The 144,179-nt window shown below is 44.6% G+C and overlaps 8 protein-coding genes across 8 annotated transcripts in view; 2 read left to right on the top strand and 6 right to left on the bottom strand.

Moving 5' to 3' along the window:
- Nucleotides 1-30,094: 30,094 nt before the first annotated feature.
- Nucleotides 30,095-61,583, top strand: slc43a1a (solute carrier family 43 member 1a). The gene is made up of 15 exons (XM_083651559.1): nt 30,095-30,307; nt 36,087-36,247; nt 37,683-37,890; nt 41,826-41,881; nt 42,507-42,583; nt 54,993-55,085; nt 55,432-55,565; nt 55,739-55,866; nt 56,332-56,478; nt 56,613-56,648; nt 56,781-56,916; nt 57,310-57,439; nt 58,122-58,195; nt 58,534-58,657; nt 59,227-61,583. The coding sequence occupies exons 2-15, from the start codon at nt 36,094-36,096 to the stop codon at nt 59,422-59,424; spliced, it is 1,695 nt and encodes a 564-aa protein (XP_083507685.1). The 5' UTR covers nt 30,095-30,307; nt 36,087-36,093; the 3' UTR covers nt 59,425-61,583.
- Nucleotides 61,584-61,778: 195 nt separating this feature from the next.
- med19a (mediator complex subunit 19a) lies at nt 61,779-68,671 on the bottom strand. The gene is made up of 6 exons (XM_083651653.1): nt 68,346-68,671; nt 67,568-67,690; nt 66,524-66,657; nt 65,542-65,638; nt 64,455-64,549; nt 61,779-62,229 (listed from the first exon to the last, which is right to left on the bottom strand). The coding sequence occupies exons 1-6, from the start codon at nt 68,563-68,565 to the stop codon at nt 62,164-62,166; spliced, it is 735 nt and encodes a 244-aa protein (XP_083507779.1). The 5' UTR covers nt 68,566-68,671; the 3' UTR covers nt 61,779-62,163.
- A 194-nt stretch (nt 68,672-68,865) lies between these two features.
- pmf1 (polyamine modulated factor 1) lies at nt 68,866-72,306 on the bottom strand. Its single transcript, XM_083652426.1, has 5 exons — nt 72,092-72,306; nt 71,740-71,845; nt 71,550-71,650; nt 70,566-70,761; nt 68,866-69,000 (listed from the first exon to the last, which is right to left on the bottom strand). Exons 1-5 carry the CDS (start codon nt 72,259-72,261, stop codon nt 68,965-68,967), a joined length of 609 nt encoding a protein of 202 aa, XP_083508552.1. The 5' UTR covers nt 72,262-72,306; the 3' UTR covers nt 68,866-68,964.
- Nucleotides 72,307-72,492: 186 nt separating this feature from the next.
- LOC310790268 (thioredoxin-related transmembrane protein 2-B-like) lies at nt 72,493-79,056 on the top strand (the record flags this gene model as incomplete). The annotated part of the gene is made up of 8 exons (XM_083651937.1): nt 72,493-72,681; nt 72,876-72,936; nt 73,238-73,351; nt 73,883-73,959; nt 76,082-76,188; nt 76,426-76,491; nt 76,624-76,753; nt 77,988-79,056. 8 exons carry the CDS (start codon nt 72,493-72,495, stop codon nt 78,165-78,167), a joined length of 924 nt encoding a protein of 307 aa, XP_083508063.1. The 3' UTR covers nt 78,168-79,056.
- Nucleotides 79,057-79,446: 390 nt separating this feature from the next.
- On the bottom strand, nt 79,447-92,079 carry zdhhc5b (zDHHC palmitoyltransferase 5b). Its single transcript, XM_083651565.1, has 11 exons — nt 91,253-92,079; nt 90,649-90,770; nt 88,950-89,107; nt 88,656-88,828; nt 88,291-88,393; nt 87,994-88,085; nt 85,866-85,998; nt 84,540-84,648; nt 84,159-84,265; nt 82,189-83,141; nt 79,447-81,616 (listed from the first exon to the last, which is right to left on the bottom strand). Exons 1-11 carry the CDS (start codon nt 91,408-91,410, stop codon nt 81,511-81,513), a joined length of 2,214 nt encoding a protein of 737 aa, XP_083507691.1. The 5' UTR covers nt 91,411-92,079; the 3' UTR covers nt 79,447-81,510.
- A 3,386-nt stretch (nt 92,080-95,465) lies between these two features.
- clp1 (cleavage factor polyribonucleotide kinase subunit 1) lies at nt 95,466-101,893 on the bottom strand. Its single transcript, XM_083651460.1, has 6 exons — nt 101,820-101,893; nt 100,477-100,742; nt 100,218-100,328; nt 98,786-98,905; nt 98,075-98,212; nt 95,466-97,194 (listed from the first exon to the last, which is right to left on the bottom strand). Exons 2-6 carry the CDS (start codon nt 100,738-100,740, stop codon nt 96,508-96,510), a joined length of 1,320 nt encoding a protein of 439 aa, XP_083507586.1. The 5' UTR covers nt 100,741-100,742; nt 101,820-101,893; the 3' UTR covers nt 95,466-96,507.
- Nucleotides 101,894-103,248: 1,355 nt separating this feature from the next.
- On the bottom strand, nt 103,249-105,591 carry selenoh (selenoprotein H; the record flags this gene model as incomplete). The annotated part of the gene is made up of 5 exons (XM_083651778.1): nt 103,249-103,470; nt 104,124-104,243; nt 104,790-104,932; nt 105,110-105,233; nt 105,576-105,591. 4 exons carry the CDS (start codon nt 105,589-105,591, stop codon nt 104,137-104,139), a joined length of 390 nt encoding a protein of 129 aa, XP_083507904.1. The 3' UTR covers nt 103,249-103,470; nt 104,124-104,136.
- Nucleotides 105,592-141,713: 36,122 nt separating this feature from the next.
- Nucleotides 141,714-144,179, bottom strand: part of LOC310790085 (reticulon-4 receptor-like 2) — a gene marked incomplete at both ends in the record, with an annotated part of 15,308 nt that continues 12,842 nt past the window's right edge. Inside the window, 2 exons of the mRNA XM_083651777.1 lie at nt 141,714-142,595; nt 143,139-143,372. Of these exons, the coding sequence (XP_083507903.1) occupies nt 141,714-142,595; nt 143,139-143,372 (1,116 nt within the window). The remainder of the gene's footprint in view (nt 142,596-143,138; nt 143,373-144,179) is intronic.

Genomic DNA, 144,179 nt, shown 5'->3' with positions numbered 1-144,179 from the left:
CTCATATCGTGATATTGATATAATATCGATGTATTGCCTAGCCCTAGGCTACACACACACACTCAGACGCCACACACACACACACACACACACACACACACACACACACACACACACACACAGACACGCACACATTTACACACACAAGACGCTGTGTGTATTTCACATTCGGTAAGCGACAACAGAGGGCCCACCAGTAGTTAACAAAGACAGCTTTATGCTCCGTGTGTGTGTGTGTGTGTGTGTGTGTGTGTGTGTGTGTGTGTGTGTGTGTGTGTGTTGTTGTTTGCCCATGTGGGCTTTGCAAGCACAGCACGTGTGTGAGTCATGATCTGTGTGTGTGTCAGAAGCGTGTTGGAATGAGGCTCGTCATGCAGAACCATCTTACGCCCATCACTCAGTGTTGACTCTCGCTCTCTCTGTCAGCGAAGACAAATTGCTGTAACTGATACGCAGCAGTCGTATGAGGATGACTCAGCTGGTGAGTCAAAATATATATGAATAGATGCTTATTAGTGACAGCGTTTTGACATGATTGGCTTGTTCAGTCTATCTGGCAGGTGCTGAGTGAGAACCCCCCCCCCCCTAAACCCTACAGGCCTGTCTGTGTGACTGGCAGCCTGTGATCTATTAGAAGAGTTATGGCCTAAAGAGGAGTTGGGCCATCTTGAACTTTTATTTGCTCTTAGAGAGGACTTGACTTAAGCTCCTCGCCTTTTCCTATTTCCTTCATCTCAACGCCCCCTCCTCGCCTTAAAGGAATGCAGTGAGTTTGAGGGAGATTCGCCGCCCGTTGTTTGACTTATCAATATGAGAACATATCACTAAAATCATCTGCGTGTCCTTGGAGCTCTGGCGCTCCACGCTCAAACTTTAGCCTACACTATCCTGAGTGAAAGTAGGCTTCTAGGATTCTCTCAAAAGTGAGAAAAGTCTTTGGAATGATCAAGGACTACTTTCCCTGTTTTACGTAGGAAGGAGGTGACAGGAGTGTAAAGATGAGTGTAAAAAACGAAAGATTGCTGCACAACAGATGAATACGTGGTTGCCCACCTGAATTAGTTCCAACAAGAGCACTAGCCGTGTTTTCTAGATGCTTGGCGTGGACAATATTGGACACATGTATGATTTTGGTGTCTGTGTTCTCAGACAACGGGGAAGTTAACCAACGGGCCGACATCTCAAAACTCTGCGTGTTCCTTTAAGATGCACAGACAGACGCGCCTGTCGAGCCATTCTCTGGCCTCTTCCCCTCTGTCTCTTTCTTCTCTCTCTCTCCTTTTTCATCACACTCTTCTCCCAATCTTTTTTCCATATGTCCCCCTGCCCTTCTTTATGTCCCCCTGTCCTTCTTTATGTCCCCCTGTCCTTCATTACTCCGTCCATCCGTCCCTATGCCATTCAGCCTCACCGCACGAGAGGCTCTTTCGTGTCATTTTGTGCCACTTTTGCTTCACTTTCACCCCGCGAGTCCCCCCCGTTTTTCCGGCTACAATCGAACCCTTTCAGTCACGCTTTCCTCAAATTCCCTCGGCCACCCCCGCGTTCTCTCTCTCTCCCTCTTTTACCATCTGTCTCTCTCTCCCTTTCTCTCTCTCTTCTTCCCTCGTTCCCTCTCTCTGTTCTGCTCACCTGCAGCACATAAAAATTCCTCTTTTCTTTCTCCAGAGAATTGTTGAGTCGCCCAGGGATTTACTGCATTCCACCATGCATTCTCTCCCTCACTCTCTCTCTCCTGTTCCTCTCTGTTTTTGGCAGCACTACACAGCATTTTGATCTGGCCTATCCTCGCCTTTGTCCATTTAACACGTTTATATCCCTCTTTAAGTCTCTCTCTTCTTTCTTTCTTTCGCTCCCTCACTCCATCCCTCCCTCTCGTTATAATAACATGTACTAATCCCATACCTGTCTCTCTCCGGCCCCACCTGTATTTCCTTTTAGCCCATAGCACCCATACCTGCCTCCCCCCTCCTGCTGGGTCCCTGCCATGTGATGGAACATCCCGCCTCCACTGACTTAGCTGGAGGGCGCTGGGTTGGGCTGAACCTTCTCACCACCCTTTTGGGGGGGGGGGGGGGGGGGCTCATCCCGGGGGCCCGGGGCCTGGGATGAGGTTGATTTATGAGTTAATCAATTGCTCGTCCGTGTGAGTGAGCGCGCCGCAGAGGTGTGTGAGCACTTTCATCTCACTGTCTTGTCTCTTGTTGACTTAAGTCCCTTAGGAAAACACTGTGCTGTCATCCTCCATGTTGCTCCACTGCTCGACATGTTTTCAAAAGCGATTAGGCGAGAAAACTGGTGTTTGGTGTTGATTCATCTGATGTTTGAAAGGCTTGTGTGTGTGTGTGTGTGTGTGTGTGTGTGTGTGTGTGTGTGTGTGTGTGTGTGTGTGTGTGTGTGATCCTTTGCAAAGTACGGGCTGTGTGTTTACGTCTTGCTTTGTTTACGTGAAGGTTTTTTCCTTTCTCTGAGTTTGTTTTCTTCTCTCTCTTCTGTCTCTGTTCTTGTGTTTGTCTGTGTTGCCTGCGTTTACACTGCATTTAGTATTTGTCTGAGAGACTGACAAAAAGGGAGAACAACAGAGAGCTACTTTGAAGGAGCACTACAGAGAGAGACAGACAGACAGACAGACAGACAGACAGACATACAGAGAGAGGGAGACAGACAGAAAGGGAGACATACAGAGAGGCAGAGAGACAGAGAGAGGGAGACAGACAGAGAGAGAGACAGAGAGAGAGAGAGAGAGAGAGAGAGAGACAGAGAGTGGGACAGACAGAGAGGGAGACAGAGAGAGAGAGAGACAGAGAGAGTGGGACAGACAGAGAGGGAGACAGACAGAGAGAGAGACAGACAGCGAGGGAGACAAACAGAGAGGGAGGGAGAGAGACAGACAGAGAGAGAGGGAGAGAGACAGAGAGAGACAGAGAGGGAGAGAGAGACAGACAGACATAGAGGGAGACAGACAGACAGACAGACAGACAGACAGACAGAGAGGGAGACAGAGAGGGAGAGAGAGAGAGAGGGAGAGAGGCAGAGACAGAGAGACAGACAGAGAGGGAGACAGAGAGGGAGACAGACAGCGGGAGACAGACAGAGAGGGAGAGAGAGAGAGCAGAGTCAGATGACAGACAGAGAGGGAGAGACAGAGAGGGAGAGACAGGCAGAGAGGGAGACAGACAGACAGAGAGGGAGAGAGACAGAGAGGGAGAGAGAGAGGCAGAGTCAGATGACAGACAGATGATAGAGGAGATGTTTGATGGCATCTAATAAGTCTGACAACTGACGTGCATCCTGGCAGAGGCTCAGACGCACACATGCAAAACAGAGGGGGCGAGCGAGCGATAGCGAAAGAGAGTGAGGTAAATACACACATCCAAAAAACACACGGTATCTCTCTGAACAGACACGGTATCTCTCTGAACAGCTTTGTTCCGCGTGCCAAGCTATCCCCAGGTGCTTCTGCACCACTAGCCAGGAACTTCCCTCTGCACATTTGTTTTGCTCATTTTATGACAATCACATCCCTCGTAACATTTGGTTTATGATTAATGATCGCAGTGTGGGGAGTGTGTGAGTTTTTTCGTTTTCTTTTTCCTCAAGGCTCTGCTTGGGAGTCAATGAGGCATTTTACGTGTTGCTGTGTCGCGGTCTGCGTTACATGTTTGACGTGTCACGGTTTGTTAAAGTCTAAAACGCCTGCTTTGGACCAGCTGTCCACCCACACTGCTGGAGCTGCTCTCTCTCTCTCTCTGTGTCTGTCTCTCTCTCTCTCTCTCTCTCTCTCTCTCTCTCTCTGTGTGTGTGTGTCTCTCTCTCTCTCTCTCTCTCTCTCTCTCTCTCTCTCACTCTCTGTGTCTCTCTCCCACCCCCGGCCCTCCTTGTGTCCTGAAGATGGGAGAATGGTGTGAAAGGTAAATAGAAAGCTTTTAGTCTGTCTGTGGGACATGTAAAGACAGGAGATTATGGAGGAGCTGCAGACCAGTGCCCCCTCTTCATCGCAACACACACACATGAACATGCACACGCACACACACTCACGCACGCGCACACAAGCACACGCACACGCGCACACACACACATGCACGCATGTACGTGTGCACACACACGCACGCACACGCACACGCACACACAAGCACATGCAAGACACCTTATTCTTACATAGGGCTGGGCAATATATCAATATTATATCGATATTGTGATATGAGAATAATAGATATCGTCTTAGATTTTGGATATCGTAAATATTGTGATAAGTGTTGTCTTTTGCTGGCTTTAAAGGCTGCGTTACAGTAAAGTGATGTAATTTTCGGAACTTACCAGACTGTTCTAGCTGTTCTATTATTTGCCTTTCCTGATGAATACTGCATTCGATTATAATTAATTGGTCAAACCAAGCGATTCAGTTATATTTGGAATCACAAGAGAGCATAGATCATTTCACTCAGACCCCCCCCCAAAAAAAGTATTAAAAAAACTATATTTAGACGTTTTACTATTTTATAAGCATTTTACGAAATGTAGATGGGGAAAAACGAATGGCGAATGCGTATGAATAAACCAGGAGTGGGCGTGACTTTGGCTCTCTAGTATGCTTTCAGACCAATCAGCTTACATTATAGTAGTTAATTAAACCCATACAATTAAACGCTGTTAGCTGTCTAATAGCTGATGCTATTAGCACCCATGGTTTTGCGACTTGAAGCTCGAACGCACGTAGGTTGCCACTTGCAACCTCCAACCGTAAACAAATGCAGCATCAGTCATTATATTGACATTACTGGTGATTATTTATCAAAAATCTGATTGTGTAAATATTCTGTGAAAGCACCAATAGTCAGGGAAGGAAACCCTGTCTTTGTATTTGATTTTGATGACGCGGTCTTGTTTTAATAACAGCTCAGATTTAGGCCACTTCATAAAAAATAATGATATACAGTATACAGTATATATATTGTGTATCGCCATTCAGCATAAAGATAGAGATACCTTTTTTTGGTCGATACCCAGCCCTATTCTTACACCCCTATAAATGCTACAATCTCACACTCGCACAGGCCGACATGCACGTGCACAGACAGACACATTTATTCAAGCACAAGTATGTGTGGACTATTTTTTGTAATCCCACAAAGTGCACTATTTCAAGAAAGTAAGAAAGGCGGAACCAAATATTTCCCCGTTCCACCCCTGGAACGTACAGAGAGCATATCTTTTTGCGGTCCTCTTCAAAACCCTATGGTGATATGATGCGATTTCTTCATTCCGTCGCGCTGTCTGAGTTTTCTTTTCTTTAATTCCCTTTTGGTTTTTCACCATTTGAACACATTTAGACAAGACCGGGCCAAAGCACATTGAAACAGGCACGCTTGTGTCTGCCTGGGAGGATGCACAGGGATGAGGGAGAGAGAGGGAGGGAAACAGAGAGAGAGAGAGAGACTGGATTCAACCTTTTGTCTTCCTGACCAGACAGCTGAAGGAGCCTGAGTGGTTTTGATCCACATCCTACTTCTTCTTCTTCTTCTTCTGACACCGATGTGATGTTTGGCAGACAGAGATTTGAACTCCTCAAGGCATCCCAAACCTGCAACATCACCACACCAATAAATGCAAATATTTCAGTCCATTCTCTTCAATCTGTGTACAAATATCACAGCTTTCCACTTTCAAATTACATGCAGCGAATATGTCAAAAGTTCCAATTGCGTGCAGTGGATACGCCAAAGTGTCTTTGGCCACATGGTTTAACATAACCACAGTGTTATATTGAAATAGGCTGCTTACAAGTAAAGGGAATAGGGGTGAGATGGGTGGATACAGGGTAAGTTCCTCATCTCACGACTTTCTTGTCGCGAGAGAGCGACATGTCTTGTCTTAAACCCTAACCTCAACCAAGTTGTTTTAGTTGCCTAAACCCAACCAAGTAGTTTTGCTTGCATAACCAGGAAATGTGGTGCCGTTTTCAACCAGGACAGGGCCTCACGCCACCGGTTACACGTGAGTCTCCCCCGCTGTGGCCACCGGGCCGGCCGCGCTGCACGTATCAACTCCACGCAAAATCGGACTTTGGCATACACATCGCACGTATTTTGAAAGTGGAAACCCGTGTTATTTGTACGCCATGGGGTGAGACCGGGTTGAATATTTATATCCACTTTATTGTGAACTTAGAGGTGGGATTGCAACAATCTGTAAGCGGGCTGACTTCTCTCTCTCTCTCTCTCTCTCTCTCTCTCTCTCTCGGCTGACATTTTGAATGCAGAAAGCTCTTACATATTGAACGTTTAAAACAAAAATAAAAATCATTTCACATCTGCCATGAAATCCAAGTATTACTGCTAGGAGCAAGGATATTTAAGGGGAACCAGAACAAGTTGCTTTGAATAAATGTGCTTTCATGTTCACTTTGCTTGGTAGATGGAACAGAGATTGGTTTCGCCTTGGGTCCACCAGCTTTCAGATGGTTCCATGTGACAGTCGGAGATAATCCCCCGGCAGAGAGGTTTGGTGGGATCTGAAATAACGAGTGACGAGAATTTGATTTTGCACAACGTGGCCCGGCTTGATTGACACATTCTACAATCAAATCAAAGTGCTGACAGCTGGGACTGATTTCCCACAACTGTTGTGGTTTAGGGACAGAGAGCTGAACGAATGCGGAAGAAAAATACAGAGACAGTCGAATAGAGACAGAACTTGAAAAAAGGGGGAAGAATGGGACTTTTTTCTTGACGTCACCAAATTATTTGTTGTGTCTCAGACTAGCTGTTGTCATCTTGACGAGGCGGGCTGACTGAAAATTGTTCCGTAGCAGAAGGATCCCACGATATATAGTTGTTACACAGTACTACAGTTACACAGATCAACTCAATGTCAATTAAGCTATTTGTTGCGTCCGCACTCTTGCATCCCCAAATTAATTACACTAGGGTGCTAATTAGGGGATGCAAAACAGCGGCTGCAAAATGAGGATGGAAGCTGTGACATCCGCTGAAAGTACGTGTTCTGAGCATTGCTCAACTGGCATGCGCTTCTCTCAACTTCCATTGTAACATCATCAGTGATGCTGTCAGCGAGTGACATCGGGCCTGAGTGATGATGCCATACCCACTAATGATGTCATAGACATTGTGACATCATCAGCCCTGCAGAGTCTCCACCCTAGATTGCTATAATAAAATAAAAATATTTGGAAGAAAACTAGTTTCATGATACGAGGCTGAATATTGCTATTAGTATTGTTAATATACACAACAGAGTCTGGAAGACTCGATGAGGAAAAATGTTTTGTAAATGAAAATAAGCCTCAGTAAAGAGATATAATGAATGCTGCTTTGTCTCTGCTAACTTTGTCTTTGGTGCTACCTTAGCTGTGAACATATAACGACAGAGTCACTGACGCACACAATGCATTCTAGTCATTGTACTGTAGGATTCCTTTGAATTTTTGTCGAATTCAAAAATAATTCCACATTTCTACTACATAGGTGACCTAGTTTTAATAAATCATCATATTCACAGCATCTATACTATTCCTTTAAATTGTTTTATTTCAGAGGCGTTTCAGGGGGATTTTTCGGGGGATTTGGATACTTTTATTTTATTAAATACACATTGCATGTTGGCAAATACGTTTGGACCACTAACATTTGTTTCAGCTTCTTTCCCACTGCCCGGAAACTGGCAGCAGGCCTCACACAAGAGGATGGTGCCATTTTCCCCTCTGTGTCCCCAAACAGTTCTTCTTCTTCCACCCCTCCATTGTCTTTGTTGTTGCTGCAGTGGTTTGTGTGGATTCTGCATGTTCTACTGCTCGCTGTGTGGTGCCAATAGTTTCTGCTGTTTGAAGCTGTGTGTACTCCTCGACAAGACTCCCTCAAACACCTACGCTGGACCAGCTCCCTTCCCTTACGATAGTTTGAGAGCGCAATGAGAAAAATATGAACACATTGAAATGCAAAAATACAATACATACAATAAATACAACTCCTAGTCATTTTTTTATTTTTCACACGCATTTTATGAACATCCAAGGGCATTTTTGTCCCAAGCCACTGTTAATTTCTGATCCCGATTACGAGTGGAGTGCACATGACCGACTCAACAAAGTGGTAAATATGACAGTTGCCAAGATGCAACATTTTGTGGGCATACAGTAGAACATGTGAGCCATGTCAATAAATATGGTTATAACGATGTAATTCATTAGCGTGCTGTTATCGTTGGCATCCCATGTAGGGTATTGTTGTATGTTTCTAGTTTCACTCTTTATTTAATTTGAGCTGTCATGCATTTTTGCTTTACAAGCTATTGCCAACATGGATTTTCTCCATTTCCCTCTGCCACCGCAGCACTGTGCCGCGTGATTCCTAAAGTTAAATATCTCAGCCACCACGAAAACGGCTTTTGTCATGGTGTCCAAGCTGTTATTATGTCTGACCAAAAGCATCTGAGCGCCTGACAAGTTGCATTTGTGCGTTTCAATCTCGGAAGTATAGGAGCGTTCAGTAGGAGGTTTTACGAGGAGCATTTGAAGCAGCATTTCTCTCACACACATGATTCCAATCGGGGTCAGAGGTTACAATTCAACCAATCACAGTTGATTTGAACCCAGCGATGAGCTTGATTTCTGAATTCATTGTATCCTCTCAAGGTGCCCTCTAGTCACAACATTTCTATGGAGAAGGTTAAGTTCTTGAGTTCACAGTCATCTTTCCCCCTCTGCTACATTTCCAACAGAAGACCAGCGGAGACGCCGGAGACGCCAGGAGAGAGCAGGGAATCCAGGAGAGACTGTAAATTGAGGAAAGCGATGAGTGTAAAGAATGGCGAGAAAAGGGATTCAGGGTTAAACAAAAATATAACCAGGCCGAAAACGTCTTTTCTTGAACTGCATGGGGCCCGTCTTTCCCTCGGCCTCTGCAAAGCCCCCGGTGGAGTTTCATTAAAGCATGCTTTTAAGTTAATGCACCCTCTTATCAAGCATCTCCACTTAGCTTAGCTCCTCGCTCGGCCCGCTCGCCTGTGTCCACATGTCTCTCTGCCTCTCTCGCTCCATTTGTTATCACTTCTAATCTCCCTCTTCCTCTCGCTGTCTCCCACTGCCTCTCTCCCCCCCCTGACGCTCTCTTCTTTCTGTCCCCCCACGCTGACGTCCCCTCCATCTCCTCGGCATTCTTGAGCCATCTCTCCCCCTCCCCTCTCCCCAACACACCTTTTCTCTCTTTCTCTCTCTCTCTTTCCCCGTTGTTCTCGCTATGATTTACTCAGCCTGCTTCAAGGCACTCATTACCTACTTGAAGCGATAGAGTGGCCTCAGCCTTAAAAGGCAGAGAGAAACAGAAGAAGGGCGAGCGGAGAGAGGGGCAACACTCGGGGCCTGAGACGCCAAGGAAAGTGTGGACCTCCACCATTCTCTACTCCTCCGCTCTGCCATCTCTCCTCCACCCTCCCTCTCTCCATCCTTTGTTTGGCCTTTCACTCGCGTCCCTCTGTCCACAGTTTGTGTTACACACCGGTAGCCTTTCCCCCTAAACTCCTTCTCCCTTTGCCTCCTTCACTCTTTTTCTCTCTCCCTGGCTCATCCATCATGCGCTGTCGCCGGCGGTTGTTGCGCTGTCATGTAATTATCTCATATTTATGCGAATATGCTTGTCCCCTATTGGCTCTGGGCTGACTGGGTTATATGCACACTCAGGGTTCTCTTGCCTCTGTGCCGCCCGCGGCTTGAAGAGCTTCATGTCATAATTCAAGCCAGAGGGAGGCATTTGATTGGCCCACAGGGCCAACGGCATTGTGGGATCTCTTTGATTGTTACGCCGCCGCTGTCACTCTCAGACAGTGGGAGAGTCGCCATGGAAAAACAATCAATTTTCAAATTACTTTTAGGCACCTAGTTGCCTCACACAGTCCCAAACGGCGATATTCAGACTGCAGGCAAAAGTGGCCCAAATCTTTTCTTTTTTCTCATAGTTACTCAAATGTGTCCCCCACCCCCGGCCAATAACAGTATGAACATCACAGATCACATGGAATCTGATATTTTCCATTCTGATTTGGGCCACTTTCACATGTGGTCCTAAATCTGATACAGGTCTGAATGTTGCAATGTGACCTCAGTCTGAACAGTCATCGGAATTCATGCGACTTTTACATCACTCAACTGTTTGCATCGCATCCCATAATAGTATGATGATACTTGGGATGCCATTGCGAACATAGATGTGAACAGGTTAGCTAAAACTTTAGCGTCGCCAGCGATGGTTGTGCGGTCGGGGTACGTTTCGAATTCCCTCCAGGCCTGAAAAATGTTCAGATGTGCTTGGTTGGGGTGGCTTTTGGTGTTTTGCGGTAAAAGTGGCTCTCCTATTGACTTTGTCCTGCCAGTGCGGCTCTCATCGAAGAAATAGTGAGGATCACTGCTCTAGATCAACATTTGTCACAATTCTGCACTGGATTTGGGGTGACATGACACTCCCCCCCCCCCCCCCCACCCCCACCTCCTCTACCGATCTGGGGAGAGCCGTGGACACACACATGCTTCCTCTGATACATGTGCAGTTGCCAGCCTGGGATGACACTTCTGTACAAGCCAAACTTGAGGCGTCATTGTAACTGGTCTGTGTTTGAAAGCATATCGAAACAACTGGCTGAACGGGACCACAGAAGAACATGGGCGCAGTGTCAGAGAAAAGTGAAGAGCCTAGCCCCACGAGGTTCACACTGGAATCTGATATTGGCCACATTTATTAATGTGAACAGCAAAACAAACAAACAAACAGATCTGAGCAATAAATCCGAATTGAGCACTAAGGCTTGCAGTGTGAACGTACTGTTACAGTACTACAGAAGCATACAGTTTCAATTTGGGTAGCCACAGTGGGAGTCTAACCCCTAACCACAACACTGTCGGTGCCACGATCTACCCACTGAGCTACACAGGCCCACAGAGCAGAAGCGTGCGGAAGGAAATCACTGCCTACACTTTCTGCCCTGGGTTTCCAAATACCCCTTTAAAGCAGGACTCCAACCGTTTTCAACCTGGACCCAATTTTCTTTTTTTCATTCGGACCAAAATCTCGTCAAATGATTTGTTATGGAGCTGCTTGCATCTTCCTTGCCTGTGTGTCTGTGGCTCCAATCCAGTGACAGTCCAATAGGGCCAACGGATGCTCCCAAACTGACCACAAAAGCCAGCAAAGCATGTCTCTTCAACACATTGATTGCTCACTCAGTAATGATGATGGAGCTTCTCATGCTGTTTTGATGCTACCTTGGCCATTGCTTCAGCACTTTGTTGTTTACTCTGTGCCAGCCAGCGGCAACTGACGTCTGTCTACATGTCAGGTCATTGATAAGATGGAAAAAAAAGAGAAAAAGTTTAATTATCGACAGAGCATCAATGTGTTGAAAAGGACAAGCTTTGGGTGTGTTTGGGGTTGATTTTTGGAGCGTCCATTGGCCCTATAGGACTGGATTGGAGAGCCACAGACACAGACAGACAAGATGCAAGAAGCTTTATAGTGAAGCAATGGGCGGGATTTTGGTCAGAATCGGTATGATGACAAATAATGGGAATTTGGAGTCCGGCCTGTTACTTATGTGCATCGCTAAATCTAAATTGTTGTCCTTAGGACCATTAGGGATATCAGCATTAGGGAGGTAACGATAGCCTTCAGGTGAAAACAAGTGCCTATTTTAATGTAGGCTCAGGTCAACAATCCCAGACTCCCCCAGTAGACCCTGGTGTGCTCAGTAGAATTCCCTATTGCCTTTAATAGAAACTGGTTTATTATCATTCCATACCAGTGATTCCTAAAAGACGGTCCAGTGCTCAAGACAATGTAAAAGTCAAAAGCCAAAAAGATCCGTCTTGTAAAAGGTAATCTCCACGCTGCTTTTATAGCCCTCTGTTGCCCTCCTGTGGTATCCAGTGAGCATTAATACTACTAGCCCTCCGCGGACTCTCACAGGAGCTGTGTGTGTATTTTGCCACCTGTGTGTAGTTCTGAGCTGAGAAGAATGATGTCTTATAGCCTTCTGCTAATGGAATCATGGGATTAGATATGTTTTATGTTTCAGGTACCGTGAGACTCTCCTGCTCCTCTGCCAACCCACCAAGCGTCCTCACATGAATGAAAATTAAGACCACATTGACTTGGAGTGTGTGTGTGTGTGTGTGTGTGTGTGTGTGTGTGTGTATGTGTGTGTGTGTGTGTGTGTGTGTGTGTGTGTGTGTGTGTGTGTGTGTGTGTGTGTGTGTGTGTGTGTGTGTGTGTGTGCTCACTGATTGCTGCCTGGACCTTATTAAAGTAGAACCAGATTGAAGAATGATAATTAGACCTAATAGGAAGGAATTTCCATGACTATGTCAAACAGCAGCCGCATCACAGGACCGCTTTTAAAGGGGCTTCAGGTCAATGGGAACCACACGCACACACACGCGCACAGACACACACACACACACACACACACACACAGACACAGACACACACACACAAACGCACGTGTGTGCGCGCACACACACACACACAGGTTAAAAAAAGAGTAATGTGTAACTGATCATAACTCATTCTACTGGGGTTATCATGGTTTGATATACAAATACATACAGTATATTCATCCCCATGACAATTTATTTTATTTATAAAATGGGTTTCACATTTCAAGCTTGTTAAATGTAGACTTTTCTGTTGTTTGATTTTCTGCATTTTTGCACCTTTTTCTCATTGAAATTGGTGAGATATTTCTGTGGGTTATGGTCATTTATAGAGGGAGTCTGAGGGGGGAAATGACACCAACATTTGGTGCATCTTTCTTTGTTGGTGCACAAGATAATTCCTCAACTCAATTCCTTCACAAAATTAAAGAGATCATTAGGAGAGGTCAACTATTGTGATTTGGGCCACACCTCCTCATTACATTATCTGACAAGCTTTGACCTTAAGCCTCAGAGTGAATCTGTCAGTTTGAGATCAAAAGCAATTCCTCACAACCTCCAGAGAGAAGCTGTTGACGCCCATCAGTCTGGAAATGCTTCCAAAACCATCCCTAACGCTCTGGGGCTTAACTGATCCACAGCCAAATACATGTTAGTAACTTTGGGCAGTAGTGGATCTTCCCAGGAGTGGTTGTCCTGCCAAAATGTCTTCAAGAGCAGAGCATAAAATCATCCAGGAAGTCACAAAGAAGCCTATTACAACATCCAGCGATCTGCAGGCCTCTCTGGCTACGGTCAGCGCTCATGACTCCGCCATCAGAAAGACGCTGGGGAGAGAAGGGGATTCATGGCAGAGAAGCAAGGCGGAAACCACTGCTCACAAAGACAAAACATGAATGATGCTTGTCTGCGCATTGCCAAAAAGCACCTACATTATCCTTATGGTCTTTTGGCCAACATGGGCGCTGTTGTGTCTGTCAAAAAAACAAAATACTGCATTCCACAGTGAGAAGCAATAGTCAAACATGGTAGCATGGTGGTTTAGGATGCTTTGCTGCATTGGGCCCTGGACTACTTGCTGTAATGGAAGGAACCATAAATTCTGCTCTGGATCAGGAAATTGTCAAACCATCCATCCATGAGCTAATCTGAAACACACGGGCAACTCCACATCAGTGCTGTGGCTATGTGTCAATATACATCAGGAATCATTCATCAAAAAAACACTGGTGCATCTTTTAAGCAGATTTGTATGCAACCCCTCCCAGGAGGCCACTGGTCAGAAGGTTGAAGCTGTGGTAGAGTTTGATCCAGAAAAAAGACTATGCAGGCATGCCACATTTCTAAAGTACTTCTCATTAGTTTACCCTGGTTAAAAACTGTGCGCCCGCCCTGATACATCATCACCTGTTTCTCCCCTGCCTACAAAACTGCAAACTAAAAGGATGCCTCGATAATAAAACCACAAACATAAACAGCTCCTTCACTGCAGTCCCTAACTGGACAAAGTGTGAAGGCACAGTTGCCAAAATCTTACAAAAGGACATTTCAACACAAAGAAGGAAATCTGCATTTCAAACAACATTATGTCTGACTAAATCTGAAAGAAATCTTATATTCGCCACAAATTATGCAAAGGAAGAACTTAGCATAATTTGTGGTGAAGATAAGGTTAAACTGTCCTAGTCTGCTGCCTCCATTAGCAGGCAGACCGTAGTGACGGGTCCTTCCAGTACACTGGTCTTTGTTCGAAGGGGTATTGTGTGTACTGCTATAAGCCTTTGGCATCAGGATTAGCCAATAAAAAATGTGAAGTTTTGGAGTGACCTAATCGTTTTCTAGCTAAACCCCGCTGAGATACTGCGGTAGGACTTGAAAGAAGCACTTCGTGCTCAAAGCTGCATTTGTCTCTGAGTTTAAGCAGTTCTGCATGGAAGAGAGCGCCAAAATTCCTTTGCAGCAACATAGAGTTATTGCGTTATTGAGAACGGTCATTTGCGATTGGTCAGTTAGGGTTCCTACTTCCTGTTATCTATTTAAGGTGAAGATCTGATCACCAAATTTCCCCATGGGGAGGATCATTAATCCAGTTCATAACTGCAAAAAGGCAAGCAGAGGGGTGAGAACTATTACCCTTACACAAAGTAATTTCTACAACATCAGTGTGGTCATTTTAACAAATATACAAATTCAACATCTGGGCAATAAAACAAAAATCTGGCTTGTGATGGTATTAAGACTGTGTGGTGGGAAGGTCAGTGTGCAATGAGAAGGATTGAATTACATCAATGGTTTAAAATGAATGAGAGTCATTCAGGACAAACATGAAAATAATTAGTTCTGGGAACTTTACTTTGTGGTATATTAGTCTAAACTTGCTCGATGGGTATTTGCACTATACCTTCTCATTAAGCTTATTCCCTTGGGCATTATTGTGGGCAACTCAGCACACGCAGAGCCTCACCCTCAGTGGTATAATGTTGTTTCAAAAATGTCCCTTAATCAAGTGCCATTATCTTGATAGTGATCCTCTTTATTCTACGATGTTGTTGCTCGTTTGAGGAACATTGTCCAAATTGCATTGGAAACAAACAATACTCACCATACTGGCAAATGAACGTCACTCTGGTGTTGAGAGACATCATCAGACTGAATGGCTTACTCAGATTGACATTTTTGGAAACGAGTGGAATTATCTCACTCCATTGGCAGATTTGTTTAGCTTGTTTTGATTCCGCTTAATACTGGACTAAATAACTCAAGATGAATATTATTTTCTTCATTGCGTAATTTATCTTACAACCACCATCCATCCTGTTGTATACGAGTCATTGTCACAGCAAAATGAATCTCGCACTGGCCCTGTATCAAAGACCCTGAATTGCACCATGTGTTTTTTCTGACAAAAGCTGCTTAGACTAATTTCCCTCAAGGGACCTTTACACATGATGCAACAAACCACCAGGATGACAGAAGACTGGAGGATGAACAAACCATCAGCTACCACTCAACTAAGACCACGGATAAAACTGACCGAAGGGCATGTGAAAACAAGACACAAGACCAGGGGGAAAGAAAGACGACTACACAAACTCAGCCAGCATGACAAGTGATCCATAAAAAATAAAAATAAAATCACTGTCGGAACTCTGAGAGGCCATTGATGATGCATTTCTTATCACATTGAGAATATACAGTACAGTGTCTTTGGACTTGATCATGATGGAGGGTGGAATATAAACAGTTGCCTACATGGAACAGAGGTCAAAAGAAAATGAGTTTTGTACTTTTTTCCGGCATGTTTTGTTCCACTCAAAGAGGGCAAAGCCAGTATGCAACTCATATTGTAATGATTTTGGTGATCACATGTTTAGTGTATGTCAGTGGAAAAATGCCATTTTACCCATCCGATCCCATGATATCTGAGATTAGATGCCATTTCTGATGAACAAGAATGTACCAACGACATATTCAGAAGGCCTTGACTTTTTTTTGTGATGCCTTCAAACGTCTGGAGGACCCTGACTGATGCTTTACACTGCTCCCAAAATGAAATAAATGGCTCTTGGGACAAAAAAAATGGTCGTTCAGAAATCATAATTGCCCCTCCCACAGCATGACAGGAAGAGCAACATGGCCCGAATGCTTAACTGCGGTGGGATTTTGTTATCTTTGGTTTTATTTTCAACATAAACTACAGAAGCCGTGCCCTGTTGAGGTTTGCCCAAATTGAACAGATGGGATAGATTGTGTATATGAGTCAGTAATCACGACATTTCCATCGGAAAGAATTTGCTTCACCGTTTTCAGAGAAGAAGGCAAAGCAAAAGGTCAAATGTGCCTAAATCAGCGGTAAACTGCAAAATTGGAAAGTGATTGAAGATCTGCCACAGCACTGCATCAGGCACCTCCGGACATCAAGGTTCAATGTGAGTTTATCCAAGTTTAGATGAGCTTCAGTGGGCTTCATCTGTTTGGTGCTGTGTTTTCCTTATTCCTGTGGATAGTGGATACCCGACGGAGTGCAGTGCCGAATTCTGTGCAATTCGGACACGTACGTACGTAATTCGTAGCGCTACCTACTGGCAACACAAAAAGCGCTTATCTCTAGAACCATTTGTTCAATCGACTTCAAACTTGGGGAGTGCGCTGCTGGGAACCCAACAGAGTGCGGAGCGGAATTGGACACATGCATAGTCATATCGCCACCTACTGGCAAGACAAAAAGCAGTTTATCTCAAGACCCCTTCGTCCAATCGGCTTCAAACTTGGGGGGTGCGCTGCTGGGAACCCGGCGGAGTGAAGTGCCCGAATTTCATATAATTCGACCAATCAAAGCACACTTTTCGCGTATCATGAGCAGTGCGAGAGATTCAGCTGCACCTTCAAAGGGGAAAGCCTAAAAAGAACACTCTCCATCCTCACTATTAGCCTGGGTAAACCCATCCCCCACGTGACCTGCTCGACTTCAAACTTGGGGAGTGTGCTGACTGGGAACTGAAAGAGCAGGTCACGTGGGGGCTGGGTTTACCTAGGCTACCTCACTATGCCACCCTACGTCACATGATCACACGATGTATAGCACGATGTCAACCCAATACAATACGATTTGACCATTCTTTGCTTTCTTGTTGTCCATGAAGTTGAAAAAGGATCAATCAATGGTCAGTTACGGTGACAAAACTTTAAAAAATAGAAAGTGTATCACTCTCAAGCTATGACACCAGCACATTTACAGTGCACACCTAAAGATATAAGGGTGGGGTAACCTAGCAACTAATTCACTTGGATTTTCTGATAGTCCGCACACACACTCATGGGAAACACCCCTTCATTGATGTCTGAGTTAGAAAGGTTGAATTAGTTGTGTAGAAAATAAATAGAGTCCGCACACTGAAATTTGTCAGCTCCCAGGTCAGTTTATTTAACGTTTCGACCCAACGGTCTTCATCAGAAAATTCTGATGAAGACCGTTGGGTCGAAACGTTAAATAAACTGACCTGGGAGCTGACAAATTTCAGTGTGCGGACTCTATTTATTTTCTAAGTTTATCTGCCTTTTGTCCTGCACCTGATCTCCTTCAAGTGGATGTGCTGCACGCCCTACTTCTTTCTTCATTGAATTAGTTGTGTAATGTTAGATCAATGGAAATTTGCACAATTGCTGAACTTCCATTGTAACACATCAGTGATGCTGCCAGCGAGTGACATCAGGCCTGAGTGATGATGCCATACTCACTAATGATATAAGGAAAGGAAGTCGCACACTCAAATTCTCCTCTGCTGTGTTTAATAGTTACACCAACATGTTTCGGCGAATGCCTGAATTTGCATAAAAGGAGGATCCTGGAGCACTCAATTCACTGGAAAGTCAGAGTCAGATATACCCATTTCAGGTATCACTAGGTGAGGATAGAATGCAAATTGTTGATTTCTTCATTTTGAAGGGGGAAAAACTTCCTCATGCGATATCTCAAAGTATGGAGGATCCAATCTGTATGTGTCAGCATTTTCCCAAGAAAGCAGTTCGGTTACTTATCGCTAAAATATCATTTACAGTAGATCAGAATATCTCCTTTGAGGACACAGATTTCCAACTGCAAGAGGTAAAGCCTAAATGTAGAAGGAAGGAAGTAGCTCAGTAGATCAGGTGCAGGACAAATAAACAATGAACTTGAAAAATAAAGTAATGTCCGCACACTGAATATGCTGCCGGTCAGTTTTATTTTTCAAAGCCTAAATGTACTCTCCGGTAGTACATTTAGTAGTATACTAATTTATAATTAGCAATTGAATTTAATTGAAGACGCGCGCTGTGGGTCTGTGCAGAATGTGTGCTCATTTGAAAGAATGATGCTAACGCAGTGGAACATTTCTGCGGCCATGAGATTGACACACTGCTTGAACATTATTCCATAGCCCAGCGGGCAGAAAATAAGCAGCTTATGTGAGCAGACAGCTGTACATAGGCAGGATTTAATTTAATCTATGCACCTGGGGATCAAAATCCGCCTTAAATCTACACACTCTAAGATTAAGAGAACATAATGTAGTGTAGGTAACAGATACAGTATATTGCTCAAATGAAGACTTATGACAAAAAGAGGCGTAAATTAAAATATATATTTTAATGATTCCAGCGCTTTGAATTAAACGCCTTTTATATTTTTCAAACCTCCTTGAGTGCCTGGACCTGGATGTCTTTATGCCTTTTTTGTCATAAGTCTTCCTCTCCATTCGAATAATATTCCCTTCCAAGAGCACCGGTGGTTCGAGGGAATCCAGCAGCGCTCCTGCCACCTCTCTCTCTCACGGTATAATGCTGTTGTGAAATGCTTGTTGATAACATCATACCATGGAATAATCATGCGTTGCAAACATCTGTTGCAAACAAGATAGGCGACTGGTCCCTTACCTCAACCAGGAGTTCCCCCGCCCGCCCCCGCCTTCTTTTTGTCTCTGCCGGGACGTGTGGGAAAGAGATGCCATTCAGATGTTATTCATTCTCTACACCTCACACAGACCATGCATACGTATGAGAGAGGAGGTGCTGCTTTGCATAGCGGAGTTGCAGTGAGATATGGTTGAATAGGCTGCTGAAATGGCTCAGTGAGAGGCAGAAGATTCTGATCTTGATCTGTTCGTTTTCTTGCTGATAGAGTTACAGCAGGACACATCCTACACAGACAAGCAAACACTTGCTCAAATGTAATGAAGACTGGCATTCTACTTTGTTGGACTGGGAAGCCTCTGTCTTGGGCATGTCCGATGATGTCACAAACCCCTGACAGTGTTGTGCAAGTTCACACTTCACAAGAGCTAGCTCAAAGTTCAGCTCACACAGATTAAAATTAACTGATGATGTCACAGATCATGTCATCGGTGATGTCACTCGAACAATTTGTCCCTTCATAAAACCTTCCATTTGAGACGTTACAGGGACCTGAAGGAATGGCTGCTCGAGCAGGGCATGATGAGCTCCACGATGCCGTTGACGCAGGAGACCTGGACAAACTGAGGACCCTGATGCAGGAAGACCACTTCAGCAGGCGGATCAATGGGCAGTGTTCGTGCAGGTGTTGGTGGACCCCTCTGATCACTGCAGCCTGGCAGGGTCATGCTGCCTGTGTGGCCTACCTGATCACCCAGGGAGCCCAGGTAGGAGCCCAGGTAGACCTAGCTGATGATGAGCTTGACCACACGCCTCTCTACATGGCCGTGTTCAGGGTCCAGTCACGGCCCAGTCAACTGGACTGCGTCGGGATCCTCCTGGGCCGACCCCAACAGAAGAGGACACCACCGATACACCTCGGTCTACCGGGCTGCCTGTGATGGAAGGCTGGACGTACTGCAGGAACTCATCAGGTTCCATGGTGCTGTTCCTGTTGACATATACAGTGATCAAACCCTCCAGACGTCTCCTCTCTACATCAGTGCCGCCCGCTGCCACCTGGACTGCTTCCACCTGCTGCTCCAGGCCGTTGGCGTTCTGATCCGTGACGTGGCTTCTCGCCTGCTGGATGTGGTGCTGAGGCTCAGATGCGACGCGGCATTCGTCCAGCTGCTCCTGGACCATGGTGCCGACCCGGCCCTGGTGACCCAGGACCAGCCACAGCTGGAGGAGAGGGCGGATCCCGAGGCTCTCAGGGTCTTTCTGCAGGCCAAGAGATGTCCTTGCAGTCTGGCCCACCTGTGTCGGATCCGGATCTGCCAAGTGCTGGGCACACATCGCCTGAACCAAGTCCACTCCCTACCACTACCACAAGTGATGAAGGACTTTGTGCTCCACTAAAACTGACTTGAAGGACTGTCAGTTTATTTATTTTCATTTCCTAGATTTAGTTCTTCAGTGACTGTTTTAAACAGATCTAGGGCCACAGATTAAATACCATCAGCATAAACCACCTGTAGCTAATCTTCCTACTATAATTGGAGAGCTGTGTGTCCGTGCGCTCGGCTCATCGTCTCCAGAGTCCCCACCCTAGAATTGAGTGAAATTCTGTTTATCTTAATACGGCATGAGGTTAATTTAGCTTTGCACAGAAACAGCTGGTAGAAATACTTTTTACTTTTATGCTTGATTACATTTCAGAGCCTGTAATTTTTTACTTTTACTTGAGTAAACAAATTTAATCAGTACTTTTACACAAGTAACTTACTGTACTTCTACTTAAGTAAAGAATGTATGTTGTACTTGTCCCATCTCTGACTACTACTACTACTACTACTACTACTAACGGTAATACGTTTAAAATGATTAAGTGCTTTGATGATTAAGGAAGACAGGAACATAATGCAAAAGGAAGCATGGTATCTCTGACAATAATGCAAAAGGTGGAGAAATTCCCCCAGAATTATGCAATAACACAAAGGCATCTTGGTGTGTCTTCAGAGAAACAATAAAAAGTTGTGGGGGGGGGGGGGAGAGACAACCACCGTCACAATTTGGACTTGATTCAAAATATCCTGTAAAAACAGCTCACCCATATCACACCAGGCATACATACCCACATGTGCACATACACGTAAGCAGACACACTGCAGACAACTTCCTGCTAACAAATGTAGTGTGGTGGTATTTTCCAATTACTTGATGATCGACCACATTAGTTATTGGGCAAGCCCCCTCCATCCTTTGGACCTTTCTCAGCTCTCACCTTACCACAGCACAGCTACACACGTCTAATATAAATTGGGCCTGGGTCATAATGGAGAAACCCAGACCTTACGAAGAGCTGAAGAGCTTTGACCACCTCATCTGATACACATTCAGTCTCCTGCTCCGCTACAGAACCAGTAAGTCCATTCTTACTTGTGTATGTCATCCTACTGTCGATGCTTTATGACCTCCCTAGCAGGATTTTTTTTAATTGTATGTAGGGCTGAGCAGAATGTCCCCTACGTAGCTATACTCATACCTGCACCGATGGAATCATATATTACACTCATAGTATTTATGAATGCATTGATTATGGATCTAAGTGATTTCATATAGGCACATTTCACCATTCAAAGCATTGTTATCACTTGATACTTTAAAATGCATCATTAATATATTCTTAGATTATCGAAAGTGTTACTACATTTGAAATAGATTATTGTCTTAAATACTGTAGTTTCCCTTGTTCCATGTTCTCCTCTCAATATCTCACTTTGCTCACTTCTCATCACTTCATCCTTCGCTCCCACCTCACACCATCTCTCCCTCTCTCTCTCTGTCTCTCTCTACCCAGTGGCAAACTGGATCCTGGGTCTCGCCTTGGCCTACGTCTTGTGTACAGTCACATTTGGGGCCCCGAGCCATCTGTTCACTCGTGCTGCATGGTGCAATCATGATCTTACAAAACTGGAGGAAGTGCTGAACAAAGAAACATTCATCAATTTGAATGTAAGTTTAGAGAGCATTGCTCATTATTGGGACAGACGAGTATCTCACCACACTATCATTTGAGAGGGAAAGGCGGAAACCAACGAGGTAGACTCCGGTAGAAATGAGCGATGAGGAGGAGGAGGGGGAGGACGATGAGGACGAGATGAAGATAATGCTTTCAACAGAAAAGCTTGAAGTTAGGTTTGGCCTCAGACAAGGATTAGCCTATTAGTCTCTTGGAACAGGAACCAGTAGACTTTTTTTTTTATCAGGAATGTATCACATCTGTCATAACAACATGCCCCCCCCCCCTTTTTTGTGTGTGAAATAGACAAATGAAGAGTTCATTTGCAAAAACAGGTATCTCCGTTTGGATTTTTTATCATTTTATTTGATATATTGATGTATTGATACTGTAATACATTTATTTTTGGGACATTTTTATTATCAATCGTAACTAAAACATATTAATCTGATAATTTTCACATAAATCACCTCAATAATGTTTTCTATGTGCACCCCAGGGAGTATCAAACAGATGTTGTTTGTTCATTTTAAGAATGGCGTATACCTGTTTTTGCAAATGAACTCAGATATATTATTTTCCAATTTATGGCAATGCATTTTATATTATAGGCCTATACAGCTGGTCTTAAGGGCCCTAAGGTCAGTCAATGTAGGCCTACGATGTCACTGTTCAAGTGCAAAAATGAAAAACCAAATGGTTGTCATTAGATGCAGCAGCAATCTGAATCCGGGTTGAGTCTACAGTATACTTGCATTTGTGTATGTGTCTGTGCGTCTCTATGTACGTGTTTTTCAGTGGATGTTTCTTTGTGAAATTAATCTCTAAATTGATGCTGTTGTATCCCATTTCTTATAGGTTCCAGATGTCCAAAACACTGAGGTAAATGTGAATTGCATAACATAATTAGAGTTAGAGAAAGATTTATTGTTTCATGGACAGGAGGATTTTTTCCTTCTTCTTCTGGTGACTTAAGAAAATTGTGTTGAATCAAGTTATAGAGGGAGGAGAAATGGACTACTAAGTGTATCACAATGCAGGAAACAGATAATAAATGAACAGAAAACCTATTATCTGAATTATAATCATGACATTTTATCTCTGTAGATCATGTGCACATTGAGAAGAACAGTCAGTTGTTCACACGGTTCGAGTGACTTCAGTGAGAATTTAAAGGCGCGTGCAAGAGACTATGAAGAATGTTTGGAAATAGAGGTTAGTTGTACATCATCTGTGTGTGTGCGTGCATGTGTGCGTGTGCGTGCGCATGCATATGGGAGTGACCATTAACTCTTTATGTAGTGCTCAGCCCATATTCATATGTACAGTATGTGCGCGGCGTGGCCTGCATGTTCTTGCATGTATAAAAACATTCATGTCGAATGTCGGGCATGAATGTTGAAAGGGATTAATGAATAAGGGATGATAGATGTGAATGAATGTTAAAGGAACACTCCGCCCATTTTCAACCAGCTTTGTATCATTAGAACATCAGTAGTATATCAGAAAACTGTAAACTGTTTTGAAGTCTGTCATTTAATTTGACAGTTATTGAGTGTTAAAGTGTGGACCAGTGACATCACTGTTCCACACTAACTCAAATTAATAACTCATTAACTCAAATCAACTCTCAATAACTGTCAAACTAGATGACGGTTTTGAAGTCATTCATCTAGTTTGACAGTTATTGAGAGTTGATTTGAGTTAATGAGTTATTAATTTGAGTTAGTGTGGAACAGTGATGTCACTGGTCCACACTTTAACACTCAATAACTGTCAAATTAAATGACAGACTTCAAAACAGTTTACAGTTTTCTGATATACTACTGATGTTCTAATGATACAAAGCTGGTTGAAAATGGGCAGAGTGTTCCTTTAATTGTGTGAATGTTGATGAATGAGGGGCATGAAGGATGAAAAAAATATCCTATGCACTATGGTGGCACCTAGGTCCATTCGGACTCAAGCTTGGCCTCATGGCACTTACTCATGTTGTTGTCTTCTCATTGCTTGTGTTGTATAAAGCTCCGATGTACGTCGCTTTGGATAAAAGCGTCTGCTATTAAGTGAAATTGTAACATTGTAACATTGTAACATTGTAATGTCTTGCAGGGTTACATGCTTTCCAACTGCCCCTGCTGTGACAGTCAGAGTGATGAGTTCACAAAGCTGAGACACAAACAGAGTCTTCAACTTGCACTGAAACAACACATAGAGAGTCTGTGAAAAGTCTGGAAATTAACTCTAAACTCCTCTCTTTAGACTTGGAGCCATTTTGTCATTGATCCAACTTAATCACAGCTTTGTTATACTATTAAGCCTTGTCTGTGTAACTGTATCTACTAGATGAGACTTGAACTAATTTATTGAGCTATAAGAACATAACAGACAGGGAACATCTCTTCCATGCAATGTTTAATCACCAATCAAAAGTGCCGTTTACAATCCAGTCGTTTTCTTTCTTTTCTCTCTCTTTGTTCTTCTGTCTGTAAAGCACATGTGGTAGATGCATGTTTGCTGTATTTATTTATTTATTTATTTAAGCATGTATTTATTTATTTATGCATGTTTTTTTTATTTAGGCATGTATTTATTTATTTATTTGTTTGTTTGTTTGTTTATTTATTTATAATGCACTATTGTGTGCACATCTGACATCTAAGCTTCCTAGTCCTGCCTGCTTCTAGATAAAGATGTACGCGATAGAGCCGCAGGAATGAGTCCGGAAGTATTTTCTGGGTTCTTCAGTGAAAAAATCTATGGGGTTTTAGCATTATACTCTTCACAAACATGAACAACTTTTATGCCTTTTGGAACGTAAATGCGTTTTTTTAAAATGGGATTTTTATAAAACGCTTCAACAGGCATAAAAGTTATTTACGTTTGTGAAGAGTATAATGCAGAACCCAGGTTTGCGTTTCCAAAAACTTTTGTTAACCACAGACCTTTATGTTTTGATCTGTTGTAGTATATTTATTTTTGGATCATTTTTATTTGTACATGTACAGGTTAGGTTGTATATCTTTTCCAATATCAGCATATTTGAGTTTTTGTAAATAGTGTGTATTTTTTGTGTATATTTCACATACAGGTTTGTCTTGAGAAAATTATAATAAAAGTCATTTTCTGAATTATATTTTTGCTCTTCCTGGTTAATGACATTAAATTGGGAGCGCTTACAGTAGGTAACAGTACAACATGGATGTGTGAAATGTAATTATTAGGGTAAATAATTATATATATATATATATATATATATATATATACATATATACACACACACACACACACGCACGCACGCACACGCACACACACACACACACACACACACACACACATACACACACACACACACAGACACACACACACACACACACACACACACACACACACACACACACACACACACACACACACACACACACACACACACACACACGTTTTTTAAATAACTATTTAAGGGTCCAGTCTGTAAAGGTGCCACCATTATTACGCAAATGATATTCATATATGTATGAATATACATAACTAGAGGGAAAGCGTTAGAGTGCATACCTCGGCCACGGCATACCCCCATTGCCATGCCCCCTTGTGGCTAGTGGGCATGGAAAGTGAATCGGTTCATTCTTGGCCCATCTCTGCAAAGTTTTGTGGTGTTACGTGAATCCGTTTGGAAGTTACGCCATTGATTGTTTTTACAAACGAGGACCTCAATGGAAATAATCCTCGACAATTTTATACATGTGTATGGTTGTGGTTTAAGGGCTTCTATTCACGATGTATTTTAACATTCTGTCAAATAAAATGCATTCATTCATTCATTTTTGTGATTGAACCAGTGGGCAAACTCCATGGCTTTCCTCTGATGATGCGCAAGTGAAGTGAAAAGCTGTAGTTCCTCGAATGGCCACTTGGGGCCAGGTACAGGAGGCCCCCCATGTTAAAATGCCCGAATTTGCAACAGGATTAAACATCTTTCCAGTCCGGGGCAAAACACTGTTTTGGTCTATATGGCTAATTCCACCTTTTCATAACAACAGTATGGGGGTAGTTTTTTATATAACTTGCCCGTTTGGAGTAAAATAGACGATAGAAAAGGGGGTGATTGACAGCTCGCCTGTCCAGTGATCGGATCGAGGTTACGGATCCGGATGATTTAAACCAGGCTAAGAACCAAGAGCGAAAACATAAACTCGAAAGGCCCAGTCAACTCCATGGTGAGGTAAAAATATAAATATAACAATGAATTATATCTTTCATGTTTTCAAATTTCAAAAACAAGTAGTGTGGATGGGGCGTCCTGGGACGATGTACTGTAGTATCTTGGCTTTTACCTTTTGAGTGAAGACATGCATCACCCTTGTGTGGAATGGTATTTCCCTCTGAATCCTGCAGTTCCGCCACTTGGTCAGAAGGTGGAGCCACGACTCAGGAGCCCAGACCACAGCATGCTGCATCCTCAGGTGTGCTCTCCTCCTTATGATGGAAATGATACTCGGGCTGTCTCCAAATCTTTATGGAAGATCAGTATAAAATTAGAAAGAAGAATTTAGCATAATTTGGTGAAAAACAACATACTACACATGAAACACTTTAATACAGACTTGTATGTCATTCCTTGTGTTGAATAAACCTGCTCATGAAGTACAGAAAAGCATTTGATACATTTTTTTACACTTGATAATAAGGGTCACTAAATTGAGGGGTAGTTCATGTTTAATTAGCATGAACTAACCCTTAATAAACAGTTAAAGGTGTTGGTGTTAACTAGGTATAATTACTGTATGCATTATTTAATTTAGTTTAGGGTTAGTTCATGGTAATGGTTAGTTAATAAACATTAACAAATGCTTATTAATGCTTATGAAGCATAAACCAAAAAAAAGGTAAGCTACTATTACTTACTCGCTTAGATTTTTTGGTCTTGAATACCTTAAATCATGGGTGTCAAACATGCAGCCCGGGGGCCAGATCCGGCCCCCCAAAGGGTCCAATCCGGCCCAAAGGATGACTTTGCAAAGTGTGAAAATTGCACTGAGAAGTCCTTCAATCCAATGTGATGCACTTGTGAAGGCTAAGAGATACCAAGTTACATATTAAGTCGCCTATTCATGTTATCTGTATTAATCACTAAAATGTGGTCAGCTGATTTCATTACCTTTGCTTGACTGTAGAGAGTTGCACAGTTGCCAGCAATTGTAATCAGGGGTGTAGTGATAAATACAGAGGTGGGTAAACTCTCCAAGGTGAGTAGTTTACCCACATTGTTTGCCCTCATTGATTGATACAGTTTATGTGAAAATAGGTGAGTAAACTATCTGCCTCATTTCAAAGGGGTGGGTAAAGTGCATTTCCCCTCCACTACACCCCTGATTGTAATGCAATGTTAGACAGTACATTTGATAATGTGCTTGATGGTAGCTGAGATAACCCTACGTGAGAACGTGTTCTTCTTACCTGTAATACTTTAAACTAAAAGAACCTGGAAAACGTGGAGGTTTTGTCATTTATAGGTTATTATTGATTATTGATTTTCTTTGTCTGGCCCACTTGACACCAAATTGGGTCGCATGCGGCCAGTGGACTAAAATCAGTTTGACACCCTGCATTAAATGTATTCAAGAGATATAATAGAATAGAATAGAATAGAATAGAATAGAATAGAATAGAATAGAATAGAATAGAAAACTTTATCAAATGAAATATCTGGCAACTGAAAGTGTATAAGCAAATGGGTCTTGGGTCCAATAGCATTTATATTTGCCTGGTTTCATTTATTTAAATTTGTATCTGGCTTCCCCACAATGAGTTAAGTATAACAATGTTAGCCAGAATAAAAGTTGACCTGACTACCCATTCACATGGAACAAAAGTTCATGACCAGCTGTGGCTTGACTATCAGGACTATTATGAAACCCTGCTTCTAACGATGCTAAATTGCTATATAGGCTTGAAATGGAAAAGTGCCCAGTCAGGGCCCAGTGGGGTGCCAATTTTCTTTTGTGGTGCTATGTACAGGCACACACGAAAAAGCTACTAATGCTTTTTGTATTGCAGACAGAATGAGTTGAGCACAGCTGTCAATCAGAGAGTGATGAAGATGGAAGATGAAGGTTCTGTGTCTGACTGCATGATGTCATGTTGTTCTCCGCTATCTGTCCAAACCGACTGGCTTATTATCTGACGCCAGCTCTTCTTTGAAAAATTGACCATTCGCAGTCAGTCTGATACTTCTTGATGTATTACTAATACCTACATATGGCCTCATTCACCCTTGTCTTTAATTAGTTGGACCTGAGTGTTTGAAATGGGAGCTTTAGGTAATGTAATGTAATGGCAGTAATGTAATATAGTCTACATTTTGGGAAAACGTGACTTCATGAGATGAACAAGTCATTATTGCCATCCTATCTCCTATAACAGGAGGTATCAGCGTGACGTCACGACAAATCCCCCGGAAGCACAGCAGTTAACTAGTATGAGTTGTGCCAAACAAACGTTCATATCTCAAAAACTATACATCACATCGCTTATATTTTGACATTCTGAGTGAGAGCAGAAGTAGCTCAAGAGTCTGGTGTGTGCATGTCGTGTGAAAGTTGTGTGAACTGTCGCAGTTTTTAAAATGTAAACAACATAGCCGGGGCTAGAGTGAGACATTCAAGCTGGCTCCATAGGGTTAGCCTGGGTGAACCCAGCCTTCAACGTGACATCACAGACTATGCCTGTAATGCAAGTTCTTTGTGACTGATATAGTACATAGAGGTCACGTGGAGGCTGGGTTTACCCAGGCTACCATTGCCGTTTTTCCCTGGAAACGCTGGTTTGTTGACCAGAATGATGCTCGGCTGATCCCTCGTATAGTAAGTCAATGGTTCTCAATTTTTTTCACACGAGAGATCCATAAACTGACAAAGATTAGACCACGACCCCATTTGATAGGATTTTGTCCAACGGTCCCCCATATGATAATAAGATTGATGTTTTTAGATGTTTTATTACAAAAGAAAAGAAAATAACTCCCGCACACTGTCCCCAAATGCAAAAAGTTTATTTAACAGAAAATAATAACGTTTCGGTCCTAAGACCTTCTTCAGATTCTTCATTGTTGTTGTTCATTGATGTTTTATTACAGAAAGTGTATACAATTCATGACCAAAATAGTCATTGTGTTACTTATGAATGGAATTATAGCAAAAATAAATTACCCCCCTTTTGGCTGGGGACCCCCTGGAACCCCCTCAACGACCCCTGGGTGTCCCCGGACCCCCATTTGAGAACCACTGTAGTAAGTAATATTAAATTAGATATTTTAACATCAGTGATAACACAATATGTTAATGTCTCTTCAAAAAGTTGACTTCTAAAAGTACCGGTAATTAAGTTGTTGCTAATAAATGTGATACATGTTTAATAATGGTTTTGCAGAGGTTTTTGATGGAACGTCAGAAAGGAAATGAGCTGATGATTGGTGTAGTTGTCATGCTTGAAAGTTGAGTTGATTTTTTGATCACATTTTGAATGCAAATGGATTTTAAAAGCATAGACGCTTTTCACGGAATAGTGTTGACAGGGAGCTTACTTCCTGTCAGCTATTAGCAAACACTGCAACAGGAAGTAGCTAGGGGCAATTTAGAATGCTTCTGTTGTCAAGTTAAAACCGTTACCAACTAGAGGCAAACTGAACGTGGTGGAGTGGAGTGGAAGGACATTTGCATTACTAGGGTATCGGCCCCGAAACCCTAGGCTCGCCCGCTGTGCGGGCTTGCCGCAAGCAGCTCGGGCGCTATGCGGCCTCGCCCGCAGCTCGGCTGTTGCGTGGCCTCACCTGCTCTATTGGCATGCGCAACGCACAATTGCTCAACTTTGCATCACTGCATGACATCACTGCACTGCATGACAGCACTGACATCAGTCACATCATCAGTGATGTCATAAGATGGTTTTGTTCAATAAGTAGGCTATGTCATAGACATTGTGACATCATCAATGGGACAAAAATGGAATTGGCTATGAAACAGTGCAATGTGCATACTTACTAGGGCTTGCTTGAGTAAAGGCAGTCTAGTGGCAGAAGCTCACAGTCATGAATGGGTAGAAGCCTAGAAGGCCTTGTCGTTCTCTCCACCCCTCCTGTGTGTGTGTGAAGCCAGCCCAGAGCAAGAGGGAGGGAATTAGAAGTCAAATGAGGAGGAGAGGGGGGAGTTTGTAATGAAACCAGAGAGAGAAGTGTGGACTGTGGAGTCACATTGGTGACACGAATCCTCCAGAAGAAAGAGCCTCGATCTGAAGCAGAAACCCGCGGTAGTTTTATGGTGCAGGCTTTCATTGGCTGCTAATCCACAAAAACCAACAACCAGCTGTGAAAGTCCTTTTTAACTTATTCATCTTCTTTTTTTTAAATAGTGAGCAAACAAGCTTGCAAAGAGAAATCATCCACAAAACTACTTTTTCCCCACTGAGAAGACAAAGCTGAAGTAAGTCAACTTTTTGTTTATTTTATTAATCTTGAAGCGCCACATATTTGTGCTACTGTACAGTAACGTGTCAAATGTAATGTGGCATCGCGTTAACATGTGGAGGAGAGAGCGCCAAGCTGGACTAACCGGCTGGAGATACCGGTGTAGCTCACACGTGGCATGGAACTGTGAATTTGTTTAATGTAGGCTATACGTTACCGGTACTTTTAGGTTACTTACCAAAGACATTCAGCTGCATTTAGTTCGTTTTAAACCCTGTCGCATGTAAGGAGAATGTTTTAAATGAGCGTGTTGTTATCGCAGAGGGAGAAGGGGTCCGTAGAAACAACAGATAGCAGCTAATTACTCTCCAAGTTAAAACCCCCAAATGGCCTGAGGGGCTGTTTAGGGGAGAGACCTCTCGCATGTCCAGCCATGCTGCCTTCATGGTCTCCTTAAACTCAGACACCAGCACTCAGATGCTTTTGAGCCTCTAAAAAATGTAGTTTTTGGTTGCTTCTTGTTGGATTTTTTTTTTTTAATAAGACGTGAAGCAGCTCAGAGACACTTCATGCATAATGATGATGACAGTGATGCTTTAATTAATTAATTTGTCAAAGTTGTCCTAAAATCTCCTTTTCCATCCCCTGAATGCCACATTTGGGAAGCTCTTGTGTCACAGGAAACTTGAACTGTACAGTATTATGACCACGTTATTAATGTGCTCTTTTTGATAAATAATCCTTAGTAATGTGGATATAATGACTAAGTAGGTAAAGGCAAATAATAGAACAGCTAGAGCAGTCTGGCAAGTTCAGAAAATCACACCACTTTACTGTAATTCAGCCTTCAAAACCCAGAAAAGACAACACTTGCACCATATCACAATATGTCAATGACCTTATCCCAAAACTAAGATAATCTCTCATCACAAATATATATATGTATATGTATATGTATATGTATATGTATATGTATATATATATATATATATATATATAGAGAGAGAGAGAGAGAGAGAGAGAGAGAGAAAGAGAGAGACAGAGAGACAGACACAGAGAGAGAGAGATAGAGATATATATAGATATATATAGATATATATAGTGTTATAGCCTTAATTTGAAGGCCCTGCAGCACCAGACTTCCTCCGGGCTCTCCCCAAACATAGGCGAGTCAGCGGCCACCCCGCGATGCTGGTAACCAGAGAGCGGCTGAGGTCATTCCCGTGGAGAGACAGCTGTCAGAGCCAGCCACGTTTCTGGACTCGTCGGGGAACAGAGGCTCCTACGGCGACTCGTTTATTTGTTTGGAAACTTGTGAGCATAAAGAGTTTGCCCGGCATCCTTTATGTCCTGTAGAGGTCGATAAACACGGCCCGTCCGGGTCAGAAACATCCCCGTGGGGAAGAAGAGTAGGAATGGGAGCTAGTGGAAAGACATAAAAAGATGTCAAGAGAACAGGACACGTGATGAGTCTTGGTGTACTTATGTCAAATCTAAATCTAAATAAAACACCAGAGTGGGTTGTTATTATCATCATGTACAGTCAAAAGTACCCCCCCCCCCCCTGCACACACACACACACACACACACACACACACACACACACACACACACACACACACACACACACACACACACACACACACACACACACACACACACACACACACACACACCAAAGCTCCCACTATAAATGTTAGTTATGGCATTGGCAACATTGCATCATGCAGCCCAGGTATTCAGGAAGCAGCTCCCTTATAAGGTGTCTCCCCTGCATCGCTCTCCCTCTCCCTCTCTCTCTCTCTCTCCCTCTCTCTCTCTCTCTCTCTCTCTCTCTCTCTCTCTCTCTCTCTCCCTCTCTCCCTCTCCCTCTCATGCAAACACACACTACACTTCACAGTGTTACGACGGGGTCTCACAGCTGCCTGCTAACCATAAAAGACCTCCGCTCTCCGTGTTCTTACTTGTTTGCGACTCTCTGTTGTGTGTTGACCTTCCGTGCGTCACCACCAGCACGTTCTCACTGTCATGATGAAGGCCCGGCCGGGCGGATCTGTGTGTGGACGTGGACGGAAAATATAAGCCTAGGATGAGGGGTGGATTGAGCAGGTGAATGGTGCAGCAGCACTGGGTGTACTGTCACTATACACGGCATGCATGGATACTTTCATGTACGTTCTCATACAGCGCCAGTAAGCTGCTTCTTGCTCCACTCCCTCTAGCCAAACAGAGTACTTATAGGCCCCCTCCAGTCAGCTTTCCTAACTGTAGAACCGTTGGTGTGTTCTATGAAAACATTTGAATATATATTTGTACGTCATCTGATTTGCACCAAAGATCTTACATTGATAAGAACCGAAGGCTAATAATAGGTTGTTCCACTGCAACATCATGGCTGCAGCGCTGTTGTCAAAAAAGCAGAACAGCTTTGCCTCTTGCCTTCAATAAACTCTTTGGGCCATATCTTAAGTCTTAGTGCAAGGGCAAATCTTTGCTCGTTTCTAGCACTCGAAATCTCCCATTTTTCTTTTAATACTGGGTCAGTACACCAAAGAGCACTGGGTCAGTACATCAAAGAGCAGTGGGTCAACTCAGTACATCAAAGAGCACTGGGTCAGTACATCCAAGACCACTGGGTCAGTACATCCAAGACCACTGGGTCAGTTACATCAAAGACCACTGGGTCAGTTACATCAAAGACCACTGGGTCAGTACATCCAAGACCACTGGGTCAGTTACATCAAAGACCACTGGGTCAGTTACATCAAAGACCACTGGGTCAGTTACATCAAAGAGCACTGGGTCAGTACATCAAAGACCACTGGGTCAGTACATCCAAGACCACTGGGTCAGTTACATCAAAGAGCACTGGGTCAGTTACATCAAAGACCACTGGGTCAGTTACATCAAAGACCACTGGGTCAGTACATCAAAGACCACTGGGTCAGTTACATCAAAGACCACTGGGTCAGTACATCAAAGAATTTTTTTTTGGATATTTGTCAAAACAAAACAAATGCTGGCGAACACAGTGCGGTTAATCAACAGGCCAGGCCATGACTCAGCAACACATTGACCAAATACACTGGAGGCGGGGCTTTTAAACGACAGGATGTGATGATAAGCAGGAGGAACTAGGCGGCAAATAGAAAAGGAGAGAGAGAGAGAGAGAGTGTGATAAGCAGAAGAGGGTGATGGCAACACAGAGGCAACGCGGCAGTCTAATCTTGGACTTGTGTGTCTTGCATCAGTCCATGTGCTCATATCATATTACTCAACTAGGCTACTGCTACACACGCCTAGCAGCAAGCGATAGCATGGCTTTAGCGGTGTCTGCTGACCAGCCATGATCTCTCCATCATCCCTCCATTGTTTATGCCTTGTGTTTAGTGCGTCTTGATACTGCAACAGCGGCCACAGCGCAGTAAATCCAATCCATGTGACACTAGCCACGCTATAGTTAGGCCTAGTTAACCCATTGATACCTGATGCAGCATTTGTGTGTGTATCCCTTTAAGACCGCGAACCGCGTTAACGTGGTTTGCGGTCTTAAAGGGATACGCACACAAATGAGGGATATACACACAAATGCTGCATCAGGTATCAATGGATTAAATGGTGTGTGCAGGCGTGCGTGTGTGTGTGTCTGTGTGTGTGTGTGTGTGTGTGTGTGTGTGTGTGCATGCGCTCCTGGTGGAAAGATGGTTCTGTCTTTCTGCCGGTTCTGCTGTGCTGTTTACTCATAAATGAATCATAGTTTGTGAAGCCCTGCCTGCAGTGCACAAAATGTCACCACCAGGAGCTGGACTCCAGCCCACAGAGACGGATGCACACCTGTGGTTTGCAAGCCGAGTCAAACCTGCCTACTACACGGTCTGCCAACACATTCATCCATTAGAATGCAGACTTCCATCTTTTGCAGTCTGAATTCACAGTATATCCGTTTCTATAAATCCAAAGACAAACATCATAATTCATCATTAATTCAAGCAAAATAGTGATCCTGACAGTAGGATATAGCATGATTACGGTATGACTAAAATGGTCATTATTTTGCCAGATAGTGGGAGTTAATATCGTACAGCATTTTTGACATCTTGCATCAACATCTTGACTATTTTCAACGGCAGACAAATTAAATCATATTAAATCATATGTCGATATTGACATTAGCCTCTTTACAGACTGCTTATAATGTATTTCTGTGATAAGACATGAATAGCCTAATTGTGGGATATAAATTCAATTGACAGCGTTGAGGGGATGAGTGCCTTCAGCTCTGTGGTGCATTGTGGAGAGGCCAGGGAGTCGTGCGTGTGCTGAATGGCTTTCCAGCATGGGGTGTCAGTTACACAGAGCCCCTCCCCTCCAACGCTCTGTCCAGCACAAAGCAGTTCACTGGGCTATGGCTAAGCCCATTACACACTCCTCATGATCACATATGCACAGAGTCACACACACACACACACACACACACACACACACACACACACACACACACACACACACACACACACACACACACACACACACACACACACACACACACACACACACACACTCGTGAGGATGCCTTCATAAAGAGCCATTGAAAGGGTTTCCTGTTGGAGGGTTTGACTCCAGGCTCCGCCCCTCTTGAAGTCAGCCGGCTGGGGCGTTTCTCCCTCTGCCCTTCTGTCTGATTTACTCCCAAATGGGAAGGCATGGCTATATTTGGATCTTTCTTTCTGACCTTGTTTAGATGTTTTCCAGATGTGTGTGTCTGTTATCAAGTGTGTGTGTGTTTGTGTGTGTGTTTGTTATCAGGGTGATAACAAACACACACACACTCAAGTGTGTGTGTGATAGCTGATATTATCAGCTATCAAGTGTGTGTGTGTGTGTGTGTGTGTGTGTGTGTGCTCTCTTGTCAGGGTGATCATGACTGGAATATGTTAGTTGTTGTTCATTCGTGTCACAGGTTATGGTGACCTTGCGTGTGTTTACAGTTAGTTCCGGTCGAGCAATTTGATTGGACATGAGGCATTCCAGGAGTGCTGATATTCAATATATAGCAGCACTGGGACGCTTCACTGTATGCGTCACTCTGCCTCACAGGGGTTCTATTGTAGCAACAGCAACAGCGCTATGGATACATTTGACCTTAATTATGAATGGTTGGCCGAGGCGGAAGATTGGGAAATAAATTAAACTGAAAAGGCCCCAAGGCAGTGGCCCTCAAAGTGCTGCCCCCTACAGGGGCTTTTGGGAGGACTCCATTAGGTCCCTAAACCAGTGTTTCCCAAGCTATGGGTCGGGACCCAATTTCGGGTCGTGGACTCGTGGGGGGGGGGGTCGCCAACTGGTTGTCATGGCAACTCATTACGTATGTTTTTATGTGAGTTTGGGTCCCAGAGACATCTCTTATCTTTTGGGTCCCAAGATGAACAAGTTTGGGAACCCCTGCCCTAAACTAAAGTGAACAATATGAAAATATCTGTTTTTTTTTGTGGCACAAAGTAAATTTGAGAGATCCCCCCCCTCATTGATACACCTTCCTAAAGAAAGTCAGTGATTTTTGGAGTGAATACAATCTGAAAATAAATATCTTTGCACAAAAAAAGTTTGGGAACCGTTATTCTGCACAGCTTACAAAGCTTAATATCTGTTGTGAATGTAAACCTTTGTCTGCTGTCAAGTCAGTGCCATCCAGTCCCTGAAACCTGATTCTGTCATTTTAATAATTTACTTCCCTCACTCCCTCTCTACCGCCTCTACTCCAACCCCCCCTCGTCGTACCTCCTCCCCTCCTGCAGAGCAGCGATGGCGCCCTCTCTCCTCCAGGCCTATAGGAGGCGCTGGTGGATGGCGGTGACGGCAGTGATAGAGAACCTGCTGTGCTCCGCCGTGCTGCTGGGCTGGGGCTCGCTGCTCATCATGCTCAAGAGTGAGGGCTTCTACTCCCACCTGTGCTCAGGTAAAACCAGCTGCGCCAACTCTGCCGCACAACACACTAAAACTTAACTCTGCCACATAACACACTAGAACTTAAAGGAACACTCTGCCCATTTTCAACCAGCTTTGTATCATTAGAACATCAGTAGTATATCAGAAAACTGTAAACTGTTTTGAAGTCTGTCATTTAATTTGACAGTTATTGAGTGTTAAAGTGTGGACCAGTGACATCACTGGTCCACCCTAACTCAAATTAATAACTCATTAACTCAAATCAACTCTCAATAACTGTCAAATTAGATGAATGATGAATAGTTTGACAGTTATTGAGAGTTGATTTGAGTTAATGAGTTATTCATTTGAGTTAGTGTGGACCAGTTTTTGAATTTTTTATTTGTCTCGAACAGAAATTAAAAACACATTAATTTACAAAACAACATATTATATGTCCAAATGACAGACTTCAAAACAGTTTACAGTTTTCTGATATACTACTGATGTTCTAATGATACAAAGCTGGTTGAAAATGGGCAGAGTGTTCCTTTAACTCTGCCACACAACACACAGACTAGAACTTAAAAACAACTCTGCCGCACAACACACTAGAACTTTAAAAAAAAAAGAGTCAAAAATGTGCAGTTACCTTTTTTGCTAAGGGAGTTCTATAGATGTAGTGAACCAGGGTTATTCTTATTATTCCCATGTTGATTTTATCTTTGAAAGGGTTGCCCAACCAATTATGAATGGGCCACACAGCCTAGGCTAGGGTCAGCTGCAAGCTACAGTACAGATTGCTAGCTGACAGGAGTCCTGGCACACACGCACGCACACACACACACACACACACACACACACACACACACACACACACACACACACACACACACACATTTCACGGATAGAAACGTTACACTGCACGGTGAAATGCTGAGTTTAGGACGCATCTTTACAGCAAAATGACATGGGGAAGTGGTAGAACACGTAACACGCTAGAGACAATCTTGCGATGGGATCACACCAGCCGCGACGGCCGTGGTCACGCGGGGGGGTGGGGGTCGATCACGCGGATCATGGCCATTTTCGAAGTCGACCATAATTCTTTATTTAAACTACACACCTGTAAAGTTTCGTGACTGCATCTTGCACGCTTTTGACGCTATCGCGTTCACAATCTGTCCACAGACATATAAAACACCTGGCAAAGTACTCAAAACAACTTGTGTGGTAGTTCCCGCTACAACAGGTGTCTCCAGGACCACACACACACACACACACACACACACACACACACACACACACACACACACACACACACACACACACACACACACACACACACACACACACACAACACACACACACACACACACAGACTCACAAGGTGAAAACAATAGCAGCCCCGCTGTGGCGTCTGGTAATCACATTCTCTGGTAATCACCCCCCCCCCCCCCTCACAGAGAATGACTCGGTGGTCATGACCCTGGGCAACACCTCCAGCAACACCTCCAGCAGCGAGGAGGAGGAGAAGTGGCTCAGCTGTGTGGACCAGGAAGAGATGCTGAATCTGGGCTTCACCATTGGCTCGTTCTTGCTCAGCGCCACCACCCTGCCCCTCGGCATCCTGATGGACAAGTTTGGCCCGCGCCCGATCCGCCTGGTGGGCAGGTAATAGTCTGCAATAAATAATAGAGCTCAGCAGTCACATGACACCTCGGTTCCGGAAGAGCATTTCCCCGTCCATATTCTGCAATGAGATTTTGATTATTAGACATAATATCGTAACCACCCGGTAGACTTATGAGCTAGTTGTGAAACAATGCTATGTTCCTGTAGAACCCAGAAATCTGTATGATATCATCCTTGTTTATTTTTAAACATCTTTTATTCATGGAGAAGTACTACACTCCCCACAATTCTAAAGTTTAATATCGATGTCTTTGATTGGTGGAGCTCACTGTATGATCGTCTGTGATCACTAGTGAAATATCTCTGGATAGGCTACTACGAACGTAGGCTACAGCTTGCTGAGTAAAGGGCTCAAAACGCCACTGAGTGAATGAAAGTATGTTACGTTAACCATTATGAGTCATGCTCCCTTCAACGCCGGGACCCGTTTTCAAATCTATTGCCCGGTTCGTTCACATTAAAGCATGGAAATGCATCTATACGCTCTACGATAATGTTAGCCATTGAGCGGATGTTTAATGGAGGCCGTTAAAGACCGCTGGTCCCGCCCACTGCCGCTCAGAGTGCTCTCCCATTGGCTGAAACGCTCTGTCGTTCAATCATCCGCTAATCTGATTGGCCGAAACGGCCAGAATGGATTATAAAATAAGGATTTTTCAAAGTGTGCTGGAGAAAAGGGAATGCACAATTACTCTTTCGGAACCAAAGAAAGGTGACGTCACGATGTCATGTGACCGTTGAGCTCTATAGATTTAAGGGGGACATGCCTGTGGTCATATGAGTAATTGTGATGCGGCCGTATGTCTTTTTTTTTTAATTCAAGACAACTCCCAAATTCCTAAAGTTCATTTCCTTTGAAGGGGAAGTTTGTGTCTCATCTTTCTATTGGCAAAGATTGTTGCTTGTCTGGTAAGAGGTTTGTTTGAATGCCATGAATTTTATTCTGTCAGAAGTGCAGCAAGGTGGCATGAAAGTTATATAATGTGTTTAATCATTAAGAACAAATTCTTATTTTTGGCGACCTGGCAGGTGGTGCATACCTGCAGAAGGTGAGCTGAGGAGAGAAGTGTGTAAAAATAAATAAATAAAGCAGATAGATCACATTCCAAAAGTGGGAGGAGATCCTCCTATTGTGGGGAATGAATGAGTGTAGGTGGGGCAATAGTGTGTATGCTTGCATGTGTGTGTGTGTGTGTGTGTGTGTGTGTGTGTGTGTGTGTGTGTGTGTGTGTGTGTGTGTGTGTGTGTGTGTGTGTGTGCGCGCGCGTGTGTGCATGCATGCGTTTGTGGTTTAAGTGTAGCACAAGTATGCACGTAGTGGAATTCTTGCACAACGGGTGGGCGACAGACATGTGAACACAGGGAAGCTTTCTGTCCTCATACAATCTCACAGGATATTATTACCGAGTTATATATTAAATTACATTTTATTTTATTTTATTTTATTTTATTTTATTTTATTTTATTTTATTTTATTATATTTTATTATATTATATTTTATTATCTTATATTATATTATAGTTATATATTATTACCTAGTTTCCCCACAGGTTCCAAAGCTGCTGTTTGAGTATCTATGACACTGAATAGCCATGACAGGCACCATCACAACACAAGGTGTGATGTCAAAACAGAAGAGGAGAAAATGACAGAACAGAGCAGAGTTATCTGTGGAAGGAACCTCTGTTGGCGGTTGAACTGCCTACCATTCAGGAAGTTCAACCGCCAACAATGGTTCCTTCCTGTTGGCAGGGTTTTTAACGTTCACATTTCACTGATGTCAGTAGACTTTGTCAGCTGTATTTTAACAAAATATACAAATGCATGAAAAGAATGTTTGACATGTGTCTATTGTAGCCACATCTACAGGCCATATTGAATGATATTTGAATGATTTCTATTCAAAATTGTGATGTGAGTTGTCTGACCCAAACATGTTTAAACAGGAAGAATGTTGAGTCACAACTGTTGTCTCCTAGAGTGGTTCTCAACCTGGATGGCGGGGCCCACTTGAGGGTCGCGACATGAGTTACGGCATAGGAAAAGAACATGTTTCTCCTATATTTATTTATGTATTACCATGAGTAATTTTTCTGTTTTTTTCTTGTGAAATACTAAATAGTTTTCAGCCTCTAGGCCGGCGATCCTCAAAGTCCGGACTCCGGTCCGCATCCGGACCGAGACGCCGTCCTATCCGGACCGAGCCCTATAACCTACAAATCATTGATAACTTACATTTTCACGGAGCGTTTCTATTTTAACCGGCACGTGCTTTTACAGTATTTACGGTACTACCGGTTTATCTGCCAGGAAGCTCACAGACCAATGAATGCGCTGTAAATCATCACACGTGATGCTACTCGGCCAATCAAATAAGCGAATCGTTTCTCTCTGTTGCTTCGAGTGGTGCTGCGAGAGCACACGGACGGAGGGGAGGCGACGCGAGGCGAGAGATAGTAATTTCACATGGTGTGCTCAAAAGAAACCACTCTTACATGTCCATTCATTGTTCTTACGGGCAGATCAAAACCAGTATGTCTCGTGTGAAGTGTGGTGCGATCCTGACCTGTCTATGGAAGCGCCACACATGAGCAAACACACACACACCAGGGCACACTCACTGCCCAACGCAACGGCATGCGAGGTTGATCGTCAGACAGACAGTCAGACAGACAGACAGACAGACAGACAGACAGACAGACAGACAGACAGACAGACAGATAGATAGATAGACAGGGAGCTCACTTCTCTCAAGAGAAAAGGTTGTTTGTTGGCTGAGAGTGTTAAATGTGAAATGGAGTGAAGAAAAGGGGAAACTTATTTCTCTTAAATTAAAGCACTTCATTTTAAGATGCACATTTTTCCAAAGCACTCTGTTGTATGTTATTTTTAAATGCATAATTTTACTTGAAATGAGAAAAGATCATTTATTTATTATAGTAGGGTAGTTATGTATAATTAATCCAGTTAAATATGAAAACTGTAAATAAGCATTATTGATGTTTATTTAGATTTAACAGTCAGTTGTTGACTACATACAGACATTGTACCATTAGGCTACTTCAATCATTGAGTTCAATGGCACTGAAATCATAGCGTAAGCTACGTTACAATGGTCCGGACCTTTGCTTGAGGACATTTTCTCTAACTGGACCTCTTTGAATTTTAATTGAGTGCCCCTGTCTAGGCCTTCTCTGATAACCAAATAAAACCGAAAAGGGAAAATCACTCCTAGTAGGAGGAGTAGGCATTGCTTTGTTTTAAGCATGAGCCAAACAAGTTTGAGAACTGTCCTCGAGTTTCTGGCCCTCTGGGAGTTGTTGTACGTTACTTCCTGCCATAAGCACCATATCAAACCTGTTGGAGCAAGTTTCTACTAACTAACATCAATTATGAATGTGGTTGTAAGATGGCATGCTATGGGCGTCCGGGTGGTGCAGCGGTAGATTCCGTGCCTACCAACACGATGGTCGCAGGTTCGAGACCCCATGTTACCTCCGGCTTGGTCAGGTGTCCATACAGGCACAGTTGGCCATGTCTGCGGGTGGGAAGCCGGATTATGGGTATGTGTCCTGGTTGCTGCACTAGTGCCTCCTCGGGTGCCTGTTCGGGGGGGAGGTGAACTGGGGGGAATAGCGTGATCCTCCCACGCGCTACGTCCTGCCGGTGAAACTCCCCGCTGTCAGGAGAAAAGAAGTGGCTGGTGACTGCACATGTGTCAGAAGTAGCATGGTGCTAGTCTACAACTCTCCCCAGATCGGCAGAAGGGGTGGAGCAACGACCGGGACAGCAGGGGGAATTGGCCAAGTACAACTGGGGAGAAAATGTTAGAAAAATCAGAAAAAAATTGATAAAAAGATGGTAGGATAGCTAGTTTGAATTCCTCTGATTTTCTTGTCATTTTCTCTTTGCAGCACGTGTTTCGGACTGTCCTGCATTATGATGTCAGTGTCTGCACACGACCCTGGTGGTAGGTCCAAACAAACACAGTGACCAGTCCAAAAACACTCCCCGGTATCAACCTGTCTGCTACAAACACATAGAAGACATAAGAACTCTGATTTTGTAATGCTGTGAATACTTTAGTATCCTTGTCTCTGTGAATGACATTGTTTATCTATCAAATCATTCTCCTCCACTACACGAGTAAACCTGTTTTTGCTATTGTTCATTTCCCCGCTCAAAGTTGAAGGATAGCAGAATTCACACCGCCTGAGGGTTTGTTGTGCTATCGGTTTACAAAGTCGGCTAGTAATGCCTGATAGAGCGACAGCTTCATCTTATGAAGCTATTCTGCAGATGATTTGTTTATGCGATTATCTTTTACAACACACCATTACAACGTTATTATTATTATTATTATTATTATTATTATTATTATTATTATTATTATTATTATTATATTTAGTTGAAGAGTAAAGACAATGAAAATGTATTCATTCTCAATTCATTTGTAATATTTTTCAACCACCTAAATGACAGCATAAGGATTGAGCCAAATGTACAGGATATTTGTTTCAGAGGCTGGTTTGGGGATTGCTGCAATATTTGTTTCTTTAAAATCCAAGTCCTGTGTCTGCCTCTCCTCTCTCCAGTGCTGTCACCGATCATCTTCCTGGCTCTCTCCTTCAACGGCTTCGGAGGCATCTGCCTAACCTTCACGTCCATCACGGTGAGACGCAGAACTGACAAGGAGACACAAAGACAGACTCAGATAGACTCACACTCACAGTGAGACGCAGAAAGGACAGGAGACACAAAGACAGATTCAGACAGCTGGACGGGAAGACACATAGACAGAAGGGAAAGAACATAGGCCGAAATAGAAAGCACAAGTATTTGATCTGCATTAACACAGGATCTAAAAATAAATAATCAGAATACTGTATCATCAGTGTACTGCACTGCACTTTATCTTATTGTCCTATTTCTCTTGTCATCGGTGCACTCTCACTTTGAGCCTGCGTTGTTCCAGGCTCCTTAAAGATCCAGTGTGATTACTTCAGTCAGGAAAAGTTTGCTATGAATTCCAAGCAAGAAAAAAAAATCTTCAATGTTTTGATAGTTATCTGATTTGTTACACCTGCTTTAGTGCCTCTTTCTCTGTGCTCAGCCGATTCTCACTATGTTGAGCAGGTGCTGCACTTGCCCACATGCTTAAAGGAACACTCCGCCCATTTTCAACCAGCTTTGTATCATTAGAACATCAGTAGTATATCAGAAAACTGTAAACGGTTTTGAAGTTTGTCATTTGATTTGACAGTTATTGAGTGTTAAAGTGTGGACCAGTGACATCACTGGTCCACACTAACTCAAATTAATAACTCATTAACTCAAATCAACTCTCAATAACTGTCAAACTAGATGAATGATGAATAGTTTGACAGTTATTGAGAGTTGATTTGAGTGTTCCTTTAACAACATATTTTCAACAGCCATATTTTGTTGGCTATCTTGCCAGAAGCAGAAGCATCTAATGTTCACGGTGTAGTCGGTGCAAGTCAACTATTTTACGGAAAAGAAAAGAAAACCCACCTACTGTGAAAATCATGAAATATTCTAAATGCCACATGTCAAATTCCAAGCTAAATAGAATAAGACTCTCTCTCTCTCTCTCTCTCTCTCTCTCTCTCTCTCTCTCTCTCTCTCTCGCTCTCTCTGTCTTTGTCTTATATGCCGACCCGCACACACACAAACCGGAGAAAGTCAGAAATTGCAAACAAGCACATTATTGTCACCTCAGCCCAGCCTGTTGTACCCAGGCAGCCTCTCAGCTGCCCTCTGCTCTCTCTCCTCCACACTGTCCCTGCTGCCCTCTCTCTCTCTCCTCCACACTGTCGCTGCTGCCCTCTCTCTCTCTCTCCTCCACACTGTCCCTGCTGCTCTCTGTCTCTCTCCTCCACACTGTCCCTGCTGCTCTCTCTCTCTCTCCTCCACACTGTCCCTGCTGCTCTCTGTCTCTCTCTCTCCTCCACACTGTCCCTGCCGCCCTCTCTCTCTCTCTCTCCTCCACACTGTCCCTGCTGCCCTCTCTCTCTCTCCTCCACACTGTCCCTGCTGCCCTCTCTCTCTCTCCTCCACACTGTCCCTGCTGCTCTCTCTCTCTCTCCTCCACACTGTCCCTGCTGCTCTCTCTCTCTCTCCTCCACACTGTCCCTGCTGCCCCCTCTCTCTCTCCTCCACACTGTCCCTGCTGCCCTCTCTCTCTCTCTCCTCCACACTGTCCCTGCTGCCCTCTCTCTCTCTCCTCCACACTGTCCCTGCTGCTCTCTCTCTCTCTCCTCCACACTGTCCCTGCTGCCCTCTCTCTCTCTCCTCCACACTGTCCCTGCTGCCCTCTCTCTCTCTCCTCCACACTGTCCCTGCTGCTCTCTCTCTCTCTCTCCTCCACACTGTCCCTGCTGCTCTCTCTCTCTCTCTCTAATCCACACTGTCCCTGCTGCCCTCTCTCTCTCTCTCCTCCACACTGTCCCTGCTGCCCTCTCTCTCTCTCCTCCACACTGTCCCTGCCGCCCTCTCTCTCTCTCTCCTCCACACTGTCCCTGCTGCCCTCTCTCTCTCTCCTCCACACTGTCCCTGCTGCCCTCTCTCTCTCTCCTCCACACTGTCCCTGCTGCTCTCTGTCTCTCTCTCCTCCACACTGTCCCTGCTGCCCTCTCTCTCTCTCCTCCACACTGTCCCTGCTGCTCTCTGTCTCTCTCTCCTCCACACTGTCCCTGCTGCCCTCTCTCTCTCTCCTCCACACTGTCCCTGCTGCTCTCTCTCTCTCTCCTCCACACTGTCCCTGCTGCCCTCTCTCTCTCTCTCCTCCACACTGTCCCTGCTGCCCTCTCTCTCTCTCCTCCACACTGTCCCTGCTGCTCTCTGTCTCTCTCTCCTCCACACTGTCCCTGCTGCCCTCTCTCTCTCTCCTCCACACTGTCCCTGCTGTTCTCTCTCTCTCTCCTCCACACTGTCCCTGCTGCCCTCTCTCTCTCTCTCCTCCACACTGTCCCTGCTGCCCTCTCTCTCTCTCTCTCCTCCACACTGTCCCTGCTGCTCTCTGTCTCTCTCTCCTCCACACTGTCCCTGCTGCTCTCTCTCTCTCTCCTCCACACTGTCCCTGATGCCCTCTCTCTCTCTCTCCTCCACACTGTCCCTGCTGCTCTCTCTCTCTCTCCTCCACACTGTCCCTGCTGCTCTCTCTCTCTCTCCTCCACACTGTCCCTGCTGCTCTCTCTCTCTCTCCTCCACACTGTCCCTGCCACCCTCTCTCTCTCTCTCCTCCACACTGTCCCTGCTGCCCTCTCTCTCTCTCCTCCACACTGTCCCTGCTGCCCTCTCTCTCTCTCCTCCACACTGTCCCTGCTGCTCTCTGTCTCTCTCTCCTCCACACTGTCCCTGCTGCCCTCTCTCTCTCTCCTCCACACTGTCCCTGCTGCTCTCTCTCTCTCTCCTCCACACTGTCCCTGCTGCCCTCTCTCTCTCTCTCCTCCACACTGTCCCTGCTGCCCTCTCTCTCTCTCTCCTCCACACTGTCCCTGCTGCCCTCTCTCTCTCTCCTCCACACTGTCCCTGCTGCTCTCTCTCTCTCTCCTCCACACTGTCCCTGCTGCTCTCTCTCTCTCTCTCCTCCACACTGTCCCTGCTGCTCTCTCTCTCTCTCCTCCACACTGTCCCTGCTGCCCTCTCTCTCTCTCCTCCACACTGTCCCTGCTGCCCTCTCTCTCTCTCTCTCCTCCACACTGTCTTTGCTGCCCTCTCTCTCTCTCTCCTCCACACTGTCCCTGCTGCTCTCTCTCTCTCTCCTCCACACTGTCCCTGCTGCTCTCTCTCTCTCCTCCACACTGTCCCTGCTGCTCTCTCTCTCTCTCTCCTCCACACTGTCCCTGCTGCCCTCTCTCTCTCTCTCCTCCACACTGTCCCTGCTGCTCTCTCTCTCTCTCTCCTCCACACTGTCCCTGCTGCCCTCTCTCTCTCTCCTCCACACTGTCCCTGCTGCTCTCTCTCTCTCTCCTCCACACTGTCCCTGCTGCCCTCTCTCTCTCTCCTCCACACTGTCCCTGCTGCCCTCTCTCTCTCTCCTCCACACTGTCCCTGCTGCCCTCTCTCTCTCTCTCCTCCACACTGTCCCTGCTGCTCTCTCTCTCTCTCCTCCACACTGTCCCTGCTGCTCTCTCTCTCTCTCCTCCACACTGTTCCTGCTGCTCTCTCTCTCTCTCCTCCACACTGTCCCTGCTGCTCTCTCTCTCTCTCCTCCACACTGTCCCTGCTGCTCTCTCTCTCTCTCTCCTCCACACTGTTCCTGCTGCTCTCTCTCTCTCTCCTCCACACTGTCCCTGCTGCTATCTCTCTCTCTCCTCCACACTGTCCCTGCTGCTCTCTCTCTCTCTCCTCCACACTGTCCCTGCTGCTCTCTCTCTCTCTCCTCCACACTGTTCCTGCTGCCCTCTCTCTCTCTCTCCTCCACACTGTCCCTGCTGCTCTCTCTCTCTCTCCTCCACACTGTCCCTGCTGCTCTCTCTCTCTCTCCTCCACACTGTCCCTGCTGCCCTCTCTCTCTCCTCCACACTGTCACTGCTGCTCTCTCTCTCTCTCTCCTCCACACTGTCCCTGCTGCCCTCTCTCTCTCCTCCACACTGTCCCTGCTGCCCTCTCTCTCTCTCCTCCACACTGTCCCTGCTGCCCTCTCTCTCTCTCCTCCACACTGTCCCTGCCGCGGTCTGACCAGTTAAGGGGCGTTCACACCGACCTATTAAAGTTGGTCGCTGGCGTCGAGTTTACATACAAAGTCAATGCAAACGAGCGATTGAGCGTATATTCGCCTGGGAGAATAATCGCTGGGCGTCCGAGCGGCAGAGACAGAGCGACAGGGAGAAAATACGCTCGTCGCTCAAGATGAAATATTCCAACTCGAGCGAAAATACGCTGGCATCAGTCGCTCGCTGTTCAATGCTGATTGGCTGCTGTGTGAGAGCGAGTCAAGGATCCCACTGGCTTGGAACAAACCGCTGGTTTATTTTGTGGCAACAAACCGCATTGACAGGCTGACAGCTGACATAAAGTGAAGTCTGTACTACCGGTATGCAGCTCGCATTAGGAGCACGCTGATAGGCTTTAGCTTGTAAACAATGACGGTGGCTCGTAGTGGACAAACAGCATGACATTGCGTAACGTTATATCCCCCACATGTCCGTCATTTCGTGTGCCTGTTGATGAGCGATTTAAACAGAGCGACAGAGCGATTCCAAAGGGTTGAATCAAGCGACAGAGCGAAAAATAAATATCTCGGTGTGAACGCTCCTTTAGAGCAGTGTGTGTGTCCCAAACTTTTTTCTGTGGTTAAAACAAAGTTACAATGATAGATACATGAGGAACATGTATTGATACATGTACATCGGGGAACATTCAAAAGAATGTTGGTGCTTACAGTATCTCTCTGGAAAGACTACAAGTCTTTTCTCATCAAGAAACCACATTCTTTCCCACAGACAGAATGAGAGAGTAACAGGCAATGCACACCAGATGCGTTACCGCTGCTTTGCGGATCCGACTCTCGCCCATGTTAATTGATGGGTGATACATGCGGTACGGAAAAATTACGCACCTGTTCTATTTTTGTCGGATCCCGCATACGTCTGACAGATTACATGAGTGTGGGTCTGTTCGCAGCCGTACCACAGCCGCACCGCATCTGTTCCGGAGGCGGTGTACTTAGCCCTTACATCAATTAAATCCAATGTTTAATCCATCCATATGTTTTACTGGCATAACGTTAGGTAATTAATGATTTCTACAACATAAACCAGCCACTTCGAAGAGATATATGTTTGACAGATCACAACGTTGTTTTATGCACGTTATTGAAAACACATCTTTAACTTTAAAAATGAGACAAAGGTGCAAGGCTCTCGTCTCAGCAGTGAAACAGTATACACATTTTAAATCATAAATGAGACAAATGAACTGCATCAGAGTTAACAAGCTCTATTTTTTCCCTCTGATCAGTAAAACAAAGATTATGGAAGAAAGGCTGCAAATGTATTTTGGTGACCCAAATAAAATCTCCCTGTCTTTGGGAATGGCTGAAGTCGAGCGTCGTTTCAACACTCACACCTGAAATCTTTTGACACGGGGTGAATATGAACCAAGGTTGCCTCTGCGTTCTGCCAGCACAGTGAAACCTTGCCCATATATCAAAGGACAAAAACTGATAAAGTTATGCAAGTCATATTCTGAGAAGCTATTGATGTATCAATATTTTCCGTGCAGACGTGCGGAAGGTTCTTGGCAGCTGACCGGACCTCTATTTGTGTCAGTTGAGGGAACAGTGCGTGTTGTGTTTGCGTCTGGCTGTTTGTGTACAGTTGGGTCAGGCATGTATTGCGTGTGATCGGTCAGCTGGCACTGACATTATCCAGTTGCTTTTGATTGCTGCCGCCTGTCCCGATGTCCTGGCAGGTATTTAGGGGTGTGTTTGGTGTCAGTGTTTACTTGCGTCGCATGTGATTGTCCCAGATGGAAAGTCTCCCAGTTACGTTTCCACCAATAACGGCCCCCGGCTTCCGACACACCCTCGCCACTGCTCTGCCCCCTCACCTGACCTCAGCTCCAACAACAACACAAGGCCACACTTCATCCCTATCTCCCTGCTCTGTTCCCTTCCTTCCTTCCTTCCTTCCTTCCTTCCTTCCTTCCTTCCTTCCTTCCTTCCTTCCTTCCCTTTCCCTTCCTCCTTCCCTCTTCCTGTCCTCTCCTCGGTACTTGCTCTCCGCTCTGTCTCTGTCTTACACAGCAGTCGTAAGAAAATCAATGCGGAACCTTTTCAACTCGGCATGCCTGTGCACACGTGTGTATGCACAATGTGTGTGCATGGCTATGTACACAGAGGGAACAGGAACATGAAACAGATGTGGATGTATTGAAGGTCAAAGTTGAATATGGACAAATGACCCCATGGGAAGCTTATGAGCTCTCCCCTGCGTGGTGCCACCCGGTGGCTTTGGATAACACAACAGCTAAGCAGCCATCTTTGCTCTGCGTCTGTGGCCTGTCTAAAGTTAAAGGGACATTCTGCCCATTTGCGGCCAGCTGAGCCCCTTGTGGAACAAGCTGTTTTAGGGAAAGAAAAGCAAATATTTGCTCCAAAATAAGATATCAGCCATTTGAAAAATGTGACACCTATTCATACAAGGGGATTGTTATAGAAAAAATGAAAAGAAACTACCGTATGTGAATTTTTAAGGGACAGCATGTAATGGAAGTTCCTACTTGACAGAACGGTAGCACTTTATAGACTGAATTGACTACATTAGATAGATATTGAATAATAAACTTCAGGTAATGTTGCCCCCCCCCCCCCAGGTGGATAGTAGTATAGCTATGACATAATGTAACATTGGGGGAAATTGTAACCAATTTCAACTCAAAATGCCAAAGTACTCCTCCAACTCACAGCACAAAAGCACAATTCATGCCTTCTTTTCTGCTTGCTCAGGAGAAATCATGACGCATATTTGTATGCGTGTCATGCACGGAACATTGCTTTCACATGAATCAGGCTTTCTGTCTCTCTTTCAAACACACACACACACACACACACACACACACACACACACACACACACACACACACACACACACACACACACACACACACACACACACAGACAGACAGACACACACACACAGGCAGGCAGGTCTTGGCAATGTGAGTGCACATATTCTGGCCCTCGCCTATAAAAGAATGAGTAGGAATGCATGCTCAGTAGCCAGGCATGAGAATCTGATGGCATCACTCCACCCTTTCTCTTCAGTGACACAGCGGACCGGCTAAAAGCACATGGAAACATCTGTCTCCACACAACACTTCCTGCTTCCTTTTAGGGAAGAGTATATTCATAATATTCATATCCTGCACACAGACACTTGAGTACTCTAGCAACACTTCCACCCTCCTCCTCTATGTGTCCCTCTCTGACCTCTCTCTCTCTCTCTCTCTCTCTCTCTCTGTGGTTCTAATCATCTAATTGGGTTGGTTGTAACAGCATTAAGTGTCCTGCCCTGCTCAGTGTTGTTGTTGTTGTTGTTGTTGTTGTTAGGAGTTAATGCACGCCACGGCACAAGGGCACGCAGGTGTGTGTGTGTGTGTGTGTGTGTGTGCACTGCACGCTGTATCATGACCCCTTTAGAGAAAAGGCTAGTTAACTGGCTGTACTCGGGTGTCGCCCAGATCCAAATGTGACTAACTAACGGAAGGAGCGCGACTAGGCAGGTCTTGGCTGAAAAGGCATGCTCAGTCAGCCCACGCAGCCAGAGGCAAACAGTGAAAGAGAAAGAAATGTGTGGTTGTGGTTCAGATCAGATGTGGTTGGTTTAGATGTGGGGAGCGAGCCAGGTCTTTTTCTCCAGCCAGGCGGTAGCTCGCCTGGATCTGTGCCGAGCCGCTGGCGCTGCAGCATGACACACAGCAGCAGCTTACAGCACCTTTAGTTTCCATCAGGAGCCAGACCAACGTTTTGTATAGGAACTAGTGCTGGGGGTAACGTATTATCAAAGTAACATATTACAGGTAATTACTTTTAGTAGTAACTCAGTAATAGAACTCATTACCAATAGGATTTCAGTAATATTATACCAGTTACTTTGAGTAACACAAGTTACAAATTACGTTACATCTTTTAATGAAAGCACATATTTAAATAAAGATACAATCATTTCCTAATCAAATTGTTTTTTTTTATGCAAATAACCACTATAGATGACAATAACAAAGGAAAAGGATGACATTTAGAATCTTGGACGGTTTACACCGAGTTCAAGACGGTTGAAATTATGCAAAAGTAGTATAATAACAAGTAAGTTACTCTGTGACAGTAATATTGTAAAGTAACTACTTTCAAAATTTCAAAAAGTAACTAGTAATATGTAGTATATTACATTTGGAAAGTTACATGCCCAACACTGATAAGGACACACATACAGAATTCCCTTCCCCCTTTGTGTATAATATACACACACACCCTTGTAGTTGTGACTTGCAGGTTCATGTGAGGACGAGGGGGTCTAAGAAAACAGGTTATTCACCTGTAAACCACCTGTTTCAGTCCTAAATCACAGGTTATTCACCTGTAAATCACCTGTTTCAGTCCTAGAGCTTTGCCAAAACGGCACCACACTTGTCTTTTGTGGAGCGTTGGCCGGACACTGCGTCTGTAGTGCTATTAGTTACACAGGTATGTTAAGTATGCATGACTTGGCTGCGTTTGTGTTTCACCTGTTGTGAATTGACATTGAGGGAATGGGCAAGGTGTTCTTAGTAGTGTGACAGACATGCAATTGGCCTTCAACAGTATTGGCTGGCTGTCGTCGGGACGCGCCTTTCTCGTTGCACACCAATGGGAATAGTGCTTTCAGCTGCTCCCCCCTTCCAGTTATAATAGCTGTCACATGCCTCTTGATGCTGATTTAGACTCAGCGCAGTACAGTGCAGAGCAGAGGAGTGACTGAGTTCATAGTTATGGAGACTGCCAGACTCTGCCTGCATCAGCACTCTATACGGGGGAAGGAGGCGTGACTCGAACAGAGATGCTTGAAATGTGACATTTAAGGTTTTGCGGAGGAAGGAGTGAATGTGAAATGCATGGTAGAGAAATGGTTATGGTTGAAAAGGTTACAGGAGCCAACGCTGAAACAAAGTCCGTTCATATGGAGAAGAGCGAGTCAAACATGCAGAGAAAGAACAGGAATGAGTCAGAAATTGTGAGCTAGCTCAAAAGTGAGAGTTACAGTTACACATTGTGGTTTGAGTTTTTTTTAAATTTAGAGCAGTTGAGACAGAGGGCATGTTGTTAGCGGAGTAGCTGTGTTGGATTTAGACTAAGGTGACCAGATTTCTGAAATTAAATTTCCAGCGATATATCATTACAATATCCAATTAGGGGGACCATTCCAGTTTCATGTATTTTGACCATGATAACTGTTGCAGGCTACTGTAAACTAAGGTGCAGGCCAAGTCGGCCTGCTGGAGTCTCTGAAAGACAGTCATCTGGGCCACGGAGAAGGACTTGAAAATCGGGGACATTTTCGGGGACAGCTCCAGCTGGGGACCGCTCACCAAAATCGGGGACTTCTGGTCACCTTAATTTAGACCGCTTAGTTGTGTTATACGGTCAACAGACTCAACACTGGACCATTGTAGATCAGTCGGTGAGCGTTGTACGAAACCGACGAGGGCTAGGCGCTGTTTGATACACATCCACACACTATGCATAATGGATAGAGAGAGAAAGGGAAGGAGAGAGAGAGGAGGTAGAGAGAAGAAGCCGGTACTGATCAGCTGTAGTTTAGTGTTTCCTGCTGGCATCTCCACAGAGAGCAAAGCTGCAGCTGGCTCGGAGAGATCAGAGGCAAACCCAAAAACGTGACTCTCCTTCTCCCTCGTCTCTCCTGCTCTTTCTTCATACCCCTGTCTACCTCTTTCTCCATCTCCTTTTTCTTTCTATGTCCCTGCAGTCTACCTCCTCTTTCACATATTCACTGTTGTGTTGGAATCTCCATGCTCAGTAGGCTACCTTACCTGATAGGCTCCTAAATCAAACTTCCTGCCGCAGTCCCACAAAGTGAGTGGAACCCCCCCCCCCCCCCCCCAGTGTGGAGCCATAGTTGATTTAACAGCCAACTGAACAGCCAAAAGCCCCCTTGTGTGTGACTGCGTGACCCCGGTCGACCCCTCTGTGCCTCCGAAACATCACGTTGTTCCTCTCCACTTCCCACTGGCAGGGTTGGCATGTAGGACATGTGCTGCAGGGCCATGTGTGAAAGACGCATTTTATGGGAACCGACGGGAACACCGTGGTGTGGGAATCATGCTGCTACTGACACATGCACACATCCGCTCGCACGCTGTCTGTCTCACACACACACACGCAGATCATCACACACACACACACACAGATCATTCACACACTCTTGTACACACATGTTGCTACCACTAGACGTATGCTGTTACCACATGAACGCAAACATCAGCTAGCTGCCATCCCACATGGCTGGAATAACTTTGTTTTAACGTTAGTAAGAGATGCAGACTCTCCTGTGTGCTCAGAGGTCCCTCTCACCTAAAATTCCACAAATCTCCAGTCCAGGCTGTAGATCTCAGAGTCAGGGACAGGCCGCGAAATACTGCGATTCTCAGAACCGCTGAATGAGGACGGGTGTTGTCGGGGATGTTTTTCCCTCTGGCTCAGACAGCGAGCTTCCCCTCAGAACAGATAACGTTCCCTTTTTTCCTGTTGTCGCTGTTGTGTTTCCCTCTGACGTACCCAAGGTGACCCCTGGACTCACCCCTGCAAGAGACACACCAGAGTCCCAGCCACTAGCTGTCAGCACCTTCTTAACAGCGGCCAACGACGCATACGTACATTATTATTAGCAGACCTACTACAGGCATCTACTGTCAAGGACAAACTTGCACTTATAAATTCTCCCACGTGTTACACCACACATTTTGATCGGCACGAAACGAGCCCGAAGCAGCTCTCGGGAATGTCTGTATGGGGTAATGAAGTTCCTGGAAAGTTGGAAACCCATTCTTGGGAGTTCGACATTGCACATTGAAAATACCATTGCACAATTGAGACATTTTAATTAAATATTTTTTTTTATGTTTTCCATTTACAATTCATGTTAACAAGTTTGACATATATGTTCATTACCCTGCAACCCCAACCCCTTCCACAAAGCTGTCTTACATCAACCTTGAAGTCACAAATGCCTTAATTGATAAGCTGATCGGGTTCGTTGACTTTTTAGAAATCGCTAACCTACACACTATTCAATACAAAAACAGATGGTTCTGAATATTGTTTGGGTCGGATTGTCCCGCATTTCCCAACACTTCATCTGACATCATCTTCCTCGGTGAGATCGGGATAAGGGTCTGGAAAGCTGTGGAAAAAAGAAAGGGGACCCCAGGAGTAGACCGGCGGCGACAGAAGTTCAGAAAACCACGGGTGGCGTCGGGAGAGAATAGTCAGCTTGTCAAAAAGCCGTGCCATGTGATCTTATAATCATGATTGACCCATTTAAATCTCTTAATCAAAGGACACTGAGTGTGCTGCCAGCACAACAGCTCATTGTTATGTTGGCTAAGCTCCTTACTACTGTAAATAGGTCGAGCTAATATATGATGTGCTGAGTGCCTGGTGCCCGCTACCCTTTGCCGTGTCATGCTGGGCCCAACAAGCTCACTGAAGTGACTCTAGAGTGCTGACACACCGGCGCCCACAACATTAATCCCAACCCTAAAGAATTGGTGGAAATCGAGGAGAAAAAAAAGAGAGACCTTGGATCAGATGTGTGTGTAAGTAAAGCTTAGTCTATGGCTGGACTAATAGGGTCAGGGCTATGGCTGGACTATAGGGTCAGGGCTATGGCTGGACTATAGCGTCAGGGCTATGGCTGGACTATAGGGTCAGGGCTATGGTTGGACTATAGGGTCAGGGCTATGGCTGGACTATAGGGTCAGGGCTATGGCTGGACTATAGGGTCAGGGCTATGGCTGGACTATAGGGTCAGGGCTATGGCTGGACTATAGGGTCAGGGCTATGGCTGGACTATAGGGTCAGGGCTATGGCTGAACTATAGGGTCAGGGCTATGGCTGGACTATAGCGTCAGGGCTATGGCTGGACTATAGGGTCAGGGCTATGGCTGGACTATAGGGTCAGGGCTGGTCAGGACACAAAATGGGTCATGGCCTTGTTTCTTGTTCCCTCATGACAAGGAAACAAATCTTTTTTTAATGAGTCTGTTTGCAGAGTGAGACTGGAGTTACGTTTCAGTCCCAGGCTGCAACAGTTCAAAGACTCTGCAACTACCCCACAGCAGCTGTCTGCCCTCTGGTGGTCAACACTACTTATTGCACCTCCACTAAACTACAGTTTTGATTTGTTCACGGTTCACGCATTTCACATTGTTGAGGTTTTTGGTGGTGAACGTATTTGATTGCTGTCCCTCAGCTGTCATTGTGTTGTCTATATCAGAAGGTCTGGAGTCTATTTATATCGTTTGTTTCTCATTTCTCCCTCCGTCTCTCCTCGCAGCTCCCCAACATGTTTGGCAGCATGAGCTCCACCATCATGTCTCTGATGATTGGCTCCTACGCCTCCTCTGCCGTCACCTTCCCTGGAGTCAAGGTAGCTCTGCCCACACTGTTCGCAGCATCAGGAATGGACAATAACGTAGACACTCTCTGCAGGCCTCTGTTCAATACTCTATAGTGAACGTTACACCACAGGATTAGTAACATACATGTAACATAAGTGATCTATGGCTTATTTTTTCTTAAATAAAAGCACATGGCTGGATTTCTTTTACATAGCTAAATTAGACAACAAGGGATCGTAGAGACGTTTTGGCTCTTGTGGGCCTGTGTCTAGATCCAAGGAGGATAGCAGACAAGCCTGCAGATCATGGGACTCAGTGTGCTTCAAACTATTACTTTGCATTCCAACTCTTCCTCTCCTCCTCTCTCCTTCACAGCTGATCTACGATGCAGGCGTGTCCTTCCAGGTGATCATGTGGGTTTGGACGGGTCTTGCCGCTTTCGTCTTTGGCAACTGTTTCCTCAACTGGCCAGCAGAGGGCTTCCCCACACCGGACGAGGTGGATTACAGGTTAGTGTCGCCGCCAAACTTTTTGCTTCATCTCGCCCCAGTGACACAAAATCTCAAAATTGTTGCCGTGCGATGAAAACAAAAGCAACCACAAGTAAAATGGCAACTTTGTAACCTCTCTCCTTCACTCCATCCCTCCATCCCTCCATCCCCATTGTGTTTGTGTGGAACAGTAAGATCCTGGCGCTGCAGGAGCTGCCTGCAGGTGACCAGAGCGCGGTGGGACTGAGTGAGAAAAACGGGGACATCCGACACTCCACAGAGAAACTACCTGCAGGTGCTGAAGACCAAGCCACATCCAGTGAGTCAACATATGTAGACTTTAAAAGGAAATATTGGCATCAGCCCGAAACCATTCGAAGTGGTTTTCTCATTTTGCCCAGTGAATGTGTACATTTAGAAAATAATTGTATTTATATCTGCATCTGCCAGTGGGCCATCAGGATAAGAGTAGGCATCATAATGTGTTAATTCCACGACAGGAGAGACTTGATGTTCTCAGATATTAGGTGGGGCCAAAAGAGTTGGAAAATATCAGCTTTTCGGATATCGTCAAAAAAACATAATCCAATATTGTGCATCCCTACCCTAGTAACTGGGGTTTAATACACCAATATTGACGGGGTTTAGTTCTCATGCACTTGTATCACTAAAGCTCTATGGGTAAAAGTGTCTACCAAATGCTGTATTTCTACCATATTATCACACAGGAAAAGTGGAAACTCTAACTTCTCCCTCCCTCTCTGTCTCTCTCTTCCTTTCCCAGAAGCCATTCCCTTCCGCCGGTCGGTGTTCTCCCCCATCTTCCTGTGGAGTCTGATTACCATGGGGATGTCCCAGTTGAGGATCATCTTCTACATGGGCGCCATGAACAAGATGCTGGAGTTCATAGTCACCCGTGGCGTGGAACACCGTGAGTGTCCAAACTGTCGCCACAGTCAAACGAGATGCCGTCATGTACTCATAGGGTTGATTTGGATTAGTATTGCTTCAGAAAATAATGCTATAAAAGAGCTGCTGACAGTCTTGTTTTGTATTGGTTTTCAGCGTCTGAAGACCTGGTGAAAGAGGCGGCGGCGAAAGGTGAGTATCAATGCAATGTGGCTTTGAGAGTGTGTATGTTTTGTGATTTTGTGCATATTTGTGTCTAAACTAATCAGTCTAAATGAGTGTGAATGTCTAGAGTCCACATCTGTGTGTTGCTCTCTCCCTCAGTGGGTACCTACTCGTCCATCTTCGGCACGCTGCAGCTGTTGTGCCTGGCGACCTGTCCTCTGATTGGCTACATCATGGACTGGAAGATGAAGGAGTGTGAAGAGGAGAAGAGCCCCGCCTTGAGCACGGAGCAGAAGTAAGAGAACGGGGGGAGGGTCCAAGAGAAGGAAGCACAGGAAGTGACAGAGAGAGACAAATAGAGCACCGCAGGAATGAGTCCGGAAGTATACGTCCGGGTTCGTCAGGGGAAAAGTGAATGGGGTTTTATTATGTAGATTTCACTTACCGGTAAATGCATCAAATAAGGCCAGGGTTAACAAAAGTTTATGGGAGCGCGAATTTGGGTTCGCCAGGATAATCTTCACAAACGTTAATCACTTTTATGCCTTTTGAAGCGTTTTCTAAAAATCGCGGAGGGTTTTGGCTTCTTGCAATGCAATGCAAATGTGTGCGTGCATAATGATGCATCATTGTGATTGGAGCGATCTAGCACGGCAGTAATATTTGACCCCTGTCTCTCTCCCATCAGCGAGTCCAGTGTGCCCAAGAGATCCAGTAAGATCCAGAAGGTGACCAACGCCATGAGGGCCTTCATCTTGACCAACATGCTGCTGCTGGCCTTCGGCTTCTGCTGCCTCATAGACAACCTGCCTCTACAGGTAGGCACACACGCACACGTGCGCGCACACACATACACACACACACACACACACACGCAGTACTTGAACACACAGTACACTGGTAGGATAGATATATCCATGGCGCATCATCTCCAGAGTCTCCACCCTAGTCTTATAAAAACACACTAAATGAGGTAGGTGAAAAATTGAATTACGATGCACGCATGCAGGCCGCCCAAAAAATTTGACATGTTATTTTACTAAAAATAATGCATTTTACCATCATTTCAAGTAGAATGATACCACCCAAGCAAGAATATTTCAAGTGTTTCAAGTGCTTTACTGAAATATTTGGACCATATAATGATAATACAATTATCTCAACCTTAAAAGGTTACATATAGGTGCCAAAAAGCCATAAATTCACATCAAAGAACAAAGAAAAACAACAATTCTAATTCAAGTTTAAACAGTAAGTGTGCAGCTGCAGCATTTTTTTTTTTTTTTTTCTTTTTACTTTTCAACTGAGCATGCACTGTCAGTCACATTTTGTTGCTATTAATGTACATTAAATACTTTAATACAAAATGTACCATGTTAGCTAGAGATCAAGGAATCAAAGCTTTTGAAGCAAATGGAATCAGGATAAACGCAGCATCCCTCTAACAGTGGCAGATGTTTGGGGTTTGTTGCTCATGTCTTTCCTCTTGCTGCTCGTCAGATCCTGACCTTCATCCTGCACACCATGGTCCGAGGCTTCATCCACTCCTGCTGCGGAGGTCTCTACGCTGCTGTGTGAGTACTGCCTTCCTCAAGTTCTCCAACACCAACGACACACATGTATGTACTGCTCCTTCTGCATCCAATAAAGAACTGCCTACCATTCCTGTGACTTTCTCACGGCACAATTACAGAACCAGCTTAGTGTGTATGGTCTTGTTGAGAAATAGCAGCCTTTCCCGGTCTCTCCTGTATCCCTCCATCTTTCACGCTCTGAGTGTAAGAATTCAAAGACTACAAGTCCACACCCATCAGAGTTAATTTAATTAACACTCTAGCCTCCAGCAGTGATGAGCATCGGTTGGGGTGATCTGTAAACGGGGTTTCAGGCTCTGTTTGTTCATCTTCCACAGATACCCATCCAACCACTTTGGCACGCTGACCGGCCTGCAGTCCATGATCAGCGCTGTGTTCGCTCTGCTGCAGCAGCCGCTCTTCATCGCCATGGTCGGCCTGCTGAAAGGAGACCCCTACTGGGTGAGGACACGTATTACACGTCTACACACCTGCACACACTTACGGTACACACTAGACATAGACATACACAGGCACTGGCAGCAACTCTACATTTCTTTCAGCCTGCTGTGTGTGTGTGTGTTTTCTCAGTCAGCAAAATCTTACTACATTACATTTCATTTAGCAGACGCTTTTATCCAAAGCGACTTACAATATCACATTTTGTCAACAGTAGAGAAATCAACTATGCAACAAAATCTATGACAGCTACAACTTTTTGAAGGAATAGAGTAGCACTTGTAGAAAGTAGTTTGAGAAGGAATATTATGTGTGTGTGTGTGTGTATCACATTCATGATAGTGAGGGAGTCACATTGAATGTAAAACAACAGCTTAATCTAACCGACTAGGAGGTGTAGGTGTCCAAATAAATCTCAGCATTTTCAATTTGTTTTGACAAAGATTGCTGTTGTCATTGTCATGTTAATTCATAGTGTCTATGTCTAGTCAAGTCTTAGTAATGTAATGTAATGTAAGGCCAGTATATTTTGGTTGATCATTAGTTCACCTCGTGTGCTTGTCTCCCTCCAGATCAACCTGGGCCTGTTGATCTTCTCATTTGCCGGCTTCTTGTTGCCGGGTTACCTGTTCTACCATCGCAGACACCTGGTGAGGGAGAGGGAGGTCAGGGTAAAGCAGGGCGCCGGCCACGAGACGCAGGCGCTCAACCACTCGGAGACCAACGGCTACAAGCACCACACCAACGGCCACAGCCTGGTGGAGGCCTAGAGCGTCCTCACACAGCCAAGGATTGTGGGAACTGTAGGATTTATTTTTGTACGTGCCTTCAAGATGAGCACCAGCAATGTAGTCATCAGTATATATTTTGTTTTGATATGTCCAGTGTTTTTTTTGTTTTGTTTTGTCATTGCTGTTGCGAATTATCTCAGAGCAACTTGGACCCGCTGTGTTTTGTAATGACTCTTAGTTACAGTACATTAGATGTTGAGCTCTTGTCACGTTTCAGTGGTATTCAGAGTATAAAGTCACTCTGTTGGTTGCTTGGTTGGTTGAATGGTCCACCAAAAAAATGTTGCTCCACAAAATCAATGTAAAATTTCACAATAGGGTGGATGACATCACAATGGAGTGGATGATGTCACGCATATCTGGCCGCAGCTATTGCGAATTCGCGCTTGTTTTTATTTTATTTATTTTGGTTTAACTCAAAGAGCCAAATTAGCATGAGTATAGGCATAGATTTCATTCACAAGCACACGCAAGGACACACGCACACGACCACTGTGGCCTTTGTGCCACAACATGGTCTTCACGGTACTTGAAAGACTGTTGTATAGTTTTCAAAGACTTATGGTTATGTGTGTATGACAGTATGTGTGTGTGTGTGTGTATACACAATCATCGATCATCGCAATCCATGCTAACACCAAAGAACAGCTCAGCTTTGTTTCAGAAGCGTGCCTAATGAAGCAAACATTAACATTAATTGTGCTGTTTCTGTAATCCCCTCCACAAAAGCTACAGATATATACAGTATATAGGCTATGGATGAAACCGTATGTGCTATGAACAGCGTAGCAGCTATCAGTGATCAATGACAAACTGCTGGTATGAACAAGCTATTTTGGGTATTATCAGAGCACAGCATGCTAAGCTATGACAAACAGCTTCCAAAAAAGCTCTTCTTTCTGCATGTTCATAGGGCTAGTGTTCTCACACACACACACACACACACACACACACACACACACACACACACACACACACACACACACACACACACACACACACACACACACACACACACACACACACACACACAGATAGGCTGGTTGTAGAGATACCATAACTACCTCTTCTGTTCCCTTTTTTTGTACTGACTCTGCAACCAATTCCTGTCCGTCCATCTTTTCTTTCTTTTTTTATGTTTAGGAAACACTAATTTCTTCTCTTTTAGATGAGTCAAATAGCCCTGGCTGAGATTTCATCAGTGCACCACCATTTCTCCTTGTTCTTCGTTTCATGTTCTTTAGAGGTAAAGATGATTAGCATTTCTGGAATTTTTATAGGACTTTTTTCTTTTTCTTTCAAATTTGATAAGGAGAGATATGACTGATTTTAAAATTCAGACACACGATGTGTGTCAATGTTATCAAACACTTTGTACTGCTTTATGCACAGAAATGAACTAGTGTGCGTATAAAATATGTATTTAAGTGTATTTTTGTACGTTTTATCTGTAGTAGTGTAAAAAAAAGGGAAGCATTTGTTTTATTATCAGCAAATGTTATTTTGTAGTGTGCCAATTCAAATGATTTGCAGTGTATTTTTGCTTAATATGCATTTTTGCTTTGTCTTGTTTGGAGCAAAAAAAAAAACCTTATTTTCTTTTTTTTGTAAATATAACTGTTTCTCTTGTATTCTTCTGCCTGTTATACAGTATATGGGTCTATATTATCACAAAGAGGTAGAATGAACTAAAGAGAAGAGATACTTTGAGCCAGCTGTCTTTTAGATCAAACAGAAAAATGCCTTCCTCCAAAGCGACAACCAAATGTATCGACAATGGACTGTTCCTTGACTCAATCCAGGCTGAGTTTCCTCAATTCACTTCCAGTGCCAAGACAGCCTCAGCAGACCAATGCACTCTTCTGCATCATTTAGGGGGGATGGAATGGAGTCAGTCTGAACTCGGTGCCTTAGCTGCTGTCTTGACTTTTCTGCAATAGACGTGAACGTAGAGAAGCCATCTCTGCCAAACCAAAGTCAGCTTTAGGGGCTGTCAAGCTTTATGAAGACACTACACACTTTTCCTCAGGAGAATGGAGCTACACCACCTAATGCAACAGCTGCTCTTTAATCCTCTGTTGTGTCGAGCTAAATGTACACATTTGTCTGCAATGAATATAGCCAGCTTGTGCATTTGATTAAATAAATAAATAAATGTATTAAAAGTAAACATGCTCACTGTGGTATTTTGACATCCACCTCAATGATGTTGCATAGCATATTTCTTGATACAGTGGAGATATTAAAATACTTACACTGTATGAACCCTGCTCATATAACCTCAGACTAAATCTCACTTATGATCATTTTAAGCAAACACAAAAAACACTAAGGATAATAACCAAAGTTTATTGGAATTTCTGACATAATTGTCAAAAGATATCACAACTAAATGGAAAAGAGACATACATACCCATTCACTCATAGCATCTCAGCACATCAGTGGCATTCTGCCTTTACACTGTTCTGTAACTTCTTTCCACTCTTACACCCACATCCCATGTGCATCCACTCGCCTCTCACACACCAAACAACCTGTATTTTATGTTATTTGATTTATCGCATCGCTCACGATGATGGCATCAAGACAAACCAAAAGAGCATACAGTACTCTCAATAATACAATTCTTTGCAAAACACACTCACACATCTCTTGTAAAACACACGCGCCGCGCACACGCACTCAAGCACAGGCATGCACACAGCATGCACACCTGTCTATCTGAGGCTGTTGCTGTTGGGTTGTGAGCCGGCGAGGCCGGGGTGGTCGGGACTGTGGCGGTTCTGGAGGGAGAACAGAGACAAAACGTTGTCATCAGTACACACACACACACACACAAGTACACACACATTTACAATGTGTTTGTTCTGACGGTGGGCCATCAGGAATCCTGTTAGCTAGAGGGAGGGTAATGTGGAGGAGGTACAAACACTGCATGAAACATCACTGGCTATGGGAGGAGCTCAGGGATGTGCAATAGGTATTAGAGAGGTCAGAGGTGGCGGTATGCTGAATGGGGGCTGATGTAATTGGTTAAAAAAAAAATCAGATACAACACGCTCCACTCCCGATATATTATAATAACAACTGGGTGCTGGAACTTAAAGTACCGTAGTAAATAGTAAATTCAAAAAGATAAGCACAGCACTCAAATTGAATTTTTATTGCCACACGACCGATGTTTCAGGCAGGCTGCCCTTCTTCAGTGTGTATGATCGCAATTTCACCAACAATACACAGGTGGGTCTAATTATAGATCTCCACAACTGGCACCAGTGTTGCCAACTTGGAGACTTTGTCACTATATTTAGCTACTTTTCAGACACCCCTGGTGACTATTTCACAAAAGCAGCAGATTTGTCGCTAGCCACTAGCGACTTGTTCTGACCATAGGAAGTAATGTTAATGTGTTGAATCCAGTAGGATCCCAACGGATTTGCTAATAAATTGGTGGGGCTGCTCTCTTTCTCTCTGCCTGTCTGATGAACACAGTGCAGCCCCTCCTCTCCTCCGCTGAGAGCAGCAGGATAGGGTTTACTTGTCATTTCTAACCCGAATCTGACCCGGGCGGGCAGAGTCAGCACTCAATATTACAACCATATGATGGTATGATTACAACGGCTACGCAGAGGTGTGTATTTTTTTGTTGCATATGCAAATTTGTGTGTGACGTCATCTAGCAACTTTCTGAGCAGCCAATAGACCAATTCCGAGTGGACGTCACAGGGTTACGTCAGTGGCTGCAAAAAACGTACATTGATAGGAACAGAAGCTAATAGGTTGTTCCATTGCAAGATCGGCGCACAGCAAATCCGCCATTTTGGCCTGAAAGAGACACCTCTGATTGGCTGTCATGGTTCTATGCTGTTGTCCCATTGGCCATTGAGGCTTTTTTCAAGCCAAAATGGCGGCAGCGCTGTTTTCAAACACATATCAACTCTTGCCTTCAATACTCTCTGCAAGTAGGAAACAAGCTGTAGAGATTCCCGGAATAAGGGAAATAAAGGTATTGTGCGCAGCTCCGCCGTATAGACACTGAGCTTTCCCACTGGGTCTATGACGATGTCCGGCACTGCCTCTTTGGCCATTTATTTGGATCCTAGACCATCCCCACAGTGAGTACGGTTCACTTTCTGCAACCAGTTCCGCTCCGCCCACGAAAATACGTAATCGTTGTTTGCAAACAAAAAAAATGGTCTATAGTGACTTTCCTTGGAAATGAGGAGGAGGAGTCACGTAATGATTAACAAAAGGTAAACAGACATGATGATGAAATTGAAAAAAAAAAAAAAAAAAGAGGGCAGGGACTGGGTTTATATTCTCCGGCGGATGAGAGGGGAGGGCTGGGCATCATAGCTGTACCAATGTTTGGGTGCCCTATGAGCAGCAGGTCATTTCATTGCTCCTCAAAAATTTATTTTAAAGCCCAATGCATCATGTAACGCCACCTGCTGGAAGACTGCGACTTCCACCTTCAAATACTCTTACCCTCTTAAAGCCGTGGGAATAAGAAAAATACACCATCACACAACAATAGCCTTTGTTTAACAATGTTCAGATGGTTTTTTATAGGATGACATGACTGACAACACAAATTGAAGAACTCAGATTGCTAAAAAAAATTATACAAAACCACCAACTACTCATATTCAAACCAAACATCTGCCAGAGATATATCTGGGCTGAATGAGAACTGCAAATCAAAATTACTAGAAATCTCATGCAATCATTTCTAGCTTTGTGAAGCACGCTCATTTATAGTGCCGCGCGCTTCAGTTGAGCAATTGTGTGCCGTGCAGAGTGGATTATGGGCTCAAATCAAATGTTTCTGATCACCCAGAACTCTGGGTTGTACAACTGGGGCTACAGCGTGGGTAGTTGAATCATTTGAACAGTTAAAGTACTACAATAAATCTACACCTTAATTTATCCTTAAACAGAGAGGTTATCAGAAAGGTCTACCTGGAAACTATGTGGACTGTCTATAAGTCCTGACAGTTTATCCTACCTTCTTCTTTTTCTTGTCTTTCTTTTTCTTCTTGCGGTCAGGATCGTCGTCCCTCTTCTTCTTCTTCTTCTTGGGGTCAGAGTCTGATGGCGTCTCTGCAGAGACAAAACAAACTGGTCAGTGGCCTGAAAAACCTGAGTGTGTGTTTGTGTGCGAGTGTGTACCATATAGAGTGTGTGTTTGTGTGCGAGTGTGTACCATATAGTGTGTGTTTGTGTGCGAGTGTGTACCATATAGAGTGTGTGTTTGTGTGCGAGTGTGTACCATATAGAGTGTGTGTTTGTGTGCGAGTGTGTACCATATAGAGTGTGTGTTTGTGTGCGAGTGTGTACCATATAGTGTGTGTTTGTGTGCGAGTGTGTACCATATAGAGTGTGTGTTTGTGTGCGAGTGTGTACCATATAGTGTGTGTTTGTGTGCGAGTGTGTACCATATAGAATGTGTTTGTGTGCGAGTGTGTACCATATAGAGTTTGTGTTTGTGTGCGAGTGTGTACCATAGAGTGTGTTTGTGTGCGATGTGTGTACCTTATAGAGTGTGTGTTTGTGTGCGAGTGTGTACCATATAGTGTGCGTTTGTGTGCACCATATAGAGTGTGTTTGTGTGCGAGTGTGTACCTTATAGTGTGTTTGTGTGCGAGTGTGTACCATATAGAGTGTGTTTGTGTGCGAGTGTGTACCATATAGAGTGCGTTTGTGTGCGAGTGTGTACCATATAGTGCGTTTGTGTGCGTGCGAGTGTGTACCATATAGAGTGTGTTTGTGTGCGAGTGTGTACCTTATAGAGTGTGTTTGTGTGCGAGTGTGTACCATATAGAGTGTGTTTGTGTGCGAGTGTGTACCTTATAGAGTGTGTTTGTGTGCGACTGTGTACCATATAGAGTGTGTGTTTGTGTGCGAGTGTGTACCATATAGAGTGTGTGTTTGTGTGTGAGTGTGTACCATATAGAGTGTGTGTTTGTGTGCGAGTGTGTACCATATAGAGTGTGTTTGTGTGCGAGTGTGTACCATATAGAGTGTGTTTGTGTGCGACTGTGTACCATATAGAGTGTGTCTGTGTGCGAGTGTGTACAGTATAGGCACGGTACCTTGCGGTAACGGGTCCTGCGGTCGATGGTGTTTGTGCTTGTGTTTGCTCTTCTTCTTTGGAGGCTGGATGTGCATCAGTCTGTACTGTTCTGGGAGCTGGGACAAATAGCACACACACACACACACACACACACACACACACACACACACACACACACACACACACACACACACACACACACACACACACACACACACACACACACACACACACACACACACACACACACACACACACACACAGGTGTGGATCAACATCAGAATCCAGAATCAGAACATTACATTTACAAGATATGAATGAGACCCATCTGTCACAATAAGGCAAGGCTAAACTAATAATAGTAATAGTCTAAGTGTAAGCCATGTCAAGGGCTTGACCCCGCTTCCAAAGCCCACACAGGCTAACCACAACACCAAGAGAACTAGCTCTCTTGGCGGAGCTGGTTAACGGGCCTTTATACTGGCGAGTGAGTTTAACCAACAACTCGCTACGACTCGGGACTCACGAGGCCTCGCTTTAGGGATGCATGATGATATCGGCACAGTCATCGATATCGGCCGATAAAGGCTTTAAAATGAAATTTATATAACAAACATTTCTGCTGATATTGACAGGCTGATAAACCGATGTTTTAATCGATCGATACCTGACTAAATGCTTAATTTTGTTTGAAAGAAAAAGTTACATAAATAAAAATATGGCATGTTTACATAAAGGTGAATTCGTTTTCTTATTTTGCCCAGTGAATATGTACGTTTTGAAGCACTGTATTTATGTCTGCATGCCATCTGCCACGATAAGAGTAGGCATAGTAATAATGTGTTAATTCCACTACAGGAGAGACTTGAAACTAGGTGGCAAAAATGCGTGTATATATCGGCATCGGCTAAAAGTGTTGGAAACTATCAGCATATCGGAAATCAGCAAAGAATATGGTGCATAACTCGGTTACATAAGTATAATGGAAATAAGCAAAATACCGGTCCTGTGTGCAGTCTGAAGCCTGTGAGCAGAGCGCCGGTCAGAGGGCTGAAGGAGTTCCCGCACACTGGAGGCTTATCGATCAGAGAGCGCAGCGAGCTGCCGTCCTGGCTGCCAGGACAGTCAATCATACCTGCAGCACAGAGGTGGCAGGACAAAGGAGGAGGGAAGGAGACGAGGAACAAAAGAGGAAGGTGGTGAGCTGAGCATATTCTTACAATACTGCTGCCTTCAGACAGTCACTATCAATCCATCTGGAGGATCAATCGTCAGCTAAATGTCTTATCTATTATATTATAGGAAGCTGCTGCCTGGTAATGATGGGGGTTTGGGTTGGGACTGCAATGGTGGGGCTTGCATATACATTCACTGGGGACACACTAGAGCAGGGGTGGCCAAACTATGGCCCGTGGGCCAACTGCGGCCCGCTGCCCGTTTTTAAGTGGCCCGCCATGAATTTAGCTGCTAAAAACGTTTTTCCGTTTTAAAGTTTAAAACGGACAACGAAAACGAAAAACGAAAATGGGGAAAAACTCCCCCCATCTGGGGGGAGTTTGGTCAATCAAGACTATCTTGTGGTGTGAAGTGTTCAATCTGAACCGCACTGATCGACTGGCAGACTGATCTGAGACGCCCCGATCATATTGAAGCTTGATACTGACTCCAGCTAACTCCTTGAATATCTGGAAGGGTTTTATTTTGAACCACAATCTTTCGTTTATCTGGTCCATGATGGTCCAACCAGGTTCTGAAAACAGTGGAGACGCTACCTTTCAGGGCAGCATAGCACACACAGCATGGACACTCCCAGGCCAGTGTGGGGCCACACCACAGAGCTATATTATGTCGATGGGCCACACGTGCTTAAACTGACAGCATCACTGAATCCAAGAAAATGGAGGCTCCTGATTTGACTGATCTCACAGCACATATCATATCATTCAGACAAAATCATCTCTCGTGCATGAATGGCTTGGAATCAGTGATTGAGTGCATGTTGCATTGTGGGATAATACGACTGATTCTGAATGACATTTACCCACCTGGTAACTCGGGGAGAAAGTTGCTGAGTTTCTCTTTCACCTTCTTGCCACAGAATTTGTTGTAGGCATGTTCCAGGTTGTTGTGAGTGATGAGGTTGGTGTTGCCCGTTAACTCGTTGCCCACTAGTAAACAAAACACATTAATATCATTTGTGCAATCATCCTATATTTAATTAGCCTGGTAACCAGTCCAAATTAATCCTTACAACGGCGACGCATATGGGGCTGGATACCAGGCTAATATTTAATCTCCAAAGACTTCAAATAATGGCCAGCAGCAAAAGTCCCTAAGCATTTTGAAAGCGAACCGTCTGAGGGTTTCTCAGTCCTCATGAGGCACAATCTGACCACATACGTAACAGAAGGGACATGTGAGCACTTTGCTGTCAAATTCCCTGAGCAATTATTACTGTATGGCAAATCATGTCCCTGACAACGTCCTCGTTTCACCTAACGCTAACCCTGTCAAAAGCTAACCATAATAGCCTAAAATAAATAATAAACCAGATAAGTTGACTTTAAAAGCTGATTTGACTGTAAAAGTTTACTCTAAACCTTGATCTCGTTACCCGTTATCGCAGTCAGGATCAATGTTTACATTCAACGTTAGCTTAATGTAACTTACAGAAACCACTTATCTTGTTGACTAACATCAACATTATTATTGTTTACAAAGTGTGAGCCGCCAAGCCAACCTTTCACAGCTTTTCAGTTAACTAACGCTAAACCGACAAAATGACAAAGCATAATACAGCTATGCGTTAAAATCACACAGTACCAGGCAGCTCCCGTAGTAAATAGAAAGGTTCATTCATGGCTCCAGGCTTCCGCAGAGCAGGCCCCTCATCCCCGTGCTGCGGTGGCATCTGCCCCGCCATGGCGACTTGGTTTTGCGGCAGTGGAGGCGGAGGCTTCCCCGGTCCGAAACCCAGCGCTGAGGAGCCGGGAGGTCCCTGAGCTTCATTTTGCCCATAGATAGTTGAAAACATTTCCGTCATATCTATCACGAGTAATACATTTATATGGAAAATAAACGGTTTCTCCTAATTTGTGGTCTGCCAAGTTGTATAATACACACGTATGCGCCGAGTGACAACAACTGATCTCCTCGCTTCTTTGTGGCATATTTTCATGGCCAAAGTACCGTAATGGCAGGTATATTAGTTCCCATCAAAAATAGAATACCGTAATGATGTTTATATAGACAATAAACCCTGTGAAGTAGGCTGTAGGCTACTACTGTAAATGTGCCCGTTCTTTAACTGTTTCATGAATAGTCACGGTCACAGAAAAGTTTATTTTGATAGTTTATTTTAAGACGAACAGGTACAGCAAACAAAATCACTATGTACAGTTAGTTTACACGTCTCCAGGTCAAAGAATTTGAAGGTCACACTTCAAGAGGTTGGCCTTGGGTCTTCTCCGACTGATGCCTAAAAGTGAGAGAGAAACAACCTGTCTGTGAACACTCATGGCATTGTTTTGCATTTCTATTTCACTTATGTTGCAATCCATTGCTGCCTTTTGGGCAACACTTGGCATTTTTAGAAGTCACCTCCAATTGTAATTTTAGCAGTGAAGCATTGCTCAAGTGTGTGTCGTCATGTACTCATCCAGTTAGGGATACAATTACCATTTTTAAGAGGAAATCATGGAAACTATAGCTACTAAGTTGAGCTGTGTCGTAAATATGTTCAGAAGGGGCAGCAGGCTCCTGGGAGAAACTGGGAGCCTGGTGGCCAGGGTGATGATGAGGGTTGGTGATGATGTTAAACTAGGCTCGCCCGCTGAGCAGGCTCGCTCGCCCTCCCTGCAGCTCGCATACACAGCTCGGCTGCTGCGTGGCACTCAAGCAATTGTGATGTCACTGATTAGTGATTACCTAGACATTGTGACATCATCACTGATGATGTGATGTCACAATGCCTATGACATCATCAGTGATGTCATAAGATGATTTTGGTCAATAATGATTGATGATGACATCACTGATGTCATAGACATTGTGACATCATCAGTGGGACAAAAATTTGAACAAACGTAGCACGCTCAATCCTAATTGAAGCACTTTCAATGACGCATGTCTATTTATGCCTATTTTCAACAACTTTGAAGGCCTTGATTAAAGGAGAATTTCGTTTTTTTTTTACCTGGAGCCCTCTCCTCACATTAATTATTATCTGACGACTCACCCAGTGTTCTCCGCAGCGTTTTTGTGCCTCCTACGCGTTGTTTGGAGATCAATAGTGTCCATGCCAGTCCTAGAATTGAGCTCCGTCAGGGGCCACATGGCAGCGTGCTGTTCCTCCATCCACACTCTCGTCAAGTCAGTCCACAGCATCCACAGGCCAGCCGGCAGGAAAGTCTCGCGGGACTTGACGAGAGTTGGTGACACTGACCCGAAATGAGGAAATGGGATCCCTGTAAATACCGCTGGAAATAGCCCGGGGGAGATTGGCAGTCTGATGTTTCTTTATATATATATAATGACGATATGGGTCGAAAACGGGAATAAAACTGTCTATTTAAATGGAGGAACAGCACGCTGCCATGTGGCCCCGACGGAGCTCAATTCTAGGACTGACATGGACACTATTGATCTCCAAACAACGCGTAGGAGGCACAAAAACACTGCGGAGAACACTGGATGAGTCGTCAGATAATAATTAATGTGAGGAGAGGGCTCCAGGTTAAAAACAAAAACAAAATTCTCCTTTAACCCCCCCCCCACAAATTCACAAACTTTTGTGGGAACAGTGCATGCAGTGCAGTTTGCCCTTCATTAGCATTTGTCTCTGCATCTTATGAAGGAGTTTGTATTTATTAATCTCCAGATGTATGGCATTGCTGTTTTTCACAAGATGACGTAAAAAAAATATCCAGCACCGTTTTACACATCCTTACAAATGCTTCAGCTTTGTGAGTGCAAACAGAAGCATGTCTAGAGAGAAGCATGTGTGAATGCTATCCCTTCCTCCAAACTTCCACTTTCTCTCACCTTCAACTCATCCACGACTGTTGCAACGCGTTGTTCTGTCTGAGCAATGCCCTCCCTGCCGGCCTGTACCCTCTGTGCAAGAGCAGCATTCTCCGCTTGGACCTTTTTCAGCTCACGTCGCAGGTAGATCTCCTGCTTTTTGTAGTAGGGCATCACAAAGCTGCACAGGTCCTGCTCAGGCACCCCACTAGGACGCCTAAGGGAACAGGAGAGATGAGTAGGGTTGAGTGTGTACCCAAGCAACAGACACAGTCAGGCAGTAATGTGAGACAGGGTCAAAATATATACAATAGTGCTCTGGCAACAAGTTGTTCCTAGGTCATTACACAATGATGAAGATGATGATGTAGGCACAATAGAGGACATTGTCAGAATTGTCAGATTAAAGTCAGAATTCTGAGGAAAAAAGTCAGCATTCAGTTATGCTGCAGTCGTTTATGGCCGGAGGTGGCAAATGGCAAGTGGCAAACGCATCATCTCCGACCTACATGCGTTCGAGCTTCAAGGCTTCAAGTTGCAAGACCATGGATTGCTCTGAAAGCTTTCTATTGTTGAAAAGAAAAGAAAAATGTGCCAAAAATGTATTTTAAATTCATACAATCATGGGTGGCCATGTTGAAATGACATCAAATGACGCGCGGGGAGAAACTAGGGGTTGAGAAATCATACCCGAGTTTAAGAGTGGGAACTCCGAGTTATTGTGGTGTTTTATTAGATTTTTGCTAGTAGCAACATGGCAATTTGGGACTTGCGAGATATAAACGAACGCAGCATTAATTGGGACACCATTGATGATGTCACTGATGATGTCAATGATGATATTACCGATGTTGTACCGAAATTTGAATGTCTGGGGGTCCCTAGATTTTTGCATGTCGAAATGGGGTCACAAGCCACAAAAGGTTGGGAACCCCTGCCTGTGCTAGCTGAAAACCCAGAAGGTATTGGAAGGAGAATTGATATACTGTAGTGTTATTTACTGACCATGCAGGTTCTGTATTATTCTTGGCATCACTTTCCATCTTGTCTAGCTCGCCAAGCTTGAACTGCAACTGGCCCTCCTCAATCACTCTGTTGATGTCCTCCTTCAAAATTGGTACATAGACACAGAGACACAGGCATGAATACAGAGCTGTCACATTATGCATGTTGGAATAAAGGCAGACGTGCATACCTGTATAGTCCCCTGCAAGCTTTCAATGAAGCTCTTGTGAACGTTCTCCATCAGCCTGGGCTCCTTGTTGTACAGCGGATGGAACGTGCTGGCGAATCTGTGAAAACTGTCAGTGGTGACAGCAGTGTCAACTCAAAACTGTAGCAACAAACACACGGGATCGGATGTTTGTGCCGTTTGGGACAAACCGTTTGAGTAACTAGCTACTGAACTGGAAGCCTAGCTTGGACGAACATGATCAGGTATACCATAGCCAGGGGTTATCCAGTTGATATAATATAACTTAACGTTAGCTTCCAAATTCGTCAACGTTACAACCGAACAAATTCACGTTACGTTAAACGTCACCTACCTAGCATCATCGATGTACTTGTCCAGGCATCTCTTCATCACTCCGTTGAACAGGTCCAGCCTGCGAGACGAAACACCCCCGGTAGCTTTGCTAGTCTGGCATTCGGAGCTTCCCGCGGTGACGTTAGTAGCTGTAGTCTCTTTGTGTGATACCTCGACGCATTTGTCCATTGTTTCAGATATCTAACTAGAGCAGCAGCCAGCTAACTGTTTATGTTTCGCAGTACCCGCCAAATCTACGGCGTGCAGTTGCGCCCAAAAAACACGAAACATACCAGATATTGCGCAGGCGCAGTCACGGTCCATCCGTTCGCGCACGCGCAGTCGGAGACAGCAGGCTGCTTCAGCTGTCACTTTTCTGTCTCCCCTCTTCGCTTGCATTGCATACGGCGGCACGGGAACATGGGTCTAATCACAGGACTTTTCGCGTTCTTCTACCACTTACCGCAGATCTACAAATGGCTGCTGAAGCCGTATTATATCGTCTCGTGTCTCATGACCGTCGCCTTCCTCGTAGTCCGCAAGGCTCCGGGACTGTGCGAGTACCTGGCGAGCAATCGAGAGGACGGGAACTCCTGCGACTTTGACTGGGTGAGCATGGAGCATGGGGGGTAGTGTAGTGTTGCACTGCAGTGCTGCTATGGTGGGCTAAAGCTATTAGCTGCTGACTGTTATCACAACGCTGCTGTGCGGGTTTCTTTTCTTTCTTTCTTTCTTTCTTTCTTTCTTTCTTTCTTTCTTTCTTTCTTTCTTTCTTTCTTTCTTTCTTTCTTTCTTTCCTGCAGAGAGAAGTAGAGATTCTCATGTTCCTCAGTGCAATTGTGATGATGAAGAACAGGAGAGCCAGTAGGTCTCACACACACACACACACACACACACACACACACACACACACACACACATACACACACACTTTCTGCTGATAGTCGTGTCACAGCAAGTCATTGTTTACAATAAAAACAGTCATCATCGTTTGCTAATATCCAGGGAATGCTTTCCTCACAAACTTGTCTTTGTTGTGTAAACATTGCATTGTGGTTCACACTGCTCGGCCTCCCTTCCTCTGACCTTGTAGTGATGCTCAGTTCTGTTTGCTCACCCTCTGTCTGATCCCTCTTTTCTCTCCTCTCCCCCTTCTCTCTCTCAGTCACCCTGGAGCAGCACATGGGCAACCTGTTCCTGTTCAGCAAAGTGGCCAACACCATCCTCTTCTTTCGGCTGGACATTCGGCTAGGCATCCTCTACCTGACCATGTGTGTCGGTCAGTGGTCGTCATTATTATCATTGAGTGAATGAATGAATGAATGAATGAATTAAATTTTACTCTTGTGTCATGCATACATTGTATGCCCAACCCGCATGGGCTTACAAGACACCAATAATTCAAGCAAAGCCAGGACCATAGTGCAGCAGGTAGGCATGCGTAATTGAACAGTAACAGCAGCAACAACATAATCATCATTACTACCAAAACCAACCAGCATCAGAGGAAGAAAACAGTGACTGCGGAAGCTTTTACATTCAGTTAATCAGGCCATCCATGACTAGAGTAGAACTCTTAATTTGAGTGTGACGAAAATCAGAAAATGAAAACCATAAATGTTAATTAAATAATATATATTGTCTTGTTTTCCATGCTTTTGAGATAGAATCTCAGTCTTTGGTAATCTGACCATCTGATTAGACGATTCGCAGAGTCTGACCATTTTACATTTTGTTCGAACAGACCCTGGTGCCCAGCCCTGAGTGTAATATAAATGTTAATGTCTGTTCTTCTGTGTGTTGTCCCCAGCTTTCGTCATGACCTGCAAGCCGCCTCTCTACATGGGCCCAGAGTACATCAAGTACCTCAGTGACAAGACCATAGATGTGAGTGTTACATATAAGGGATTATCAACTCCTAGGTGTGCGTTAATTAAGCAATATCACACGAGAGGGAGTGCATTGTTGGCTAATATTGGCACTGCTGTGATTCGGTCGCAGGCACGAGGCCGCAGGCCGAGTGCCGTAGATAATCACAGCAGTGCCAATATTAGACAACAATGCACGACCTCGAGTGTGATATTGCTTTTATACAACAGTTCTATTAAACAAAGCTGATTAAAAAAATGACAAAAAGCTGAGAAAATAGATGATTTCTGTATTTATTCCTCCGCCAACAAAAATAGTCCCCTCAGCTTTTTGCTTTGCTGAAAATGTAGCCTAATCAGCCTAATTAACTGCAGGCTGTCTACTTTACTACTGTCTACTCTACAGCTGTGAAGCGTTTTGTTGATTAGGGCAGCTGTGAAGCGGAGTGATCTACACACAGTGAAGCGCCAGTGCATTATCGTGAAATATAGGCACTCGTAGGATCCCTCTTGTCCAATCAAATTGCTCGGCCGGAACTACCTGTTGTATAAGTAAGGGATAATGTATACTGAGCCGGTGATTACTGTGGAAATAATGACCGACAGGTGAATGATTTAGCCCGACGCGCAGCGGAGGGCTTAATATTCACCTGAAGGTCATTATTTCCAGTAATCACCGGCTCAGTATACATTATCCCGCTTAGAACACGGCCTACAACTAAATCATTCAATAATCTGACAAAAATAATTATTCAAATAAATTTTTTAATAGCGTTTTCAACACAAAGCGGTTTCATTCGTAATTGGCACACAAGACACCACAGCTGCAACTGGTTGGCCTAATTAGTAGCGTCTGCGGACAAAATGCTCTTACCAACTGATTAATCCAGGTGTGGCAGAGCAGCGGTCGGTTGTCGAGAAATAATGACCGGTGAATATTGTTGATTGACCAATCAGAATCGAGTATTCGAGAGAGCCGTGTTCTAAATGATTTTAATGCATGACGTGGAGGCAAAGAACCACCCGATGCCGCTGAATTCACGTGCTGCTCGGATTGTCCCTTTTCCCGAGTTGGGAAGTCGTCCTTCCTCCATGTGTGTTCATGAGCTTTTAAATTGTAATGTGGAAACAACATGGACGTTACAAAGATGTGTTGTATTTTAGTGCTCAGAGCGTTTAACAACACACTAGCCCTGTTTGAAACCGGTCCCTATTACAGAAATAGTGGACTATATAGTGGGTTGGCCATTTTGTACCAGTGTCCGAATTCCCAACTGTTAATTTGATTCACTATATATAGTTCACTATAAAATACCCACAATGCACTGCAATTTCTAGTGAGCAGATAATGTAGCCTACATTTTCTCCCATATACCACAATGCAATCAGGTCATGTTTACCAAAGGAGAAGAAGAGTGAGGTAGTGTCGAAAACCTTTTTGATCATTCCCCAAACAGTTCAGTGATAAACACTACATGGGGAATAGTGAGTGAGTGAATGAGTGAACCATTCCGAACACGCCTATTGATAGCCGTTTCCAGTTTTTGCGTGATGACAAAAAGCAAATGAGACGATCAGGAACTTATTTCCCCGACACCACATAAATGCAGCGCACGTTCCTTCACTGCCAGAAGCGCCAGAAGAGGGAGACAAACTACAAACATTACACACTCATGGGCTTTTAAACTTAAACTACTTTCTCTCATATAAGCAGTGGTAATCACCTTGAGTTCAGTCTGTTGGAACTGTTAAATCACATTACCATTTATGGGTGAATGATTCAGCATCAATTTGCAGTAGAATATGGTAGGTACGCAAAGATGGCTATTTCTTCCCACAATACAAAGCGCAGACGGCGCTTTCTCCACTTTGTCAGAAACTGCCAACAAGGCATGTTGACATTGGACACTTGGATATCAACAAAGCAGTGGCATCAAACATAATAGCCCTATGATCAAAACAGTATGCCACCATTTTTTAATTGATTGATTGAGGAAGATTTTTTTTAATTCAAGTTGTTAAATAGATCCACTTCTCGAGCTGATTGTTCAACCCTGGACCCAAGTTGGTGTGAATGACAGATTAGTGATGCAGACCGTGGTAATCTGTGCTAATCTGATGGAGTGTGATTTGCTCCTCAGGAGGAGCTGCAGCGGGACAGCCGGGTCACCTGGATCGTCGAATTCTACGCCAACTGGTCCCCCGACTGCCAGTCCTTCGCTCCCATCTTCGCCGACCTTTCTCTCAAGTAAGAGACTGTCTCGTGCAACTGACAGATTCACTTATTGTTGGTCGTTATGAAACAGATTTGCCTAAATAGTCAGAACTAAATTGTTCTATTAGAGTTCTACAGCAAAACCGAAAAAAATACACTCAGAAAAACCTGCATTTATAGCGATTGGCCCGTCCCAATGTAACACACATGACTGCAGTTTTGTTAGATCTGTGGCCTAAATGTCCTGTACTCCTGCCTGATGTCCTGCAGGTACAACTGTTCCAGGCTCAGGTTTGGGAAGGTGGACGCAGGACGCTACGGAGAAGTGTCAGAGAGGTCAGCTGTGTTTAATATTCCTATTTGTTATTGTTTTTTTGTGACTGACTGTACCATTTGTTCATGCTTTCTACAAACGGATCCTGTGTGCTCAGTCGTTGGTCTGAGATCTGATTCATTCTTCCTATACAGATACAAGGTCAGCACCTCCCCTCTGGCCAAGCAGCTGCCCACATTGGTGCTTTTCCAAGGAGGGCGGGAAGTCGTGAGACGTCCGATGGTGGACAGCAAGCTCAGAGCTGTATCCTGGACCTTCAACGAGGTGGGTCTTGTCCATCTGTATCCAACATACACTATGTACTACTGAGCAGATGTTGCTTGTCATCCACACAGTAAGGTTCCTACACAGGTGTGGAAAGTATGTAACTTGATGCATGGAAAAATATTTTGGTAATTTCCAGATCTTGATAAGTTTGGAGTGAAAATGTTACCAAGTCCATGTTTAGATGACAATGGCCGTGTGCAGGCTGGAGCTGCAAATGTCATCACCAACTCTGAACAGCGACAAGTCAGCCAGAATAAAACTGAAACTTTCAGCTAGAACCTTCACAATAACGGTAATAAAGTAATAGCCTTATTGATGCACGTTGCAATGTTTTTGTGTGTGTGTGATCCGAAATACACAGAACACAGAATATCTGATGCCTTCGAAAAGTCAATTTTAACCCGTAGTGAGTCGACTGTTCTGTTTCCAGTAATAAATTAATGCTTTATTTTGCAGGTAAAAACACCTAGCTCTACAGATTGGTTGCATTACAGAATACAAACCCAGTAAAGCCCTATAATAAAGACCTGTTTTCTTTGCAGCACTTTGCACTTGAGGAAATCAATGCATCTGGCCGTGAGTTTGAGGGTCGTTCAATGATTTGATATGTGCAAATTATTAATTAATATGCACAAAGTGAACATTAATAGCGAGCACTCATCGCAGATTATGTGTTTTTAGCAAGTCGTTATCAGACTGATGTTATGATAGGCTAGTTGAATGCTCCTATATTGTCTTCCATGCGAGAAGTGGAGCCGTGTTTTCACAATAATTGCGTATTGCCACTTGTGACGGTAAGGGCGGTGTTATCAGAGATTTCCACTCTGAAACCTGATTTCAGTTTTTTGATTTTTCAGGCCTCAATAATGCTGTTGCCATGTAAATGGAACGCTCAAACCCAACAAAAGTTTGCCGTTTTATGCAGGGAGCGTTGTCATGTAAACTAGGCCTAATGTAATGTCCTGATATGCATATACAACTACACATTTTCTGCGGCTTTAGACCCCATAATCTGCCATATTCTGATTTCTCCCCCTTAGATTGAGAGTAATCTTCGCCCTTGGAGAGATATGGTAGTTAGTAAGGAAACTATGAGCGTAAATCATACTAAGTACCAAAATCTTCAGAGCAAATCAAGAAATGAAAGTCTGTAATTTTGAAACTGACACTTTGTAGGAGCCCTGACACACACACACACACACACACTGATGTGCCGTCCATTTTCTCCTAGGAGAACATCATCCGAGAGTTCAACCTGAACGAGCTCTTCCAGAAATCCAAGAAGCTGAGCAAGGAGCGCAGTGAGAAGGAAGAGGAGCAGAGCAGCTCTCAGACAGAGGAGGGCAGCGACGAGCTGCAACCCGAGACCATCGACCCAGACCAGCCCATGGAGAGCAAGAAAGATCAGTGAGGTGGAGAGGAAGGATTCAGAAAGGGACTGCATGAAGTCTTTCCTTGTTTCTTCCAACATCGTCATGCCATGCGTTATTTATTCCCAGAAGAAATTATTATGAAATGAAGGGAAAGATATTCTGCCACTACTAGATGCTCATCTTAGGCTGCGGCTGTTGATGTAAGCAAAGGTCCACCCTAAAAGAAACAAACTAGACCACATTTCACTGGTCTTGTTGTGTGATGCAATAGTTTGAATTCAGCCATGCAACAGATCAAGCAACGATCTAGGACTTTTATTACAGACCTTTAAGTTATTTGTGTGCAAATGCCTTTTTTGTATTCCAATTGTTTTTTGGCCTCAACTCTCACCACTGCGTTTACACTCCCAAGTTTTGCTGCCTGTTATTTTGAAAACTAATAATATTGTTGTTTACTTAAAGCGGTGATGCTCAACTCATGGCCCAGGGGCCAGATGCGGCCCGCGATAGGGTGCCAAGTGGCCCCCTGACCATTTTCTAACCCACAATGGAAACTAACGTTAAATAAAGTTTGACTGAGCTCCAGCTAAATTGTCAAATATTGCCGCCTGCTTGCCGCCCAGGCACTTATATTGTACTCAACTAACTTAACTTACTATCTCCTGTCTGCACAGTCATGTTTGGTTAATTTTCTTTAAGAGAGATCCTTTGATTTGTTTGGGACGAGGGTTTACAGGCCCCTGGGCTCGTCATTTTGCAAAAGTGACAAATCAAGTCGAGTATCCCAGACTTAAAGGGTCACTTTGTTGTCGATTTTCAACCAGCTTTGTATCATTACAATGTCGATATGCAAATTAACAATGTTTACCTTCCCGTGATGTTGCCCGTAGCAGGAGCTCCCCCTTCACTTGCCAGCAGAATTGACTCCAAATGACTTATTACGTCAGATGACACGTTTTAGGTTATTTGGAGTCGGAAGTGAGTTTCTGCAAGCAAACGCGAAGCTCTCTGTGCAGGTATACGTTCATTTGCATATATACTACTGACATTGTAATGATACAAAGCGGTTTGAAAAGTAGGCAAAATCCTATAATGTTCAACTGGTTTCTCAGATGTTTTAACACCAGTGATAGGTGGAACTGAAATAAAAAATAAAAATGTCTGTACATACTTAAGATTCATGACACATTACGTTTTTTTTTTATCAGTTTGACCTTTTTTTTTATTCTGAGAAGACATTTAAAAACTCTTCATAAGGCCATTTTGGAAATGTCTTTTTAAACATATTCATTACAGATATTCGTGAAACTCGTTCCATTCATCACAGCCCACAATAGCAATATTTATTCTCACATACAAGTATACTTAATATACTCACATAGTTTCAAATTGTTCAATGGCCACCATCGTTGGCCAGAGCAGGAAGAAAGTAACACAGGTTCTCTTCACCTCCCTACGACAGCTGCTTGTGCCATAACAAAGAAATATGCTTCATTTATGAACCGCCTGCGCGTGAACCTGGTGGGCATCTTCACGAGGATAATCTCACGGGTATGCACGCCAGAGAAGCATTCAGCACGACAAACAAAACCACATGCACACCAAAGACAAAGCCGGGGAGGGTTGCAAACCGGTGACAGTCGGATGACGACACTTGTGCGTGTGCTGCAAGCGTGTTCTCCCCCGAACACATGCTACATTCAGCCAGCTTTGACATTCTACTCTAAACACCACTTTGGACTTTGATGGGGGGGGAAACACCGTTGCTGTAACGGCCAATCCTGACAGACAGACACACACACAAGCACGCACATACACACTGTCCTGCCTCTAACGATTCTGTTCTAAACCTGGTTGTGGGCAAAAAGTGAACTGTACCTTGACAGAAGGTTTAAAAAAAAAATCAACAGACAAACAAAATGAAAACTAATCGCCTCAGAAATCATGTAAAAACAAATAAAAACAATAGAAAAACATAATGTGGTTGCTTCACTATGAGTGGTCTCAAGGCAAAAACCAATCAAAACAGTCCCCAATTGCAATCCAGTCCCTACAAAAAGAAAAAAAGATCAATTCAGTGGCCTGACTCACCACCTTAATTGTCCAAAACCTTCCTCTTCCTTTTAAGAAAAACAACCATCATTCACTGAGAATTTAAATTTATATCCAGTGATTGGTAGCGACTGGTTTGGAATTGTGTCCAGAACTACAAGGTTTTCTTGTCTGGTGAAATAAATAAGCCCTTCCCTCCCTGCCCCTATTTGGCTGGCCATCTGTTAAAGGTTTAAGGTTTTTCTAGCATCAAGATTGACAGACGAAACATTTGGAGCAAAAAAGAAAGGTGGGGGGGGAACGCCAAAAAGACATCTTAAAGCTACAAACAAGAGATTTTGCATAATGTATCTAGCAGAAACGTCAAGCGTACATTCCACAAAGATGTTTGTGCTGCGAGCGAATTTCTTTGTGGCTTTCAAACTCAACTCAACTTATTTGCCACTTCAGCTGTCCACCATTATGATCATCATTCTGTTCGGATGATGAAATCTTCAACAAGAGTTTCTGATTGGCTGATGCAGCCATCAATTATAAACAGGCAACTGATTTAAACTCGCTTTCGTGAATAATTATACACAGTACATCTGCCGCCATCATATATAGTCATCTTCAATACCTGTCCGTTTGACCCAATAATTTCTAAGATTCTTTATACATTTATATAAAACAATATTTAAAAAAAGATTTATAAAACTAAACTGATATTGTGTTTATGGGTGCCGACAGGTCTTTTCCTCCAGGCCGAGTTGGACTCCTGCCTCTTAGTGATTTTAACCTTTGATTGACAGGTTGTGTGGTCCATTCAGACGTGGAAGAGGAGACGGTGATAGTTTCTATTGGTCAACAGTCCTGCATCCTCTCCGCCAAGTTCCACATCCACTGGATAAAGGCCATCCTCTCCGTAAGGGCGGGATAACCGTTGTCGAGACTCTTCCTGTGCTAATGTACCAAAGTAAAACAGCGAACCGTTGAATAGCTATGCATGTTCTGTAGATAGATCTGTACCCAGCCGTGATAACACATCACATCAGTCTATGGCTAAATGGAGACAAATTCATCCTGTGAAAAACGCACCAGTGTTCCCAGTTACGGTTTGTTCAAATATGAAAGGCTGGCAGAGAAGAATGGCCAGTGGCATTACAAAGATAACAAAAATGAGTATCAGTCGCTCCTGCTCCTTTAGTCCCCTGCACTGGAAATCAGAACAGACGAGTCTTTTTTCAGTTTGTAGAAGTGAATAACATCCAGCTCAGCTAAGAGACAAGTGGAAGTTTTCCAGTGACAGTATTTCCTCTTCGTGGTAGACTGTAGAGGACGTCCCGTCACTCAAACTGATATCTCATAGGTGGTCCCTCCGACGCCAGTCACCTTCTTCACCCCGCCCCCTGGTTTGGATGTACTGTGATTGGCCAAGCCCGGGCGAGAGGTGGATCTGATTGGACAGCCATCAGGATAGGAGGGGAAAGGGAGTGGGAGAGGGATGTTCAGGATGAGGACAGGGGAGAAAGGGACGTCAGGTGAGTGGTGGTAATCCAAAAATAAATAAAAAATCAAACCACACAAACAAGAAAATGTTTCTCTATCAACGATCTTTTAAGGCATCAGAGAAAAATATCCATAGTGTGGAGGAAAAGGAAAAAGGACAGAACAGGCAGGCTAAAGGAGAGAACTAGATAGCAGCATGCTAGAGCAGCCAGGCCTAAACACATACTGCCATGCTTTCAACACGTGACCACCATACACACAACACAGTAACTAAACTGACCTTTTCACTAAACAGTCTTGTGGACAAACAGTCTCACTCTCACACTCAGTCACGTCTGAGGCTTATTCACTCTAAACAAGCAAAGACTGACTGAAAATCATGGAGGAGGAAAAAGGAAGACTCACACAGATCAAGGAGGAAGAGGAGGGCTGACACAGACCAGGGAGGAAGAAGAAGGAGGGTTAGGAGGGAAAGGAGGAAGCAGAGTAGCAGGTTGACGGATCTGGATCTCTACTCACTGTGGAGCCTGCGGCCCTCCTCCGGCTCCTCCCCCTCCCAGCACTGCGCCTGCCCCCGCGGGCCGAGGCTTGTGCTGAGGCCCCGCCTCCCCCACGTAAGAAGACTGAGACTTGCCTAGGGAGGGGCCGCGAGGCGGCGGGGAGACAGGGGGCTCCAGCGAGCGAGCCCGAGGGGAGGATGAGGAAGGGGCCTGGGAGGAGGAGGAGCGAGGGGCTCGGGACGAGTCCTGGTTGTGCTGGAGCAGGTGCTGTGCCTCGGGAGGGCCGGGGGGGGGGGAGGAAGGGGGCGGGCTGACGGCACGCAGGTAGGCCCTGTGGGGGGAGGAGAAAGAGGCAGAGCCCTGGAACAGCTGCCCCTCCCTCTGCTGGGCGATCTGAGCTGAGAGGAAGGGCGACGTGTAGCCCTGCAGCGGGGCGCCGGGTGACGTCACCTCAGGCTGGCTCACCGCTGTCGCCGCCGGGGGAAAGGGGACGCGGGGCTTCTGCGGCGACAGCTCGTGGGCCGCCGACTCGAACTCGGGACTCTCGGACGGCGTCAGCAGGCTGTCGTAGGACAGGCTGCCGTTCCGAGGCGTTTGATTGGCCAAGCTCTTGTAGCTGGTGTCCGTGGTGCCCTCCGATTGGAGCGTGGCCAGAGCATTGTGCGCCGTGTGCGCCGAGCGCAGGCTGGAGGAGCGGGAGCCACCGGCAGCGGACAGGACCAGAGAGGATGGGTAGGAGGTGTAGGAGCGCCCCGCCAGGGAGTAGGCTGACATGCCCCCCGAAACCCCACCAGCCGTCCCGCCAGGACCTCCGGGGCCCTCGCCCCTCTCTCCTCCCCCTCTGCGTGCCCCCACACCTCCCCCCACAACCGTGGCCCCATCCAGGCTGCTCGGCTCCGAGCGATAGCTAGGCTGGCGGCTGGACTGGAGGATGGAGGGGGCTGGAGAGTCGAGACTCTCCCCACGGATCATCTGAGGAGAGGAGAGGAGAGGAGAGGGCAGACGGTTCAAAGGTAGAGGGGGTGGGACAGACAAGATGATTGGAAGGGCGAATACAGACAGTAAGGGGAGAGGATGACAGATCAGAGGAAAGTGTGATGAGGATGAAGGTAGGAGAGAAAGAGGAAAGGAAGAAAGACGACAATCGCTATGTTGCCACAGGAATAGATAACATCGCAGAAGACATTACTGGCAAAAAAAACAGACAGCTTCTATAGTTTCTAACAAACAGTAAACGGAATGGTGGGAATGAACTGGATGCTTGACCGGTGCTCTACTCCATCATCACACTACTGGATTGGAAACATTGACTGGCTTGAACAAGCACTACCACTGGATGCCAAAGACTGTATAAACACATACAGTAAATGCACACACGGATACATATATGAGCTATACATTCCAGTCAACGCAGTCTCAGGGGAAAGGATAGATCCACCCAAACACACAGAGACAGTCAAAGGGCACACACAGATGACACTAGCTGAGACTTACTGATCGACTGATGGCCACTGAATGATCAATTCAAAGTAAAAAAAAAAGAAGAAGTGCATGATATTAACCACAACAGAAATTAGAAGGAGGAGGGCATAACTGCAGCCAAACCATCTATGGAATAATATCTAGGCCTGATATGTGGGTCTCCGCCGCTGGTAAATACAATGCTCTACATCCTCCCACTAACTCAGTTACAATAATCCCATCTATCCATTTCACTTCAGCTCCCTCTCCACTTCAGTTCGTGCAATGGAGGTTAACCACATCCCCTTTGCGTTTTGCTGTGCGAAAAATCAATGTCTGGAGACTGTGTCAATATTTACAAGAAAAGAGCACTATTTACATTTGTCAGTTTACTTGTGTGGTCCCTTCAGGCAAAGGGACCTGGTTAACTTTGGCAATCTAAACTATATAATAGCATGTATCTATATAATGGTAGGTCTATACTTTTTGTATACCTTGAAGTCTCTGTGTGAGTGTAAAAAGAGGTACCTTGTTGGGGTGTGTGAGGGCAGTGTGGTTCCTTCCTGGACTGCTGTAGGGCGGCCGGTATTTGAACATCGATGGAGTAGGAGGAGCTTCAGTCAACAAGCTGCTCTCTGAGTGGACAGAAACCAAAAGTGACATTTGAACAAGGCGTGTGTGTCTGTGTGTGAATTATAAACCAAACAATCATGTGTTGTTGACATATGACGTAACAATTATCTGGGTTGCCCTGTGTGCTTTCTAACGGTCAACCCTGAGGCGCTGACATGTGAGGTGGCTGCACACCTGGGCACTACTTGGGCTGGGCTTCACGTGTGTGTGTGTGTGTATGTGTGTGTGTGTGTGTGTGTCTGTGTGTGTGTGTGTGTGTGTGTACGTCTGTCTCACCCTCTGTGTCGGCGCGCGGCAGGCCAGGGTATCGGAGCTCGGGCTTTGGAGGAGGCGGAGGCTCTGCGTCAGCTGACTGGCTCTCCATGTGATCTAGACTGCTCTTGGACTGGCACACACAAACACAACTTTAATTGACTGCTGCTGTGTTATATATAGAGCAGCAACGATTAATCGATTAGTTGACAACTATTGCATTAATCGCCAACTATTTTGCTAATCAATTGATCGGTTTGAGTAATTTTTTTAACGGAAAAAAGGTAAGCTTCTCTCATTCCAGCTACCGTAAATTCCGGACTATAAGCCGCGGCTTTTTTCCCGTTTTTTGGGCTTTTTTGGCCCCTGCGGCTTATATAACGGTGCGGCTTATCTATGGATTAAAAAAAAAAAAAAAAAAAAAAATCTCTCTTTTTTAGCACTCTTTCTAACTATAAATCCACTTCTGTTTTAATTTCCTCTCTTGCCCTCTTTTAACAACATAACATAACATAACACAACACAGGTGGTGTTGTGTTATGTTGTTTTGTTGAAATGTTAATAAATGGGAGCTTCCTCAAACAGCCATCTCTTTCCCGACAATCCCCTCTGTGCATGAACCCTTACATATGGTAATTAAACATTAAAACACAATAAAAATAAATAAAAAAAAACCCATTAAAACACCCGCGGCTTATAGTCCGGTGCGGCTTATATATGTAAAAAACAGTCAACTTTGCAGGTGCGGCTTATACTCCGGTGCGGCTTATAGTGCGGAATTTACGGTACTTAAATGTGAATATTTTCTGGTTTCTTTACTCCTCTATGACAGTAAACTGAATATCTTTGGGTTGTGGACAAAACAGGACATTTGAGGACGTCATCTAGAGCCTGATCGACATGTTTCACCATTTTTTGACATTTTATAGACCAAACAACTAAGTGATTAATCAAGAAAATAATCAACAGGTTTTCATCCTACAGCTAGTCTCGCTTGCCTGGAAACAGGCTGCTGGTATAAGCTCTGCCATTGGTGCCGACCTATATATACCAGAGTGGAGGTAGCAGCCAGACTCTTCCCCGTTGTAGGGAGAGAGTCTGGCACGGAAGACTATCCTACAGCTGTCTATTCATTTCTTTTCTTTTTCCCTCGGGCTGCGCCCCGGACCAATGTAAAAGTTGGCTGAGGGGCGCAATATAAATGAAAATATCATATCATATCATATCAAAGAGCAAATATTTAATCTGTGAACAATATGAAAATGCCTGCAGGTCTTTGCAGTGGTCCTGTATCCAAACATTCACAACTAGTGTCGTCAGTGTGTTGGTTGTGTGTCGCAGTGTCTCTACCCTGGAGCTGTGTCGGTCGTTCTGGATGCCGTTGTCCAGGACCTTGGCCTCCAGCTGGGCCTCGGTGAGGGCCGGCCTCAGAAACGGAGGCTGAACTTCCACTGCCTGAGAGCCCCGCCACCGGCCCACGTACCTGTGAGAGGGACACACAGTACGTTTAAACCCCACGTGCATCCAGCTCATTACAAGAGCCACAGACATGACATGGCACTATATGAATATTGTCACTGCCAACCATTGTAAAAGAGCAGTGATGGCTGATGAGCTGTTGACAGCCAAGCATTGTAAAACTGTCTCCATTGTTTGTGGTTTCTGATTTTGATTTGATTTGACAAAAGAAAAAGCAATAATACAATAAATACATCATACCTTTAAAAATGGACAAGGATGACACAATAAAGTCACAGACTTATTTCCACTGTGGTCCTTGTTCTTATAGCAGCGAAGATGGCGAAAATCTGTTCACGGTGTGTGTATTGATGATGTCTTCGTTGTTTGTGGTTTCTGTTCATGGTGTGTGTATTGATGATGTCTTCATTGTTTGTGGTTTCTGTTCATGGTGTGTGTATTGATGATGTGTGTATTCATAGCTTTCAAGGGGCGTTACGTGCTGCTGGGAACGCCCACCTGACGGTAAAAAAAAAACTTGTTCATTCCGCTGCCAGCCTAGTCGACTAGTTTCTCACGCTGCGTTTGTTCAGCCGTTTGTACACACGTCTTTGCGGCCAACATTTCATCAAAGGTAAGCTCAAGTAACGTTACAATAATGATTAAAATACCTCGTTAACGTTACTTGAGCTTACCTTTGATGAAATGTTGGCCGCAAAAACGTGTGTACTTTGATGGTAGAAAAAAAGCCATTTGCCCTCCCCAGCGACTGAACCACGTCTAATCGCACAAATCCACAACCTCCTCCTTTCTGAGTTTTCTTTCTCCGACGGGATTCTGTAAAAGCACAAGCCAGGCGTGTCTCCTCGTCGGTTAGTGCAACCGATAGCACAACAGGTATCCGGCATTTTGGCTGAACAAACACAGCGTGAGAAACTAGTCGACTCGCTGGCAGCGGAATGAACAAGTTTGTTTTTTGACCGCCAGGTGGGCGTTCCCGGCAGCACGTAATGCCCCTTGAAAGCTATGAATTGATGACGTGCTGTTTTATTCTGTCTTGGATGGCTCATCCTGGGCCGACCACTGAGTGTTTTTTACAAACGAGGACCACAATGGAAACAAGTCATGGACTTTATTGTGTTTTATTCCTCAACAATTTTAATTGTCGTTGATGGCTTTTATCTGTTCATTTGTATTTTTAACAACTGTCTTAAATAAATTCATTCATTCACCAAGATCATTATCCCTGTACACGAGACACAACTACACTCTACACTGTGTACACTGTACAGAGCAGTACACACAATATAAACTAGCTGCTGGTAATTGCAATATTCCACTTAGTTTTAGCATGAGGCACTTGACCGCTGTGAAAACCAGAATATAAACTACCGGTACTCAATAAGATTGGATGCAGCTGGGACCAGTTTAGTGTTTGTAGTGTGTGAATGAGGCCACGAAAATAGCCTGAAAACGTACATTTAACAAGTTCTGTTGGTGAACAGATTCAACAACAGATCCAGCTTTTTATGACAATAAAGCAGTCATTAAGTCATTAGTCTATTCTTGGTTTACACGAAAATTAGTATTAAAACATAAGTACATCCGGTCTCCCAAACAGGAACTCTCCTCTAAATGAAATGCCTTCGCTTCCCTTTGGTATCCCTATGTACAAATTGGAAGGCTACAAGCTTGTCCCAGCTGCATCTGATCTTGGGGAGTATTTTATATCCTGATTTTCATGGCGGTCAAGTGCCAAATAACCCCTGTGTTAAAACTAAGTGGAATACCGCTTTAACATCAAGGGCCGCTCACACCGAAGCCTCGTTTAGTCATACATTCCATCCAAACTAGCAGTCGACAATGAGAACAACAAGAGCGGAAAAGTAGGGGAGAGAGAGAGAGAGCGAGAGAGAGAGCAATGGAAAGAGAGGCAGTGGAAAAAGAAGAATTGGGGAGCGAGGCGGTGTAAAAGGAGGGGTGGTGAACAGAGGAGTGGAGAAAGGAGGGCGGAGCTGACCTGGGGGCCTGGGAGCTGCAGAGCACGTAGGAGATATTCCTCGTGCAGCCGTTGGTGAAAGGGTTAACACCGCCCCGAAACTTCCCCGTCACCTAGGAGGAAGGAGGGGAGAAAGACAAGAGAGAAATCACATGAATACAAAAGGACATATTCTATTTAGATCACCCTTTAATTCATCATCAGGCACCTTTTCCAACTCAGACGGAGACCAACTGCACAACAAGACAGCAGGTGAGAATTTGATGGAATTGAAATCAATGGTGGTGATGATTCGACGCACACTGTACACACACACACCTGTTCATTTGTGGTCCTACCGCGGCCCACCAGTACAAGGTGGAACCCAGTCAGGCCAGCTACTGGGACGAAGAACAGCCCAGCCACACACATCACAGCCATACTGGGAGGGCGTGGGGTCAAGGAGATGACAACACATACAGCAAATCATGTTTACTGTGCCAGAACTTCTATACTAGTTATCACTATTTCACTGAACATTCCAGTGGTAGAGATAGATGTTAATCTTCCCCAGCATATATAATGCTGCCCAGTGCCCACACATGAAAACAAAACGTATTTCCAAATCACATTTAAGTAAGTCTAGCATTACAGCGATGTCTTTTGTTGACTACGACATGCCCAACCGCCCGGCGGAAGGATACGTGACGCCGGCGTGCGCCGTGTCCAGCTGCTGGCGGTGGTGGAGGACGTAGACCAGGCCGAAGCCGAACACGTCCACGATGTGCATGGTGAGCGACAGCAGGAAGAGGAAGAAGTAGCGGTAATTCCTCCGTCCAATGCAGTTGTTCACCCAGGGACAGTGGTGGTCAAAGTCCTGACCGGGAAAAGGGTAGTGACATTTGGATTATCAGAATGCACCGAGGCAGGTCAAATAAGGCCATGACATTGTGTGTGTGTGTGTGTGTGTGTGTGTGTGTGTGTGTGTGTGTGTGTACCTCCACACAGTTGTCGCAGACTGAGCAGTGGGAGCAGCGCGGTGGGCGGTAGAAGCGGCAGGTCGAGCACCACTTCATGCGCACCTGGATGCCTTTGATCTCCACCGTCTTATAGAGGGGAGCGCGGAAATCATCCTCTTTATCCTCATCCTCCTCCGCTAAAGACAGACACAGACACACACACACGCGCGCACACACACCAGTGACAGTGAAAACCTGATCGTTTTATGTCACTTTAGTCAATTGTAGTTGATCATGGTGATAAGAGACGTTTTTGCTCTTACTCTTGATGTTCTATCCATTTTCATTCCTAATTGTATTCATCTATGATGTAAAGCTCCTCTAAGCCAAGATCAGACTCACGATGTCGCCGTGTCAGACTAGGCAAGTAGGCAATCATTCCGGCATAAATTTGTGACGCGCCTCCTTGGCCGTGAGACTGGCAACACTACAAGTCTCATCCCGACCAGGACTGCCAACTCTGATGCAGAACATCGGCACAACGCCACAAGTCCATTTTCTCACGCAGTGAAAAAAAACAAAATCATAATTGATAACCTCACGGAGTGAAAACATGACTGACAGCGCACGGGCAGGCAAGACAGACAGCACAGCGCCACAGCAGAAAGCAAGAAACACAGGCCACAAAATCCACCAATAGCTGGTAGGCTATATTGTTCCTACAATATAATAGATTGTGTAGCCTACATTTCTCATCCTCTCTGCATGCTGCTGCGGCTCTCCCTCTCCTCTCTCAGGCAGGCAGAGTGAGTGAGTGAGTGAGTTGCTATGGTTACAGTATGGAATTATTTGCCTATCTATATGCAAGAGGTCGTTCAAGCAATTTGAGAGCATGCTTTATCAATTTCACGTTCAGATTTTGCACCCTTGGACCCAAAAAGCCCCCGACCTGTGCTTAAATTTGCTCTGCTTGTCCTCAAACTGTACGCTCACACTCAAAAGCATGCAAATGTCCTCCCCTCCCCCTTTAAACTACTTCTGTGCATCTCTTGAAACTTCTGCTCTTGGATCTCTTCTCTTTTCTCAGATTTGGTGTGCAACAATCCTGTCAGAAATCCACAGCCAATAGAATGCCAGGATAGTGTCACATGATCGCTGGGTCGGGGGTCATGTGACACTATCCCGGCATTCTATTGGCTGTGGATTTCTGACCCGATTGTTGCACAAAAAATCTGAGAGAAGAGAAGAGATCCATGAGCAGAAGTTTCAAGAGCGCATTCAAGAGGACATGTGCATGCAGGCACCGAGTTTGAGCGCAAACAGAGAAAATGTAAGTGTGAGCAGGGGATTTTTTAGTGCGAGTGCAGGAAATCTGTCCAAGCAGAACACTTTTGAGTGTGAGAGTACAGTTTGAGGACAAGCAGAGCAAATGTAAGCACACGCGCGGGCTTTTCGAGTCCAAGGGTCCAAAATCTGAACGTGAAACTGATAAATCATGCTCTCAAATTGCTTGAACGACCTCTTGCATTTGATTATGTCACACTACGATGGTCCCAACGCTGGAAATCTGTCGTCCCGCATGCGACCAAATCATTTTAATATCGGGCTGAATTTCTGTAGTCTGAGCCCGCGCCCCCGGCATAAGTCTACTGAAGAACGCTACATAAATATGATTACTTATTACGGTAGATGCCACTTTGATCTCAAATCTGCGCAGTCCGTGTGTGTGTGTGTGTACCTCTGGGGAAGACTCCAGGGTCCATGAAAGTAGCCATGCAGAAGTTGGCGAGGGTGAAGAGGAAGATCACAGCAATGTAGATGGGAATGACAGAGGAGAAGTACTCTGACAACCATGGGCACCTGGACAGGAGGAATGAGGAGGGGAAAACAAGATTCCACATTCAATTCATATTGCAGGAACAAAGTTTCTTTATTTTTTTCTTTTCTTGATGTGGATCTCAAGATAAAAACAGAGCTGCTGCAGGACGACGGTAGCCTAGAGGTTACAGAAACAGGCTTGAATCCCTGAAGAAAGAATGTGGGTGTGCGAAGTGAATGAGTAACACTCTTCATACGCTTAACAACTACTGTTGAGCTGCCTTTGAGCAAGACACTTGATGGAAAAGAACAACTATGCTCAGTCAACTTTCCATGCACAAATAATACAGGTAAAGAAATGAATACAAAAAAGGTCATTGCAGATTAAAAAAAATAGAGCGTGGGGGTATTTCCATTATCTCTTTAGCAAACACTAGGTAGGTACATACATGATTAGTTATACCAACAGTGACAAAACTGTGTGTATATGAGAGAGAGAGAGAGAGAGAGAGAGAGACACTTACGTGAAGCAGAAGAAGAGGGTGGTGGATCCGACCAGGAAAGTGGTGGCTGCGGTGACCGGGACGTAACGACTGGGCCGAAACGGACGCGGAGGAGCGGACGCAGGGCCACCTAGTCCTAGTCCTCCCCCGACCCCCCCGCTACTGAAGCCAGGCATCATCAGAGACAGAGGGGGGGAAGACGGGGAGAGGGGTAGATATCTACGGCCTACAAGGGGTGCTTTGCTGGTCAAAATAGTGAATGTGATGTTTGTACGGGAGGCGGGGCCATGACTCGCAGACTGAAAAAGTAAATCAACACTAGGAGTATCATGCAAAGCAGCAACGGCAGGGAAAACTCAAATAAGAATTTTCTCAGTATCCAGTCACAAAATATCTCGGAGCACTAATATACCGTAATCACTCAAAAACTAATAGGATCTTTATAAAGCAGCTTCTACTTGCATGTGTATAGATTGTTCTAAATATGTGTATTTTGTGTGCATATTTTTAATAGAAGCTTTAAAAAAGCAAAACTATACAACAGCAATATGATACAAAAATATGTGTGATATTCATAAATATTTCTGTATGGCTTCAATGCAACTGTATTTGGTGCACCTGCACCACTATAAATAAATCTAATCTAAGTTGCCCCCTGGCACCAGTGCAACCCTAACACTGCTGTGCATGTACACAAAAGCGCAGACACTCGCACACACTCAACTACAAATCAAAGCAATCTAGCCTTCTTTCTACTCTTGCAACTCGAAAAATGCAGTAACGCTATTCGTGCTTGAGCTCTGCTTATCCCTCTCAGAGAAAATGTATATAAAAAGAAAAGATCAGAAAATCAAAGAGGTAGTGGATGGACAGACAGCAGGGCTAGAGCACAAGCACATAGCGGAGAATAGGCAGAGGGATTGAGCACAGCAGCTGCTGTTGACTTCTGTGCTTGTCCGAGAGGGGTTATTTAGGCACTGGGTGGGTGGAAGAGGCTGAGGATGGCTGCAGGCGGGACAGTTCCAGCGTTTCAAACTAAATCAGCAGAGGAAAAAAAACATCTAAACAAACAGATTTGCTTTAAAAAAAAAAAACAGTGGCTAGTGGCTGCTAAACGTCAAACAAAAGTCCATTTGGAATTTCTTACAAAACAAACAAAAAATAAAAGGTATAAAAAAAATGCTGCTTTAAAAAAGAAAAGAGACGTTTACGCCTTGTTTTTGCAAGTAAAATGGTTCCGTTAGCCTAGCCTTGGACCCTCTGAGACCCCCCCGTCTTCAGTCTTTGCATCAATGTGGGGGTAAAATCAACTCATTCCCATGTATGTCACCAAGGTCTCGCCACACTTGGATGGGTCTGGGTGTACAGACCCCTCCCACCTCCAAATTCTCTGCAGATACACCTCCTTTCCCATTCTCTGCCTTTCAAACAATGCCATATGCAGCAAGGTTGTTATGTATACAGATGCATATCAGTCCTTTTTCCCCCCGCTGCCACCCGTCTGCAATCCTCTGTTCTGTCTTCTTTCGCCTACTGTGCCAGTAGGATGTCCCTGTAAGAAAGAGACAATCCAAATGAAAACAAAGCACGGTAGTGACGGTACACACTCATTAGAAGACAAGAGGCAACATGTAAGAGCTGAAGTCATGCATTACCAATAACAAGAGGGAGAAGAACACAGACAAGCACATAATAATGGTACTGTAAATTGTCCATGTTTCATTTCACAGGCTATAACTTCTTCAATGTTATGAGTGATTTCCATTTAAGGTTACAAGCCAGAGCTAATATAGGGAGTGGCAGGATATTTGTCACAACCTGACCACTTTCTCTCTGTTACCGTTTTATTTCACAACACTGAGGCTGACTAACAAAGACCAACACTGGCATATAAACTTGTTCTGCACAGTTCTCCCTCTCTCTCTCTTTATCCATCCGTCTCTCACTCGCACACGCAAAGTTGTCAATCAGCCTACCATATAACCGAAAACCCCTCAGGTGGGTCAAATGAAACACCTCACAGCTCACACACAGCTCACACAAGTCCAAACTCAAAATACCATCAAGACAGCAATCACTGGCGAGGCTGGGCGCTTTATCTCACACTATATAGCCTGTATCTGATTCCCCAGCTCTACAGAGTAGCAGCACCAGATGAAAACCAGTCCGTGTGTGAGCACACTGACAACAGATCCGGAGTGATAGTGGAATCTGATACAGTAGTTTGGACACACCCCTCTTTTCAACAATCAACAGCACTGACAATACAGAGCTGTAGCCGATGCAGTGTCAGTGTGACCCACTCAGGCACTGTTGTTAATCATGTCTCATCTGCCCCCACAACAAATCCCCCTCCCCATAATGGATGTAATCCTAAAATCTCCCCGTCGAGCCTTGCCTACCACTGTCATGTCACCGCAACAATCTGTAGCTAGCAAGCTACATAAAGTGGCCACTCAAGCAAGTTTGATCCAATTTCCAAGCAATCACGTTGCTGTCACAATGACAGCTACTAGCTGCTGTTTGATGCAGCATTAATGCCAGTTGGCCTGTATTGCCGGCATTTAAAATATGAAGAGGTTAGATACCTAAGCTTCAAAGTAAACCGAGCGTTAACCAACAGGCCAGGGCAGTGTGAAGAGTCAGCCAAGATAACTAACGCCAAAATAGCATAATTCACTCACATCACGATGGATTAACATCAGCAAACTGCCTACGTAACTAAACTTCTTGACTATCCAGCTAACGTTAACGTTGTGTAGGTTAGTTGAAACAGACAGCGACAAAATATAAAGGTTTCAACCCAGTCCCGTCTGGCTAACCAGCTAACGTTAGCTGTTACTAGCTTCAAAGTTGTTTTGCGACACCGATCGGTCATTTTCCACATAAGAGCCATACAGCTAAAGCTAAAGTAGTTCGCTAACGTTAACGTTACCTGGCTAGCATGGAAGTTTTACCTTGGCCGAATGGTGTTTCATTCACGATTGACGATACAACTACACAGTCAACAACCTGGTTATTACGAAGAGCATGAAAAAACAAGTTGGAAATACCTAATATGTGACGTGTGGACCCTCTTATGTGTAGGGTGTGTGTCGTTTCGGTCCTCCTTCAGCTAGCCCTAGCAAATTAGTTAGCTACTTGCTAGGCCGACATCGGAATCCCGGAACTAGTCCGTCCTTCCTCAGGTGGGATGAACAACCAATCAGAGAGCGAGGTTGCCCTGGTTCTCGGAGTGGGTGTGGTCAGGGGAACCATGAGGAGAACACTCACCAGACCTTTAAATGTATATGTATACTAGGATTCCTAGGGTGGAGACTCTGAAGACTGACACCACCACCACAGAGCCCACTTTAGCCCATTTTAACTAAAGAAGATTTTTTTTTTTTTACTAATCTATTTTTTACACAATACGAAAATACAGGTTAGAAGAAGACACTGTTGACATCACAGTTGCTCGAGTGACATCACTGATGACACCACAATTTCTCGAGTGACATCACTAATGACATCACAATCATGACTGTTACCGCCACAGACACCAACACCCACAAACTAAGATTTGGTGTTGTCTGAAGTATGCAAATACCAGGCTATCTTGGCTCAATTGTTGAGTGTCTCTATGGGATCAAATAACAATCATGGTAGATCACAAATCGGTCTAAGGGATGTCATAAACACAACTGCATGTCTAGTATGTTGTGTTAATGAGTTGGTCATGTACCATTATGTAAAAAAAAAAAAAAAAAAAATGTATCTGTAACTGATAAGCACCAGCATCATGGCTTGTTAATATAGGCACAGGAGATAACACAACAAACTGCCACTGAACTCTTATTGTTCTTATTTCAATAAAACAAAACAAACAATAACAAATTCAATTTTTTTTATAGGGGTGCTGCAATATTTTATAAAGGCCTAGACTCTCTAGAGTGGCCCTAGAGACACATTAGTTCCAGGATTGGTGGTCTGATACAATTGCAGGTTTAATTTGTTGACCCTGCAAACATAACCTTAGGATTTGTAATCAAGTTTCACCAAGTTTCATGGAAATAGGAAAACGGTTTTTGAGATATCCTGCTGCAAGACAAATAGGAGTGAAGACTTCCTTGACAAATGTCTAAAACAAAAAAATGTACATTCATTCAATACGATTTAAGTGATTGTGAAATCACTTAAATCGTATTGAATGAATGTACATTTTCCAAAGATTAAAGGAATGAATAGTAGATTGTATCCGTTACATTAGCCTATGCTGTAGAGGCAATCAATTAATATCGTCTACATTTTAAGTATATTTACACATATTATTGGAAAGAATGATTTAAGAATGGATAATACTTTTTGGAACTTTAACAGTGAAATTCAAAATTCCAATTATTTTTTTCTTGTGACAAACTAAAATAGAACAATAAGAAAAAAGGAATATGTGTTGAGCATGGAACATAGGTCTACTCAAAATGTAACATCAGAACAGATGTGTAAAAATGTATTGCTTAGGACAAGAACTATCATGGAAAAATTACAATATTGTACAGGGTTCATACAGCTTTTTAAGAATAAAATTCAATCACTTTTCAAGCACTTTCAAGGTACCAAAACCAAAAGTTTCCAGACTCTCAAAGCCTTTATCATCATATCTAAATTGTTAGTGTAAATGCAATGGCGAAAAATAAAGTTTACCACATTCCTTTATACCCACAGCAATCATTATTTTACCAGCTGTTCATATTAACTTTGATTGTATGTTTTGATCATGATTTATTTAACACTTGCTAATTTCCAGAGTAATGGATCAACAAAGGACTTTATCTAGCTATTCTAGCCTTCTTTAATGCATAATTATTTTCAAAGTTTCATTTGAAAGACCAGATTATGTGGAAAATCAAGAGTATATTCAAATACAAGCATATTGATAACCCTGAAAACATGACTGTTAAAATCCAGCATTTTCCAATCTTTCAAGACTTTGGACGAACCCTGAATACAGATAAAATATTGCCTGAAATACATCAAACAATCTGTACAGTGTGGTCTATAAAATAGTCTAAATTAAATTTACAGAAGTTTTTTCCTACCAAATTCAATACTTAAAGTTCTTCAAACAACAATTATATTTTTCCTCTTGCCCCTTGCAATTCCTATCCAATGCCTTGCACAGACTCACAGCAAAACAGAATCCGCCAAACAAAAACAGTCGCCATACAATCCTTTTCAGCAGAGCTCCTCTCCACATTAGTCCCCCTCCCTCCCCCGGCCCCCACTTCATCGCTGCTTCATTTGAGGTCGATGAAGCGGATGTCCATGATGAGCAGGGTGTGTCTGGGCAGCGGTCTGGGTGCCGGCGACAGCACAGTCATCACTTGTGCTTGCGTGTCCACAGAGGTGACCACGATGAAGCCGCACACCGGACTCTCCACCACCCCCCTTCTAGCCCCCTCCTCCACTTCCTCGGCGCAACTCACGCTCAGCACGTGGTGGGTGAGGTCCCGGCCCGGCGTCACGGGCACCAGCTTGAGCTGCGTGTCGTCCTGAGACATCCCCAGCGGCAGGCACGAGTCCGGGATGGACGGCGCCCCGATCTTGTAGATGCGAACGTCCGAGAAGCGCACGTCAAAGGCGTGGGGGTAGAAGGACACGGCGCGGAAGCCGTAGAAGTACTCGCGGATCTTCTCGTCGCGGGCCTCCCGTCGGCACTCCTTGGAGCGCTCCACCACCCCGCCCGACTTGGGGAGGAGGACGACCCGCACGAAGTGGGGCAGGTCTCGTTTGAGTTCGTTGTAGAGCCTCTCCTGGTCCAGCACCAGCACCACGTCCACTTCGAAGGCTGAGGCGCAGTGGACCAGAGCCTGGTATCCAGAGCCCTTCACCCAGCCGCAGGTGTTGATGATGCAGCCGCCCACGCTGGCCCTCTTGTTCACCTCGCAGCGCTGCGAGAACATGTCAGCCAGGGAGGACGTCAGCTGCACCGCGAGCACAGGGGGAAGGACAGAGATAGGGGAGAGGGGGAAGATGAGAGGGGGTTGGAAAATGAAATGAGCACAGAGAAAAGGATATCTGATGTCATGGCAGAGTGGTTCAACACAAACTGAACCTGCGGTGTTGTTGTAGCCTCACACTCCTTTCATCTTTAGAGCTCGCACTGCCACTCGGCGCGTTATTACCTCTGCCACAGAGTTGGCTGGGCCTTTGACTGGAGGTTGTTTTCACCCCTGTTTGTTTGTCAGCAGGATATCTCAAAAAGTGATGAACGGATTTGCACAAAACTTGGGAAAAAGGTTTGTCATGGGCCAACTTAGAAATGATTCACTTTGCATGGGCCAGTAATGGGCATGTTCAATCACAAAAAGGCGCCTAACTTCCAAACGGATTCACCTAACACCACAAAACTTTGTAGAAAGGTTCGTCATGGGCCAAGGACGAACTGATTAACTTTCCACGCCCACTAGCCAAAAGGGGGCATGGCAATGGCCGTGGCCAATCACAAAACGGTGCTTACGGTAACATCCACACGGATTCACGTAACACCACAAAACTTAGTAGCAAAGTAGGTCATGGCTCATGGGCCAACTTATAACTGATTAACTTTCCAAGTCCACTGGCCAAAAGGGGGTGTGGCAATGGGCGTGTTCAATCACAAAAAGGTGCCTCACTTCCAGGCGGATTCACGTAACACCATGACACTTTGTAGACAGACTGATCACGGACAAGGACCAACTGATTAACTTTCCACGCCCTCTGGCCAAAAGGAGGCGTGGCAATGGGGGTATGCCGTGGCGGAGGTATGAACTCTACCAAGTGCCCTCTAGTATTAATCAATGGTTTGGTTCTCTTTCTTCTCACCTTGTTGTAAAGTTTGATGTTGGTCCCTGGGGTGGTGGAGCCAAAGTGGTAGACCAGAGGAGCCTGGACTGAGAAACCCTCCTCCACATCTGCTGGACGCTCAATGCAAAGCGCCGACATCGTCCCTGGTACAGACACCTTGAAGAGAACACAATGATAATATTCTGGAGGCCACTCAGGCCAGTAGCATGAGACAACCTTGACAAGAGGAATGCAGAACTAACATTTACGTGTTGGTTTTGCCATCAAGACCCCCTCCCCTTAAATTACAGGATTTACTGAATTTGCTGGAGAGCTTTTTACATTTGCTGATGAACACGTTGCGTCCCCTGCCATTTATCCTGCGTTTCCATGGTAACGGCTCAACGACACATTTTTGGGTTTTCCATTGCGCAAGTACCAGGTACCAGTACCAGATTACATGGTACTTTTGTTTGTACCACCTCCATCGAGGTTCCAAGCGAGCTGAGGCGATACCAAAAGGTGACGTGGAAACCATGTGGTACTACCAAAAGCGAGCAGTCTCGAGTGACCGTGCGGTGGAAAAACTGCATTATTAGTCCTACAACTCTTACATGTAGGCCTATGTATTCTAGGTATGTACTGTATACATTCAAGATGATTCGATGACTAGGGCTTGATGAAGAAACCTCCAAATCATCATCATGATGGTCGTTGCAAGCTTATTATGGTAAACCCAATACTTCTTACCCCACTCTGCCCGACGTCCAGCTCCACTAGTGTCGGCCTCCTGCCCAGCCTTACAGCATAGCTCAGGAGTAGCCGGCACACTGTCGACTTCCCCACATCTGTAGGTCCCACCACCATCACCTGAGGGGGAGAAGTAAGCCAATGTCAATACAAAATCCCTGAAAACTGACACACGCGAGGAGCAAGCGTCTTAAAATATATGAACAGCGATTGACTATATATTTTTTGATCCCGTTTGAATTGTGCCATGAGGTCCACATGTAAATTCTGTCAATTTAAAAGATAACTATGCATGTCAAGAAAGTCGCAGTTTGTCGTGAAACTGAAACCTAACGTTTAGTTTTGTATGAAACCGCTCAATCAACTACATCTCTCGTGTCGCACAATATACGCCACACCAACACGGCCTGGCGGGAGAGACGTCACTTATCAAGTTCAAGTTCAAGTAGTTTATTAATGTCCCAAAGGGCAAATTGGATTACAGCAAGGCGTAGAGGCTTGAAACGTAAAAACATAAAGTGCAAACCATACATACGATGTCATAAATAATCGGGATGTAACAACATTTAGACATACGATGAGCCAATATAAAAGAGCATACGTCTGGTGCGGCTGATAAATAAAATAACACAACACTAATAACTTAAGAAGGGGATGAGCCAGCGGCTGATACGGCCGATAAGACAGTATAAAAACAAATTAAAAAACAAGTTAAAAACAAATTAAAAAACAAATTAAAAAACATAAGAAGAGCTAAGAACACTTATGCAACTGGTTGTGCGTAGTCTTTCTCATGTATAACTTATAGTGCCTGAGTTTTACCACAAACTCAGACTTTCTTGACTTGCAAAGTTAACTTTTAAATCGACAAACATAAGTGTACTACGTGGCACAATTCTCTCACCATTCGAATCACCACCATTCATATTTTTCTAAGACGCTGGTGTGCATAGGGCCAGACCGGAAGGGGAGGGACTTTGGCTCTCTATAGAGACAGTCCGCATGTCTGGGAACGCCCATACAGGCTCTAGGAACGCCCACAATAGACGCTGGGTTAGCTGGCTCAGCCTGGCTGGGGGCGGGGTCAGGGTGGGGTAAATTCCCCCCGTTTTATCCATTCAGCAAAGTTAGAATTTAGCTGATAGCCCAGCTCAGGCAGACACGATCGGGGATTTAACCACCGCAGTAAACGCACATCTGAGCAGACGTCTTGTGTTCTGCTCTAGAACCCCCAAACATGTAGTTTAGAGCCACAGCACCGCCTTTTGGTGAGTCAGCCCATGAGATATATCGGCGGTTTTACCCCACTCGCGCGCCAGCCGTTTAACATTTTGTGGGCGTTCCCAGACATGCGGACTGTCTCTATACTCAAGCCAGCAGTCGTCTCAGCTGCATTTCTCTCTTTCACTAACTCACTTGAACACACACTTACCCTCGGCCCCCTCTCGTTGTCTCTATCTGCCTGCTTCCTCATTTGTTCCAGGGCAGCGTGTGTGTTAAGGTAGAGCAGCATGGGAGTGTCCCTGGACTTATAGGGCGCCATCTGTAGGGGCGATGGAAAGACGCTGGGTTATTGGAACTATCGCTCCGTCAATTCTCAAAACACTCTGAGCCACTGAGGACATCAAGAGAAACCAACACATATTAACACATACGTACATAATAAACACTTGCACAGGCGCGCTCCTCACCTCTATCTTCCCATAGAGAGACACGCTGCAGCCTTGCCAGGTGAAAACTGCTATCTTGGAGCCCGGTCCGAATGTGTACTTCTTGTTCCGGTTCAGTTCTGAACCGAACACCTCGGCCATCCCTGTGAGAAGCTCCAGCTGGACTCGTTCCCCAGCATCCACCTCGAAGCGAAGCTCCGTCTCCTTCTCCAGGTCAATCCTGTTGCCCCCAGCCCCAGGAGCTGGAGCATCCTCACCCATCTTTTCTGCACCCTCCATTGCCATGGCTAACATGAAAAGGTCAGTGTTAGAACTAGCAACAAAAGATATCCAGCAAACTAGCAACAACACATTTAAGGTCCGTCCTACTCCCTAAGCAGGATAACTTTGCCAGAACAGGAGTGAACTATGAAGAGTGATGGTATTTTATAAAGCCATGTCAAGATAATGATATACTGTTCTGTTACCATGACAGTATTGACACTGATTGAATATACAAGCTCAGTCAAATTCAATCCATCACCTGCGATCAGTTAACTGATCGCACTCGTTCTCCATTCAGACTGGAACATTTTGGGACCTTCAATGAATATGAATGTTCATATTCATAAATAATTGTAATGTCTGTGAATGTGATTCTGCCTGGGTTGATATGTTCTGAAGGGGATTCAGGAAGACTCACGACACTGTTGGTAGCTCCCAATATTTTTCTGATTTATTTGACATTAAAAATGACAATGTTTCGAGCCCTCACAGGCACTTCATCAGGTCAGGTTTGCAATGATCAAACAGGTCCAGGTGTTCCTCATAATGAATCCAGGGCCCACCCATGGGTGTGGTCATGTCAAAAAGTGGGAAATAACCCAGATATTACAATCTGACATTGCTGAATATTATTAGAGTGAGAAGTAGCTATCATAAACATGACTCAAAAATACACAAAGGTCCTAATTAGTTTTATTTATGTGGCCTATAAACTCTGAAACTCTTAGGGGTAGGCTACTATAATCTCATGATTTGATAGTAATAAATGCAAGTATTTAAACTCTACCCCCATAAGAAAGGGAAGCAACACTAGACAACAATAACAACTACAGTAATATTAGAGAAGATATTGTCAATAGACTTTATAGTCATTTATAGAAAGTTTGATGGAGAAGTCTTCATTAAGACTTTCTTGTAAAAAAAAAAGAATTATTTTGCTATCATATTGTTAGCAAGCTAGCTAATAGCTACAGCGTAGCTAACGCTAGTGTTAACATTAGTTCCAGCAAACCTTGTTTCAATGGTGAACTCAAACTCCAAACTACTCCCTTAACGTCTGACGACTACCAATAATTTATTATTTAATGTTTAATACTTACGAAGTAGCGTTAATCGCGAAAATGTACTGTACGTTAGCTGGAAAATAGGGTTCCGAACTCCAAGCTCATGGCGATGCTTCTTCTGTTGGTTTTAATGGCAGTTGGCAACTTTCTGGTGCATTACCGCCACCCACTGATCTGGAGTGTGATTCTTCAAATTATATTTAAGCCAAATCCTTATATAACGAGTTTTAAGGCTGGAACCAAGCCAACCAACCAGTCTTCTAGCAAGAACAAAAAATAACAGGATGGGGGGGATCTGTTATTTGTTCTTGCTTAAACCGAATGTTTTATACTCACGATTCAGTAAGTCACGGTTTGGCTTGGTTCCAGCCATAAAACTCATATAAGGATTTATCTAAATGTCTATGGAGAAAATTAATGCGGAACTTACTTCCAGGGCAAATGACGTCACGAAAAGGCATGTGACTTCACTGTTGAGCTCTATTGCTCAAGTGACATCACTGATGACATCATCACTGATGATATCACAATCGTAACTGAACCACACCGAGCCCACAGACACCACCCACTTAGCAAATTTTAACTAAAGAATGTTCTGCCAAATAAATAAATATATTGCTTGATGGTCACAGGTGTGACTCAAACAGAACGGAGTACTGTTAAACCATTACTATTTTGGACTATGACAAATGACCACCTGTAAGTTACTTTTCTCCTCCAAATCATACAAAGCAAAAACAGTTTTTGGACCCTCCTGCAGATCCACTCCCAGAGTCGTACTACTATTCCTCAAATAGAAATAAACCCCTCCCTATATAGAGGACTGATAGCCTGGTAAACCAGCCCGTCATGAAATGTGAGTTCACGTGACGGGCTGGTTTACCAATTACCAGGCTAGAGCAGTGGTTCTCAAATGGGGGTCCGCGGACCCCCAGGGGTCCGTGGCACTTTGCCAGGGGGTCCGCGAAAAGTTTTCAGGTAAAAAAACAAAAACACTTTTTTTTTTTTAATTAAAAAAGAAAATGCTACCTGTTACCTTTTCCTTCTCAAACTACTTCCTACATGGTGCTAGTCTATCAAAATATCTTGGCTGTCATTGATTGTGTTGCATAGTGGTTTTCTGTACTGTTGACAAATTGTGATATTGTAAATCAACGAAAATAGGTTATGCTTTAAATCTAAAATGGTTTGTGGATTACATTCTAATAACAAACCTATCAAATTAAAAGTAAAGCACATTACCGTGGAAACAATTAAGCTTAGCCCAAAATCACAAATCAGAATGAGGGGGTCCCCGGTATATTTTCTATCTTGTAAGGGGTCCTTGGCTGAAAAACATTTGAGAACCTCTGGGCTAGAGGATAAGCTAGAAGCAGAAACCTCAAATTGAGACAGAATCATGTGGGCGGGGGGGGGGGGGGGTCACTTTATGTATATGACCAAATGTACAATAAACAGTTGGGAAACGAGGGGAAAAAACTATAACAACAGCAGGACTGTACAACTTGAGTCTTGAATCTTGAATCTCTTGGTGTAATGGCTCAGAGATGCACCAATAGTGTCACCATCATGCATCCAGATCTGTGCGCTTGGAGCTGGGATCATCAGAGGAGGGACTGGGATCTTCCCATTGGTCGGTCCTCATCATTCTGCCTCCGCAGCCACACAGGCGGGACACTGGGCTGCACTGGAGACATAACAAAAGCACAATAAAATGGCTCAAGTTACCTATAAGCCAACAGTCTCAACCATTAGCAGTAACAAGTTGTGCAAAGAATGAGTAAAAAACAACAACATTTCTGTCTTTCTGTTAAGAGATGGCAAAATTGCAAATAGTTTAAAAATAATATATTCAATTTCATCAGTCGATTTCAAAACCTACAGTAAATCAACTGTGGCCTGTGTGCTGTTGACCACTTCAGTTTGCTCTTACACACCACTGAAAGGAATCATCATTATATAAAGGTTCAACTGTCACCTCCAGCAGGTTTGCTGGATGCAGATAGACTAGCAGCACTCAGCTTGGTGTTGTAGTTGTAGTCGGCTTGCCTCAGCTGGCAATTCATAAACAGTATTTCAATATTTAAAGACGTGTAAAGAAAATCTTGAGTTTAGTTCATGACAAATGGCTCTAAACAAAAGGAAACGTCAACAGGGTGTTTGTTATATAACCTGAATAGTGAACTTTTTTGATACAGGTGCCATGTTGAAGATAAACAAGACATTTGGACAAACAACCTCCAAATCAGTAATACTTTGTTTTACTGTGCAATGCAATCCATTATTATTATTTTGTTTCCAATTATGTTAATCCCATCAGCCAATGCTGGAATGACAAACCTTCAGTGGGGGGCTACTCAACCTTCAGAGCCTCCTCTAGAGCAGCAACAACAATGACAGATTCAGGGAACTTCAGCTTACGAGGCGGACCCTTCTTTATTCCGGTCCACAGGGTTATTTCTGTTGCGAAGAGGATTAGAGTGAAGTGAGTAAGTTAGAGGAACTGGATAAAAAAAACTATGCAGTATGAAATATGTGGTCCCCATTTACTGAACAACAATATTTCAAGGTCAGAGCTTCTAGATCAGTGATTTCCAAAGTGTGGGCCGTGAAGTTACTGCAGGCAAGATGTCATTTAGAAACCAGAACAACATGGCAGAGCAAAGACTGCTTCTAAATGGTTGTTTCACGCAAGCAGTATCATTTTAACAGCGCTGGTGTTCCGGCTAAATTACTGGCTTCACTAGGCGGACGATCATATCTTTCGGATCTGCAATCGGAGGTCGGATACGGGTAGGAGAGCTTTTTTAACAGCCTTGTCCACCTATTGAGGATTCTAACGCTGTGTGGCGCCGACTGCTGTACAGTAAGTACAGTAAGTGGCGTCACGTTATGGGGCTACCAGACATCATGACTTTGACAGCTGCTATGCAGCAACATCCCCCTTCTCATTAGCTGAGTTGCAGGTGACTTGACTCTTGATACTGGAATTTCCCTCCTCCTCACCTTTCTCTCTCTCCACCAGAGTGATCTCGAAGCTGTTCCTGCGGGGTTTCTCGGGGTTCAGGACCACAGTGAGCTCGGGTCGGGCAGCCAGGAGGGCAGTTTTCACCGCCTCGGCATTACGCCCGTACACTCGTCAGCTCTTGCTGCAAGGAATGGCAAGAGTTCAACAATCAGGGACAGATGTGTGTGAACTGTTATTATTCTATATACACTAAGTGTGGCTGTGTTTTATGCAATATGAGTCATATATTAGATATACACTACACATGAGTCATATTTTATGACTAATGCTGCAGAATAGTCAGCACCCAAACACTCACCAGTGTTCAATGACCACCCTCTGACCTTCCAGCAGGCCATCCTCCTCCACTTCTTCTTTCCCCTTTTTACCCTCCACGACCACCTTCTCAACAGCCTCCGCCTTGCGCTTCGCCCCACGACGACCTGAACACCACAAACATTGAAGTTAAGACACAAGTTTATCATTCTGCACATCCAAGCCAATAGCCAAATGAAAAGATTGTTTGAGAATACATGAGGCAGCCCAGCCAGCAGTGTCTACTAAACACAAGCAGCCAACGTTAGCAAGTGTTTTTCAAAACTTTCCCGAGTCAATCAAATCAGAAATGACCAGTGGTGTAGTGCAGCAGCAGGGTATACGGCGTATAGTATACGCATTTATTTTTCAGCTGGCTTTGCGTATACCCATTTCTAACCGCAGATTCCACAAGGGAAACGTTGCGTTGGGGGGATCACACCATGGATCACAGATCATCACACGCCTACCTGTTTTCGACGCCATTGCTGCAAATGTTACGAAAGTTTCGCGCGTCTGTGGACTGGACGGACTACACCAATGTGGCTGGCAGAAGGGAGTTTTCTGTGTTGTGGGTATGGTTGTGGACGGACGAAACCATTCAATGTTGCTGGTGGTGGTGGTGAGATTCTTCTTCTTCTAAGTTGTATGGCGGTTGGCATCCTTCCGTGTTGCATTACCGCCACCTACTGAATTGTAAAAGCGTCACACAGTGCAAACTACTTGTCCACCCAAAATGCGGAGATGGGCTGTCTTGTGAATTATTTAAACATTTAGACGATTTTGTTCTCGATTTTTTTTGTTTTGTTTAGTGTATGGCCTGAGGGTTGTTTGCCAATGGAATGGAAGCATGCAGTTGTAGTTCCTATCTTGGAACCCGGCAAAGATGCATCTAGGTTAGTATATTTTTTAGAGGGTTGTATCCGAGACAGACATCCCTTCTCATGAGAAGAAAAGTCAGCTGATTTAAGTTGTAATTTGTATCTGCTCTAACACTCCCTGTTTTGCACTGTATAACTGTCTGTCCTGTCCATAGACTGTACATAATATCTCCTGTCCTGTTTTCTATTGTATTGTCCTGAGAATGATTGATAATAAAGTTTTGGGCGGAAAATGTGTTTGAGGTAGTTATATCCTGACCTTGTCCTGCGGAGGGCAGTAGTAGCGTCTACACTACCGGAAGTCCGGAAACTTGAAAGAAGAAGAAGAAGAATGTGACGGCGTGTCTGCTGCTTTTGATCGGAGGATTACTTTCCGTTGTTTTCCTTTCTAAAGTCTGGTTTACATGTTTAATGAAGCAGCAGATGTAGTGTTATGTATGGATAACTAATCTGAACGCTCCTTCTTCCTCAGACCCGAGTCTTTCTCCTGGTAGCCTACAAAGTACAAAGCCTTTTACGTTAGCTAGATGCTAACGCTAATGGACAGGTTATCTTTGACTAGACAGGACAACAGTGAGCAACACAAGGCTAGCAAAGTCTATGGTTTTGACCCAGTTATTATACAATAACGAGTATAGTAGCGTTATTAACAGCATATAAACTGAAACAGGCAGACGGCGCAAAGCGAATTCCATTTTAAAGTAGCTAACAACAACAGCACGCTAACGTTACAAGCCGTGAGAAGAAAAACAAGCGGCTGTCTTATGGACTGAAGCTGCCTGTTGGAGCTTTGAAGGTCAACGTTTGTAAAAAGTTCCTGTTCCTGTGTGAAAATGTCTAAAGTCCTGAAGCTGAGAGCGTTGAAGCAGCGACTAACTGCGACTGTTGAAGAGATATTTGGGCTGTTTGAAAGAACGATAGCAGAATACGAGGAGGACGTTTCTCGTTCAAAAGAGCAGAACGACCGACAACGAATGCTACTGGACGCTGTTTTAAATTCTGAAGAGCGGTTACACAGAGCAGGTTGGTGACATTTATTGTACTAAATGTGATTCAGATTAGCCTAACATTACTACGGAACCCGAGAACGCCTGCATCTAATTATCTCGTGATCTCTATGTAACAAAGCAGTTTTCTCTTGATAACGAGATAATTGATCACAGGCATGTCACTGCACTGTGAGCCGTTTCAGCACCATGGAACTGGCCTGCAGTCTGGTCCTGGTTTTAGACCGGTTTGATTAGGGGGCAGTAGAGTAGAAGATGCTACACTCATCTTATATTTCATAAATACTGTAGGCTATGTTCAATCATCGTGAACTGGAATGCACTTTTACACACACACACACACACACACACACACACACACACACACACATTCATCTTATATCTCCTATAGCCTACAGTTATCATGAATGTCCATGTTTGTTGCATGCACTAGCCTAGGTAAACCCAGCCACCACGTGACCTGCTCTCTCAGTTCCCAGTCACTATCATCACATAGTGACTGAGAACAGGTCTGAGAGCAGGTCACGTGGGGGATGGGTTTACCCAGGCTATGCATGCACATCCATTTAACCTAGGTTGGACATGAACAACACGCATAATCACAGGCGAGAAAAAATCAGACACGTTCTCTGCTTACCAGCGCCACAGCTGCCACTGTATGCACATAATAGATAGTACTGCTATCATGTGAGCCATAATAGATTGTTTGCAACCACATTCCGCATTCACAATAGACAACTATTGTCTGCACTCTGCAATAATAATAATACACTTGATTGTATAGCACTTTTCAGTAAACATTTATTTTACAGGTCCATAACAATGTATGAACTGTTTGTAATTAGACATGAACACCAATGTAATTAGTAATTACATTGGTGTTCATATCTAATTACAAATAGTTCATATGTAGTTACATGGTACCTGACCTGTAAAATGCAGTGAGTCTATTCAACTGTAGTTCATAGTTACATGGTATCAGACCTGTAAAATGCAGTGAGTCTATTCAACTGTAGTTCATAGTTACATGGTATCAGACCTGTAAAATGGAGTGAGTCTATTCAACTGTAGCTCAGTACCGGACCTGTAAATTGAAGTGAATCTATTCAACTGTAGTTCATATGTATTTACGTGGTACCAGACCTGACATCGAAACTGTGGCATTGGACAGACTGCTTAAACCCATTGGTGGATTCGAACCACTGAACTTCTGATTGCGAAGCATGCAGCTTTAACCACTCAGCCACCAGGGCTTTGTGAGTTTCATAGTGGAGTTTGAGAGGATGACCATATGTGAGTCAGATGTAGTTGTTGTCACTTTGTAGCTTTGTTATTATACACAGAGACTTGTGAAAAAATATTGATACTTTGTTAGTTGTAGCTTGAAAGACAGATCACGTTTCACCGCTAGCGGTCGTGTGAATAACAGCCCAGTCTCCGCCTGTCATAACCACTCGGCTACCAGTTTGCTGCTGTCCATACTCCTAACCCACACCCCAGTCCTAACGTTTTTTGGAAGAAAAGTCGCTTTTTCAACTTGCTTTTGGGCGGAAGTCGCATAGTACTTTTTCTCTGCCACTGAGGGGCGCTAGTCTAGCAGATGTGTATGGTCGTATTGCAATGATAGGTCATTGGTCGTATGATTTGGGGAATATGTTGGCATTTCTTCCGTGAAGTCAACTATTTACACCTGGGTGTAAATAGTCCATTTATGGATCTTGGGAACACACCAGATTGACAATGCAGAAATTTCTGTCTGAGCCCTGGTCAGCCTGCCAACACTGTCCATACATGCCAAAAAGCAGTGAGGTCCATACAATGCCTTTGTAACTGTTATTGGAATGTGATCAACACATTTGTCTGATAAAATACTTCATTACATTCTTGTCCCGCTGCCACCACCACCACTCTTCTTGGCTAGTTTAAGTGCCTCCTGTGGGAGGTGTGTGTTTGTGGCTTGAGCTGTGGTTGTGGAAGGGCTCATTTCATATTCGGTAGGGTGGGGCGAAATTTAACTCAAATTTATTCATTTTGAACGTCCAAATTGCACCAAATTCGTCACTGCACTCTGTCTCCCGAAGTGCACTCCCCGAGTTTGAAGTCGATCAGACGAACGTTTTTTGAGATACGTGAAGGAGACAGACATACAGACAGATGCTCTCGCCTTTATTAGATGGATGGACGGTAACAAGCTTAGGTTAACTTATAGTGACGCATGTGTATTTCGGCTTTCCCCCCAGACGTCCCGCAGCTGATGGTCAGTGGAGAAGAGTTTGCCACTGAGCAGCAGGACTGGAGCTCCGGTCTGGTCCAGGAGGACCCAAAGCCCTCGTACGTTAAAGAGGAACATGAGGAACTCTGGACCAGTCAGGAGGGAGAGCTGCTTCAAGGGCCGAAGGAGGCTGATATCACCGAGTACCCATTCACTCCTGTCCCTATGAAGAATGAAGATGATGAAGAGAAACCTCAGTCCTCACAGCTTCATCAAAGCCAAACCGAGGAGAACAGAGAGGCAGAGCCTCTAGCCAGTAGCTCAACTGAATGGATGAAAACAAAATCTTATGGAGAGGACTGTGGAGTATTAGATCCAGCTAGTAATTTACAGCCATTTATTGATGGCAAGACTCCAGATGCTTCTGAACCTGACACTGAAGACAGTAATGATGATTGGAAGGAGACTAGAGAACCTCAGTCAGATTTAGACTCACTGAAAAATGATGTCCTTATAAGTCATAAGAGATCTTATATTTGCCCATATTGTGGCAAAGGATTTGGCTGCAAGGGACTTCTGCAGCAACACATTAGAGTCCACACTGGTGAGAAACCATTTTGTTGCTCAAACTGTGGTAAAACATTTGGTTCTAAAGGACACTTGAAGATACACATGAGACTCCACACAGGGGAGAAACAATTTAGTTGTTCAGAATGTGATAAAAGTTTTCGTCATAAAGGAGACTTGACGAGACACATGAGAATTCACACAGGAGAGAAACCATTTAGTTGCTTAGTTTGTGGTAAAATGTTCACCAGGAGTCAAGGATTAAGGTCACACATGTTAATTCATTCAAGGTAGAAACTGTTTAGTTCAAGGGCTCTCAAAGTTTTGATAACTGAGGGCCAATTTGGGACCCACAATTTGATTGAGGACCGCCCAAGGAAAAATTGAACACAAAATAATTCCAAAACAAATCTTTTATTTTAATAGCCTACTCTAGACTAAAGGTTGTGCCAATTGTTAATCATGTGAGAAATGTACAGTATGCTGTGTTTTCTAGAAGAGAAAAAAAAATCCCATTTGTCCAATTGTAGGTGTTTTCAGAGACACACACACACACACACACACACACACCTAACATTAGGCTGAGTAAGATTACCTATTTGGAGAGAAAAAAATCCCTCGCCAAAATTGATAATTGGCCACCTTCCTGACAACCTTGAAAGCAGTGTCCTGTCTTGTTTGAGGTGAAATGCAAAGGAACTAGACTAGAGTCAGATGATCAAATGTTTAATGTCCTCTTTAATTGCGTATGAGACTCCATACTGAGCAGAAAGTGTTTGTGGGACAAGTTTTCTCCAGTATTCACATGTCAAGAAAAGTGTTTGTGGTGAGGGCAGTGGCATGTGAAGCTGCAAAGCTGTTAGTTGAGCTGAACTGAACTGTTCAGCAGGAACAGAATGATAAACTAGAGAGACACATCCATCATTCATCATTCGGGAGGATGCAATGTTGTGGTTCGGGATGCAGCCAGATCGGAATACTGCTGTGCTCATGCACATTTTGTGTTATTGTTGGCTAATGTGTGAGAGAGAATTAGTGTTGCTGCTCTTTGACTTAAATTCATGTTCAGCATTCCCACGTGAGCTTTATTTCACTGTCACAGGCTCGTTAATATCAGGGTGGGCAGTAATTAGCTGTTATTGATTGGCTTTCAGTATAATCATATATATCCTGATATACAGTAAACAAGCTACTGTGATACATAATTTGGTCATATAAATGAACGATAAAAGGGAAAGACTAATTGAAATCTCACAAAATCTGACACAAACTGGAAAATGTTATTTGAAAATGTTTTATATTGACTGTATTGAGTAAGGGGTGTCCTGTGCCTCAGTCAGCACCATCAAAACGTGATGTCCTGCTGGGGTCCAATCTGCCCCAGGACCTTTGTCACATGTCTTCCCCTTCTCTCTGCCAGTCTTTCCTGTCTCTCAACTTTAAACTGTCTAAAGGTAAAAATGTCCCCAAAAAGTGTCTAAAAAAAATTATGTTTTGAAGAAGGTATCCTGTAGTATGACAAAAAACACAAGATGCTCCTCAACATGTAAAACAAAAAAAAGTGCCCAACTAGGGCTGCAGCTATCGGTTATTTTAGTGATCGAGTATTCTAAAAATTATTCCATCGAGTAAATCTGAGTGAAAATTATAATCGGAGAAGAAATACTTTATTAAAGAGCAATAGTAAACTGCTAATAAAAAAACAAAAATGGTATAGTCTACACAGCTGTGTGTGACTAGCCTTGTCATCTATGTCTATGCAATTGTATGTAATATTAGTAATAGTTTACATTGTTTATTTTATAAAGATGTAAGCAATTACTCTTCAATGAATATTGATGAAGCAGACTGAATTGAAATATACTATCTAACAGTAAATATATATATATATATATATATATATATATACACACACACACACACACACACACACACACACATATATACAGTACATACATACATATGCATGTGTGTATATTTATACATACACACACATTTATGTTATTATGCTTGTGGTCTTGTTATGGCAATGAATAGAGTATTGAATCCTGAAAATGTTTTTCTTCTCACAAGCCATATGTACAACTGCGGCAGAGGAAGAATCTGGTCAGGCTGTCCAAACTCCAAACGCCTCTGGATAAATCGAGGGGAAAGCTGTCTGCATGTAGGAATCTCTTACATATCTAGACTTGTAATAGGAGAAGAGAGTGAGAGGACTGTCAGACCATAGGCGCCAGAGTCGTGGGACTAAGTGGTTCCCAACCTTGGGGTCTTCAAATGGGGTCTATCTATATTTGGTGGTTTTTCTTTTTCTTTCTACTGAGCCCAAGATAGAAATACCAGATAGTTACAAATTTGAATAAAAGCTTTTTTTCCCTATATGTCAGCCTGTAGTGTAGTGTGCCTTCTGCAGTGCACTAATCAAGATTGAGGATGTTGGAGTTCCTATCATCCTGTGGAGGGCGGTGCTATACCTAAGCTGCTTCTAAACTGCCAAAACTTTTATAAGAAGAAGAAACGTGACGTTTCACATTCGCAAGATGGCGGCCGGTGTCTGCTGCTTGCTTTCGTGATCGGAGGATTACTTTCAGTTGCTTTCCTTTCTAAAGTCTGCTTTACATGTTTAATGAAGCAGCAGATGTAGCGTTATGTGTATGGATAAATCAATCCGAATGGTGCTCGCGCCCTTCGCTTCCTTCAACCTCAGACTCGAGTCTTCCTCCCGGTAGCCTACAAAGTACAAAGCCTTTTACGTTAGCTAGCTGCTAATGGGACAGTTTATCTTTGGACAGACAGGGAGCAACACAACGCTAGCTAAATATCGACCAATTGTCTTTTGACCCTTTTACAGTCTATGGTTGACTTTTATACAATAACGAGTAACGTTATACGTTACAGCGTATAACTGAAACAGGCAGAAGCCGCAAAGTGTATTCCATTTCTTGCTAGAGTTGCTAACAACAACAACAACAACACGCTAACGTTACAAGCCGTGAGAAGAAAAACAAGTAGCGGCTCTCTTTTATGGACTGAAGCGGCCTGTTTGAGCTTTGAAGGTCAACGTTTGTCTGTAAAAAAGTTCAAGAGGAAAAATTCCTGCTCCTGTGTGAAAATGTCTAAAGTCCTGAAGCTGAGAGCGTTGAAGCAGCGACTAACTGCGACTGTTGACGAGATATTTGAGCTGTTTGAAAGAACGATAGCAGAGTACGAGGAGGAAGTTTCTCGTTCAAAAGAGCAGAACGACCGGCAACGAAAGCTACTGGACACTGTTTTAAATTCTGAAGAGGGGTTACAGACAGCAGGTTGGTGACATTTACTGTAACTAAATGTTATTTTCGTTAGCGACGTTACGGAAGCCGAGAACGCCTGTGCTTGCATTTAATTATCTCGTGATGTCGAGTACAGCGATATGTGCGCCCTTTCAGCACCATGGAACTGGCCTCGTTTTAGACTTTGATTAGGGGGCAGTAACATGCTATTACACTCATCTTATATTTCAGAAAGGCAATTCAATCATCGCAATTAATTTACTGGAATGCACTTTATGCACACACACTCATCTTATATTTCCTATAGTTATGATGTGTGTATTGCATGCACATTGCACACCCGTTTAACCTGGTTTGGACATGAACAACAACACGCATAATCATGGGTGAGAAAAATCAGACACTGCTTACTAACAGCACGAGAGCAGCCACTTTACGCACATAGATAACACCGCTATCTTGTGAACCATAACTCAACAGAGCACGCTGTCACAGCGTTACAAGTAGTCAAACCAGTCCGCCAACAGTCCCCACTAGACAAGTGGCAGCACTTCCAAACTGTGTTCAATGGTTCAAACCTACAACACAAAAGGAATAAAGGACAAACGTAAGCCTATCGCTTCTAATGGCTGTGATGCGCTGTTGTCAACAAGCAAGTTTCCACTGCGGCTTCTCCAATCCAAGCTAGAGAGGGGAAACGGTCTAAATTTTCCAACAATGTCTGTTCATTCCAAAACTCCGAGATCCAAGGCGTGAAGGCATCCAAAACTTACAACACCAACATTCTCAGATCCAAAATCCTTCTTATTTATTTCTGAGCTTTAGTTCGGTCTGTTTTCAACCTTGTCGCACCCGGTGGACACCCATTTATCAAGATTGCATAGCGTATGGTCTGAGAGAGAAGACACTGTGGGCGCTGAGAGTGTATTCCCATTCCCATGTCCTCAGTGCCTACTGCCCAGGTGGGCTAGCTCGTCAAAAGGGCCTTAGTGCCACAACTTGTCATTGTCGGACCATAAATATACATTCATCCCGAATACTTGTATTTTGAAAACATTGACAGGAAGTCAAGGTGTCAGCGCCATTCAGCATGTTGAAAATCAGGATTCTCTGCTCTCTGGCCTGGTGGTTTCACTACATTCCTTCGCCGGACACCGCCGGTTAGATGTACCAGTGGCAGACGGTGGCTGTCATGTGCACAAGTATTTTAAATACCCGTGTGCACATGATCAATGATCACATTAACATTATGAAGTAACGGTAACAAGCTTATGTTAACTTAACTCTCTTCCTTAATGTGTGTATTTTGGCTTTCCCTACAGACGTCCAGCAGCTGCTGGTCAGTGGAGAAGAGTTTCCCACTGAGCAGCAGGACTGGAGCTCCAGTCTGGTCCAGGAGGACCCAGAGCCCTCGTACGTTAAAGAGGAACAGGAGGAACTCTGGACCAGTCAGGAGGGAGAGCTGCTTCAAGGGCCGGAGGAGGCTGATATCACCGAGTACCCATTCACTCCTGTCCCTATGAAGAATGAAGATGATGAAGCGAAACCTCAGTCCTCACAGCTTCATCAAAATCAAAATGAGGAGAACAGAGAGGCAGAGCCTCTAGCCAGTAGCTCAACTGAATGGATGAAAACAAAAGCTGATGGAGAGGACTGTGGAGTATCAGATCCAGCTAGTCATTTACAGCCATTTATTGATGGCAAGACTCCAGATGCTTCTGAACCTGTGACTGAAAACAGTAATGATGACTGGAAGGAGACTGGAGAACCTCAGTCAGATTTAGACTCACTGAAAAACAATGTCCTCATAAGTCATAAGAGATCTTATATTTGCCCATATTGTGGCAAAAGATTTGGCTGCAAGGGACATCTGCAGCAACACATTAGAGTCCACACTGGTGAGAAACCATTTGGTTGCTCAAACTGTGGTAAAGCATTTGGTTCTAAAGGACACTTGAAGATACACATGAGAGTCCACACAGGGGAGAAACCATTTAGTTGCTCAGAATGTGATAAAAGTTTTCGTCATAAAGGAGACTTGACAAGACACATGAGAATTCACACAGGAGAGAAACCATTTAGTTGCTTAGTTTGTGGTAAAATATTCACCCGGAGTGAAGGATTAAGGTCACACATGGTAATTCATTCAAGGTAGAAATGGCTTAGTTCAGGGGTTCTCAAAATTTGGATGACTGAGGGCCAATTTGGGACCCAACATTGGATTGAGGGCTGCCCAAGAAAAGATTGAACACAAAATAATTCCAAAGCAACTCTTTTCTTTTAGCCTATTCTAGATTCAATTATGAATCTTGAGAAATTCATGTTGTGTTTTCTAGAGGGGGGAAAAAATCCCATTTGTTCATTTGTAGATCTTTTCACACACACACACACACACCACATACCTGCTAACATTAGGCTGTGAGTAAGACGACCCATTTGAGAGTGTTTTTGCCTCACCAAAATTTAGCCCAACTTGGAGTGATATTTAGCCACATTCCCGACAACCTAGCATGACATTCCTTACAACCTAGCATGCCATGGTTGGTTCCAATGGATGCCTTATGTCATCTACAGTATACTGTATCATATGATTTAAAATTGGGCCCGCTGCAGTGGTTCCCAAACTGGGGTACGCACACCCCTCGGATTAGGTGAAGGTACTACAGGGGGTACTTGAGAGAAAGTGGAAAATGTAAGAATAAATCATAAAAACAAATGAAACGTTCTAAATCTGCCGGTATGGGTTCAATGTAAGATTCTATACAGCTATGCAATCTCTCTACAGTGATCCCATAGTGTAAAATTAAATTAGTTTTGCACAAACTGGTTCTTGGCTTCATCAGGGGTAAAACAAGGGGATTCCTTATCTCCCACATTGTTCACAATTTATATAAATTATTTGGCTAGAGAAATTAATGCCTTAAATTGTGGGATAATGTGTGGAAAGGAAATTATGTATACTTTTGTATATGGACAGGACAACATTGTTTTACTATCACCATCTGAAGAAAAATAGCAACAAATGCTCTCCAATACTAAGGAATGGTGTAAAAAATGGAGACTGGTCATTAAAAGAAAACAGAAATAATTAATTTTAGGAATCCCTCTTGTATCCGATTGTAGCACCTACCAGTTTAAAGTTGGCTCACATAAGCTGAATTATGTAGATTCATAAATATCTGGGTTTTCATTTTGATGAACACGTAGATTTAATAAAAGGTGTCACAGTCTTTGGGAAATCATCAATCATATCCTGAAGGATATGAGTTTTCAAACATGCTCCAAACTTTTCTCAGCATGTGTTTGTCCTGTGCTTGATTACTCTGCTGGGGTTCGGGGCCTCTGACATATTTCTATGTGTGAATCAGTCCAAAACGGCAATAAGGTATTTTCTGGGTGTGTGCACAAATATGCACCGAAGTTAGCTATAGTGGGGGACATGGGTTGGGAACCAGGTGAGGCTCGCTGGAAGATATGTATAGCTCAGTTGTAGAATCAGTTACTTGATATGGAAGAAAATAGGCTGGCAAGAAATAATTTTATGTAGGATAAATGTTGTTTCTCTATCGAGAGAAACCAAGTTTGTAAAAAAGCTCTTCATCAGGAGTAACTACGTTTCGAAAAAATTATGAAAAAGTATGTGTGTGTGTGTGTGTGTATACACACACATGTGTGTGTGTATTTTGTTTATTTTTGCTCACATATGTATCACCGGATGATGTATGTTCTTGTTTAAAGTTATGTCTTGTAAATCCCATGTGGGATGGGCCAGATATGGCATGACACAGAAATAAAGACAGACTAACGACCTAACTAACTACAATAAAAGCTTTTCCCCCATACATGTCAGCCCGTTTGGTGTTCATGCCCCCTCCCCTCCCATGTCAAGCCTTTGCTCGGAGCCCACTGGAAAGGGAGACCCTCATTTTCGGTGGAGCCCAACCAAAAATCAAGACTGCAGATGTGTTGGAGAAATAATCCTGTGGAGGGCGGTACTGCGCCTAGCTGACTCCGGCGCTGCTCGTTTTTCTTTTCCTCGGACTCCTCTCCCGTTTGCAATATGTTTTCCCCCATGATGGTGAAGGCTAGGCGAAGGCATGACCCGCCCCTCTCTGCCTCTGATTAGAGCAGCCGGGTGTAGTCAGCCAATCAGAGGCAGAGAGGGGCGGGTCATGCCTTCGCCACCATGGGAAAAAAATATCGCGTTTGCTGCATGGATGGCTAGGGTTTGCTGTGTGTGTTCTCGTGTGTTTTGGCGGAAGGCTAAAGTGCTACTAAAATAAGTAAAATGTGCGGGGCGGTGCAGCTTCTGAGGGTGTGTCGTGTGTCCAGGAGCGGATAGCACCGCTGGTGAAGACTTTCTGCTGCTGGTCGAAAAAAGAAAAACTTCTGAAATCCCGGAGCTGAGAGCGCTACTCACCGAGCGGCTAACTGCGGCTGCGCGGGAGATTTTCGAGAAAACCATGGCTGAGTACGAAAAAGTTCACCGGTCCGAGCAGGAGATCCGTCGCCAGAGGATGCTGCTCCATGCCGTGTTGAAACCTTGTGAAGTGAAGCTGCACAGAGCAGGTTAGTCAGTCCGGAGTGCCAATCGCGTGTAGCTAAAGGAGCAGCGTCAAGTTAGCCACAATAAGCAGGGACGACTTCCGGTCACAGCTTTCAAAATAAACCTGCGAGTATGTTTCAACGCTCACCCCCCACCATCCTTTTGGGCGGGGGGGGGGGGGGGCTTGTGTAGGCCAACTATTAAAGTCGAGCTGAACCCAAAAATGACTTTTCTTTTCTTTTAGTTCAAATACCTGGGTATGCAGTGCACCTATTTAATAATGTATGCAAAAAAAATCACAAAAATCTAATTTCTTTAGTTTTTCACACTTTTTCACATCAAAAGTTCATTTTTCAAGATTTCATTGATAACAGCAATCTACAGTTTGCTGACGTCACCTAGTACTATCAAATTTCTACCCCATTTCAACCAATCATGTCACGACATGCAGCTGTCAATCAAATCTTAATTTCAGGATAATTTTCTCTTCCAAATGAAGTATAAAATGGCGCCTAGTGCCTGTCATCTGGCAGAATTCCTATCCCATAAACTAACTACTAACTTGGCCAATTGCATGAAACATGAACAAAAAACAAAAACTATAATCTCTAAGAATGCAAAGAAATGTAACTGGCTCGTTAAAACGTGCATTACAGGAATATCGTATTTACAGAAATAGTGTGAATGGCGCATGCATGAGAGCGTGGTAGTCAGGGGTTGGCCCTCGGCGATTCCAGGCGGGCAGGCAGCACCTATGCATCGGATTGTCCGCTCGCTCCGCACGAAGCAGCTGGCTCCCTGGTACTCTGCGGATCCCACTCGCGTAGCATGACAACAGGCTGAATCCCACTCGATTTGGGGGTGGAACACGCCAGGATTGGCCAATGCCAAAGCCAGTCCTCAGAATTGTCAAATCAAATCATCGACACGTATATGGTCCGCCTCTCAATTCGTTTTCAGTGTCCGACGCACGCGCTAGTGCATTCCGTTCCAGTTCACGTCGACTTTAAAGTGATAGTTGAACTTGGTTGGATCCTGCAACATTGTTAGCCAAATATAACGTAGCATCAGAGTATCCAATTCCGGACAGGTATTCTTGCGGTCATCTTCCGGCCTGTTGACAGTGTTGTTGTAGTCTCTCAAGCCAGTCTATCTCTTCCACAATCTTCAAATACTCCAGAGACAGTCTGTACCTTAGCCTGTTAAAATTTGGCCAGAGGAAGTTGTCATCTTCCAAAAGTTAAAAAATATCACAAGTTCGATGGTATTCGACCAAATTACCTGATGTGCCCCCCTTCGTTGGATGTCCGGCTTCACACGTCACGCTTGGAAAATAGGCGTGAATCCTGAACGATCGCTTGAGCAAGGCGTGAGCGTGGCTTCGGCGTGACACGCGCGTGGGTGGTGTGAACGGCCTCGCCTGTTAACGCCTAAAACTGGTTTTATGCTTATGCGAAATCACCTGCGCCGAGGGGTCGCCGCAGCTGGCCGTTCTATCGGCAGCTCGGCAGAGGGGGCGTGCAGCTCCTCAAAAATGTGACTCGGTAGCGTCAACGCGGACGTGATGTAACCAGCACGAGAGCTGTGATTGGCCGTTGCCTTGGGCCGTGCACATATCCATCCACTGACGTAGTTGTTGTGACGAATGAGGAAATCATTTAACAGTGCTTGTCCCTCATCTAGCAAAGCCTTCTGCAGGCTCACCGGAATGAGTTTTGAAATGGAGGGACAATAAAATGTCCCCCCACCGACATGATTGCAAGTTCTTGGTAAACGACACGATAACGTCATATGTAATGGACATAAGTGTACCACAAGCCACCTAGTGTTTTGGACGTGTACCGCAGCCAACGCGCCGAGTTACTTTAGAGGATGCACAGTCTCGCTGTCGCCGCTAGTCGGCAGCAAGTCTAGGCTGTGCAGAACCCTGTCAGCGCCTTTAGGTTGAGCGTTGCTTCGGCGTCCTGTGTGAACAGGGGCTAAGCCCTTGTTCACACAGGACGCCGAACGTGAGCAGAACTGAAGCTTGAAGCAGGCACAAGCTGAATGTATGCCTTACTGTTCACACAAGAAGCCTTCTCTTTTCCTCTCAGCGTCTACTCTCGCACCGTGAAGCCGGCCACAACTCCCATTGACTTCATGCCTGGCTTCACGCGTCACGCTTGGAAAATAGGCGTCAATCCTGAACGATCGCTTGAGCACGGCATGAGCGTGGCTTCGGCGAGGCTTCAGCGTGGCACGCACGCAGGTGGTGTGAACGCTTTGCCTGTTAACAAGGACGCCTAAATGAAACTTGTGGGTTCAGCATAGGTACAGCTTCGGTTGAGCGTTGCTTCGGCGTACTGTGTGAACAGGGGCTTAGTCTAGGGCGGCCTTTGAGGGTTACAGGACCTGTTTGGGTGTCTGTGTCTGTGTTTTTACTTAATTGCTTGTAAACAGTCTATGCTGCAGAGGCCAGGAGGCAATATGATGTTTCACATGCGTAAAAAGAAAGTATTTATTTCTCCCCCACCTGTGATATTGAAAATGGTATCGCATTTTGATATTTTCCTTGGTATTATCAAAGTTAGAAATTCTACTATTGTGACAACCCTAATCTGTGTGTATTTCAGCCTGGCCTCCAGACGTCCAGCAGCTGTTGGTCTGTAAAGAAGAGGTTCCCCCTGAGCAGCAGGACTGGAGCCCCAGTCTCGACCAGGAGAACCCAGATCCCCTACACATGAAAGAGGAACAGGCGGAACTTTGGGTCAATCAGGAGGGAGAGCAGCTTCAGGAGGACCCAGATCCCCCAAACATTAAAGAGGAACAAGAGGAACTCTGGACCAGTCAGTGGGGAGAGCAGCTTCAAGGGCCAGAGGAGGTCCATATCACAGAGTTCCCATTCACTCCTGTCCCTGTCCCTGTGAAGAGTGAAGATGAAGAGAAACCTCAGTCCTCACAGCTTCATCAAAGCCAAACTGAGGAGAACATAGAGGCAGAGCCTCTAGCCAGCAACTCAACTGAACAGATGAAAACAGAAGCTGGTGGAGAGGACTATGGAGTATCAGAACCAGCCAGGAACTTACATCCAGCTAGTCATTTACAACCAATTATTGATGGCAGGATTTCAGACTCTTCTGAGACTGAAGATAGTGATGATTATGGGAAGGAGACTAGAGAACCTAAGCCAGGTTTAGAGAATAACAAAGTCCTCATAAGTAATAAGAGATCATATACTGTGAAGAAAGTAATATGTTTCTCAGATCGTGGTCAAATATTTTACAGCGAGGAAAATATACCGAGACAAATCACTTGGGGGAATGACGCTCACCATCAACAGCCACACCCCTCTCCGGCCTCTCCACCTCCCTCATTCTCACCTCCTGAAGTTCCTATCACCGTCAGCCCCATGTTCCCAGATGTCACCGTGAGGCTCTCAGTATGCCATATGCCACTACACCATAAGTTAGAGCCCAGTCCACAGCAGGTTGGTGGAAAGCCCAGCCAATCACAGCCTCAGGTTCAGATTCGATACCCGCCCACATCTCAGCCGCGGACTAATGACGTGTCCACCAAGGAAGTGAGGGGAATGGATTGGAAGAGACGATATGGAGGGTCAGTGTGTGTGTGTGTGTGTGTGTGTGTGTGTGTGTGTGTGTGTGTGTGTGTGTGTGTGTGTAGCCCTTATCAGATCTGTTTATCTCCGTTCGTGGTACAGGCCTCTGATCACTTGTTTTCTATGCTTTCAGAGCGGGGACCAAAGAGGATCACAACAAAATGGAACGGAACAGGTTGGTCACAATTTGTGATCTCCAAAATGTAGTCAGGAAGAAAAACAGCCTTATTTTATTTATTTATAAGTCCAAGGGTCATAGAATTTTCTCAACCCACAGAGAACATGTAATCCTTCAAGTATATTGAAAACATAAAAATCACCAACATTGGAGTTACGAGGTTTTCACAGCGATATGATCATGGAAACTAACTACGGATCTTTTCCAAGGCACCAATTAGCCAATAAGAACCTTATCCATGCGGACATAAAGTGTGCCTTTTCTCTTATGTCTGTCTCTCTGCCCCTCAGGCGAGCACATTTGAAGGAGTGTTTTGAGAGGCTGAGGAAGAATGTTCCAAATGTTGCTGAAAAGAAGACCTCCAACCTGATATTTCTCAGCAGCACCGTGCGTTACATACAGGTAGAGTCCCAAAACTTTCTATCACCTTTCCCAGAATCGGTGCATTGATCCGACTCTGCCTGGCCACCAGGTATCAACTCACAGTATTAGGCTTAACAATAATATTAATTAATTAATAATATTGTTAAGAGGTGTGGGGGGGGGGGGGGGGTTGACACGCCCAGTCACTCCTCCGGGCTAAGACACGCCCAGCACTCCTCCCAACCCTGCCCGTGTTGATACTTTTTTCAGGCGCTAGAGGCTTTTCCCCCTCTAGGGTAGAGGCACTTAAGCCTTTAGTTAAAGGGGGACTAACCCCCCCAGATTTCTAGCAAAATGCCATTCTGCTTGATTTGAAAAAACAAGGAAAGAAGCAGAGGCTTCGTTTTGATTTGAGACGGGAGGATGAGCTCGCAGTTCTCCTGCCCTCTGAAAACCACATACAGTACATAGGCTACAACGTGGCTTCGTTCCTCCCCTCCCCACACACACACACACACACACACACACACACACACACACACACACACACACACAGACAATCAATACTGCCTCGATTATGAAGTGAGCCCAAGCGATCTTCAGTTAAAGTCCCTGGAAACCAGAAATAATTGTTTATTATTTAGCATTTTGAGTTCATCACATCACAGGAACCTATGTTAATAAGCCACCAGCCAAATTTGAACGATGATGAATGTCGCAAAGTATATAAATTTAGGTTTGACAGTCATGGCAAAAGTCATGAGGATCAATTAGATTTTAGAGTGTATTTTCTCCCGCGGACTGTGTGGGCGTGTGTCCCGTCTGCAGCAGAGGAGACCTGCTGGAGGAGACCTGCTCGGAGGAGACCTCTCTCTCCGTTAACGGAGAGAGAGAGAGAAGGAGAGAGAGATGGAATGTGTGTGTGTGTGTGTTCGCGCGTTGCTCGACGCATAGCACAGACAGAGAGGGTTTACAGAGAGGAAGAGATCTCTGCGCTGCGAGTGCACAGCGCTACTGTGTGTGTCAGTGTGTGTGTGCGCGCGTGCGTGCATGCGTGTGTGTGATTCGATTCAATCTTATGACGTGATAAGATCATGCATTTTAGCACAGCGCGCACCGCTCTCTTCAATGAGGAAATGGAAATCCAGACCTTGTAGAAAAGTGGCGATTTTAAGGCTTTGGGTTGAAAGTAATGGCTCATACTTTCTGAGCCACACATTTACTCACATAAGACCCTAAATAACATAGTTAGAACGTTTTTGTGGATTTTGGTTTCCAGGGACTTTAAGTTAAAACGCTAGCTCCATCTGATGTTAAATTGGTAATAATCCAGGATATTGTTGTGGATAAAAGGTAAACTCTATAGGAAGAGAGTTGGCAGACAGACAGCAGCGCAGCAGCTGCAACGCTGCCTGTGTGGATGCCCGGCGCGTCCCAGCCGAAGCCCCCACGCGACGCACACGCACTAGGTAGGTAGATGCAAGATGTGTGGCCCGGACGTTAAAGTACATCACAAACGGACAGCCCTGCTTAATCCTCGCTAAAAACCGGTCCATTGCAGTGAATGGAGATCTTCTATTATGGCTCTGGCGTTAGCTAATGATCATGTCTGTGTTTCCCTCCTCCCCCCTTGGAAGACTCTGACGTCTAAGGAGAAGGAGTACAAGCACCACCTGGCGTGTCTGGCTGGGAAAAGGATAGCTCTGCAGCAGCGGCTGGCTGAGCTGAAGAATGAGCTGAGCCAGTGCTTGGATGTCATGGAGATTGACAGGGTGCTCCGACAAACCATCCAACCAGAAGACGACCTAGTCTCCATCTCCACCATCTCAGGTATGATGGCACACACACACAGTGGGCAGTCCACTCGCCTTTTTAGTACTTCTTTATTCTTTGTCCAGACAGTGGGAAAGTAGTGGGAAACGGAGGTGAGGAAGCTCTGGTTGGATTCAATTGTAGGACTGTAGAGGTACTTAGATGGCGGGGTTTAACCTCTGGACTCTCTTGGCACACAGCACTGTTTATGGTATCATCTGATGCTCCTGGTAAAAATCAAACTGAGGTGAGAAGTTTTGTAGTGCTAGCATCTTACTACCGACACTTTGTAAAGGGGTTTGCGGAGATAGCATGCCCCCTCCAACAGCTGACTGAGAAGGGTATATATTTTATTTAATTTTTATTTATTTTAAGTGGTCAGAAGCTTGCCAAAAGGCTTTCGAGCAGCTGAAGTCTAGGCTAATATCTGCCCCAGTGTTAGCTTATCCTGATCCTACAAAGCCTTTTATTTTGGACATGGATGCCAGCGATGTAGGCATCGGTGCAGTGCTGTCGCAGCAGGGTAATGGTGGTGAATGTGTTGTAGCATATGCGAGCAGAGCCCTAACAAAGGAGGACAGGAAGTACGCCACCACTAAGAAGGAGCTGCTAAGTATGGTGACATCATGGTATCCACGGGGTCTTGAAAAGTATTAAAAGTTGATCAATCAATTAAGGGAAAATTGAGGCCCTTAAAAAGTCTTAATCACTATTTGAGAGGTATTAATTTTTGTAGCTATTGTGCTGATGGTGTTAAATGAGCATATATCATCGTCCCATATCGATCGTAGACCCCTGAATTTAATCGATAATGTATCGTGGCAGACTTTGTGATGTCAGTAAATAAATACCATATCATTGTCCAAAGAATCCACATAATATTGTATCGTGATTAAACTTTTGATTTATACCTCTGTCGCGGATGTAACGAAAGTGGCGTTGGGGTCTTGAAAAAGTCTTAAAAAATTTAACCTCAGGATTCCTGCATATACCCTGGACATACACAAAATACTTTAAGCACTACTTGTTGGGGAAAGAGTTCAGTCACTCATTTAGTTGAGACATTGTCCACTATAGTGGAAGCGGTGAAGAAGCATCAGGCTAAAGCTACTAGTCTGTCAACAAAAGACCAATTTTGATCTCAGAGTGAAGTTTCAGTATTACTCTGAGGGCGAGCTTGTGTGGGTTTTAAATAAGGCTAGGAGAAGAGGATTGTGTCCCAAGCTTCAGAAGGCGCTTTAAGGGCCCCTATAAATTAGTAGAGAGGGTCACAGAAGTATTATACCGTGTGGCACCAGTAGGAGGGGGGTCAGAGACTGTTACATTTCAACTGGCTTAAACCCTATTTGCCCTCCTGTCCAGCACCATCAGCTGCCCAGGACGACTGTGTATCAGCCCCATTAACACAGCCGGATGGTGTCCCATGCCAAGGCAGAAACAATTACCCCTGGCTGCACCAGCCATCCCCACCAGATGGTGCTACACCTGTCCTGCAGCAGCCTACAGCGCAGAGGAGGCCATCACCGACCCAGGATGGCAGTGTACCTGAACCGCCAACGCACCTGGGTGGGATCCCTAACCTGACGCTGCCAGATGGGGCCGGTATTGTTTGCGCAAAATCTCGGCAAGAGATCTCGCGAGGGAATCCAGCTGGCTTGCAAGGTTATGGGATCCCAGGCCAGAGCAGAAACACGAGTGCTGCTGTTGCCCTCTGGCAGCGGCAACCTTCGCCACCTGATTGTGCTACGCCTGCCCTGCAGCCTAAGGCGAATAGCCAGGAGCCAGGAGCAGTGGGGCCATTACGAGGCTCCAATTCTGGGGCAATGGGGGGGGAGGCCCCCAGAGGAAAGGAGGGTGGTCAGTCATCGGACGGCTACCGGGGAGAAATGGACAGTGGTGTGACCCTGGAGCCACACCGCGGGCCGTGCCGGCCTCCACCAGGAGGGCGTCCTGTGCGCGAGAGGAGGGCACCCGGGTGGTCACAGGACTATGAGTTTTCATCCTTACTCGAGATCAAGTTGGCCCAATTCCAATCCGCCCCCTTACTGCCTCAAGCCCTTAGAGGCGCGTTCACGTGAAGGGAGTGAGGGTTTAGGGATGTCCCACGGTGAAATCGCAAAGTGAATGAGGGCTCAGAGTGAGCCCTTTCTGCCCCCTTACCGTAAGGGAGCTGCTATGGCCACTTACGGAAAGGGAATTGCCCACAATGCATAGCGTTGTGACGTATAAAACGGGGAAGGCTGCAAATATCTGTCAAAAAAATAAAATAACACGCGCAAAACGAACGCGGTGTTTGCGAGTGCGCTGGAATGCCTTAATTGACAATGAAACATTACATTAATAGGGATTTCAGATTAGACAAAAATATTATATCAGAGGAATTAAAGTAGTTATTTTACACAATCCTAGAATAATCATCGATCATTTCTATTACAATTGCAATCTAGGGATGGGCATCGAATTTCGAATTTTCGAATAATCGTTGTTATTATCAAGGTCGACTTTTATTATTGAAATTCGAAATTCGAAATTCGAAAAAAAAAAAAAAAAAAATTTAAGTGAAATGTTGCATTGTCTCCCCTGATTCTAAGTATAGTCAATCGCTTGGTTTGAGCAAGTAAAACAATTTTTATAAGCATTTTAAGCAAGGTTTATGGAAAAATGAATGGCGGATGAAATCCCATGAAGAGGGAGAGGGGGTGACTTTGGCACCCCTTTGGCACTCAGACCTGAGCCTACTAAATATTTAATGAACCACTCATGATTGTCAAAACTGTTTTTTATTTTCGAAAATGTCAATGTCATGTAACATGTTCTTTACTTCAGTGGTGCAATGCTTGTTTGAGCTAAAAATCCACAGCAGAAGCTTTTTATATTAATTAATAAAGCCGTAGACTTAGAATCAGGGGAGACAATGCAACATTTCACTCACAAAAAAAAAAAAAAAAATTTAATTTTTTTTACATTTTTATTTTTATTTTCGAATTTCGAATTAAATTCGAATTTGGCCAGCGAATTTCGAATAGTGTTTTTGCTAGAAATGCCCATCCCTATTGCAATCCACAACTTTTTTGATGAATGAGAAATAGTTTTACCGAATCTGTATTGTACAGTATTGACATTGTGTATAATGTTGGGTGACATGTCATTATTAAGCTTATTTTAATTAAAATTACACATGTTGCAGATTGCAGATTTTGCAGTAGGCTACATTTATTTTTAAATGACCTGATGATCCAGAGCCTGGATGAGAACAGACTCATCAGGGAGTCTATCCCTCAAAGCGTCTTGACAATAAACAATATATAGCGAGCCCCAAACCTGCCAGAGTCAACATCATCTTGTCAAGTGCAAAGGGCTTTGCTGTCCCAATCCTCCCATTTATCCAATGTGGATCCCTTCCACACTTGATGACTCAACCACTTTCAGATGGCAGCCATTAGAGGGACTGAGGGTTCAGGGCTTGAGTCGTTAGGGGGCGGATTGGAATTGGGCCGTTCTCTCCGTCAGGGGAGGGAGGAGTGATGAAATGTGAGGGAGGGGCTCTCTCTCCCTGCGGACATTAGCGGGGAGGAGTTCCCATGTACCTGAGAGGACTGATGACTGATTACTCTCACCTGTGTCGTTTGTGGAAGCAGACTGTTACGACTACCTCGTTTCTTCTTCTTCTTACATTTCTTATATTGTATTTGTGCGTGTTGTTTCTTCCGCGTTGCGAGCGTTATCTCGTCGTCGCGTGGATCTTTGTTTTTCATTCATTGTTGTTAGTTGTTAGTTCAATTTACTCCTGTTTACGTTGTGGGCGAAGGGCTACTCGATGTCTAGCTTAGTTCTCCATCGTTAGTCAGAGCCCCCGCCCACCTTTCACTTCCTGCTTTTTGGTTTCCCAATAAATCTACGTTTTTGGTACTTCAACCTTGGTTTCTGTGCGAACTTTATGTTCCATCTAAGACCCGAGCATTGGGGTGTAACAAGACGCTGAGATAAGAAAAAGAGACATTGAACGGGTCGGGTGGATGGCGCTTGAGAGAGACTGAACTGCTTTTGTCTGTAACAGAGGCTGGGGCACTCCTGGGGGGAGGGTGCTGTTCACAACTTAGTGTTGCTGGCAGTGAAGACAGCAGACAGGTAAAGCTTTTCCCCTGGTTAGGAGGCAGACAGTAAACAGGTAAAGCTTTTCCCCTGGTTAGGAGGGGAGACTGGACGTCCCCTTTAGATAGAGAGGGACCTGTGATGCTAGTCTATGGTGCTGTTAGCACCTCCCTGCACCTTTCAGACCTCCTAGTGGTTTCAAACATAGTGAAAAAGGTGTTGGGTTCGATTGCAGAGGTCAACTCATCATTAATCACAAATGACTTGTGGTGTTTCCTTGGCATTCCTGGGATAGTTTTCATGCTCTCCCATGTTTTTGGGTTGTTTCCAGCCTTGGATGCATCCTCCAGATGTGTGCTGTGTGCATCCTCCAGATGTGTGCTGTGTGCATCCTCTGCCTGCCCAAGTTTGCCTCTCAACCCCTTGTCTCTTTTTTCTTTGCAGTTCCTGTGTGTCCTGTGTTTTTGAAAGCTCATTTCCTGCTTAGATTCATTGTTTAATGTCTTTGGTTATGTAACTTTTGTTATTGGGGTACACTTTAACTGTTTTTGTAGGGATGATAGACTGTACACATGTCATCTGTTGTCAGAGTTGGAGGAGCCAAGCGGAGAAACACGCACTGCCACACAGACACACACACACACACACACACACACACACACACACACACACACACACACACACACACACACAGAAGTGCAAATGCATAGGATATAGCAGATGAAAAATGTCAAGGAACAAAGAAAAACAGGCTTGTTTGATGACAATTACATTTTTTAATCATCCAATGGGCTTTGAAAGGGTTTTGTAAATCCAAGAGGTTGGAGAATTTTGTCGACCCATTGTGTGTGTGTGTGTGTGTGTTTGCATGCGTGAGTGAGTGTTTGATTGATCGTTGGACCATACATGGTGATGCAGGGCTCGGCAGTCAGCTCCGAGCATCCTTTCGAGTGTGTATGTGTGTGTGTGTGGGGGGGGGGGGGGGGGGGGCACACATCTGTCTGGTGGCCTGTCCACTCCTCAGGCGGCTAAAAATACTCCGCAGCAGATTGGAGATCCGAGGAACCAGGAAAGAAAGATAACCATATCTGTTTGTGTATTTCAGAGAAGAGAGAGCCAATTGAGGAGATGGTCGTACGGCCGAGACAGGGAGGAGCGTACAAGTAGCCAAGATGCAGCAGTGTTGGCCTGGAGTCTGTAGTGTAGCCTGGGTAAACCCAGCCCCCAGTGACCTGCTCTCAGGCTTACCCTGCTCACGAGTCACAAGGTAGTGACTGAGAACTCTGAGAGCAGGTCACGTGGGGGCTGGGTTTACCCAGGCTATCTGTAGTGAGCAGCAACACAGACCAAAAGAACAGTGACTAAATGAATGCTGATGAGTCACGTCGCCTCCTACTGGCTGGTATAGCCTAGCCTGGGTAAACCCATCCCCCACGTGACCTGCTCTCAGACCTGTTCTCAGTCACTAAGGTAGTGACTGGGAACTGAGAGAGCAGGTCACGTGGGGGCTGAGTTTACCTAGGCTAGGTATAGCCCTTGTTTGCTGGCACAGACGGAGCTTGTGACGTCGTGAGCCAATTTGTTTCCCAAAGATAGGACTGCAACGTGCGGCTGTGAATGACACGTCAATGGGATTTGGTGTTGCTATTCCGCTAACACCATATTTACTCTTGAATTTGGAGATATACAGTAGCTACTCAAACACGCCCATCTGTGGCTCGATAGGGTCCTCTCATCTTCTTGATTATTCTGGGATGATGTCTGTCTCGTGTTGGAGATTAGCACACAAGCAATTGGAAAATATAGGAACACAACACACCGGCAACCCATAGCAGCTGCATCATCTGTCCAACTGCTTCCAAAGGGTTTGACCCAGATCTTCTGTTCAAACGCACAGAAGGGCAGTTTGATCCCAGAGTGCGTCTATAGGCTTAGACATGGAGTGATGACGCAGCTCTGAGATCGTGTTGAAAAGCCTGGCTCCCATGGTCTAAAAATAACTTGATGACCAAAAAAAAGCAACAATAAAGAAGAGTTGACAGAGTTGTTGTGTTTCTTATTATGGAATGACATCACACATTTGTAGTAGGGATGATAGACTGTACACATTAATTGATGTCATCTGATGTCATCTCTTTTATGGATGTATACCTGTCTAAAAAAGTGACAAGGTGATGACTGACACTGCACACGTGAATGTGCCTAAACCTTACCCTCTCCTAACTAGCGTTCATTTTGTGGTCTATTTTTTAATTTAGTCTTATAAGTCCTGTGTCAAATGTCCTTGTTCGTTTATCATATTTAGTCAACTTCATCCTGTTTTTATTTGGTTTTAGTTGACTAAAAGTCTGAGCATTTTGTCTCATCATGGTAAAAAAAAAATCTGTTTCTTTAGAATTTCAAAATTCATTGGACAGAATTAATCTGTTATTATGAAATTGTATTCAGGTTGGAATATGCAATACAGACAGATTTAACTTTTTAACTTCTTCTTCTCTGCTGATTGGATCGCTTCCCAATTCGTCCCTCCCTAACATTTTTGTCTAGTTATTTGTTGACAAAAATGTCAATAGATGTCCTCATAGTTTTTGTCATCACAACTTTGTTTTTATTTAGTTAACGTCTAGTTTTCATCAGTAAAAACAGGTAGTCAACGAAAATAGTTTGTCATAGACAACGAAATTAACACTACTCCCATCTAAAAACCATTTGGAAGGTAGGGCTGGGTCGGTTTGAAAATTTTAAAACCGGTTCGATATTGCCGTCTAAACCGGATCGAACCGGTATACCGATTTTTTTTTGTAATTAAAAAAAAAAAAAAAAAAAAAATTTAAGCAGGGCTCCCGAGTGTGGCCCATAACTGTCTGTAGTGCAACTTCAGTCCACCTGATAGCGATAATACACCTCTAAGCTGGTATTGTCAACCAGCAATGATACTGAATAAAAAGAAGCAGGACACCTGTGTAACAAACACACCCTGTATTTATTTCTCATAACTATTCAGCTCAACTTTTCTTCTAAACATCAAAATAATAAATTAAATAAGACTTCTGCCAATAGTGCAACTTGAGAAAAGGCTAATAAAAACACAAGCAGTGCAATCAGAATGGATTGGCTTACAGCTGAGCTGCCTTATAAACTTCAAAACTCACAAATTCACACAATATAGGGCCTAGGCATGGGTCGGTTTGAACATTTTGAAACCGGTTCGATATTCCCCAAAAAAACGTATCAAAGCGGCTGCAGTTGGTGGCGATAATGCACCTCTAAGCTGGTATGCTGCCAACCAGCACGAACACTGAATACAAATAAGCAGAACCTTTTAACTGTAACAACACACTGTTTTTATTTCTCATAACTATTCAGCTTAACTTTTCTTCAAACATCAACATAATAAACAAAATAAGACTTTTGCCTACTAGTGCAACTTGAGAAGAGGCTAATACGAACAATAGTGCAATCAGAATGGACTGGCAAAAAAAAAAAAATTTTTTTTTTTTTTTTTTTTTTTTAGGTTTTTTCGGTTTGCACGTGATCAAACCGGTTTGGGCTCGTATACCGAACCGAACCGGTAAAACCGGAAATCGACCCATGCCTATTGGAAGGTAGAGCGTCTTGCTCAGTATGAGGGGGCAGTCAACAGTATTTACATTGAGAATATGATATAAAGCTTGTGACGTCCTGAGCCATTTTGTTTTGCTATTCTGGTATTCTAGGAGCACAACACACCACCACATCATGCAGTTTGCCAGAACGCTCAACACACATTAGCTATCTCCGTGGAGAGTTGAGGAGTGAAAGAGTCAATTAGGTAACGAGGGATGATTAGGTGTCCATGATTGAAGGAAGGCCTGTTTGGGAAGTTGCCAGTCTACCGGGGTCACACCCCTACTCTTGCGATGAGTGACAATGGGATTGACCACAGAGAATCACGACCTGGGTTTGTGCTCAGTACGTGTGATGTCATGCCATAATAAGAAACATTATTTTTAGACCATGGGAGCCAGGCTTTTCACCATGATCTCAGAGCTGCGTCATCACTCCATGCCTAAGCCTATAGACGCACTTTGGGACCAAACCCTCCTTCTGTCCGTTTTAACAGAAGATCTGGGTCAAACCCTTTGGAAGCAGTTGGACAGATGAATTCAGCTGCTATGGGTTGCCGGTGTTGTGCTACCATATTTTCCAATAGTTTGTGTGCTAATCTTCAACACGAGACAGACATCATCCCAGAATAACTGGGAAGGTTAGATAAACCTATCGAGCAACAGATGGGCGTTTTTGAGTACTGTATATCTCCAAAGTCAAGAGTAAATATGGTGTTAGCGGAATAGCAACACGAAATCCCATTGACGTGTCATTCACACCCTCACGTTGCACTCCTATCTTTGTGAACTAAAGCAAATTGGCTCAGGACGTCACAAGCTCCGTCTGTGCCAGCAAACAAGGGCTATACCACCCAGTAGGAGGCGATGTGACTCATCAGCATTCATTTAGTCACTGTTCTTTTGTTCTGTGTTGCTGCTCACTACAGACTCCAGCCCAATAATGTTCCGGCTACTTGTACGCTCCCTGTCTCGGCCTGTACGATCATCTCCTCAATTGGCTCTCTCTTTTCTGAAATGCACAAACACACAGACACAAACAATGAGGCACCTATGGATGGACATGCATGCTGCCACAGACCTCAAGCGGGAAATGCAGCAAACAGGAAACACTTCACCCAGGGCCTGAAATCCTGACAAGCTGTAGGGCTCCATCGGGCTCAGGCCCGGGCCTGAACATGTGTAGGGCCTGGGCCTGAACATGTGTAGGGCCTGGGCCTGAACATGTGTAGGGCCTGGGCCTGAACATGTGTAGGGCCTGGGCCTGAACATGTGTAGGGCCTGGGCCTGAACACGTGTAGGGCCTGGGCCGGGCTAGGGCCTAGATTTGAGGCAGGGCTCTAGGGCGACTAGTCGACATCGACACCACTTTACTGGTAGAAAGTTTGACTTGGAAAAACCTGGAGTCATGCAACCCCTACTTACAACACGCGCACCCCCCACATACACACAGAGACAATACCTTTGTGTTAAAGTCACCCCTTCGGCCCATGTAGGATAGATATTTATGTTTGTTTATTTATGGCTGTCTATCAAAGGAGGTAACATTAGCTCTTAGAGAAGGGAACGCCTTTTGCCTATAGTAGGCTTCCATAGTATGTCTATATGTGGCTTCCGTAGTTCACGTCAGCCTTCTCTCTCCGTTTGCCCTCACCCAAGATGGTGGCCCGAGCCACAACGGTGTGCATTTTGATAGCCTATTGTAGCGTATCTGTTTGTAGCATTTGCTTTGTCCTGTCTCTGTATACCGAACGCATGAGGATTATCATCACGGAAACAAAACCGACAGAGCTGTCCGAAAGACGGAGATGCAGCGCCTGAGCTCCATGAAGACAACAAGCCAGGTGAGCGAGCATCTCTCAGTTGATGACAGCCTTGTTCTTTCACATGTTACCTTACATGTTTCTTTCACATGGTGTGCTAGTTTAAACCCCTAGACATGAGCCTGAGTATTGTTAATGATCAAACTGAGCACCCTGACCGTGACACTTGACTGAGTGCAATATTTCTGTTGTATTGTATTGTTATCTGCACACTGCTGCTGCACGACCTCTATTTCTATTCTAGTGTGTTTTTCACTGTCATCAGGCCACGCAGCAGCCGAGCTGCGTATGCGAGCTACAGGGCCAGCTTGGCGAGCTGCAGGGTCGGTGAGGCCACGCAGCGGCTGAGCTAGCGAGCCTGCGCAGAGGGCGAGCCTAGGAATCGAGAGCGCGTAGCGCGCGAGATGCCTATTATTAGTATATAAAAGGGGCAAGTGGGCAATCTCTGTCTGTTCTCTGTTTCAATTTTTGTCCCACTGATGATGTCCTAATGATGTCATCAGCTCAGGCGAGGCCACGCAGCAGCCGAGCTGTGGGCGGGGCCGCGCAGCGGACCAGCTGGGCGAGCTACAGTGCGGGCGATAGCGAGCCTAGGAATCGATGCCTAGTATCTTACATTTTATTCAGGTGTGGAATTGCTTCCGTTATGTGTTCATGTTATGACATTTCTGGTATGTCTAACCCTTTTTATAACTAGTCTGGAAAGCACTAGTAAAGCATTTGTTTATTATTCTCTATTTTAACACCAAACCTATTGCTGTTGTCGAAGCCTGTTGGAGTATTGGGTGTGTGCATGTAAAAAAATATTGAGTTATGAAATATGCCCCACTGAAGCTGCAGCATTGGGAAGAGACCGTTTGTTGTTTGTCACCGCTGACACACACACAGGCAGGCTGATGACGTGGTTGAACTCAGTCACATCTCACTCCACCCTCCCTCTCCGGGTTGTGTTTGGTCAGTTATCATGAACGGAAGTTCTCTGCCCCAAAGGCTCGTGTTACCTCGTGCCGAACAATAGGAGCTGGTCAGTGAATGCAGCCGTGCTGAAAATGATATTCATCAATTATGGATGTAATACGTCAGCTGTCAAGTTAACTGCATGCGTGCATTGTTATTAGTGGAGCCATTAATGTTCTATTCTATTCTATTCTGTTCTGCTTTGTTCTGGTGTATTGTGGTCTGTTCTGTTCTCTCAGGGCAGCACAGTTCGGTTCCACTCAGTTTTGTTCTTGCTACAGCCCCCCAACCCCCGCCCCATTCCATATCAGTTTCTGTTCGTTTGCCTTGATCTATTCAATTTGACCAGTGGAATACTCCTCCCTGTGTGACTGGCCAAGGCTTCGCTCACAGAGTTGGCATGGAGCCTCTCCTCTCTATCCCCAGAGGGTTTTCATGGGCCTTTTTCTTTTTCTTTTTTTTACCAGCAGGCGTTTTTTGTCTAATAGGCGGGAAGTAACACAGGTGCAAGCAAACATTAAACATTAATAAGGGTTTCCAACTTCCAATCCATTGAGGTGTTCCAGTGCCGGGGCCCTCGTTAATGTTTTGCTTGCACCTGTGTTACTTTGTGCCTTTTAGACACAAAATAGCTGAGTTGAAAAACGGCTAATACTCCACTTCAGTATAGCTGAAGCTAACTAATTACAACTCTGCACTCTGGAGCACCTGTGGGCTCCTCCACTCTGCAGCTCTCCATGGTGCTGAAACTGTCTTGACGCATTTTGGCCACTAATTGGCCATGTTTGGCCATTAGTCGGCCCTAATTACCTAATTCAAAAATCTGGCTCCATTAGGTCACCCACAGGGCTGCTCTTTACACTTCCTGAAAGATTCAGCCCGATCGCATTCACCTAAAATGGCATAGCTGTGGCCGAACACAATTCTCCACAGAGTAAACACTCAACAGACAGCAGCAGCAGCAGTGAGTCCATCTCATCCTCCTGTAATGTCTCTGAGCCCCTCTTGTTTCCTCACGTGGGGCGTTCTGACGTCAGGGTGTGTCTCGGCTCGGTCTCTGCAAATAAGACACACGTGTGAGGACAAACGTCAGCGAACACGCCAGGGACACACGCAAATGAACACGCCAACTCACAGACTTGGCCAAGACAAACACAACCATCTGGGGGAGACTGAGGGGGAGGGAGGGGGAGGGAGTGCTGGTGCGATGGGGATCAGACAAAAGAAGAGTGACAGCATTACCAAAGACAGGCACACAAGAGAGGAAGAAAGACTCAGAGCGCAGAGTTGGCTGAGAACGAGTGGGCACAGTGCTGCGTGATAAGCAAACATCAAAGTAGAGCCCGACCGATATATCGGTTCGCCGATATTATCGGCCGATATTGGCCGATTACCGATATATCGTATCGGCCGATATGGTGCGCCGGTATTATTATTATTTTTTTTTATATATATACATATACAGTATATATATATATATATATAAGTTATAGACAGCATGGACAGCATGTTGTGTATATTTGATATTTTTTCTTAACTATTTGTTCTATTGTGTTTTTGTATTTCTAGTTATTTATAATTATTAAATTCCCAGTTAAGTTTACTGTTTCATTGCATTGAGTTTATTAATAAGCTGTAAAATATCCTGCCTACATTACATATTTCAATTCATGTCAACTCAATCATATCTTTGTCAAGTGTTTGATATTTGAGGGTTGCTGATGTGGTGCCTCCTCTGGTCGTTAAGGGCGCCTGTTCGGAGGGAGGGGAACTCGTTGGAATAGCGTGATCCTCCCACGTGCTATGTCCTACCGGTGAAGCTTCCCCTGTCAGGTGAAAAGAAGCGGCTGGCTAACTGCCCATGTGGAAGCATGGAGCCAGTTTTCGGCTCTCCCCAGATCGGCAGAGGGTGGAGCAGCAACCAGGATAAATAAATAAAAAATTAGCACTAATGGGGGATAAACATTTGATAAAAAAAAAAAAAAAAAAACGGCCGATATTATCGGTATCGGAATTTTTTTACTCCCTAATATCGGTATCGGCATCGGCCTCAAAAATCCAGTATCGGTCAGGCTCTACATCAAAACATTGACTTCAGAGAAATGGTCTTTGCTAATGGTCATGCTCTGTTCCTGCTTGGGAAAGCAGCTAATAGGCCCCTTGATCATCCAGGCAGTAGGCAGAGAGGCCAGCCACCTTCATTTCTCATATGAATTAATGACTTTAATGATGCGGGAAGGTTAACCACTGTAGTCACTGGTCACGACCACATTGGTCACGATTCAAACAGGTCATCGAGTTTATAAGAACCGCAGTGCCACATGATTTTCACAATGAGTCAAGTCAAGACTTACCGAATTGTCTTTCTAATATCAGGTCGAAATAGTTTCCAAAACTGTATTAATATATGAAATGTGAGTGTGCTATAAAATCATGTTAAAATTGGCCATGATCCTACACATCGCTGTCTGTCAAATGCTTGTCAAACCTTAGTTTTCATTGTGAATTAGAAAATGGTTGGGGGGCCAGTCGGCACCCTACCGCGCGGGCCAGATCTGGCCCCCCAGGCTGCAAGTTGAGTATCACTGCTCTAACTTATTCATTAGTGGAACATACACAATATATATTCATATTAGTCTATTTTTAACATGAATGCCCTTATATATACTTCAAATATTTCAAATGATCACAGTTCAATACATTGCTGTTTGTGTCTCGGATATTGAGCAGTGTCTGAACCCTAGTTCAGCAGAGAGTATACAGGCCGCTTACGTGTCATCCAATGGGGCAAAAACTAGTCTGAATCTCTGTGACTTTTCATTCAGTTTTCTGTGTGTGTGTGTGTGTGTGTGTGTGTGTGTGTGTGTGTGTGTGTGTGTGTGTGTGTGTGCGTGCGTGTGTGCGTGCGTGCGTGCGTGCGTGCATGTGTGTGTGTGCATGTGTGTGTGTGCATCATCGTCGTCATCATAGGTGAGAGTCAATCTGTTGAGGGGGTGTGCTGATTCCGGGACAATTCTCACCCTGGCTTGTCCCCCATTCTGCTCCTCCTCTGAGCTGTGCCACACACAATGCACACACACACATTCTCGATACATTCACAGCATAACACGGACACTTATACATGTAGCTGCCGTCTGTGCACACTGACAAGCTGCTTTGAGATGGGACTTCCGGCTCAATGGAGTGGACACTAATAAAAAGAGGTGGCTCCACACATTTCTGAGCCAAACTATTTTGTTTCCATTGGGGCTCTGGGTGTTTCTCTTAGTTTTCTGAGCTGCACGGGTTGAGATCCTCTTCACAAAGAAGACGTTGAAAACCTCACAAAATGCAACAGTGGCCAGCAGTCACAAGATGGCCGACAAAGAACGAGAGGCAGACACAACTATCTCTCTTAAAGGAATAATGCACCGCTGTGAATATGATGATTTGGGTCACCTATAGGTCCCCTATCTAGTGGAAATGTACAGTTATTTTTTAAATGTGTGGCCTATCACTATAGAAAACTGAGAAAATCACTGTAGACTCCCCTATCGCAACAACCAGAATGCATTGCGTGCATCACTGATTCTCAATCTCAATTCAATCTCAATTTATTTATTTGTTTGATAGGGGACAGGTGTACATTACTGAACATTTTAAAAAAAATGTAAATGCACGACAATTGCAGTCATGTGTACAGAGTTGAGTGGACTTCAGCCATCTCTTCATTTGACCTTTGAACATGCCTAGTGTTGGACATTCCCTTATGGCGGATGGAATTGTGTTCCAGAGTTTGCCACCCTTGACAGACAGAACTGTCTGGCCAAAGGTGGTGCGCCTGTATGGGATAACACAGTCGCCTCTAATTGAGGCTCTGGTGGTTCTGGATGTGGATCCTGACGGTATGTTCACGGCCAGTCCAGGACCAAAGACAAAGCAGAGACAAAACAGCATTATATCTCTTTAGTCTTTACTGAGGCTTATTTTAATTTACAAAACGTTTTTCCTCATATATCTTGATAACTCCCACCCATTCTCAGTCATTCCCAACTGGTCTTATGTTGACCATTTGTCAAATCTCTTGGCATAGCTACAACGCTAAAGGTTCCACACTCCCTGGAAAAGCCTCTCACGGTAGCATTGGACACCTGCAGCTTTCTCTCCTGGGCTCAGAAGGCCAGCTAAAAGCTGTTGTAATTTTGGCTCTACGACTGCTGTATATGTCACTTTAAGTTTTAATATTTTTTCAGTGAAGAAAGTAACCATGTTTCCAATATGTGGTCAGTTTATCCAAAGAATGGCTGTTTGTAAATCTAAATAGTATCTTAATACTCCTCCCGTCAGTGCCTCTGACCATGCCACTGGCAATCGAACTGGAGTTGGTCAGGGCTGAGAGGAGTTGTGCCCCTCAGTCCTCATTGCATTGTAAAGCCTATGGAGAAATCCATTTGGGCTCATCTGCTCTGAGGAGGACAACCTAATTTTTCATGCTTATGCATGAGAGAGAGAGAGAGAGAGAGAGAGAGAGAGAGTGTGTGTGAGAGTGTGAGTGTGAATGTGAGTGTGAGTGTGAGTGTGTGTGTGTGTGTGTGTGTGTGTGTGTGTGTGTGTGTGTGTGTGTGTGTGTGTGTGTGTGTGTGTGTGGTGGCATCTGCCAGCCTATTAACAAAGACAGCAGCGAAAGAACAGAGAAACTCCCATGCACTTCTGTTGATGTTTTTTTTTAATAAAGCAAAACATGTAGTCACAGCTCTCTATTGAAAAATACAGAATCTACTGTAACAGCAGCACAGTTTCCTTCAAGTTCTACTCAAAAAGTTACAGTCAGGGTTTGGGTTTGGGGTGTGGTCCGGATTTGAGTTTGGGCAGGGTTTGGGTTTGGGGTGTGGACAGGGTTTGAGTTTGGGCAGGGTTTGGGTTCAGGGTGTGGTCAGGGTTTGAGTTTGGGCAGGGTTTGGGTTCAGGGTGTGGTCAGGGTTTGAGTTTGGGCAGGGTTTGGGTTCAGGGTGTGGACAGGGTTTGAGTTTGGGCAGGGTTTGGGTTCAGGGTGTGGTCAGGGTTTGAGTTTGGGCAGGGTTTGGGTTCAGGGTGTGGACAGGGTTTGAGTTTGGGCAGGGTTTGGGTTTGGGGTGTGGTCCGGGTTTGAGTTTGGGCAGGGTTTGGGTTCAGGGTGTGGTCAGGGTTTGGGTTTAGGCAGGTGACAAGTGGGTTGATGGGTAAGTAGTACGGGCGTTAACACATGGGGTTCACGAGGAACAGATGACCTCCGTGAATAATGCAGTCATCAACCTGGTTGGATTGGCAGTGTTGAACAGATTGTTGACTAAGGTACCTCTCCTGTTACGAAAAACAATCCCACATGGGGAAAGCTGGCTTATCTATGACATCTTACTAACAAGAGGGATTGTACACAGTCTGTAAGACAAGAAGATACAGGTACACATCACTGCAGTCAGATGAAAACCTGGGAAAACTGATTTTCCCACTGACTTACCTGTGCATTTGTGAAAACTATACAATTGGTTTTTGAAATTGTTTCGGAGTCTATAGTGTCATGAAACTTTACGAGTGCATCAAGAACTATTTCAAATTCCAATGCAAGTTAAAAAAGAAATACAGAACAGAGCACTCAAACACACACACACACGCTGGGTGGACTGGGTCGCTCCACATCTGATGCAGACCAACAGCAGGTCTCAGTGTGATGTACCAGGACAAGAGACTGAGAGCTGAGGCTTCAGGCAACTAGATGGGCTGCAGGATTCAACCCCAGTATTGTTTAGAGACCTTGTCCCATGTCCATCTCCTCATAGAGACAGACAGGAAGACAGGCAGGTAGAGAGACAAAGGAAAGACAGACAAGAGACAGATGCCTTCAGTCAAATGAGAGACTCGCCAGTCCTTACACTCATTTCCACCCACACCCGCCCACAACAACAGAAAATAAATCACAAACAAAACAATGAATCTGGAGCACAAGCCTTCCTTCTTCTTCTGGTCGTGTAGCTCTTCAGTGGCTGTCGGTATCTCCATTAAAGGTGATCTCTGGTAAGCCATGTCTCGTCCAATTGTCTATTGTTTCATTCAGTCTAGGGAGCTAGAGTGAATTTGAAACTACTAAAGCCAGGCACCATTTTGGGTTGTTTGGGGAGGAAGAGACAAGAACACGCGAGGGAGAAATGGATTTTGAGGTGCGGAAAAGGGGGTTCACAGCGTTTCATTTGTGTGCCTTCCATTTAGATCTACGTATCTCTTCTATCTTTACAAACCACAATTCACTGGATGGTGTCAGCAATCACAGATGAGATTAAAAAGAAAATCTAACTTGAATGGTGACAAAACTCCACAGCAGTGTGTTATATTTGTCTGTGTCTGATGAATGTATGTACAGTCATGGTGTGTGCTATGTACAAGTGTGGGTGGTGGTTTGCTGGCATAGTTCAGGATGAGAGAAAATTGAATCTGTGAAGTGTGCAGACTTAACATCCATAATCCTCTCATCTTTCGCTCTCTCTTTAGATGCTTGCCTATGACTGACCCTGGTCACGCCTCGTTCTGATATCTCATTGTCATCATTCTGGTAGTGTTGTATAGATTCTCATTCATCCGAATCTCTCCGTTTTTCATTGCTGCCATTGCTGTCCACATTTCTTCATGAATAAGGTCATGGTTAGTGAGGACGCTGAAAATGAAAGGTGCACGTTTAAGCTGAACTGCGTGCTATGGGCTGTACGATGATCGCTAGGTGATATAGAAAATAGTGGTAGACAAAGAGTCACAACGCCTGCGTTGTTTGCTGCCTCCACAATAGTTGTGGTATTAAAAAAAATGCCCCGAAGACCCCCCACCAGCTTATATGGTGTCTGGCTGTGTGCGTTGTGTATGTCAGTGGTTCTCAAACTTTTTCACGTCAAGGACCCCTAAACTGACGCAAATTAGACCCATGAACCCCCAATTGATAGGATTTTGCCCCAGGGTCCGTATATGAAAAGATTTTTGAAAACTTTTAGATGTTTTATTGCATATGATCATCCAAAGTCACACCTGAGAAGTCTTGTGACAGTGGAGTAGATGCACTTAGAAAAAGAAGGGAGGGACACCCGCTCACTGTCTTCACTTGCTCAAACAGCAATTGAATACGTTTCCATATGGAAACGTTGTATTAAATTCCTGTTTGAGCAAGTGAAGACAGTGGGCGGGTGTCCCTTCTTTTCTAGATGTTTAATTACAAAAAGTGTATGAAACCCGTGACCAAAATAGTCATACAGTCTGTCATTGTGTTACTTATGGATGGAATTATAGTGAAAATAAATGATTCACCTTTTTGCTGAAACCCACTCAAGGAGCCCTGGAGGTGCCTGGACCCCACTTTGACAACCACTGGTGTCTGTATCGTGTGATAATGTTGTAGTGTAGGTTTCTGAGCTCGCTCTCGCTGGATGCTGCCTCTCTGTACACTTGCTATCATGACGATAGAGTCTGGTTCCATGATGTAATCTCCGCTTTCTTTTATACTCAAATCCTGACCTGCACTACATCAACTCAACTGACCTCCACTCCTTCGAGCAGCTCACTACGGCCTTGCCTGTCTCCTGCATCAGTGTAGCGCCCCCTGTATCTTGAGGAGGGAACTGAAAGGAATCAAGAACCATTTTTAAGAGTACAGGAAAGAGCAGGGAGAGAAATTAGAGGAGAGAAAATGGTGTGGAAAAATGGAGTTCAGCCAAAGGTGAGTTGGAGGGAGAGGGTCACTGTGGAGAGGGTGAGGAGGCAGAGGAGGGACGGGGTGGGGGAGGCGGAGGCTGACTTCCCCTCACGGCCGTCGTAGCCCGGGGGACACTCCAGCTCCAAGCAGCGGATGGAGGCGTCTTCGTTGCCGTAGTTGGCCCAGTACTCTTCTTGGTCCAGCTTGGGGAGTGCTGCCTCATCCTCTGACAGTTCGTACTTGGCGGAGAAGGAGGTGGACGGGTTGTTGGGGAGGCCGGGCAGGTGCTGCTGGGGCTTGCCCGAGGAGAAGGGGAAGGCCTTGACTGTCTCCGTGCTCTTCTGGTACATGGACTTGGACGAGGACGCCGGCTTCTGCTTGGAGAACCACCAGCGGGTCTTGGAGCTGAAGGTGGTGGTGGTGCTCCCCGCCAGAGAGCCGGGGTCTGGCATGGGGCAGAGGGCAAAGTCCATCTCCCGGAGGAAGCGGAGGTCCTGGCCACGACGGGGGGACGGGGAGGTGCACACCAGCTCGGAGGAGGAGATGCGGGCCTTGCGGAACCACTCCCAGAGGGAACGTGCCTCGCATCCGCACGACCAGGGGTTTCCGTTGAGGCGGAGGAACTGGATGCCTTGGGCGTCCCTCATGGCCTGGCCAGGCAGCTCGGCCATGGAGTTGTTGAACAGGTAGAGGATGGTCAGGCGGCCCAGGTCACGGAAGGCCCGGCGGTTCACCTGCCGGATGCGGTTGTCGTGGAGGAGGAGGCGGTCCAGGTTGACCAGGCCTCGGAACACGTTCTCGGAGAGCGCGCGGATGCGGTTCCCGTGCAGGAAGAGATGGGTGAGGTTGACCAGGTCTGAGAACAGGTCATCCTGTAGAAAGTGGAGCTGGTTCTCCTGGGCAAAGTCAAAATATGAGAAGATTTGGGGTTGGCTTCATGGCAAAAGCTTCAGATTCAAATGACTACTTCATGAATGATTTTGGTGGATTAGCTCCATGCTTAATTTGATGACAGAGAGTATTTGGCCTGCTGCATAATTTACTTCTCACTTCTAATTTGCATAGCTTTCCCTCCATGTTGCAGCCTGTTGTATTGGTGAAATGTTGCACTACAGTGATGCAATACATTTGGACAATTTGGCTGTTGGCCATGTGGTACGCATGTTTTGGTGCTCTGTTTATAGCATCCTGCTAGAATTATGTTTGATCATTTTGCTTCATCTAGCTGGCAACTAGAATACTGTTACGACTGTTAAGACTGTTACCAGGAGGCATGTGGGTGCTTGGCCCCTGTTGTGTGTGGGTGTTGTACTAAAATTGGCATTGACATAATGGCCAATAACGTGTGTTCCTGCAAGCATGCATGCACAACTTTTCAATGTATATGTGTGTGTGCACATGTGCGTGTGTGTGTGTGGATGGCTGCCACCATTTGGTACCTGCAGGTAGAGGAATTGCAGGCTGTACAGTTTGTGGAAGAGGTCGTGGGGGAGAGCTTGCAGCTTGCAGCGGTGCATGTGCAGGCTCTGCAGCTTCTCCAGGCCTCTGAAGGCTCCACCCTCCAGGTGCCTCAGAGAGGGGTTGTCGCCCAGGTCCAGCTCCTCCAGCACCCTGAGGTTACTGAAGGCCCCGGCCTCGATAAACGTGATGTTGTTGCTGTACAGCCACAGCACCTGCACACGGGTTACACACATATATATGGCAAATCAATGAGGAGAGGAGAGAAATAAGGTATTTAGAAATGGGGAAATATCTCCAAATACCACACAATGTATATATGACCAAGCCCCAACCTTCGGTTCTGAAAAAAATGTGACCAACGCGGGAGTACCAAAAACTACAGTTCCTTGACTGGTCAGTTGAGGCTGGGTGCAAAAGGGAGTCATTCCCTATTCACAGCAGAATTAAACGTGTTTATGGCCTGGTTCAAAAATCTGCCCGATTGTATAGAAGTGAATGGGAAAATGACCCAACTTCTCACTTGATGTATTTGTTTATTTATTATAAGGATCCCCATTAGCTGACGCCTAGACAGCTAGTCTCAATCACTAGTTTCAAATCTTCAATACATTTAGTCAATTATGGTCCCATTTAGAGTAAAATAAACGATAAAACAGACTATGGTTTGGGGTGTGATTGACAGGTTCACCTGTCCAGTGATCATGCAGCTCGCCGAATAGCAGGCAGCGCCGCAGCTCTTCTCATCCAAATATGGCTCCAAGAAAACCAAGATGGATCCTAGTCCATGTGTATGCCATCGAATACATAAAAGGGCAAACATGTATGTATGTATGTCCTACTGTATGCATGCATGTATGTATGTATGTATGTATGTAGCCTCTCTGTTGCATTTCCCCGGACACCGTCGGCCTGACAGCATTCATATTTGGCACGGGTACTGGCAGAGGTCCCGAGCAGATGGTGACAGGGCTGTATTTTTGAATTAGGTCATTATGGCCGATTAAATGGCCAAAAACGGC

This window comes from Poromitra crassiceps (genome assembly GCF_964638095.1).
Source record: "Poromitra crassiceps genome assembly, chromosome: 15".
NCBI lineage: Eukaryota > Metazoa > Chordata > Actinopteri > Beryciformes > Melamphaidae > Poromitra > Poromitra crassiceps.
The sequence above is the reverse complement of the archived record's forward strand: the minus strand, read 5'-3'. Positions and strand labels throughout refer to the sequence as shown.

What these genes read in the sequence shown, in the direction of transcription:
- slc43a1a (XM_083651559.1), top strand. Translation starts at nt 36,094, where the DNA reads ATGGCGCCCTCTCTCCTCCAGGCCTATAGGAGGCGCTGGTGGATGGCG. An exon ending in CCGGACGAGGTGGATTACAG is followed by an intron (nt 55,566 to 55,738) that starts GTTAGTGTCGCC and finishes TGTGTGGAACAG; the next exon opens with TAAGATCCTGGCGCTGCAGG. An exon ending in TGAAGACCAAGCCACATCCA is followed by an intron (nt 55,867 to 56,331) that starts GTGAGTCAACAT and finishes TTCCTTTCCCAG; the next exon opens with AAGCCATTCCCTTCCGCCGG.
- med19a (XM_083651653.1), bottom strand. Translation starts at nt 68,565, where the DNA reads ATGACGGAAATGTTTTCAACTATCTATGGGCAAAATGAAGCTCAGGGA. An exon ending in TTTACTACGGGAGCTGCCTG is followed by an intron (nt 67,691 to 68,345) that starts GTACTGTGTGAT and finishes TTTGTTTACTAG; the next exon opens with TGGGCAACGAGTTAACGGGC. An exon ending in CTTTCTCCCCGAGTTACCAG is followed by an intron (nt 66,658 to 67,567) that starts GTGGGTAAATGT and finishes TCTGTGCTGCAG; the next exon opens with GTATGATTGACTGTCCTGGC.
- pmf1 (XM_083652426.1), bottom strand. Translation starts at nt 72,261, where the DNA reads ATGGACAAATGCGTCGAGGTATCACACAAAGAGACTACAGCTACTAAC. An exon ending in AAGTACATCGATGATGCTAG is followed by an intron (nt 71,846 to 72,091) that starts GTAGGTGACGTT and finishes CACCACTGACAG; the next exon opens with TTTTCACAGATTCGCCAGCA. An exon ending in AATAATACAGAACCTGCATG is followed by an intron (nt 70,762 to 71,549) that starts GTCAGTAAATAA and finishes CTGTTCCCTTAG; the next exon opens with GCGTCCTAGTGGGGTGCCTG.
- zdhhc5b (XM_083651565.1), bottom strand. Translation starts at nt 91,410, where the DNA reads ATGATGCCTGGCTTCAGTAGCGGGGGGGTCGGGGGAGGACTAGGACTA. An exon ending in TCTGCGACAACTGTGTGGAG is followed by an intron (nt 88,829 to 88,949) that starts GTACACACACAC and finishes TTTCCCGGTCAG; the next exon opens with GACTTTGACCACCACTGTCC. An exon ending in ACGGCGCACGCCGGCGTCAC is followed by an intron (nt 88,394 to 88,655) that starts GTATCCTTCCGC and finishes ACGCCCTCCCAG; the next exon opens with TATGGCTGTGATGTGTGTGG.
- clp1 (XM_083651460.1), bottom strand. Translation starts at nt 100,740, where the DNA reads ATGGCAATGGAGGGTGCAGAAAAGATGGGTGAGGATGCTCCAGCTCCT. An exon ending in CTCTCTATGGGAAGATAGAG is followed by an intron (nt 100,329 to 100,476) that starts GTGAGGAGCGCG and finishes TCGCCCCTACAG; the next exon opens with ATGGCGCCCTATAAGTCCAG. An exon ending in TGGACGTCGGGCAGAGTGGG is followed by an intron (nt 98,213 to 98,785) that starts GTAAGAAGTATT and finishes GTTCTCTTCAAG; the next exon opens with GTGTCTGTACCAGGGACGAT.